This window comes from Leiobunum rupestre, chromosome 2, assembly GCF_980474605.1.
Source record: "Leiobunum rupestre chromosome 2, qqLeiRupe1.1.hap1, whole genome shotgun sequence".
Taxonomy (NCBI): domain Eukaryota; kingdom Metazoa; phylum Arthropoda; class Arachnida; order Opiliones; family Sclerosomatidae; genus Leiobunum; species Leiobunum rupestre.
In genome coordinates, this window is record NC_143385.1 from 86,178,386 (window position 1) to 86,322,564 (window position 144,179).

Genomic DNA, 144,179 nt, shown 5'->3' on the forward strand with positions numbered 1-144,179 from the left:
ATTGTGACGTCTAAATTTTCTTTTGTGCCGACATTTTTATTGATTAGACGCTTTGACAGACGACAAAACAAAATAAAAATCAAGCTCAACCATTTAGAATCGTGACGTCAATACCGGAGTACCAAAAGTGGTTCGACAAACTTTCAACGGTTCATCGCTGACTCCTTTGACTAGTTACTGAACGTACCCTAGGACTTGTCGCAGTAAGCTTTGGAAACTTATTGCCTATTTCAAGGATTTTTTGAACAAAATGGACCAAAATTACGATAATATTGGTAATATTATGTCCAAACCAATTTTATCACTACCCAAAATGACTTCCACACTGAACTTTTTGGTTAGTACTCAAGTTCAGAACTACCCAAATACGGCAGAATTTCTCACTAAAATATGCCCTGACCGGGTCTGTCTGTCAGGCCTGCGAACGCGTTCGCATTTTCGGGGCAAAGGGTAATCACTGCCTACCCAGTTTCTTAGAATCAGGGAAAAGGTTTTTCCAAAAGCGCCATCTTTTTGTCATTGGGTGTAGTATAATTTTTTAATCGGCCGGGATTCGAACCCGAGCCCTCTTGGACTACAGTGAGCGTTCTACCGCAGAACCACGGATAAAGTTACGCTTCACGGATAAAGTTACGCTTCACTGAAAATTAAAAACTCTTCCGAGGAGAGGTATATTTTGGCTTGCCAACTTGTAAATTATATTAATCTTATATTTAATTAAATATTTATAAATTATATTAATCTTATATTTAATAAAATATTTATAAATTATATTAATCTTATATTCAATAAAATATTTATAAATTATATTAATCTTATATTTAAATAATTATTTATAAATTATATTAATCTTATATTTAATTAAATATTTATAAATTATATTAATCTTATATTTAATTAATTATTTATAAATTATATTAATCTTATATTAATCTTATATTTAATAAAATATTTATAAATTATATTAATCTTATATTTAATAAAATATTTATAAATTATATTAATCTTATATTTAAATAATTATTTATAAATTATATTAATCTTATATTTAATTAAATATTTATAAATTATATTAATCTTATATTTAATTAATTATTTATAAATTATATTAATCTTATATTAATCTTATATTTAAATAATTATTTATAAATTATATTAATCTTATATTTAATTTAATATTTATAAATTATATTAATCTTATATTTAATTAATTATTTATAAATTATATTAATCTTATATTAATCTTATATTTAATAAAATATTTATAAATTATATTAATCTTATATTAATCTTATATTTAATAAAATATTTATAAATTATATTAATCTTATATTTAATGAAATATTTATAAATTATATTAATCTTATATTTAAATAATTATTTATAAATTATATTAATCTTATATTTAATTAAATATTTATAAATTATATTAATCTTATATTTAATTAAATATTTATAAATTATATTAATCTTATATTTAATTAATTAATTATAAATTATATTAATCTTATATTAATCTTATATTTAATTAATTATTTATAAATTATATTAATCTTATATTAATCTTATATTTAATTAATTATTTATAAATTATATTAATCTTATATTAATCTTATATTTAATTAATTATTTATAAATTATATTAATCTTATATTAATCTTATATTTAATTAATTATTTATAAATTATATTAATCTTATATTAATCTTATATTTAATTAATTATTTATAAATTATATTAATCTTATATTAATCTTATATTTAATTAATTATTTATAAATTATATTAATCTTATATTAATCTTATATTTAATTAATTATTTATAAATTATATTAATCTTATATTAATCTTATATTTAATTAATTATTTATAAATTATATTAATCTTATATTAATCTTATATTTAATTAATTATTTATAAATTATATTAATCTTATATTAATCTTATATTTAATTAATTATTTATAAATTATATTAATCTTATATTAATCTTATATTTAATTAATTATTTATAAATTATATTAATCTTATATTAATCTTATATTTAATTAATTATTTATAAATTATATTAATCTTATATTAATCTTATATTTAATTAATTATTTATAAATTATATTAATCTTATATTAATCTTATATTTAATTAATTATTTATAAATTATATTAATCTTATATTAATCTTATATTTAATTAATTATTTATAAATTATATTAATCTTATATTAATCTTATATTTAATTAATTATTTATAAATTATATTAATCTTATATTAATCTTATATTTAATTAATTATTTATAAATTATATTAATCTTATATTAATCTTATATTTAATTAATTATTTATAAATTATATTAATCTTATATTAATCTTATATTTAATTAATTATTTATAAATTATATTAATCTTATATTAATCTTATATTTAATTAAATATTTTAGTATATTAATGTAAAATTTGATCGTGATCAGGAATTGAACTCGGGTTGCATTGTTACAATGCAGATAGTTCACCGCCGAGCCATTGACTCCCTTAGGGAAAATAAAAAAGAAAGGAACCATTATGATAAGGCAGGATTTTTTACTAAATGGATTAATACAATATCTGTATATATTGTTTATTGAACTTTGTTTGTTTATTGTTTGGTACGGTTTTTTGTTTTGTTTTAAATTTTTGTTAAATTATTAACAAAATTTCGTTAAAACACCAAAAGTAGTTCATTGTTACCTTTTAATAACGCTTAGAAGAAGGATAATTATTCAAAACTCCCGCGGAAACTATATCAAAGTAATAATAAAGCGCCACCGTGTGGATAACTATCAATCAAACTGGGTAAAAATATAATCTCTTCAATTTTTCGAACTTAAGTCAAATCTCGACGGGTCAAAAAAAACATAAAATAAAAGTATATAAAGCCGTTGCCGTCAAAATAGAAGATAGTCTTTCTTAGTTCTTGGCTGTCAGACGAACTACTACAGGACGGGGTCCTGGTGTCGGTCAAAAGTTATGAGGTAACTTTGCAGTTTTAATTAGTATGTTCGGTCTTCGGTCAAGAAAAGAGTTAAATTGTGTTTCGCGTTTGGAACGTGAGTGAATGGACTTAAGTGTATGAACAGTGCGTGTTAAAGACTGAAAGTGTTAAAGTAATTGTGAACTAACTCAAGTCAGCTGTAAGATAAAATTGATTGTTATTATTTTTGAATTGGAATAACCTAATTATACCCTTGAAATTATCAACTCAACCTGTGAGGCTAATTAAGTAGATTGGAAGTAATTAGTAGCGAACAGCTCTCAGCTGTTAATTAAGACAGAGTTTATAATTAGGTAGTTTGAATTTAGTTAAAATTACTCAGTATAATTTATGATATTTACTTAAGTGTAAGCGTGTTTTGGTTTATTTTTCAATCACGATGAACTAAGACAAATCTAGTCTTAGACACTTGAGTACCAGTTCTGTTCAATTACGTAGAAGGGATATATATATTATTAGGTTATTGATGAAAGTTAAATCTAGAACGTTCCATAGACTGTTCTGAATAAAAATAAACATTTATAATTTTGCATAATTCTGGTTGCCATTTTATTTTCTAATCACTCGCCCACAACATTACAGTTCTGGCATTCCCGAATCAAATAAATTTTCGATATAACGGCGACGGGAAATTATTCTCGTAAATTTATCGCGCGGCTTTAAGGAATATTCTTTTAACAAAAATTCGATAAACTGTCGTTTAATTAAAATCGGCCCTATTCCGTTAAAATTATAAACCCAAAAGCGAACGGTCGTTATAATACCCTCTGTATTTATTTATTTCTTTCATTAAAATTTGCTTCGTATTATATTAAACTGATAAATTTGTGCATTGTTATAGTACGTGTAACTCACTGTTGTAACTACTTAACTCATGATATTCTGAATAAATTAAAATTGGTCGTTTCGTTTCAATTATTTTAATTATAATTAAAATTTTATACCGGGCGGGACAGAACTTTGATAACATTTTTAGCAAATAACTCTAAATTGCGGAGAAATATCTTTAAGGGTTATTAGAAATTAATACCAATTGGGACAATTCTTCCGAGGAGAGGTATATTTTGGCTTGCCAACTTGTTCATAATTATTTTTAGTGAAAAACTGTTCAGACTTTCTTTTAGATAGAACCATGGAGGAAGAGAGAGGAGGCTTTATGAATAACCTTTTTACCGCGGGAGCTTGATGCCAATTCCCACAGGGTAGGAGAGTAGGCGCCGACAAAAAAGGGGATCAGCACCTGTCAACTCTCACGGCTTGGCTGCGCGTTCTCTAGTTGGCTCCCTCTATTTTTGTTGAAATTGTTGCCCGTTGTGAAATTACACCGAGTACGCCTAAACACTAAAAGAGGGCGCCAAATAGGGAACGCCTGAGACGGGTGGGGTGCATTTGGCCGACTCCTCATTTGACCGACTTTTCATTTGGCCGACTGCTCATATGTCCGAATGCCCATTTGGTCGACTTTTCGGTCGGCCAAATGAGCAGACCATATGGCCGACTACTCATTAGGCCGATTACTCATTTGGCCGACTACTCATTTGGCCGACTACTCTTTTAGCTGAAATTCTGGTCGGCCAAATGAGCAGCCCGTTTGACCGACTGCTCATTTGTCCGACTACTCATTTGACCAACTGCTCGTGTGACCGACTGCTCGTTTGACCGACTGCTCGTTTGGCCGACTACTCATTTGACCGACTGCTCATTTGGCCGACTGCTCATTTGAACGACTGCTCATTTGACCGACTGCTCATTTCACTGACTCTTATACTATAGCCTGTCCTTATCTATGTCTTTAGTGTTAGGTTGACTTATAGAACGGGCAATGTATTCTAAGTATTGGCGCCTGACGGCGCCGCGCACTCACTTCGCCCCCCCAGCCCCGTTCTTTATAACCAAGCTGGGCCTTCTAAAACGCGACCTAGAGGACAGTACCTAGCCAAACGCACCTAGTATCGTCTAAATGACATATGAGCAGTCGGCGAAATGAGTAGTCGCCAAATGAGTAGTCGGCCAAACGAGTAGTCGGCCAAACGAGCAGTCGGCCAAACGAGCAGTCGGCCAAACGAGCAGTCGGCCAAACGAGCAGTCGGCCAAACGAGCAGTCGGCCAAACGAGCAGTCGGCTAAATGAGTAGTCGGAAAAATGAGCAGTCGGTCTAATGCACTGTCCATTTGGCCGAATTCTCAGTCGGCCAAATGGACAGTCGGACAAATGTTCAGTCGGTCAAATGAGAAGTCCATTTGGCCGACTGTCCATATGACCGACTTCTCAGTCGGACAAATGTGCAGTCGGCCAAATGGACAGTCGGCGTAACGTGTATTTTGTGGTCGGCCAAATGAGAAGTCGGCCAAACGAAACTCTCCCCCTGAGACGACACGAAAACCGACGGGTGCTGATCCCATTTTTTGTCCGCCCCCACTCTCCTACCCTGTGGGAGTTGGCATCAAGGTTCCGGGGTAAAAAGGTTATTCATAAAGCCTCCTCTCTCTTCCTCCATGATAGAACGACGAACTGTGAGACGTTAAATTGGGCCTAACTATAGTCAGTTGCAGGCTAAGAAAGACAAAATATATAGTACAGTCAGCGCAAGGATACCTCAGACCATTTCCGGCCAGTCGACCGCGCGTTATTTTAAATTTGACCACTTTACGGTCAATTTCAAATTTCGTGAGTTTCATCGTTTTTTCGCGCCATCTAGGAACCGAAATAGGAATCTATTTTTTAATTTCATGTTGTCATGAGTTTCATTACTGAATGCAGCTAAAGAAGGTTCGATAATTGAAGCTCCAAATATTTTAAATAGCCCAAGAGGTTTCTATAAAAAGCATGATAAAGGTTTATTGTTAACAGGTAAAGATAAAAATATAATTTTAAACGTCTATAGCTCATTAAGACAACGTTACCCCCAAGAAAGCGTGGTAACTATTTTAAAAGAAACTGCCGATTTAACTGGTAAGACGTAGAAATAAATTTACAAAATTAAATAATTATACATACTATTTTAAATTTAAGAATGATAGGAATGTCTTATCTTTTAAATTTGCTCGCCACCACAATTATGAAATTAAAAAATAAAGATTCCAATTTCGGTCTCTAGATGGTGCTAAAAGACGACAAAAAGAGCAAAATTCGAATTTGACCGTAAAATGGCCAAATTCAAATTTCGCGCGGTGGAATGACCGGAAACGATCTGAGGAATCCTTGCGCCGATTGTACTATATATTTTGTCTTTCTTAGCCTGCAACTCACTATAGAAGTATTGAGCAGTGTAGCACGCCCGTGTGTTTTATAACCGCAGCCTTACTATGCGGCGCCACTGTCCATATCTGGTTTCGGTAGCCATATTTGAAGGGGTGGATTATATATTTTTCTAGGCTTGTTTTGAAACTTACTCATTTGCTTTGGAACAACACGTAATATCAATAATGTATTTATTGAAGTTTATAGATTCATGAACATAGTCTTTCTCCCTTTAACCCATGAATGGATACTTAGGTAGGAAAATGAAAAAAAATAAAACCGGCATACTTCTCAACTCACCCCCTAAAACGTAACCTTTTGAAACACCCTGTAGAACCGCGCCTGGGGTTAGCTTTTCAGAGATAATTTATATGTTTAAATATCTCTAATTCCCTTAACACTCGAAGAGTAAGCTCCTTTCCCCTTAAAGCAAATCAAATCAGCCCAGTATCTCATTGGTTCTCTAAAACTGACGTAGTCCAAAGCGATTGAAGAGCACGCTGGTGGCGTTCATTAGCCAGGCTAATACCCAAACCAACTCCTTTATCCTAAGCCATGAAGCGACTTTCAAGGTGGTAAATTCAGGTAGCCGGGTTGTAATACGTAGGAGGATAGTGGTAAGCTCTTAATGCCACGCGAGTTAACAGCTCCCTATAGGTGTTTAGATAAAATCCCCATCAAAGTCAAATGTAGAGTTCGTGCTGCCGCGACTGGACTTACAACTTGCTTTTCGTTATACTGCCTAAACTGTCATCAAAGTTCTGGCAGCAATGTTCGGCAGGGGGGAAAGACAGTTGGGAATGATTTTATAGAAAGAAGTATGCTCACTTGGACCAAAAGCGACTAAAGACCCAATAGTGTGCCGGATCATTATAATTTCCACTGCATAAGCGGTAAAGAATATGTCATCAAAATTTAAAATTTTCGACACACCAGCGCCACCAAGTGTGGTGATTTGGAACGTATCTATATGCGCGAGTGAAGGGAATAAAGAAAATCGCACCAAGACACATTAGTCCAATGACCAAAGATAACGCTTTCGATGCAGTAGATATTTCAATAGCCGCAAAGGTAGGGCTGACACACTTTTGAATCTTATGTCACTTTGGCAATTACTTTTAACCTAAACAAGTTTTCATTTTCCGCTCTCATGTCCGCGGGAAATTCGACCATGATGGGCGCGGATGATTTCAACATAGTCATTCTGCCTAAGTTTAAATATATACATTCTTGGTGATACTTGAACTTGGAAATAATCAGAGATCTTCGCTCGCTACATTGTATTTAAATCAGGACTCATGAACTCCGTAATGCATTTCGATTTAAGATAATCTTCGATTAATAATTTTAAACAATAATTTATCTAATAAAAGTAATCTTTCGATTATTATTCCATTGATTATTACAAACTCTTTTCTCCAGGCGCCACCATCGCGTGTATCCGCGTTAAATCAGCCACGAACTCTTCGCTAACTCCCAATGGCGGAGATCACGTGTAATACGTGTTGGTATCGTAAAAATGAATAAATGAATTACAGAATACGTCGCAAGCTTCGAAACAAAGAAATTTTTTATCGTCAAGTTAGTAAGCACTTGAAGTTCGTACCGGCCTTATCTTAGAGTTAGGTGTCTTCATTCTTACCTTCAGCGATATCGAGAACGAGAAATACCCCGAACTACTGCAGTGTACATGTGTAACGACCAAACAAAGGGTGGAAGCCTTCTTTAAATGAACGGTTAAAGATTTACGATTTCGTTGTTTTGGTGAGTGTTAAACACTTTATTGTTTTTGTACTACAGCCGTAGCTAACGTACGTTATAACCCGGAAGTAGGCAATTAAAGTATTTTCATTAAAGGGTGTAGGAACTGAATCTAAAAATCGTCTATTACTATGAGCTAAGACTTCTTTTTAACGTAACTATCGTCAATCACCCTTATAGGTTTATAGGTTTATTTTGCCGTACAGAGGTACACCCTTTAGAAACAGGGCGGCTCCTAGAAGGAGCGCATCACAGTATATAAAATGAAAATGATAATAAAAAAATGGAAAAAAACAAAAATATAATATGATTACAGGAATGCAAAAATAAGTAGAAAACAAGAGATCGGGGTCTCAGAAAATTATATTCAAATATAGGTTAAGCGATTTTAACTTGGGCTAGTTTCCAAATTGGCTATGCGCCAGAGGGCTAATTCCCTTCTAAAATATGGAAGTTCATACTTCCTTTAATGAGACACTGTTCTCGGAATATGATGCAAGTTACGTCACTTCCAACTCCGTGACAATGGGCACTGTGCCCAGGGCTTACTGAGGTTTGAAGGGGCTTACAAAGATTCGAATGGGCCTACGAAAGTCTATGAGTATGAAAAAATTTAATTTCATAAATTTCTTCATAGAAATAGGGCCTACAAAGGTCTTAGTGCCCACGGCTTACAAAGGTCTTAGTGCCCACGGCTTACAAAGGTCTTAGTGCCCACGGCTTGCCGCTTACGATTGTCTTAAAACAGCACTGTCGCGATCACGAGATTTTATTTCCATGGTTATAAGAATTTTTCAATTTTAGGTCCACTATTTGTATGTTCCGCGTTAAAAAATTTATCATTGAAATATTTCTATGGTAAGGTTATACTCAAGGTTCGTAAAAAAGGGAACTATAAGGTTGCCTCGATCGCATAGTTTTTTATCAAAATATTACGGGTTTTGCGTTGCTATGTAAAATCGTGACGTCACCCAGATGAGATCATATTGAAAATCAACGGAGGCTCATCTGGGTGACGTCATCAATTTTAACTCGTACATATATTTTTTGAAACATCTTCTTGATCGAGGCCCCCTTGAGACAGTCTCAGATAATCTGTACACCGAGTTCGTGCATTTAGCACTGTTAAAGGTACAGATTTTCAAGAATTCGCGAATTCCATTTAGCACTGTCAAAGGTACGGCAGTGTACACCAAGTTCGCAGAGTGTCTTACCCCTCGCAATTATTTCTCAAGGTAAATTACATTATTTCACGTCATAAATCACTTGTCAAAACACCCCACAATTAAAATCGCGTGCCCACCATTAGCATTCTTATGTCTTGGCCAAAATATCCACGTTACTATGGCAACAAAAATAGGCCATACACACGAGCACTCTACGAATACAGAGTTAAAACGTTACATTTGGTATAATTTCTTGTAAAAAGGCGCAATAGGCGCTTCAATAAACCATCCTCCCAGGAAATCACCAAGAAGTAATATTTCCGAGAGCCAGGACTTGCAAGTCACTGTTTATATAGTGCTTGTTTAAATAATGGAACTTTTTCACCTTTACAGCAGCAACAAACGTTCCCCATGGCGTTCCCTTTTAACCAGGTAGCTTTTTTGACATATTAAAGCTTGGCAAAAACACGACGCGACGCGTTGTTTACAGGTGAAAATTATTCAAGCACTATATAAACAATACCATGCGGGTCCTGGCTCTCGGAAATATTACTTCTTGGGGATTTCCTGGAAGGATGATTTATTTAAGCGCCTATTAGCGAAATAACACAGGTCCGTGCAGAGGATGGGGCCAAGTCCCCGGGAGCCGGAGGAAAAGGACCCACAGGCATGCTTTTTATGGGCCCAGTACCATAGCGCCCAGTGTCTTGCACTTAACCAGTTAACATACCATAATTTGCCTCTGCACGTCTCTGGAAGGATATAACGTCTAACTAATTAACTGACAATTATTATAAATATGTGAGGATTGTAAAACTTATTGAGGTTAAATATAAGCAAATTGTCATACTTATATTTGTTACGTTACTTATGCTATAACTTATAAGAACTTAATCCATACCATTTTGTCTGTAGTCCCAAGCTCTTTGGTTTTCCCTTCCATAAAAACTTGTTGAGGTTAACGGTAATAGTTAGTGTAGGGAGCTGTTTGCTCGCGTGGTATGAAGGGCTTTCCACAACCCTACGCATTGCAGCCCGACTGAATTTACTGCATTGAAAGTCGCTTGATGACTTAGGCGTTAGGTGGTGCCTTGAGTATTAGCCTCGCTGATTATTAATATATTTCTCTTTAAGAGAAGTTTTATATATGAAACCTGTCCCTTTAGGAACTTTCAAGGTACATGAAGGTCAACTTAACCCCCGAGTTTGAAAACAATCGGGGAGAAACACCTCGGGATGTCTCTTTGTAAGTGAAATTTCAGAGGGGTTGATAATTTTGCTACGCAGAAACACCCCCATCTACGACACTGATTGTAATTCCGACCACGAAGTGTCAAATCATCTAACACATATTTTACACCAAATAAACCCAGCCAAATTGAGTGGGAAACGGTTAACTGCAAAGTATAGCGTTAATGTGCAAGCCATGGGCTTTTCAACAACCTCGCGTGCGCGTAGAATTCCAGCTGTTGTTGGAGCTTTGATTCCCTGTAGTTTACAAGTTCGCAAGGCTCTCCCGCGAGCGCTGATGCGAAAGAGGTGTCTTCATATTCCATACCTTTCATTTATTCGGTGAGTAGATAACTTTTTTGTAATGGAACATTTTCAATACAATGTACTCTATGAATAATTAAAGGCTTTTACCGAATATTCGTCCGTATTTACAAGAGTTAGCAGAAACTTATACAGGTAGTTTCAAATGGTTATGCAAAAATTTTAAAGAGTTATAGGGGGTGAGTTGAGAAGTATACCTGTTTTTTCCCATTTTCCTACGATGAGTTAAAAGAGCGTCAGAGAGCTTCAAAGTGTGGCCTACTAGCCCCTGGAAGTAGGCTGCAAACCAAGAAACTTCTTAAAATATTTGCATAACATTTTAAAAACACCCTGTATATGTGTGCATTTGGAATGTCAATGGAAGACTGTAGTGGGCTTCTCATAGAAACGGGTGTGACTAGTCGACGTTAAGTCTTGTCTCGAAAAGAAGTTCATTTGGGCTACTCCCATTGAATCGAATCCCATTGAACCGAATTTATCCCGCTTATTTTTCCAGATTATAGCAAAATGGGGTTTTTTCGGTTGATTCGTAAATTTATTATTTAAAAAATTGGTTAAATGAGATTCGGTACACTCTTAAAACAAAAGGTGTATTTTCTTGTCCCATATTTAACACCTTAACAGGTTTATAAAGGATGTTATTTTACACATTAAAAAGCAGTTTTCCTGCTAGGGTGTTTATTTACACTGTTTGGGATGCTTAGGTCCTCCGTTTTGGTTACTTTTTTATACAGTTTGTGGTATAAACCTATTCCATTCAGGGTACAAGACTACTCCTTTTAGGGTACCAAACGACTCCCTTCAGGGTGCTACAATACTCCCTTTAAAGTGTTAAAATACTCCTTTTAGGGTACTAAACTACTGCCTTAAGGGAGCTACACCCTTACGAGGTGTTAAATCACTCAATTAACGGGGTAATATAACACCCTTTATACACCTTTTCAAGTTTTTAATTTGGGACAATAAAAATCCCTTTAGATCGTTTAAATTAACATTAAAGAGTGTTTTTTTACAGATATTACACCCTTAATATACCATTAAAACACCCTTTGTTTTAAGAGTGTAGAATGGGCCGTAACCGTTCATTTCCCGTCAAGGGGGTGATGAGTCCCAAAACATTTTTAGGGTGCGCCTCTGCTCGGGATGGCTTCGTAGTAACGGCACAAGACTTATGATTCCCTAAATTCATCCCACTTGGTCTGTAGCCTCAATTCGGTTTCATTTTCCCATAAACACTAGTTAGTGTAGGAGGCTGTTGGCTCGCGTGGCATGAAGGGCTTGCCATCACCCTCCTACGCAGTGTAACCCAGCCACCTGAATTAATGGCTTTAGTGTCGCTTGAGGACTTAGGCCTTAGGCTCAAACTAATACAAATGTTGAGCCGTCCACTGTTGGCCGGAAGTTACATGTTTCTTTTTTGGCCGCGTTCAGTAACAGCAAACGGTTGGACTTTTTTCACTTCCGGGATTGACGTCCCGTTTGCAAACGGAGAGTGAACGAAATAAGTGGCTGGAAGAGCGGGTTATTTTGTTGATCAACGCAATCGTGACGTCACAGCACGCGGGAAGGCTAGTTGCGGACGACACGACAGCCTATATTTTATAAATTGACAACAATCGTAAAAAAGCGTTCAACAGACGTGGCGTCACGATTGCAAACGGAGATCAACGCTTAATGAACAATTTCCCCTCCGTTGAGCGTCACTGAACACGGCCTTTATGGCCTAGATCAGCGGTTCCCAATTTCTTTTTGCTATGGAACCCTAAATTATGCAGCTAATACTGGCGGAACCCCAACTCATTTTTTTTACTTATCTTAGAAGACTGTTGCCACGACCAAAGATGACCGGGCTGTGAATTCTCGCAACCCCTGTGACCCTTCCACGGAACACCTTTTGGGAACCGCTGGCCTAGATGGATACCTTTCTCGTTAGAGACGTGGTTATGAACCTTTGCTTTTATCTAGACTTTTTCGTATTAGGGGTGCGTTCAGTAACGCCAATCTGGGAAAAATCGGTTTTTACTTGATGTTTGCTTGATGAGTGCTTATCGTCATAGTGACGTAGGAAGTTACTGAACGGTGTTTTTTCTAGTCAGCGCTTCTCTCCCTGATGGTTTTTTTTATGAGCATCGGATGCCCGTCGCGTGACGTCAAATCGGAAACGTATAAAATCGTACAGTAACAAACCAAAGAATATAGACCCCAGGAATCGAAAGAAAAACCGTTAATGTCTCGCCTCTCGAGAGCTTCCGGCTAGGCGAATCAATAGAACCGGAAATAAGCCCTTCAACCTATGTTTGACTTTGGAGGCTAGAGACAAGCAAATTATACTAGATAGAGCTGCAGTTTCCATTCCTGGGGTCTAAATTCTTTGAACAAAATGTTGGCATCGATTACTCAGTGATGTTTTTGATGAGCATTACTGAACGTACCCTACATGTAGGTATGTTTCGAGCCCCTCGATTTTCAAAATACTTCCTAAAGACTACTGAATTGCTGGGCGTTTTTCATTAAGTAACAACCACGGATTAGGGCTAGGCGAATATCAGTTCTTTGGGTATTTGCCAAATATCAAATTCTTCGGATAGCTTCGTTAATTGGTCAGTAGATGGCCTAATAAAGTTTTTAAAAAACTCAGAAAATGCAATGAATCTATGTTTCTATTCCGAAAGTCAGGGGTGAAGGAAATTTGAACCCCCTATTACATCTTGTGAAGACTCACTTCCCCTACATCATAGCATCGTCTGTTACGTTGACTTCTCTTCCGATCTCCCAAACTTAAGGACATATTCGTTCGCTGATTTTCGCAATCTAATAGGCCTTTCTATAAAGTAACATTGGCCTTCTTGTTTTGATGTTGCTGTTGCGTCACGGGTGACGTATCTATGACGTTTTACTAGGAAAAGCCCTGGACATAAAAGTAAATTCGATGAGGCATTTAAGCATAAACTGAACTGAACTTCTAGGAATTTCGTGACGAATGAGCTACATAAAACAAGTTCAGCAAGCGTAGCTTATTTTATAGAAAGGCTTATTGGCCAAAAAAATTAATTAAATAAAAAATTTGGGATGCAGCTACAAACGTAAGTAATAAGAATCAAGGCCTTACCAAAAATTTAATTTTCTATCAAATACATTTTAATTTAAGAACAAAATCGTAAAAATCACTTAAATAGGTAAATGGTCAACTAAGATTTCCCAAATGAATATTGGGATTTCCTTTCCATTTATATTATCCTACGTTAAAGGTTATCTTCAAGGTGTTTGAATTGCACTAGTTCCCGGCTCGAGCTCCACAAATAGGGCTGGAATAATATCCCACAATATGATTGGTGGAACGTGCAATCACGTGCTACTGAAGGAAAATAATTACTGTATTTTCATGAAGATATTGTTCAAACACATATGTGTGGCTCGTTAAGAACGGCTACACCGTACGTTATTTTAATACTCATGATTCCCTCGTATTTGTATCAAGCAAATTTTGTATAAAAAAGATGAAAATTGGTTTATATCCGAAATTATTTGTCCGTACATGAGCAAATGATGGATATACTTCTATGGGCTCATTTGATCTACACTTGGCTGAAGCAGATGTCTAACGAGCACCAATTACTCGATTGTTGAGGTGAAGGTTTAGTCCGATGCAGTCGTAGTAAACCAAAGTTCCCCGCTATACATGTATAGCTTTTGAAGTCTTAATGCTCATAAAACAATCGCGATTATTTCCTCTCCAGTTAAAGGCAAATTCGTTTAATATTAAAAGGTTTGAAGCCGTCAATATCGCGAGTAATTAAATTCTAAAAACCATAATTAGGTAGAAAACGCAAAAAAAGTTCCAAAAATTCAAGTCGTAAACCGCCAAATATGAAACGACTGAATAAAGATGTCACCTTAAACAGTCGGTCTGAGGTCTGCGTTCTAGACGGATGCATTGGAAGTAGACCCTAAGAATATTCGGGTTTGGATGATTTTGTAGCGTGACCGTCTTGCTAAACTGTACAACATCGTGTATCTTGAAAATTACAGGTAATTATGAAAGGAACAGTGTCTTAAATGGTCACGGAATCATTTGAAAAATTCGACCTGAATTTGAAGGGGCTCCTCCTCCTGATAGCGGATCCGACCGATCTAATCCCGTAGTTTTCACACTCAGCCACATCCGCACTCCTTATTAATATGAAAGAGGCTTTCTTCAAGTTTACGCAGTTAGTGCTCCATTGAATTAATCATCTTGGCAACTAAGCTCTCAAAAACGCCTTTAAAGGGAATATAACCTGCAAAGCAATCTTAATGGAAGACCCCTTAAATTTATCAAATTATCCTGTACAGTGGCGCCAAACATTTCTGAGGCCAAAGTCAAGAGCGGACAAATACCTGAGGTTATATTCCCTAAATTTAAGATTGACACACGCGATTTTATATTAGACGGTAGATAATCAAGATCTCGCACCCTAGATTCGAAATCATGGCCTCGCGCGTAGTCACAACCTTTTACCCATTTCCGGAATAGAATAACTATACGTAGTTTCCATAGTAACGAGCTAAAGATAGCCCCCTATAGCAACCGATGGAGCCCAATTTTTCAGAGGTCACGCGCCGGAAGTGGCTAATCGCTTGGTTACAAACCATCAATCGGAAAGTTTTCTGAATTCGAATATATTTTACGCAGTTCTATATTATTCTTGCTCCTACGGACTATAAACCCCAAAAGTAAATAAACGCCGCTTCTAGGGGTAAAAAGTGAATGTCAAATCATCCTGGTATCTCATTGGTTCCCTAATACTGACGTCATCCGAAGCACACGCCAGTGACATTTTTCCTTCCCCCTCTCGTGTCGGGGCAAAATTCGACCATGAGGCCCGCAGATGGTCTCAGCGTAGACATTTTCCCTAAGTTCATCAGCGAGAGAAAAATGTTATCAAGACCAATTATTATCGTAGGCAGCGGAACTGTAAATCATAGTTATCCCTTTACAAACCTATTCGTCTGTCATCGGGACTACAAAAGCGTAAATACTCCAGGATTTAGATCATTAAGTTAATAAGCCAAACGACAACGGTCTTTGAAGTGATTGGGATTTTATCGCGAATAGTCTTTCAAACTAGAGTAATAACTCGTAATAACACGTACGACATAAGTCGCGAGTTTGGCTACGAAGATAACGGTTAATGATCGCCTTTTAATCTAACGATAGCCGCGCTATCCTTGTCTATTATTCAACTAACAAAATGAAGATAGAAAAACTATTGTCAGTTGTGATTTTTTTATATCAATAAACGAGATAAGGTACTAGGCGATGCCTCACGAAACGTGACAATAGCAAAGAGTTTGTCTTATCTAGGAAAATTGGTCGTGAAACTGCCAATAGAAATAACTCTGCTCCATTGATTTGTTGACGCGACCAAATTTACAAGGCGTAAATTGAAAACGGGGAATGCTAATTGTTTTGTACAGTTTCGTCTTTTGGGGGAGTTCGCAATTTACGAAGGTGCTACCAGAACCAATAAAGGCTCCGAATCATTAAGAGTCGTATTGGAAAACTATAGTCTTTCTCGAAGTGCAAAGTGGTTATCACTCGCTGAAACAATTGAGAGGAAGATATCATTTCCGAAAGACTGTGCCCGCGTTCTTGATGCGCTAATGATTTTAGAACTTTATACTTAAGGGCTTTCAATCGAGCCTGGACTCGTCTTGGAGGTATTTAATATTTTATTAATTTAAGTGATTGAATTGGGATACGATGTACCCCTTATCTTTTGGGAAATTTCGAATCCCTAGGCATAAGATATTTTAGGGCCCATATAGGCTTGAGCTTTGTTAGAGCCAGTTGAACTTGCTCTAGCTTCGGCTCGGGCTCCTACCTTTAGGCAAATTTTGAACCCGTAGGCTTAAGAATTTTTAGAGCCCCTAGGCATAAGATTGGTTAGATCTCCTGCCCCTGGTCTAGCCCGACTCGGAAATTGCGGGTCCCTATTCTTAAGCCTATTCAGCCTATTGATCAATTCGTCACAAGATTTATGAAGTAAGATGGTGTTTCCTATAAGTAGACGCATCAATTCTCGTGGCTACTATTTTGCTACCAAGCTACACATACGGTTAAACACAGTGTGTAGCCTTTGTAACCGGTTTATCAGAATAGGGTAGACTTCACTCTTCTTGAATTTTCTCTATTTTAAAAACATTTAAATAGTTTCCAAAAAACCATTAACTATTTATTTTGGCACACCACTAGCGTAATAAAATTAATTAGTATCTTTTTGAAATATTTTAACTATTCTCCGCGATATTCCCATTCGTTCGTGTGTATTTATTTTTGTATAAACACAGTTTTGTTAATAATTAATTTTTGTTGTAATTCAAAAGCTGCTAGTATGTAGGGGGAACTTGCAGAATTGTAGTTTGTGAAGCATAAAGCTATGTCTTTTCCTGGCTTAACATGGCTATTATACCAAGAACGTATTAAAGTAACTAAGAACTATGAAAATATTAACTGTGGGCCAGGCCCGTCTTAAGACCCTTTGTGGCCCTGGGCTAAATTATTTCTCAAGACCTTTGCGATTCACAACGGTCTAAATTTAACTAATACTTTTAATTTCAAAAGAATAACATAGGTCTACTGAAAATAGGATTTTTACTGACAGTGAACCGCTGTTACGTTTTAGAAATTGTTGGTACCGTATGTACGCAATGTGGCGATGAGTCAAATTACTTTAGACGTAACTAAAAGATGCATAATATTAAATGAGCATAAATAATATATAACCAACTAAACCATTATCCCTAGACTAGAGGGTATATGGCTGGCCTTGCCGGGGGCCCCCAAACTGGCTGGGGACCCTGGGCACCATGAAGTTATATTTCTCAAACTCAGAAGAAAATTGACTGGTGCCCTCGAGTGTTCAAATTTGTATATAGTCGTAACCAATGAAGTCTTTAAATTATAATTTATTACAACTCATTATTATTATAGAATCGTACGATGTAGGCTTTAAATTGTCATGAAAATTGGGAGAGTTTATTACGAGGTGGAAGTTGGGTTCGATAGGATAAATGTATTTTCATTGAGAAACGGCTGTTAAAGTTTCGAGGCTTTAAGCCGCGATTTGCATAAACATGTTGATATTCGCTATTTTTCCAATTCAACGGTTGCATTTTCTCTGGAAGTTTGCCTTTCAGGTACTTGTACTCGAATTTTATATTCAGAGCAATTAGGTTAAAATTAAAAGCCTAACTAGCTAATTAAACATTGTGATATTTTCTGTCATATTTCGAAGCTTAAGCAAATATTAAAGAAACGAATATATTTTTTCACAAAGTTGGTCGAGTGTGGACTTTTCTGTAGTGTTAGCTTTGACTAAAATAAATTCTGCTGTGGTATTGTGCCTTATGCAGTGGCTTGTTAGCAGGGCCGCCGAGACCGTGCCCTGGCCCCGGTAAAATAATAATTCCGGGCCCTAACCCCTAAGAGAGCCGTTGCTACTGGAGATAGTGATACTTTTTCGGCGAGAAACCCTGGTAAAGTATACGTCGATTGCTCAAACCAGGGCCCCCAGGCTTCATGGGCCCCTGTACTTTATACCGGCTTCCCTGTTCTCTTGTCGGGCCTGCTTTGTTAGTTATTCTACCTGAAAATATCTGTCTTAGTCCAGATAAATTAAGCGGTTACAGGAAATCTTTGTATCATGTGTACTGAAAGTAATATTAGATTTCCACGCTCTTAACATAATCTAGCCAGCAAATTTAATTTTAATAATTCAAGTAAACAGCAAACAAGTAAAATGTAAAAATCAAACCGAGAGATTTAACATTTGACATTTACAAAGCATTACAGAAAAACACGTTGATTTTAACGGTAATAGTAAATTGTAGGGAGCTGTGGGTTGAAGCGCTTGTCATCACCCTCCTACGCATCGGAACCGAGCGATCGTAACTACCTGAGTTAAAGGCTTTAAAAGTACATGTAGCTATTTGACTTGGGCGTACGGTTGGGATAGACAGATTATGGTTTTATATTAACGAAACATATAGCTAGAAGTACTTTTAATAGTGAAACAAAATTTAGGTGATGAAAATACGCTAAGTTCAGTGCTCGCTATTTGAAACGCGGTCATATTTTTAACGGAAAACGTTATTGTTAAGTAATACCACTCCCACGTGATATGGCGTCTCGCATTTCAGTCCAAAATAATTATTTCCCTGAGGAAAATAAGCCACGGAGGAAAATGACGTTGCTATGTAAACATTTTATTCGATTTCTGGTGTTAAAATTATGCATATACTACAATGAGTATGTTGAGACGATTTTTGGCGTTTCGTTCAATCTATCTCACGGGCTGCCAGAATGTTCCTCGCCTTAAACGTCAATCAAAACGACCCGGTATCTCATTGGTTCCCTAAAACTGACGTCTTCTGAGGCAATCGATGCGGTTGACGTACCAATCAGCAAATAAGAGCGCTTTCCCCTCTCATCTCGTGGGACAACCAGACCATGGTTCCCGTGAACCGACATGGTTCCCGTGAACCGACATAGCCAATTTTCATAAAAATATACAATAGGCGATAGCACAAATTGCAAGGTATACTGGGTGAAATTTCTTTCGGGAAACATTTGAGCGCCATCAAACGGTAGAAGTCTTTAAACATAGTCACGTTATTATAAAATTGCTTTAAAGTTTAGTAGTTTACCGTTCAGTTTCATTAAATTAACCTAGGCTTAGTGACGCAGTCCCTATGTTTTGACCACGGCCAAACCCGATCGCGGAAGCACGTTGTAGAAGCTGGAACTTGGCAGTGCCTTGATGCATTTCCGGGAACATTTTAACAAGTTAGCTAAGACCAAAAATATTTACGCTATCGCATACATTGTTTGGGCTTAATAAAAATATAACATTTTCAGATATTAAGAAAATAAGAACGCTAAAATTAGTTATTTGGTTACAGATTCACAAAAATTCGTTTGGAGATATTTTTATGGAGGCGATTAATGAGGACTTAATCAATTCAGAGGTAAGTCAATAAGTACTAAGGTCATTTCAAATAATATTACCCTACGAGATTGTAAAGGAAAGACTACGAAGTGCTGTCAGTACAACTCTGATTTTACCTGTACCATAGCCTGATAAAGCTCTTACAAGTTTCCCTTACACGTATCGGAAAGGTCGCTTAACCTGTCTATTAAATAAATACTTAATTTGAGTTATTTAATTTTAATATCGATTATTTTTGTTTGTTTCCCACGGATCATTGTAAGCTCTACAGCCTTATAATAGGGTAATCCTTAGCAGTGTGTCAAGTAGTGTGTATAAGTCGAAAGCCCCCGACCAATTTGAATAAGTTAAAAAACTAATAATAAATTAAGAAGCAAATTAATAATAAAACATTTTATCGAGGTATTTCTTAAACCAACAACTTAATTTCGTTTGAGTAGACAAGTTTCCATAGCGCTGGCGTTAGCCTAAAATAGCTCTCTATTCAGCGTACCGTCCCTAATTTGTTGGTCAAAGGCTATTTTCAAAAAGGTAAATTTATGAGCGTACTTGGATATATTCAACAGACAGGCGATAAGGAAAACACGCGCTTAATATTTGATTAGCCATAAGTAATCGGATAGATCTTCAATAGCGCTCTTTTTCAAGGTCATATTTTATGTTCATGAACTCATGACATAATGATCTATCAACTGAATGATAAAATTAATAATCTAATATCTTTGATTAATTTATTTCGTACGTGAGATAGAACAAACGCATTTATAATAGACAGGGTAAGCCAACCCTCCAAAACGTGCAGGGGGAAGTTGGGGAACTTGTAGAAGTGTAGCATAGACTGGTTCAGCCAGCACCAGAAAACGAAACGTGTAGGGGTAAGTTGGGTAAGTTGGGGAACTTGTAGAAGTGTAGCATAGACTGGTTCAGCCAGCACCAGAAAACGAAACGTGTAGGGGTAAGTTGGGTAAGTTGGGGAACTTGTAGAAGTGTAGCATAGACTGGTTCAGCCAGCACCAGAAAACGAAACGTGTAGGGATAAGTTGGGTAAGTTGGAGAACTTGTAGAAGTGTAGCATAGACTGGTTCAGCCAGCACCAGAAAACGAAACGTGTAGGGGTAAGTTGGGTAAGTTGGGGAACTTGTAGAAGTGTAGCATAGACTGGTTCAGCCAGCACCAGAAAACGAAACGTGTAGGTGTAAGTTGGGTAAGTTGGGGACCTTGTAGAAGTGTAGCATGGACTGGTTGAGCCAGCACCAGAAAACGAAACGTGTAGGGATAAGTTGGCTAAGTTGGGGAACTTGTAGAAGTGTAGAATAGACTGGTTCAGCCAACCCTCCAAAACGTGCAGGGGTTAGTTGGGGAACTTGTAGAAGTGTAGCATAGACTGGTTCAGCCAGCACCAGAAAACGAAACGTGTAGGGGTTAGTTGGGTAAGTTGGGGAACTTGTAGAAGTGTAGCATAGACAGGTTCAGTCAGCACCAGAAAACAAAACGTGTAGGGGTAAGTTGGGGAACTTGTAGAAGTGTAGCATAGACTGGTTCAGCCAGCACCAGAAAACGAAACGTGTAGGGGTGAGTTGGGGAACTTGTAGAAATGTAGCATAGACTGGTTCAGCCAGCACCAGAAAACGAAACGTGTAGGGGTAAGTTGGGTAAGTTGGGAAACTTGTAGAAGTGTAGCATAGACTGGTTCAGCCAGCACCAGAAAACGAAACTTGTAGGGATAAGTTGAGTAAGTTGGGGAACTTGTAGAAGTGTAGCATAGACTGGTTCAGCCAGCACCAGAAAACGAAACTTGTAGGGATAAGTTGGGTAAGTTGGGGAACTTGTAGAAGTGTAGCATAGACCTGGTTCAGAAATATGACGTTGTCGTAACTTTGTTTATAGACTTAATTAGTATGCAAGGTTTGAACATATTTTAAATATGAGTCAGTGACGCAAATGGGATATGATTTAATAGTTATGGCTTGTAGAAAATGGCGGCGCCCACATTTGCGAAGTCTATGTCGTTTGAAATAAAAATCTAAATAAATAACCATGTTTCTTTTGGTATTGTCAGACTATATATATATTTCTTGAAATGCTTTTAAAAAGAGGCTCTAATTGACATTAGCTTAAGTGCATTAATTGGCAACAATGTGTATAATTCACGATAAAAATAGAAATTAGTTGTACAGGGGTGTAGCATCTGGGGGGACCTGGGGAAAAAGTACACCCCTGAAATTTAGACTGAGGAACAACCTATGCAATTGCCCCCCCCCTGAAAAATGCTCATTTCAGCTCAAAATTAAGTAATTTAATGAACCACATTCCGCAAACATTAAGAAAAACGGAATACCCCATTTTAATTTAAACAAAAACCAAATCGACCTTTTATAAATGTAATGCGAAAATATTATTTTCTTAATAATAATAACGATATTTTCTAAGTACAAACTATCACATATAACATATTATATGTTTGGCGATGGCCGCCATTTTTAGCTAAACATTTTTATATATAGGGAAGAGCATGGGTGACGTACTAGGACGTCACAGTGCCATTACTCTATCCCACTATTAGGGATTAGGGGTGGAAATTTATTCTCTCAATTACTAAAAGGCAATCCGTCAAAAAGTCCAAAGTAGGGTCTTCGAGCGGGTCCCAAAACATACAGTGGAAGGCCACCAACCGTCTCACCCGTCTCACCCGTCCCACCAGTACCACCCGTTCCTTCCGCGAGTATACAGCGGAAGGCCTCCTCCCATCCCATCCGTTACACCGCTCCTTCCGCGAGTATACAGTGGAAGACCTCACCGGCCCGATCAACCCGCGTCAGGTGTGGGTGGTGAACAGCCAAAGGCAGGGTGGTGCTGGTGGTGATCGTAAAAAGGCAGGGTGGTGAATTATTAACGTTTCTCCACGTCAGGTGTGGGTAATGAACACCCAAAGGCAGGGGTGATGATGAAGGGTAAATACTTAGGTGGTGTATTACCAAAGGCAGGGGTGGCGTTGGTGGGGAATTGTAGAAGGCAGCCACCTTTCTGTGTATTAATGGTTGACGGTCAGCTCTTTACCCACCTCCGGAAAAGAAGGGTTATGATCCTGATTGACAGTCCCCGCTTTTCGTTGGGTGGAGAACTAGTAAAGCTAAGACATCAATGGTGGTGATCGTGTAAAGCTATAGAGAGTGGTGAATATGAAAAGGTACCGACTGTACCCCGCTAAAATGAAAGGTTTATAGAAGGCAGCAGCCTTTCTCTGTATTAATGATAGAAAGTCCCAACCTGCAGAGAAGACGAGTTTTAATCCTGATTGACAGTCCCCACTTTTTCACCACCTGTATGAATCGCGTACGTTTCACCGATACTATTGAATACGTTCTACCGTACGAAGACCGTGTAAATTACGAAATAAGAAATAAACAACATTTTAATATGCAAATTTAGATTTAAATTTGAACCATTGATTTCCCCGGTATTATTTTCCTAGTGAGGGTTCCCTCTCCGAAATACTTCATGTACCCAAAATTGGACCGCAAGTTTCTTCTTTTTAGGGGAATCTCTATGGGAGTTTAAAATTACAATAAAGCTTGTTAAATTCTACTCTAAGATTAAAACCACCTGACAACTTCTCGAAATAAACAACAATTTACAACTTTAATGATTTTATAAACTTTACAAAAGAATCGAGGCTATTGGCCGGTCTGAACCGTTATAAAAACACTTCTCGCGTCCTTCCGCTACATGTCTACCCAGCGCTTCTCTTTTTTATTTTAAAGGCAAAGTTCGAGAACAAGGGGGCTATTCCCATTCTCTTCGGGAAGGGGAACCAAGCTTTGTTTATTTTCAAAGGGGGCGGGGCAAATATAATACAATAATAACTAGAACTTTTAGACATGATTCGTCTTTTAACATTCCGCCCGATGAGACCTGGTGGCTCTCATAAGTTCAATATATATAACAATTTTTTTTTTATTTCTAAGTTACACAACAGTTTAACTGGTCTTTTCAAAATGCTCCCATATGATAGTTTCACAAAACATGATCTGATTATCTCGTCCCTTCCTAGATCAGTTTTTACCACTCTTCCCAGCTTCCAAGTTTGACGTGGTTGGTTGTTTTCGACTATCAGAACTACGTCACCAATCTTCAATTTCACTCCTGGTGTAGACTTTTGTACATCATGGGCTGACCTAAGATCCAAAATATATTCCTTTCTCCGTCTTTTCCAGATTCGATTCAGTAGCGTCTCCTGATATCTTCTTCTCAGGGTATTCCCTTTCACGTCGCTAGGTTTTAAGTTCTCTATGGGAAAAGAAGTACTTCGGTTGGGGATTAGGAAATGCAATGGGGTAAGAGGTGACAAATCTTTTGCGTCTTCGTTCAAGTAGGTGATTGGCCGAGAGTTTATTATATTCGAAACCTCTACCAATAGGCGTTTAAATAAAAGATCATCCATCACCGATTATAGAGTTTGTGCTGCTGCGACTGGACATATAACTGGTTTGTCTATGGTTTCTCTTTATACTGCCAAAGCTACGAATTTTCTATGCATGGATCTGGCAGCATTTTTCAACAGGAGGGCAAGACAGTCAGAGAGGGGTTTATGTAACCGCCTTATCAGTACTTAGTTCTTCAAAGTTTAAAAGAGCACTACCAAGATTCTTCTTTAGTACTTGTTTGGTAGAGCGTACCAGCCTTTCCCACCATCCACCTTCCCAAGGAGACTTGGGGACAATGTACTTCCATTTAACGCCTTTAGAGTTGCAGAATTCCTTGACCCTCCTATTTTGAGCGATGTGATAAAGCCTGCTTATTTCTCTGTTTGCCTTTTTAAAAGTCAGGGAGTTGTCTGAATACATAATTTCGATGACACCAGTTCTAAATGAATGGCCCTTGTCACGGCACAGGTGAAAAAGGCTATATAGGACTTCGTTGTACTGGCTTTCTTCTTAGTCGAACCCTTCGATTGTTCCAAATCGGTTTTTCCGAAGTCCTTTATAATCAAAGGTCCAGCGAAGTCTATCCCCGAAATGGCGAATGGAGGTGATTTGCAAACCCTATCCTTGGGTTAGGGAGCAGTTTTTTCGCTATATGGTTTTGACAGATGATACAACGGCTTATGACTTGCTTTGTCGCTTGTCGACCTTTTAATATCCAATAATTTTCTCGAAGAGTTGCTAATGTCGTAGACACTCCTGCGTGCATTAAATTCTCATGTTCTTTCAAAATTATCAGCTCCGTCAAGTGGTTCTTGTTTGGAAGTAATATTGGGTGCTTTTCGGAATAGGTGAACCGTGAATTCCGTGTATTGTAATCTTCCTCCAACTCGCAGTATCTGATTTTCGTCGATAAAAGGATTCAATTGTTCTAATGGAGAGTCCTTAGTGATGGGTTTCTTCTCTCTTATAGCTTTGATGTCCTTCTGAAAGGCAGAATTCTGAGTTTCCAAAACCCAATAGTATTTTGACGTTTTTAATTCTTCAGTTGTTAATGTCTCCGATTTCTGTACGGTAATATAAATTTATCATGTTCCGTTTGCGTAAAGTCTTTTAAGCGAAATGATAATTGGGTTGGAAGAGTGGTAAAATTACGGCTCTTCGTTTTTCCAACTGCTTTTCTACCAAAAATGAACCCAAAATGGACCAAAAGTACCCTAAAAGCGACCAAAGTCACAGTGACTCTTTTATCACTATCTCCCCGTTACGTCCATTCAGAAATTCGAAGTCAATAACAATAGATTTTTTTATTCCTATAAAAATAAATTTTAGTACATTCACCCAAGTACGTTTTCTGAAAATATAATCTCTAAATGAAAATATACTTACGTATAGCTTGTTGGTTCCATCTTTGAATACGTTTGAATGTTTTTTCGATCAGGATTTCTCGGTTATTTATACTATCACATTGCGCAAGAATTAGTAACAATGGAAACACTGTAACGGAGAATCACACAGCCTCCTTGTAACCTCTTTGATATTTAAATAATACTGGTGAAATTAAAGGTTCAAATTTAAACTCTATACTCGCAAGGAATAATATATACCGTTTTACCAGAGTGTTTCAGATAACGTTTACTTATTCCACACCTTCAATCCATTTATTTTCACATTAATTTGATATAACCTTGTATCCACTAAATTATAGAGAGGATTGGAAGATCATAGTAACAGTGAAAAAGCATTGCTTGGAATTATAGATATTGGGGTGGAGGAGTGGTAAAATTATGGCTCTTCGTTTTTTAAATTGCGAAACAAGGGCTACTTGGGGAAATCGGGGAAATCGGGGATCTAACTCCACTTTGTCGCGACACCTTACGCCGGTTTTTCCGAGCCTCACTGACCATGTCAAAAATTAGGTATACGTAAGCTTAAACCAAAAATGGACCAAAAATGGACCAAAATGGGCCAAAAGTACCCTAAAAGCGACCAAAGTCACCATTATCGGCCCTATGTACCCTATTTCGGACCAAAAGTACCCGAAACTGGATCTACTAGCTTTATTGTAATGTTAAACTCCCATAGAGATTCCCCTAAAAAGAAGAAACTTGCGGTCCAATTTTGGGTACATGAAGTATTTCGGAGAGGGAACCCTCACTAGGAAAATAATACCGGGGAAATCAATGGTCCAAATTTAAATCTAAATTTGCATATTAAAATGTTGTTTATTTCTTATTTCGTAATTTACACGGTCTTCGTACGGTAGAACGTATTCAATAGTATCGGTGAAACGTACGCGATTCATACAGGTGGTGAAAAAGCGGGGAATGTCAATCAGGATTAAAACTCGTCTTCTCTGCAGGTTGGGACTTTCTATCATTAATACAGAGAAAGGCTGCTGCCTTCTATAAACCTTTCATTTTAGCGGGGTACAGTCGGTACCTTTTCATATTCACCACTCTCTATAGCTTTACACGATCACCACCATTGATGTCTTAGCTTTACTAGTTATCCACCCAACGAAAAGCGGGGACTGTCAATCAGGATCATAACCCTTCTTTTCCGGAGGTGGGTAAAGAGCTGACCGTCAACCATTAATACACAGAAAGGTGGCTGCCTTCTACAATTCCCCACCAGCGCCACCCCGGCCTTTGGTAATACACCACCTAAGTATTTACCCTTCATCATCACCCCTGCCTTTGGGTGTTCACCACCCGTACCTGACGTGGAGAAACGTTAATAACTCACCACCCTGCCTTTGGCTGTTCACCACCCACACCTGACGCGGGTTGATCGGGCCGGTGAGGTCTTCCACTGTATACTCGCGGAAGGAACGGGTGGTACTGGTGGGACGGGTGAGACGGGTGGTGGCCTTCCACTGTATGTTTTGGTACCCGCTCAAAGACCCTACTGTCCAATTGAACCCCTGGCGGTGAAATGTTGCTACGCCCCTTTAACTGTATTTGATGAACGATAGAAAATCTCCTTCATCAACTAAGTGAAAATTTGCATTGTTTCGTTTTACCGTCAGATTGTGTTACGTAACGAAAAAATATCAATAAACATTATTTGTAGAATGAATTCGGATAATTAGAAGGAGAGATATGAGTGGTTTTATATTAGCCTGATCCGCCATTTTGAAATGGCCGCCATCTTGAATAGCAGGGGCGATAGACGTAGTACGATTTCCTTCGTATAGTGACCTTTTTACCATAAATATTTGTATCAATTTGCTTACCGCGTTGCTACCCGAAATAGGTCTACTGGACTAAAATGATTCGCTACCCTTCGTACATAAATTCTAACTCCAGTCTCGAATCAAATTTTAAAATTTTAATAATTCGCCTTATTGAAAGCAACTTCTAATTTCCTTTTATCCTTTTTGGTACAGAGGTAGAAGCGCGCTTCGACGGATCGCTTTTATGTGTGTATATTTTCATTGTTCACCGGTGGCTGATATCGCCAGTTGTCAATCGAAATTTGCGCAATAATAGATACAGATATTAAGCCCGTCCAATGAAATGCCTACGTGAAACGCCTAGACTGGCTGAATTTCATTGAGCGAATAATATTGTTACGTCAATTTCGTCACTTAGCACTCGTCATGACCTAATTAAAATCATTAGAAAAAAACTAATTTAAAGGAAAATGTGTATAAATTCAGTATCGTCCAGGCGTAGTAGGCGTTATTGCGTAGGCGTTTATAGCTCGCTCTTAATCTCTAACTTTGAAGGTAGGGCAACTTTTTTAATGTCAACTAGACGAAGTGCAGTTTTTTTTAGGCTGCCCAGGATAGAAAATGCGAATCGAGCGTCGTCATCGGAACCGTATTTTAATTCTTAGAGTCATTACTTGTTAAAGGTTATAGTCAATGATACGCCGATTGACGTGGTTAATTCCAAGACAGCCCCGCCGTTATCTCTCCCTTCGCTTCCAAGCTCCCAGTCTGAAGTTATTTTATACCGTTTTTAATTTTACAACAACGTTTAAAATGATTGCCAAATAGGAAGTGAACATTTTAAAACGCGGGTGCATCAAGAATTTTAAACTTATTTCGAGTAACTACGTTCGTGACATGTTTTGTACAAAATGCTACTGTTAAAGCCAGGCTCTAATTTGGATAAATTCTTCAACTGAAGTATGGAATTGCACTATGAGGCTGAGGTAAGGTCATTCTTAATTTTGCGAACTCCGTCGTTCTGGCTTTAGACTCCAGTAGAAACCCTCGGATTACGGAGGTTAAGCGAAGGGTTGTAGAAACTGAACAGGGCAACAATCGAATGATTTGTCTAGGTTTGATAGACTTAATGTTACGCCGTTCAAAACGACAAGCGCTTAGCCTCGCTGCAAATCAAAACTTATTTATTAGCTGAAACGTCTTAAGCAAGTTCCCGCCGATTTTTGTCAAAATACATTTCTATAGAATAAAATAAAGCAATTTGTTTTAATATATATTGATTTTTCTAAACGAGGCATAATATAATTTAAATATCCCCCATGGAGTTTAATTTTGATACTTATCTCATAAGAGGGACATAATTAACTTCTGATATAACTGAAGTCCGGAACTAGGACTTCGAATGGAAGTTAGTTAGATTTTTATCAACTGGCTTAACGAATGTGGTAAATTAACCCTTTTTTTGCCTAAGCGATAACGTCACAATTATCGGTATTTTCGAAATTACTAGAAGTGCCGTACAGTGGGTGTGTTCATCAATAGGTTTTATCCGTAGCTGCCATCGATAGGGAAAACCATGGGTGACATAGTATGACGTCAGAGTGCAAAGTCCTTATTACGCCCTATTTTGGTGAAAAATCATCCAAAATTTAAGTTAACGATATTTTGTTCATCTGAATATTAGTCAACATTTAAATCTATTGTGGAATAGGCCTTTCTATTGTTTTAACGTTTGGGGCTCACTTCTACATTCAGCTCTCCCACACAAAAAGTCGGTCAGGCGTTTATGTTATGACCTTTTGCGTGACAGTTGGCACTAAATAAAACGGTGACATAACGACCGATAAAGTATCTAAAAAAAAATAAAGTTATGTACTTTAACTTTTTTACATTGTTGTCTTTATCTACCAATATATTTTTTAAATTGACCTTGAATTGATAAGGTTAATCCAAACTAATCCTCTGATTATTTAAACTTAGGCCAAAAGTTGTGTCATGCAGTTTCTAATTTGGATTTTTATTATATAGTCCGTGAGCCCAGAGCTGAAAATGGGCTTGTCGGTACCATATGGGCGCACCAAGGTTTGATCACCGTATTTCCAGCCCTCTTTTGGGGGTAAAATGAGGGTTAAATTCTCGCTTCAAATGTCGGCAAAGCGTTGTAATGATCTAGAGTGTAGGCGTGTAATTCGAAAGTTGATGAAAAGTGTCAAGAACGTCCGGTTCGATTTGAGCGATTCGATTTTTTTTTTTGTTTTACCAATTGGAAACCCAATAGCTCCCGATCCGCTCGTTATATCGCAATTCACCACTGAACACCAGGGACGTATTAACCATTAGGCAAAGTAGGCACGTGCCTATGGCGATATTTTTCTAGGGGCGCCAAAACTCTGATAAAGCCCCACCGTCCATGTACTTGGCTTGCTCCTACTCAAAATAACGCCGAAAAGGTTTGGGGAAACTAAAATATATTTATTAAAAACCGATACGCCCCTCCTTAGCTGACCAATGCCAAGGGGCGCCAAATTTTTGTGCCTAAAGGCGCCGAAAGGGTTAATCCGCCCCTGCTGAACATGACTTTTGGTACGTATGATGGCCTATCGAATGATGCGATACACAATACTCGGAATTATTTAGATAAGGAGGTAAGAGAGTAACGCTATTTTTCAGATTTCCATCCCCCTTTTCATCTCTAACTCCCGAACGGTGCGTTTTACGGCACTACATCACTGAACATGCCTTACTCTACGGGTGATTGCGTATCCAATGCAATTATTTTCAATTCTACATCGCTGCTAGTGTTGGAGATAACATAGCTTAAAAACGCGATATTTAACCTGATTTTTTTAACTTCATCCCCCTTTTGGGTGCATGGGGGGGGGGGGTATCTACCCCCCACAAATGTTCACCTATTTTTCACAGACCATTGAGGGTAGGCCTATTTGAAAATGTGATCAAACTTGGTGCGCCCATTTGGTACGGGTAACTTGACTGGCTCACGGACAAATATGGATAGGCCCAAGAAGTAAATTTGGTTTGATAAATTAACACGCTTTTTGATCTAGCAAATATATCTCTAGAAAAGATCATCACTAGATCTGGGGTATCCTTTTCAAAATATCCGAAAATATTTGTTTTCCAAAGTAGTGTAACCCTTTTGAAAAAGGTTGAAATAATTTTGTCTGGAGATTTGATTACAACTTTTTTTTCTTTGCTGTAAAATATCAGATTTTCTGAAGAATGCAAATTAATTTATTAATATTTACAAATTGAATCTCAAATTGATATGAAACTCAATAAGAGTAATCTGATACGATTTTGAACACCACATTATAGAAGGAAATGGTAGTTGGTTTGCTGTAATTAGGCTCAATTAGCAGAAGTGTATAATATTGTATCCTAAGTGTGACACTTGCAATTCTTTACACGCAAAAGTTTTACTGAGAGCTATTCACAAGACAGACTGCATTACTGGCTTCGTTGCCGTTTTGCGTCCGCTTGCTCCCGCGTCACACGTAGCCTTTGACAGCGCCTCACTAGGGGGATATTCTCTTCTTGTGATGACGTCACTCCGTTACTAGCTCTCAGTAAAATAGTCCCCAAAGCAGTTATGCCAGGTGGCGAAATGCTATTTCCCTATCCGACCCTTCAAATTCCCTTTTTAGACTAAAATTTCCCTAGTTTTCCAAAACACCTGAAAAAATGATATTTGGATAAAACGATTACTTGGGACGATGCAAAACAAAAATAACAAATGTCCTGAAGAAAATACTTTATTGTCATCTCGCAAAACTAGAAACATTTTTACCGGTATAATAATCACAGTTTGTACTAGGGATAGAGCGGAAAAAAGTCGTTCGAATTAGTTCCTGTGGGCCAGTTATTTAGCAGACGACTTTCCAAATTGCCATAAAAATTGCAGGGGTGCCAGCTAATCCGACAAAGTACTTATGATTGTATTAATTGACTCTTTCATAATAAGTCAATTTATGAAGGTGTGCCATTTTTTGTTAGCTTCCCTAGATTTAGCTAATTTTTGTTCGGATTTATCTTTTCCCTTTTTACCGTTTTTAGGGGTGAAATTTTCCCTAGATGTGGGAAATTTCCTTCAATCTGGCATCACTGCCCCAAAGTGACAAACTCATGCGGAACAATATTTTAGACTTATGCTACTTCTAATACACAACGATTGGTGTTCCAAGATATGGCGGTGCGAAGTAGAATTTTGATAATATAACGTCAGTTTTAGGGAACCATTGAGATTTATTTTTTTGGGAGAAGTAGGTAGTTTGACCAAATTATTTGAGAATCATTAGTATAATTTTAAATGCACGCGTATCTTTGGTCATTAACATATTCTTAATAGGTTTTTTTCTACTTAGTCGACGCTTATTCAGAATGCTTATTAATTTATAGTTACGTTCGCTGTCTGCCGGCGCCAAAACGGTGCTTCGATATTTGCTACTTTGACGCGCTGCTTTTAAAATTTGATTCCTTTCGGAAAATTGATTGATAGGCCCATTGTAAATCATAAGTAAATAATGCGATAGGAGTGTGATTAGAAGAGCTGACAAACTGTTTTTCATTTCCTCTTATTGAGATAACGAAACTCAAATTTGACGAAGATCGGCCCCAGAATAAAGGTCCTATTAAGTCCAGTGAAGGCGATCCCGTGGGGGCTTTGGGGCTCGAGCCCCTACAGGGAAAAAACTAGGGCAGAGCCCCCACAAATAAAATCGGGGAATCAGTGAAAAATGTATAATCTCACTGCCTTTATTTGGGTCCGAATTCAGTCTTTTTACAGAAGTTATTTTGAGATTGCAGATGCGAGTACCATTAATATGATATAACCGTAAAATTGATTTAGATGGATTCGTCCAAACAGAAAATCGTCATGTACCCTATTTTACCTAAAATACCTTCGTACAGTATGTTGCCAAGAAAGGCTTAATTATCTAGCCATGTACACGGATATTTTTTTTAAAGATATCGACTTAACTTTTATTATCAATGTATTCATTGACGGATGAGATATTAGAAAGAACACTTTTAAAATAATATATAAAGTAATAATAATTTAGAGCTGTACATTTTCTTGCTTAAGTTTTAAGTATATGAATTTTTGTATAAAAAAATAATGACCCATGACCCCACAGAATTGTTTTCCGATCGCCGCCGCTGCTATTAACTAATCAGAATGTTTAAATCTGTTACTAGCGACGCTATCAAAGGCAGGCGAATGTAGTCCGATAGATAAAGTAATCGGTATGAAGTAATATCGGATTAGTTGCGATACATTTATTGGTTGACCTTTTAAAGGGTTTGTTATTTCCCGAATCGAATTTCACCACCTTAGGCCTCAAGTCATCAAGCGACTTTTAAAGCCATTAATTTGGGTGGCCAACAGCTCCCTACACTAACGATACCGTTAACCTCAACAAGTTTTTATGGAAGTGGAAACCGAAGAGCTCGGGTAAAAAATCCTTAAGCCAGTGGGTAGAGAACTTTGAAACTCAACACAGAAGGAAAGTTTCAGAGTTTTCACCCAGTGCCACAAGCTGGGATCTAACCCGGCTCCTTTTGCTGCGAGGCGAAAGTGCTAACCACTCTGCCACCGCACTCCCCTCGAAATTGAGTAGGGAAACTTGTAGTTGAGTGTAGTGTAGACAATCTACACTCGAGCTTCAAGTTCTACCTACACGATTTCAAGATGGTGGGGCTTTATCAATCTATCTATCTGTCTATTGCGTTGCTCACACTCACACTCTAAATTTAAAGGCCTAGGATTTCTTCTGCCTGTTTTCCTTTAAGTATACTTCCCGCCGCGTAAATATCCTGGTGGTAGGCCAAACGCAGAACACGTTGGCCTACCACCAGGATAATTGCGTGGCGGGAAGTAAACTTAAAGGAAAAAAGGCAGAAGCAATCCTAGGCCTTTAAGTTAGTTTCCCGTAAATTAAATTTGCCCAGTATTTCATTGGTTCACCAAAATTGACGTTTTCCGACGCGATTGAAGAAGCACTCGCCGGTGACGTTTTTGCTTCGCCTTATAGTCCCGGGGGTTAATTGGACCACGTTGTCATTATACCCGAGTATAAACCATTCTTGTTTTAAAGCGAGATCTTTTTATGGAGTGGAATGCTTACTCCCAATTTCGTCAATTGCAGACAAGGAAATACTCTCCAATTATTTTATGTTACCAATATTTTATCTTCTCAATTGTTTGTAATAATTATAATAATAATTTCCTAAGTTATAAATCTTAAAATAATAATAAGATTTAATAGATGGGGCATTGTACCATAAGGTGCGCTCTAGAAATAGAAATGGTCTCATTAGTTGTCGGTAGGTAGGGATATTTTGAATGTACCCCTTTTCCTCACACGCTTTGGCGTAAACGGGCAATTTCACCGACCTCTGCGTAGAAAGACCTCGGCCCGTTTATATTGGCCCCCCTCTTTCATAATCACATCTGCTTCAAAGATTAATATAACATGACAGCACTGTTTTTAAGCAATAAAAATAGTACTAATTTTAAATCTTAATGTAAGGATCATTAGCCTAATTATCTTTTGTGCGTAAACATTTAGATGAAACTTCAAGTAACACATTATGATAGATTTATACTTACCCACTGTTTTCGTCTACAAACCGTGGTAAGTAAAATAATTAAACAATTGTTACAATGAACAAAGTTACCACCGAACTGATTGTCAGAGTTAATGCGCAATCAAGGTTTAGTTCAGTACAGAACTCCCAAATGTTCCAATATTCCGAAGTCCCAATAAACTTCTCCCAAGGACGATAATACGGTTAGTTCGGTATCTGGGCTATGCCCCTCCCTAAAATTTTGCTGGGAGCAGTGGCACATGCCCCCCCCGAAACGTATGGTCGTACGTACAATATTTTCATTTTTTTCCTTTTTTTTTCAATGGTGTGCCGCCCCCCCGAAACAAAATCCTGGCTACGCTACTGGCTGTGAGGGGGCAACTAATGTTATTGCCCCCTCCAACTTTTTGGTCAGTTGAAATCTTCAAAAGGCTCAAATTCTCATTTTAAAAGCATATAAAGCTTATAGAACCTCAACTGTGTTAAATTTCTTTTCCCGCCAATATACATAGTAGTAAAATGTACACATGCATTCAGAGAATCTACACTCCATTACAAATTCAAAACCATTCTACAGACTCCCTTTCGTTTTACTTTGCCCCCTACAACTACTAGAACGTTCCTAAGCCCCTGCCATTCACGTTGATTGGATCATTTGTAAATTGGTCAATAACATAAATTACAGCAATAATAAACAATATTTTTACATTGGATATATATTTTAGGTTAAACTTCACTAAATAGAGTATAAGTTGTGTAACTTTAATACTTAACAATGTCTCTCTTATGACATTATCATTTGGTTATTTTTAGTTTTAGTTTCCTTTTCCAGTAAAGTCGCGTTTTTCAAAGAATCTGAGATTCATGGCCATCTCTTATAACAGGGGCCTTTTCATAATACAGGCGGTAATGATAGAGCCGCCACTTGCTTAAAAAAAAAACCATCTATCTCCAAGAAGTCATGTGACTCTGGGAGGTTATTCTCTGAAAATCAAAAAGGGCTGCTATTGAAATATCAAGCTACCGATAGTATTGGTTAGATTCAAAATCCTGGCGGTCTGTAATGCTGGCGTAAGTGATTTTACCGAAATGCTTAGTGCCAATTTAAGTCTTAAATATACAGATATTTTAAGTCCGCTCAAGCATTTAGTTTATGATTTGACTAAAATACCTGATTAAGCGTAACATACTGCCACTACTTAAAATTTATCTTACACAATCACTAGGTTGATATATCCGCCCTTTCTCCACATGCGCATTTCCATTTTTGACGGATCGATATTTTTTTCGCATTTTTGATATTTACAGAACAGTTAGCCTTCCTGTTCATATTATAGTTATGTTACTGGAGAAAAGATGTGGATATATTTAACATGACCCGGGATTTCGGAGAAGTAATTTTGCTCCGATTCTGTGCTGGCGATTAGTTGGAGTAAAACTGTTTCCCAAAATGCCTGTGACGATTTTATCAGATAAATTCAGATGATTTTATAAGTTTATTCTCTTTACTTCTGCTTTTGAGAAGGAGTAGAAAGTGTAGCCCCAATGCTCTTGACTTTGACGAGTAACTTTCTCCACCAGAGCAACTGAATAGTTTAATTTAGGGTAAACGACGATGGTACACCTTTTTGTTCCGGAACAAGCGAATAGTTTAATAAATTATTTAATATCTACCTATAGTTATTGATATCTAGGAGCAACAAACACAGCACCCCACACAAGGAGAACGCAACCCGTCAAAAGTCGAGCATTTTCTTGTATACATTTTTCATTGGTTAGATGCGTTAGCGCCTGCTGCCGTCGGAAGGGGAAAATTCGGATATTGTCTTCCCCCTGCCAGTAAAACGTCCAGCGTAAAAAATCATCCAATGAAATTTGTACACAACACTGCGTTAGCGTGTTTAAAGGCTAGCTGCGTTACCCTTGTGTTTGTTGCTCCTAGGTGATATGAACAGCCGTACACAAGAAATGTTAACGACTTTTTAAGTTTAGTGATTTCTTTTTGTGTCCGCAGTGCAGAGAAGTAAATGACCAAAACGCAACATCAAGATGTGACTGGGTGCAACAAACGGAGAGCTGTAACGAAAATGACGGCTACCTCAACTACATTAATTTTATGTACTGCGGCTTCGGACCCAGTGGCACACCAGGAGCCGTCTGCATCACGGTAAAGTCACTATTCCATTCATTCCACTCTCGTTACTTGAGAGCGAAAGTTAAGCAGATCTAGATGTTTTTCTCTGGTGAAAGAAATTTATAGGCTGACTCACTACTCATATTTCATGTTTTAAAATCTTTTAATAGTATATTTCTATTATTAAGTAGTATTTCTATTATTTGAAGTATAAAACAATTTTCTCAAATCCAGATTTTTTTACTTGTCTGACTTGAGCTCTCAGCTAGCGACGCTATCAGGGCCGGCGTTAGGGGGGGGGGTGGTAAGCGGTGCAAAAGTACCCCGGGCCCGGGCCTCCGAAAGGAGCCTGCCGGAACGGGTGCCTAACTAAAGTTTTCTGACTTATTTCCAAAAAAACAAATTTTGGAGTAAAAAATACCTGGGGCCAGAGAATCCTAGCGCTGGCCCTGGACGTTATATCATATTGAAAGATATCGTAGTCACTGATAGTCGAAGTATAAAAAATTCCAAACAAAATGGTTGAGAAAGTCGTACTTTAATTAAAACTAAAATCGTAGTACTATTTCTAATGGAGGTGCAAGATTTAACTCTTATGCCTAATCAAGAGTATTTATTTCAACATGTGGATCAAAATTTACAAATTTTGTTTTAATGTTTTACGTCTAGCGAAGTAAAACACGGTGCCATCTATGTTTCAAATAGGATACTGATAAGGCCACGTTGCCACATACACCAACCACATCTTTCTAACTTTGAAAAAAATGGTGTGGAGGCCACGATGCGATATGCACCTCATAAAACTTAGTTTTGATAAAACAGTGACACCCATTTTTTTTTGGCTGTTGGAGCGTGAAGGGGCATTGGGAGCAAGGATAAATAGTCTCAACATAGTCATTCTCACCAAAAATAAAGTCTCCCGCCGTGTAATCTGAGAAACTACTTTATCCCCTTTCTGCGGTGCCGACCCCCTTCGCGGATCGTTACAAATTAAGGGCATTGCACGAGGTACACGCGAAAAATGGTTTTAAGAACGTCGCCAAATAGCTAACAGCTAAGTTCGTAGCCTCCACGAGCACGTGTGTTTTAAATCTTGATGTTTTAGTTGTTATAAAAATCGAAAATTATAGTTATAGAATTTATTATTAAGAACTATGCCGAAGACAATTTTTTTCACCGTGAACTTACTGAAGATATGGTTTCTCAATTTACATTGTTAAAAGAAAATTATGAGAAGTATAACAACAGATTCAGCCACTAAGCCTAGGTCTGACTTATCCAAATCTCTTAACGCTTTGCGTTTTTTTAAATGTCTTCATTGTTTTCACTTTCAACGAGTTCAGTTTGAACTCCAGTCGTAAACAACTCTTTTACGTAAAAATTGCATTGATTTGCCTGGTTTTAGGCATAGTAGAAATCTTTGCCGTAACATTTGAAATTTATAAAGATGTGCGTATGTGGTTGCGTTTTTAACCGTAAGCAGAGAACTGAGCTAGAAATAAAACCACCCAGTTTTTTAGAAATAAAAAATAACTTCAAATTTAACTGCAGACCTTGAAAAGGCGAAATTTATTCGCATCCCATAGTTTTCCACTAACTACACTACACCGTAAACTATTGAAATTGTTTGGTGTATTTGGGACGTTTGTTTTATACGTTTTATACTTGCCCGGTCATAGTGGTAATCGGTGTACATAGGAAAGAAAATTCCGGATTGCTTTAAATTGTAGTCTGCTATATAAATTGGTCTGCTGCTTCAAATTTGCTTGACTAATGGAACAAAATTACTCCAACGAATTATTCGTCAGGGCATTTAGGTTGCATTTTGACGCCATCTTGGAATATTTTTGCTCACTTCTCAAAATTAAAGGCACCGGAGAAGTAAATAATTTCTGCCTTTTTATGTTTTATGACATTGATCGTGATTTTAGGTAGCGCTAGTAGACTTTTGAAGAGGTCTTATCTTTTTATCTATAATTCCATAAAAACAAACGAACCTAATATGAATTATAAGGAAAAGTCGCGCAGAAGGTAACAGACAAGGCTTAATGTCGACTAGGAGCCGAGCAGTGTTGTTCCAAGCGCTACGAAAATACGTTTTGGATTTATTTAATCTAATTTAGTACGTTTGGAAAAATTTATACGTTTGGATATTTTTTGACATATATTTAGTGCGATTTAACATTTTGAGTTCGTTGAAAGTTTTATAAATAGTATGTGGTCTAATTTAACCACCAAAGCAGCTGGGTTTCTCCGAATTCTTCTTGTATGGGCCTCTATTTACTTGAAAGCGACATTCACGCTGTTTTCCAGGGCATTGCAATTGTTGAAAGTGGTTACAATGCCGGATTAAATTTTAAAGATGGAAGAAAATTGGTTTCATCGATGTGCCATTTATGTCTATGAAACGAATTTGGTGGAAGTACGTTCCTTAAATCGCTCGGAACAACACTGGAGCCGAGTCTAACTGGGCACATCGCCAGCGTAAACCTCTACCGGAAAACCACGCCCGAATCGATGATAATCATCATGGCCATTGTCTTCCTTAAATAGTTAAAGTGTATACATATATAGTTAACTGATTTTACCCATCATTCAACTTAATGTCTTTGCCTTTGACTCTTTTAGGTAATGTGGCTACTAGTTTTATTTTTGGCGCTCGGAGTAACTGCGGACGATTTGTAAGTGCTAGATTCTTAAAGGGCCACAACCAGCGTTTGAATTAAGTGACATAATAGTAATACGTATGACAGTTTCTATAGTTTTAACGTTCATTTTCTTACTGGAATTTTTTCTAACTAACTCGTCCAGTTCCAACTTGGACTTCTAACTGACCTGAGTACCGTCCTTGGTTGTAGTGTATTTCGCCCTGGGCATATTAGACACTAAAGAACTCTGTGCTGAGAACTAAATCATGATTGCGCAATAACACTAAACACAATCAGTTCTGTGATAATTTTAATTGCCATAGTTATTATTATTGTTACTTATGATTTAACTAGTTTACCGTGTTAGTTTCCATAAGCATTATTGGTCGGAAGAAGGAGGCTTTACTTGATAATCACGGTCCAGATTTTCGAAACGCTGGTGTGGAGCTTTAATTTAGAATAATTCTACATCGAAATATTTATAATAATTATTATTATATTTTGTTTTTAGCCTATGTCCGGCGCTAGTAGTAATCTCAAAAACACTAAGACTGTCACAAAACATTGCTGTATCCTTTTCGAAAATTTTGTTTTACCTCAGTAGGTTAACTCACCATAGTCACTTTAATTTATTAATATTAATCAACGGTAGTATCAAAATATTAAGAGGTTTCAGGATTTTAAAATGAAACGTGCACCTCTGCAGGAACAAGTCTCATTTCAATGGTGGCTAATTTTCCGCCAAATCGCGGTTCAAAATTTACCGCAAATGTACAAATTTAACTTCTTTTTGATATTTACTGATATAAGATCCATTTTTCTCACAATTGTCAGTAGAATAGTTTTAGAACGTCACGGAAATAGTAAATTAACCGTATACTACTGATTTCTATACAGTTCGTTCGTTCGTTCCGATTTCTTATCTTGCAATAAAAGGTTGTTGGAACCTTAAAACTTTCGAAGCAATTTAGAAATAATCAATCAAAATGGCAGTTAACATCTTATACGTGATCGATCAACAACTGTACAAGTTAGTAATCGAACGGGTTCATTTGATACCCTTCTGACATCTAACGTGACGTCACAACCAGAAGGAACAACTGCAACAGAAGGATGACTTATTTCGTTCCGCCCTACTATTTTGAAAAGTTAGTGGGTGCGCTCGAAGGTACATGTTTCAAACGTAAGACAATCACCTGATGGCAGATTTTTTTACTTCTATCGTAAGATATGTGATATACTTTTGATAAGACGGATTAAATAGCTAACCTTTCGTAAGTTCCTTTTGTTAATTATAACACAGACATTTGATACTTTGATCCCCACCTACGCCAACATTGATGACTGGGTTCTCCATTTTGCGCAGTCACCTTGCCTGTTTCTCCAGTTCCTTTACCAGGTTCCATGGAAACGTCTTAGCTTTGGTGTCAATGATCGTTAAAGAATGTTGATAATTAAACATGTTCTGGTAATATCAAGTTTCCAAGACCGAACTGACCTTTATTTTGAAAAGGCGCTCTATTCCCCATAGATATTGGCGTCCTAGTTAAGAACACGGGTGCCCTTCCGTCGGAGTCCCAAGCCCGCTTCGCTTTAAGCAAAGATAATTTAAACTCGTACTCTAGATTCGAATACTGTGAGCTTTCCCATTGACGGTTTTGTTACGAAGCGTTTACCCTTTTCCGGCACGTGACCCCAGAAAAATCGGGCCCCTTCGGTTGCGGCAAGGCGCAAACCATGGAGCGAATTTTATCTTGAGTTCCAGCGGGAAGTGGGTAAACGCGCGAGAGTGCGATATCAAATCTAGGGTACGAGTTAAAATTATCTTTGCTTTAAGGCAACAAAAGCTCATGGGACTAGCCATAGACCTTTTCTCTTAGGGCACGGCCCACGGGGGCAGTCTCATATCTTCATAAGTTAAAGAGTAAGTTGCAAATAGATTTTCGGAATAGAAATTAAACTACTTAATATTTTTCTTGTTCATTTGATCATGGGATTTCCGAAAATGTAAATCACTTGATGGAATACCGTCGTTAAGTTCATTTAATATTAAAAATAATTTATTTGCAGTACCCCACTGCGGCTTTTGTTTTGAACGATAGTTTTATCGCGCCTAGTTTGTGACGTCATTAACTACGGTGTCTGAATTTTTCCCACTTCATCTGGTAATGTATAGTTTCCACTATCCTACACAGATCATACTTGTAATATCCTTTGCAGGTATGGCGATGTCAATTAAGCGCGCGCTCTAAATAATATGAGTGAGCGTGTGTTTTTAAAACTGTGTAAACACTAAATTCAGTAGTAGAATCCCATGGTTCGATAAGAAATTTTCGGCCACGGAATCGGTAGCATCTACATTTTATACGCAAGTCTAAACTCTATGCTTGGGATAGCGACCAATGAGAAATAATTTGTAGTGAATGACGTCAATCACAATTTGAAATTGTTCAAGGGTTCTACTAATTATTTCCATAAAACGGAATCAACAAAACATAATATTTGGGTATTTTAAACGTAAGCGCTTCATTTTATAACAAAATTAAGGCAGTAACAAATAATTTGCAACTTACTCTTTAAAGGAAATATAACCTCGGGTATTTGGTGTGGAACACCAACGTTTGCATCTCCGGTTGCTCTTGCCTTTGGCCTTAGGAATCTGTACAGGCTAATTTGAAAAATGGAAGGGGACTTGAATAAAGATTGCTTTTCAGGTTATATTCCCTTTAATTCATAACTTATGATCGGGGGTTATTTGCGCCGTTTGAGTGCGCCACCCTTGCGCCCATGGGACAAGTTATTTTGGCGGTAAAATAAGGTTCCTGAATAATACATAATTGAAGAAATTGTTTGCGTCCTTAATGAATTTGATATAGGGAGTAACGTTTCTAGCTTTCGGAAATGGTGCTCCTGATATTTTCTCATCGCTGGCCGGCATTCAACAGGCGAGGTCCGATTTGGTCATCGGCGAGCTATTTGGTAAGCGTACCAATTTATATCCGACCATCTTACTGGGTTAATTTACAACCTCCTTTTCAAACTACGATCAGGTGCCGGCATGTTTGTGACTACAGTCGTAGCTGGTACTATATGTATGTCACAACCATTTAAAATTATGGAGCGACCATTTCTAAGAGATATCATCTTCTACATCTTCGCCACATTCTGGGCCTTCTGCCTATTTTACTCCAGGCAGATACGACTCAAGTATGCCGCGGGTACGTACGACAGTTTCTTATCGAGGGGTTGACCACTTGCCTTAACCGGAACTTCTCTCTGGCTGAAATTATGACGGAAATCGCGCTGCAATCCACGTATTAACCTTGTGATCTAACCGTACATGTACATGTAATTGTTGAAATCTATCCGTAATGGCAGTAACCGTTCATAATAACGTAATAAATGTACACTCTAGGGCTTTCCTAGCTGAAGTAAGTTCAATTCTAGGTCTGTAATCAACGTAATAACTTTGAATAATTTAGTAATCACGCAATCACCTTGAAATAAACGTAATCACTTTAAAACCTTTGTGTAATTGCTGATTAAAATTTACCTTGTAAAATTGTAATTGCTCCGTATTCAACGTAATCACCTTATAAAAATTGTAATTGCTCGGTAATCAACGTAATCGCCTTGTAATAATTGTGTAATAACTAAGTAATAACTCCGTAATCAGTTTATTACCGCTTTAAACATTCTGATTGCGTAATCGGTGTACAGGGACACGTAAAGTGGTTAGCCTCTCGCTACTGCGATGCTGTTAGCGTAACGTATGCAGTTATTATTTAAAGGGTTCATCGCGTTGTACGGAGTGTACATATTCGTGGTCATCTTGAGCAGAATCGTGTACCAGAGGAATAAGACGCCGGACGAAGCGGCGGCGGACGCCACTAGCACCGCCTTGTCGACGTCCATCGATTCGACGACGTCCAGCAATTCTTCGGGCACGACGCTGACCTCGACGACCTCTCTCAACTCCAGCGACGTGGTTTCGGCCAATCCGACTCCCTCCATCAACATAGAGCCGCCGACGCCGACGGGGAACGTACCCAACCTTTTCCCGCCCAACAGTGCTCCGGCCGCTTTGGCCATCACGGTCACGCCACCAGCCAACTTACCTACTCGAAGAAGACCTTCCTCAGGTTTGGCAAACATTTAAATTATTCTATTTACATGAAAAAAATCTTGTCTTATTTGTTAGCTTTGTGGAAATCCTTGGAACCGCATTATCAAAAAATTCTTGTGGCTAACGCTCGTTTCAGGGTTTAAGTAATACTGTTATATGTAGTGTTTGATTAGTTTTCTTTTAATTTCGAAACCTACTTGGAACCATTTCCATTTTGGTAGTTTAATCAATAATAAATAAGCTAGGCTAATACCCTTGGCACCAACTTGGGCCTAAGTCATCAAGCGACTTTTATAGCCATAAATTCCGGTGGCCGGGTTGCAATGCGAAGGAGGGTGGTGGCAAGCCCTTCACGCCACGCGAGCCAACAGCTCCCTACACTAACTATTACCGTTCACCTCCACAAGGTTTTAAATGTTATCTAATATATTTAAATGGTGACAGATCGAACGACATAACGATAAGTTCATCTTTTTGTTTGAAATTTAACTCAAACCGATTGATAATGAACTTTCAGCTCAAATATGTCAGATCACGGAACGTAACAATTCTCATCGACGCGCGCGTAATTAACTTTAACTATATTTTAGATGAAAATTTAAAATCTTAGCTTCAGTTACGACCAAATTTATCTTTACATTCTGTTACATCCAAAATTTTAATCAAATCGGTCGACTTTTACGGACAAGGAAGCTTTGCTTCAATTATTTTCGAACAGCAGATGAATGATATGATAGTGTTTGATAGTCTGTGTTACGTTTCAGCGGGCGATCCTCAGGGGAAGTTGCTGTTCAACGGAGGCAAGGCGATGCTGGATGATCCAGAAGCAGAAGGTGTAGTGTTGAGAAGTAAGACCTCCCTGCTAACACGGCTAACATTTTAGAATCTCATTAAATCCCACATTTTCTTTTTCTTTTACTAATCAGTACTAGCTCCAACGAAATCCAAATCTTCTCAAGGACATTTTTCTTTTAAACCTTCGTGGTTGAAATTTCGATCCGTCTCCCCTCAAATCTGTCCCCGTCTGTCGAACGAATGGATCCACGATTGCCTAGAGTAACACCCTTACTCTCAAAATCGATTTAGATCATCCCAATTCCCTCTTTTAGATACACGAGAATTTATACATTTTACTACGACTATTTTTTGAAAATATCATTTTTAAGTTTTACTAAAAAGAAATTAAGTTCTTCAAATTTAAAAACTTGCTCAGCCGATCGAAAATTCGTTAATTAATTCCTCAAATTGGACTAATTTTAAGAAGTTAGAGAACACATATCGCGGAAAAGAAAAATGTAATTTGTCACTAATTGGCGTTTCTCTTTGAAAACCCATTCCGCAGGATTTAGTTTTAGAAAGAGCTTGGCGATGCCACGTCGGAGAACGCTTTCTAGTCACAGTCGCGATGGCTCGACCAAGCAGAGAGGCAGACCCAGAGGAATCGAACATCAAGTGTCTGTCATCAACGAGGAACCCATTCCGGAGAATAAAGAAACTATTTCCAAGCCCTCACGTAAGATGCTTCATATTATCTTCGATCACTTTCAGGGTCACTAGAAAAACCTTGCAAACAATACGTTTTGTTTTTACCTTTAACCGCCATTTGAAGTGTTAACGATAATCTATATTTTATATATGACCTCTAAAGTCCTACTCAAACGAATCAATATTTTTTTAAAACATGGTTTACTAAGTTTTGTAAAAGGGCCAGTTTTGCTGACTGCGACTTAGATCTAAATCTTTAAATTTAAATATTTTTGTACAGGTCCTTGATAATATTAATATAAAATTTATTTTGTTAAAGTAAAGGGACATAAATTATGTAGGGGGTTACGTGTTGTTTTTAAAATTTAATTGATGCACGAAATCTCAATTTTCGTGGTATATCTGAGCGACAACGCAACGTGTTTTGTGAACAAGACTCTAAAGCTATGCTCACCAACAATGCTGGCCAAAAATGTTGGTACGTGTGAATAGACCATAAGGCTTACCCTCAAAGTAAACTCCAAACTTGGGACTCCTTCTGGTGACTGATTCCAATTGCATTTATGATTTATTTTTCAAGATCTTTCTAATGGGGAATTTATTTTTCAAAACTTAAAACCTCTAATTAAAGTTGGCTATAGTCGATATTTATTTTTTCGTGTTCTCAGGGCCGCCTTTTTTACAACAGTGGTCAACGACAAGTATGATGAGTTTAATCAGCAAAGGTGACAATGACAGAATTACGCCCTGGAAGGATTTTGCTTTCGAACTATGTCCCATCGACATTTCTGGTTGGGGCGAGAGACAGTGGTTCTCCAAGATCGTTGAAGTGCTAAAAGTAGGAGGACCTAGTTCCTTTTGATCAAAGAAAATATAGAGCTCGTACCCTAGATTCGAAGTTACTGCTTCGCGTTAAGTAAATAGCGTTTACTCACTTTTGGCCGGAACTGAGAAAAACTACCTCCGTAGTTACCATGGTAACCAATTATAGATACAGCAGTCGATAGGAACCGATTTTGGAGGTGCCGTGGTAATCGCTTCTTTAATAAACCGTCAATCGGAAAGCTCTCTGAATTCGAATTTAGGTTACGAAGTGTATATAATCTTTGATTTGATACTGATAAGGAATGTTTATGCAGTATAGTTTTTTCTGTACATCTGGTGTAACACTTATACAAAAAAATACGTTTTTTGTATAGCTTTATTTTTACTTCTGGTCAGGGGCGTAGGAACGTTCTAGAAGTTGGAGGGGGCAAAGATACACGAAAAGGGGTCTGGAGAATGGTTTTTAATTTTTAATGGAGTGTAGCTTCTCCGAATGCATGTGTACTTGTTACTACTATGTAAATTGGCGGGAAAAGATTGAAATTTAAACACAGTTTGAGGTTCTATAAACTGTATATGCTTTTAAAATGATAATTTGAGCCTTTTGAAGATTTCAACTGACCAAAGGTTGGAGGGGGCAATAACATTAGTTGCCCCTCCCAGCAAAATTCTAGGGAGGGGCATTGCCCCCCCTGCCCCTCCCGGTTCCTACGCCCCTGCTTCTGGTTTCAAAACGTACGTAGTATGTTTCTGCGACATAACATTCAATATTACATTTTATTACATTCAAGACTTTTGCCTAAAAGTGAGTATTGGCGAAAGTTCGACCTTATCTGCTAGGGTTATACTACCTTCAAACGGATGTTGTATATTTAAAAACGGAACACTGCTGATTTTTCTTACACCTGATATTTAACGATTTACAACTGAATTATGTATGAAAAAATAATTGGGTCATATTTGTACAGTCATAATTTAGACAACGCGTCGCGTATAGTCGATATTTAAGCCAAACCCTCGTAGACGTTTTAACAGCTTAACGGCAGCTTCAGGATATTTGGGCAGTGCTACCAGGCTAGGTCGGTAAACGTCGGCGAAGAACTATGAGGGCCTAGACTCCATTATCTGGAGTGTCATTGTGATTTCAATAGTCTTCGTAATTACGCTATCTCATCCTAAGAACGATAGCTCTTTATTTCCTTTTGTATCAAACTATACCTATCTAAATCTGTCTTTGCTTCAGTGTAATTTAAATTTAATATACGCTATCTTAAGTCATTTCATTAATTATTGCAATCTGCACGTTTTTGCGGTATTATTAACATCCCGTGAGCCCTAGTTCCATTTAAAATACGCTGATATTACACTGGATAATGCTTCAATAAATTGCTTTAATTCGTTATGACATTAAACATGTAGGTACTTACATGTATTAAATATATTGTAAACTTTATCATGAACCTGGATTTTGTCTTCATAGTAATAGATATATTAAACAAATAATAAGCTAGGCTAATATCCGAGGCTAGCAGCTAGGAGCAACAAACACAGCACCCCACACAAGGAAAACGCATCCCATTAAAAGTCAAGCATTTTCTTGTGTACAGTTTTCATTGGTTAGACACTTTAGCGCCTGCTGCCGTAGGAAGGGGACAATTTGGAAATTGTCTTCCCCCTTTTCGTTAAATGCTCAGCGTTAAGGCTCGTCCAATGAAATTTGTACTCAACAGTGCGTTAGCATGTTTAAAGGCTAGCTGCGTTCTCCTTGTATTAGTTGCTCCTAGCTAGCAGCTTCTAAAGATTTAAATCTGGTGGTCGGGTAACAATGCGTAGTAGGGTTGTGAAAAGCTTCCTACACTATTACGGAAAGAGGAAACCAAAGAACCCAGTGTTACTAGCAGGAATCGAACCCCACATCTCTTTCTGCGAGGCAAAAACGCTAACCACTCCGTTACCCCACTACCACTTAAGAAGAAACGTTTGACGCTAGGTGCAATAGGCGAAAAGTATTCTAAACAGACGGCGCTTGGTTTTCCTTTTAAAAACTCTCGTCGTCAAGAATGCCAATGGAATAGATACTTCGTGATAAAGGGATAATCGGGCGCCGTCTGTTAAGATGACCTCCAGCTCGGTCATGCACTCTTTTTAGATCCATATTGACTGCTCTTTTTTGGCACAAGTTAATAATTCCTAATAAAACGACCCGTTATCTCTTAATTCAACTGACAAGTTATGTAGTTGAATGTAGAGCCTAGCGCCGGCGATAAATTTTGTTCCCGCCGCCGAAATCTTTTGAGTTTTCCTACGTAACTTAATTTTTTTTCTTTCGAAAACATTTTTGATTTTCTTTTAAATTATCGAAGGGGGGGGACATTTTGTCCCCTTCACACCGCCGAGTAATGAAAAATCAGCGTTCCCGCCGCCGCCGGGTACTTTTCGCCAAACGCCGCCGCCGACCGAAATTAAATCGCTGCTATGCTCTAGTTGAAAGCTTATAAAAGTAATCCAATATGTTTATTTTATATGAATTTAGGCACCTGTGTATTTCCTCTTGGCAGTCACAACTCCGGTTGTCGATTACGAAGCGGACCTCCATAATTGGTGCAAATACCTCAACGTCTTGCATTGCCTAACTGGACCACTTTTCGTGGTATTCTGCTCCAAAAGTATAAGCTATCTTTCGTATTGCCGTTTCTAATATTAATGATTTTTGTCTCGCATCTTGAAGATTACGATCTGATGATTGGTGGCAATTTCCCTCTTTGGGCTTTGGTGCTGATCTTGTCGTTCGTGTTGGCCACTTTCGTCTTCTTCACGTCCATCGTGGACGAACCTCCAGCCTACCACGCGGTCTTCGCCTACTTGGGCTTCGGAGTCTCAGTCATGTGGATTTACGCTCTGGCCCACGAGATAGTCTCGCTACTCAAGGTAATAGGCCAGTTCACAAATTGCATTCAGAGGAACACACATTGGGGGTGGCGTAAATGTACGATCTTCAGTAAATGTTGATCTCGCCCTTGAAAATGACCATCAAAACCTTTAAAAATATTTTTTTCGAAAATATACTAAAATCTTATACCTACTAATTTAAAATATTTCTAGCTACTTGTGCAAGACAAACTAATTACGAGTAAAAGACAACGAAGATTTAAAGTTCAAAAAAGTTTTATTTTAGAAAATAATAAAATTAAACCCGACTAGTTTCGGTCACGTTACGGGACCGTCTGTTAACCCCTGATGACGAAACTAGTAAGGTTTAATTTTATAATTTTTTTAAATAAATTCTTAATTAGTAAAGATACCTACAATAAAAAGCGCAATCCCGACCTTCAAAATGGTGATCTTTTCAATTAGAAATTTATCTTCAATTTTCTAGCTGAGCTTCGCTTTGAGTATTTCTCAGTTACATTTGAACGCCTTTTTTGAAGAATATTCATATTTCTAAAATATTGAATAAGCTACACTTACGACTAACCAACTATTCACGTCTATATGTTCCAAGTCTTAAGCCCAGTTCACACTACAATTAATTGGGCCACTTAATTGAAACCAACTAATTGTAAGCAAGAAAATTGTGCAGTGTAACAATGGTTACAATTTTTCTGTTCACACTATTCAATTTTCTTGCTTACAATTAATTGGTTTCAATTAAGTGGCCCAATTAATTGTATAGTGTGAACTGGACTTTAATCTCTGTTTTTACCGGCATACTCAATTGGCATACAGTATTGTCTCCATTGTCAGCTAAAAACTAAAAAAAACTCAACTAACTTTGTTTTTTTATTGGTGTGCAGGCCATCGGAATAGTTTTCGATATGAGTGACACGATCTTGGGACTAACCGTTCTCGCCTGGGGAAATAGTATCGGAGGTAAAGACAACATTTAATCCTTGGTTGAATATATAGATAAATAATTAACGACCTCTCATTTTAGATTTCATATCAAATACGTCAGTCGCCAGGCAAGGTTTCCCAAGAATGGGAATTTCTGCTTGTTTTGGAGGACCACTACTTAGTAAGTTAAACGAGAAACGAAATACGGTAACATCTGTCCAGTAAACCCAAGAACAGTGGTGTCGCTAGAAGGTTCATTTGAATGAGGCTAATCAGGGCAAACATTTAATGACGGGAGAGGGTCGTAACCCTTGGGACCTTACGAAGTTTGTGATTTACCAAGAATGCACTTATTGCTATACTTGGGGAGATAAGCTATGTTCAGACAATTCGCGGGAATCCATGGTAATAGGGGGACGCATGACCATCAGTTTTAGGGAACCAAATAAGATTTCTTTTTCCGAGACTATTTCATTTTTAAGAGAGAAGGATCTTACTTTTAGAGCGTGAAAGGTGTATCTGAAGCAACGATTAAAATCGTCTCAACATGGTCATTTTTCATAAGTCTGAATACGTAAATTTTGGGTTATACCACTCGTTTAGCTTCTTTTATGAACTTGCAAAAGGCAGGGCCGGACCTACAAGGAGAGTACCCGAGGTGTTTATTGCCGATTTTGTTCAAAGTCGGCCGTAATGTAGACCTACATGAGATATGAAATTTCCCAAAAGGAGACGTTGCAATACCCATTCGATTTGCCATGGCAACCGAAAATGTTTTTGACCACTTATAACAAAAAGATTTTTTCCTTATTTTACCCAAAATTTACTACAATTTTACCCCAAAATTGTTCCAAATAAACCAAAATTGATGAAATTTACTTAAATGTGGTCCAAATTACCCATTTCATGATTTTAATTTTTTTTTAAATTTTCGTAGGAAGGACCCTGTGAAACCGAGAAAATCCCATGCTTTTTTAAATGGAGATTTTTTGGTTTTAAGTGGTCAAAAACATTTTCGGTTGCCATGGCAAATCGAATGGAAATTGCAACGTTTCCTTTTTGGAAATTTCATATCTCATATAGGTCTACATTACGGCCGACTTTGATCAAAATCGGCCATAAACACCTCGGGTACTCTCCTTGTTAGAGATCGTGGGCCCATTGGCAGATAAGGAGTCTGGGCCCCTTTTCACGCGCTGCATTTACTCTTATCCCTGGAACTAGGCTGTGCCGCAATTTCTCTGATTCAGCGTGGAAGTCTGAGCTCTACGGTTATATTACTAAATAAAAAGCTCTTAACAATCGTCGACTAAATATGCGACAATTATGCAACATTGCGATTTAAGGCTGCGTCCGTAAACTGCCAGGTAGAAATTTTGGTAATTTTAAAACAATCTTCTACCTAGGAATTTCTCCAATATAAATTACGATTGATATTATTGATTTATGCCTTCGAAAGTTCGAATACAGTAATTACGGTCACTGGAGGGCCCCTTCCAAGTATGGACCCCTAGGCCTTGGCCTAGGCGGAAATACGGCACTGCCAAAAGGCCTTTTTGGGATATATATAATATATCGCTTCCGTTTCTGTCAGAGTAAGCGAAAGTCACTCTTTAGAAATATAAATTTGAGTTATCGCTTGACGCAATTCAAGCTTAGTGTTTGTTGAAATTATTGAGCGGATTAGGCTAGCTTTATAATCTTCAAAGTTGACAGCGCTCAAGGTGAACGATTAAATGTTTGCAGCGATTACAGAAGACCAGTACTAAGCTGGAGCTGATTTTATTTCCTTCGAAAGATTTGATATCCGCTTCTCCAAATATATACCACATTGTTTATCCGCGATCGGTATATGGGAGGGGAAAGATCCTAACATTACGCTCTGAAAACCTATTTTTCAATCTTGCTTAAAAACTATAATACCTTGATAGATTTACTACTTGGTATTGGCATACCATACACCGTCAGTCTCGTGCAAACAGGCTCACCCTTGGAGGTAAAACGTGACAACTAAAACCCAATATCGGTCGGCATCTAATTTTGGGTATATTTTCAGTTAGAGTACACTAAATTGGTCACAGTTTTGTACGCGGCTTTGGCCATCAGTCTCGTGTCGACGCTGGTAACGATGACCATTTTGCAGTTCAACGTGAAGAAGTTCTACGGAATCTACTTGTTGGTGTTGTACGCTACTTTCCTGCTTATAGCGATTCTCGTGGAATCCAAAGTGATACTGAACGATAGATAGTTTCCATTCGGGAGCATTTCTACTGTACCTGCAGACAGAAGTGTAAATATTACCAATTTGTAGCTAGAAGAGTTCCGTGCACGTGATAATAGTTAACGCGACCAATGACCATGATGGCAATCAAAGTTCTTCCACATTTTACTACTGTACTTCCGAGCGCGCGCAGTTGTTCTCGCCGTTAAAGCATTTTACGCTTTGCGAACTGTTTATTTAAGTTAATGGATTCACATTGTGAACGGGTTTCGGATGTGTTTTGTTTTGAAAACTACCTTCGAGGTAAGTTTCGAGAGCCGAATCTTTGGAGAATTAATGTGGTTGACATAAAATTTTGCGGACAGAACGGATCGGTTCTCTGACGCGGTTTCGTTAAAATTTTATTTTTTGAGTTTAAAAAAAATGTTCTGGATACTCTATGAGTATTTGTAGTTGATTTTTTATTTAATAATATTTACGAATTTAGGAAATTTAGAGGAAACTTCATTTAATAAGAAAGTTTATTTTAATGTTTGTTGATCTGTTTCAAAATGCTCAATTGAATAGCAATAAAAGTGATATAGGCATTATCTTGTTTGAAATATGTTTTGAAATTATTTTCTAAATGTAAGTTATGATCCGTAGATAGACTGAAACCAAATGGGTATTTATTTAATTTGGGATAAGGATTATGTTGAAACGATCCAAGGGCATCATGGCCTAGTATTCCACAGGCAGAGAAGGAGGAAGGAAACAATAATATGCCGGGATGGTTCTATATTTGAGGGGGACGGACCTTATTCTTTAAGTCTGAGGGGATTGGCAGCAAGGCTCAAAATCCTCTCAACATTAATTATCCTCTTTGGTAACAAGCTACTTTAAATAGAAATTTACCAAATTTAATTTGTCGACCATGGGTCGTCAAACACTTCATGTTGCAAGAGGCCGGTTCAAGCTGACCTCCAGCTGGTATGCCTCTTGGTAGGAGTGTTTGAGATCAAGTGCCACGTTAAAATTATCTACGGAACCAAATTTTAGTTTGTCTTTAATATTTTTAATATCATTCCGATTCCCAGAAAAGGTGAATTGGGTCCCTAGACCCTAGAGGTCGGGAAGCGGACTACCCGAAGTGGTTTCCCCTCTAGCGGAGGTCATGTCGGGGCTCTTGTTCCTTATTGTATTTTACCCTTTTGAGTTGTTATCTTATAAGTACCGTGCCGATGGTCAAGTCATTGCGGTGTCGTAAAGAGAACCCGATTGCTATTTTAGAGATTTTTTCGTTTGTTGTGTTATACAATTTGTGACCTTGTTTTGAAACATTTTGGTGGGGAATATTTTTGGGGTATTATATTTTGGTGGGTTAGGGAATAATTAGGGAAATATAAGCCATAAATGCCATAAAGCCATTTCTGTTAAAAATTTTCAAAATATTCTTAGCGTCCATCGTAAATTTAAACTAATTGTCACATAGATTCAAGATAGCAGCAATATTTGGATTGGGTAGGGATAACTCCATCCAGGGTCAGCGATTGGGGCGCCCACAGGGTATCTACACGTAACCCTGAGGAACCCGGATGTCGTGGGATATCAAAACCCGGGAAAGTAGAGAGTTTTTGGACGGGGTCCGAGAGTAAGAACAATCATTAGATTCGGACGGGGTCCGCGAGTGAAAGTTCAATAACAGGTTTCCTGATTTAAATCCGACCTCTTTCTACAACGAAATAAAGTAGTACGCTATCAATCAACGTAATTCGAGCGAATCCACTTGTATATAGTAAGAGTGTCGGGGTTTAATTTGATTTGGGAAAGGTGTTGCTATTTTGATAGGGGTTGGATTTTCGGGTAATTAATAGAACTGTTTAGTATGTTTAATCGTTAGGTTGTTTATGTTTTGACCGTATATTAAAAGGACCCCTAGTTTAAGTTTTCTGAAGCTCAGAAATCCTCGTTTTTGTACATGCTAGAGGGAAACCCGAAGGTTCGTATTTCAAAATAATTGGCGTAACACACGGAATATCTTGGATCCAGTTTCGTTATTCTAAGCTTTGATGAGTTGTAAGTAGAAGAGTACTCGCTCGGCTCAAAAGTGTACATCGGATATTCAATGAAATATTATTGAGGAATATAAAAGAGGTCATGCAACCGTCAATAAAAGAAAATGTTACACTCCAGGTCAGTGGCGTAGCCAGGGGGGGGCACAGGGGCACATGCCCCCCCGAAACATGGTCGTACATACAAATAGTTTTATTTTTTTACCTTTTTTTTCAATGGCAGCCCCCCCCCGAAACCAAATCCTGGCTACGCCACTGCTCCAGGTGTGCCCAAATGGGTGATCTTCAGTAAAATGGCGATCTCGAACTTATAAGTCATAATCTCGACCTTGAAAATCTGTACCTGGGAAATATACTTAAATCTTTCAATAAAAAACTCCAATAGCTATAGCTATCTGGACCTTGAGAATGGTCATTTTGACCTTCAAAATCATTCTTTCGAAAATATTCTTAAATCTTACAACCACTTTCCATGCGGACCTTACGTTATAACGTCGACTTCTTTCTCACTCTTCCAGCTTAAGGGAACATGACGTAAGAGATGGCAAATCAGTCTTCGTAAGATATTTGGGACTTAATGTCCATCTACAGACTTTTGGATTAGATCTATAATATTTTCTTTGTGCAAGAAACGGGTATATTAATAGATCATGGCCGTGGACCCGGAAGTAGTTCTGGTTCAGGGACAGCCACCGGCGCAGGACCTTATGCTTCGGAGCGAGCGACTGGTACCGGAAGTGGCGGTAGTTTTACAAAAACATGTATTGATGGGCAGCGGAACTGGCCAGGGTGCTGGAACTGCCACGGATGGGTTGGTCACGGTATATGGAAAAGGACACGAGGGTGTATACAGGGGCGTACCGAACAGAGTACGTTTGGGGGTTGGAGGGGAGGTAAGTGAAATTTGATAAGTAAACAACAAAAATGGTGTGTAGGCTACTAAGTTTGGATTGCTACGGTAGATTTCAATTTAAATGTTTTATTAAAATTATTATATATTATATTTCGCGAAACCACGACTACCAAACCCGCCTATGTCATTCTAGCGGTACTATTCCTAATTCAATGGCGAAAACGGTTCGGCGTCTAGTTATAGTGAGTGAATCATTTGCGTACTCTATATATAAAGCGAGATACACGAGGAAGAAAAAAGAGATTGAACAATTTTTAATGAAAGCGTAACATAATTTGAAAAATCTTTAGCTAATTAGAAATACAAACCATTTTCACAACCAAAATGTCCAACATCGTCGATGAATGTTTTTTTGCGACTATTTATTTTACAATAGTAAATAAACCATAAAATTACGGTGCATAGTTCTGACGAATAAAGCATTTTCCGGGTATTTTCATTATAAACCAGGGTATATAATATGAAGAAGGAAAAGTGGTTGGGCGATACTAGAAGAATAGAAGTGTGTCAGAATTTTTAGGTCGGTGTACCTAGCAACAGGAGCCATACCACCGGAGGCCTATCATCATAGTGCCCTACGCCAGCGTCCCCAAGCCCGGACAGGTGACAAATCCAGCATGGGTAGTAGCGTGGGGCTAGCCAGTAAGAATTTGCCTCTACACCGATTACGTAATCATTAATGAGTTCAGATGATTACGATGAATACACATGATTACGATGAGTACATAATGATTACGATGAGTACATAATGATTACGATGAGTACATAATGATTACGATGAGTACATAATGATTACGATGAGTACATAATGATTACGATGAGTACAGAATGATTACGATGAGTAAAGAATTATTATGATGAGTACAGAATGATTACGATGAGTACAGAATGATTACGATGAGTACAGAATGATTACGATGAGTACAGAATGATTACGATGAGTACAGAATGATTATGATGAGAACATAATGATTACGATGAGTACACAGGCAACCCAAAACTTTAAAATTGTTACAGATGAGTAATTGAGTACGGGATAATTCCAATGAATAAGCGTGATTACAGATGATTACGCGCTTTACAAATGATTACGCGCTTTACAAATGATTACACGTGATTACAGATGAGTACGCGTGATTTCATAATGATTACGGGTGATTACAGATGAGTACGAAGATTACAAATGATAACGGGATTACAAATGAGTACAAAAGAATACGTAATCATTACAGTTAGGGTGTACACCGATTACGGGAAGTCGTTAGCCCCTCGGGTAGTAGTACCCTACTACTGATGGTCGGACCTTTGACGCAAACCACTCAACCCCAGCAGAAGGTGCAGCAATGGGTGGACCAATTCTCACTTCGCACACAGCCGTGGGATTAAGAGTGGATGCTATAGCAACTCAATCCGACACCCTACCAACGTAGGTAAAGAGTCATACCCTTTGGAGAGAGCTCCTAAAGGGGAATGACGGGACACAGCGGTCCACATAACCCGGCACAGCTGGCCACTGAGATCCCGGTGTGACTCCAAAAGGCCGGGAAACAGGACCAACGTGCCCTCATACGGAGGCCCGCCACCCCACAGCAGGCTACCAAATTCGCCGAGGCGGCCAGTTTACACGGACCCTCTACGTTAACCTGAGTCGAAGGCTCGAAGCTCAGTTTCCAGCCAAACCTGGCCGAAGTCGGAGGTGGAGATAGCATCTCCCAGTGGGTTACAAGAGCCGAACCCTGACTCCCCGGTAAACCCACCAATTATTGCACACTCTTACCCATTTAGGGTGAGAAGAATAGAAGGAAGCCCAAACTAATACAGTACTTCTATGTGCTTGCTTGCTATTTCGTTGTCATTTATCCAGCTTTATGATAAATAAACTAGCAGGCCATTTTCAAGAATTATATTTGTTTCTTAGACTATAATGAACCTGCATTTAATATTCTAAAATGCATTTAAATCGTTTTCGATTTTTAGTTCTAAAGCAGTCTATCGGTACGATTTAAGCTGTCGTGTGTCCGTGGTTGCAGTAGTTTCTTCTATTTTACGCGCACGCGCAGAAAGCCATTTATTAGTTTCAGTTAAATAGTTTTAGTTAGATAGATATTAATTAGAGTCACGTTGAATTGAATTAAGATGTCCGAGAAAAAGAAGCATTCTGGTTCTTTTAATAAAAAAAGGAAATGGAGAGAAGCCGTTGAAGCCAGCGACAGCTTTAAAAAAGTTCATAAGTGTAGGCCTTAAAAAATCCCGCAAAAAAGTTTTTTAATTAAGTTGTTAAAGCAATTAATGTAATGAATAAAAGAATAAAGTTTACTAAGAACAACCCGTGAGTTAAAAATAAAAATATCCATTATTTTTATCTTTAACTCACGGGTTCTTCGTAAACTTAATTCTTTTATTTCACATATTAACCGTGATTCTATTCAGTATGGACAGTACAATTAATGTACTTTAGGTATACTAGTCTGGCCACCTTACCTAGTGTTTCAAGCTCCATGTAAAATGACCATGTACCATAAAGAAGGTATTAAATATGTTTACACAAAGTATTTATAAAGTGATTAAAGGGATTATTTATTGTTATGAAAACGGTAAATTTATAGCATGGACATGGTAATGTTTTTTACGGGGGAGGGGGGGGTTAGTTTAATTTAGTCTCAAAACAAGAGGGGCGCCAAAAACCCCTCTTGCCCGGGTGAAAAATATTTCTTGAGCCGGCGTTTAATGCCACTATTAGACTCTCACTTAAAGGTTGTTTAAATCGGGGGTATTAATTGTCGGGGGTAGTGACGTAATTTAAAGCAAGTGGTGGCTCGACGTGAAGTAGTTGTTTTTTCAATAGATGTCGCTAGCGTCGAAATAAAAAAGGCGGTACTTGTGGTTGATTGGATCGTTTGTAAATTGGTCAATAACATAAATTACAGCAATTATAAATAATATTTTTACACGGGATATATAATTTCGGTTAAAGTCCACTAAATAGAGTATAAGCTGTCTAGCTATAATACAATGGCTCTCTGACGACGTTATCATTTGGCTTTTGTTAATTTTAGCTTCCTTTTCTATAAATAGATGGCACCACGCTCCTCAGTAAAGTCGCGTTTTTAGAAGAATCGGATAGATTCACGGCCATCTTTAATAACAGGGGCTTTTCATAATACAGGTGGTAATGATAGAGCCGCCACTTGATTTAAGGTTGAACAATGAACCTGAAAAAAAATTAGGATTATATTATTTGTAGTACCAAGAATGTATTTATTTATACTTAGGTAGAATGAACAAGTTGAGAAGACAACAGCGATTTCTCCAAACCATATCGCGCTCTATCATTATGCTCCTCCCCTCAAAATTCAACCAAATTAGTTCGATATCTCAGTGGTCCCCGAAATCTTACGCCTTCCAACTCGATTGAGACACACACTGGTGACATAATGTTCGTTACGGTAAGAGGGGAAAGGAAATCTGTTTTTGCAAGGATGAATTAGATATATATATATATATATATATATATATATATATATATATATATATATATATATATATATATATATATATATATATATATATATATATAAAAACAAGGAGTAATATATATATATATATATATATATATATATATATATTACTCCTTGTTTTTACCCTCGCTCGACTGTGAGTCGACTCTTGAGCTTGGTATGTCGTCTGCTATCGAGTATTTACAAACACGGCGGATTAAAATTAATAAAAGTGATATTGTTAAATTTGTTATATCAAATGTTTAAAGTATAAAGGTATTTCGTTTACTTAACTAGTCTTAAGAGAAGAGGATTTAAATATTTAAAATAACGAAAAATTTAGTACGGTTTCGATGATGTTTAACAGTTTATAGCTTAGTGAACTAAGGCCGAAGGCTTAACATTATTTTCATTGCCAGCCACAGTAGTGTGTCAGCCAGACAGACAGTAATAATAAATAATCGCTGAACCATTTCAATCTTGTGTATTGATGCTGCCGTGTGAGGAGACCACACGGACGAACAGTAGTCGAGGATTGGGGTCACATGAGTCTTGACGGCGGAGGCTTTCGTGGGGAAGGAGCAACCGTGCAGGTGACGCCGGAAAAATCCAAGGGCACGATGCGCTTGGGAAACGATCCTCGAGATGTGAGAATCCCAAGAAAGCGTAGAAGTGACCGTGACTCCAAGGTATTTGAATGTCTTGACGTGCTCAAGAGCCTCCCCAGAGAGGTGGTAGCGATAGGCGTGAGGCTTATAGCCCGGGCGGTGGAGGGAAAGCACCTTACACTTATTGAGGTTAAGTTGAAGCTTCCAGCGGGCGCTCCAAGATTGAATTTGGTCGAGATCACCTGGTAGCGTATAGTGATCGGCTGGCACCCCAATCGCCCTTGACAGGGCCCCATCGTCAGCGTAGATGGAGAGCCGAGAGACAACCCCTGTGCCGACATCGTTGACGTAGATGGTAAAAAGCAGAGGACCGAGGACAGACCCTTGTGGGACACCCGAGGGAACTGGGTGCCAGGCAGACTCGGCACCTGGGAGCATAACCCGGAATTCGCGGCCCTCCAGATATGCCGCGAGCCACAGCAGCGTAGAACCACGAACGCTGTAGGAGCGGAGCTTGGCCAGGAGGAGCTGCTGGGGGACGCTTTCCGAAAGTCAAGGAAGATTCAATGTTCTGTAGAGATAGGTAATACTATGGTATACTCATGCAGCTGTAACTTTAGAAAGGAATCAATTCGAGAGTAATTTGGGAAACTATGTCAATGCTTATTTTCTAAATTCCGCATTTGAGTGATTTGACAGCTTGAACTTCTGTTTATAGTTATACTTGTAAAAGAAGTCAATTTCATATTTTTAAGCGATTTCTTTATTATAATTACTACTTCATAAGATTGAAAACTGAGTACTTAGTGGCGTTGGGTGGAACTTATAACTGTGTAGTTTTATCGTGTACACTCTGTTCAAAAAGTCTTTGCCCGTGGGAGATTTCGAACATTTTCGTTCGTCATTTCTTTTATAGGTGCATCAAGTCGAAGCGGACATCGGTAATAGATTAATAAAATGTTTAGCTACAAATTGGCCAAAATCATTTTCTGGATAGATTTATAATTTGGCCTATTTTGGCCTAAAAGAGGGGGTGTCAACTTTTTTATTTTTGATCTCAGGTCGTTTTACACCCAATTTTCGTGTTCTCCGGGGTTGATTTATATTTAGAAAGTGTTGGAATTATTAAAATCGACGCATTGGTTCAAAAGATATTCACCAAAGACTTGATGCAACTATAAAAGAAATGACGAACGAAAATGTTCGAAATCTCCCACGGGCAAAGACTTTTTGAACAGAGTGTACAAACTACACTGTTACAAGTTACCCGTTCACGTTCTCGTCAATTATCGTGTACAGACTTAAACTTTGTACCCGTTCTTCTGTGTGGGCTTAATCTATCTAATATCAATCTGCTTTTACTTTTAATGACGTGTGCTTTGGACAAGAGGTTAACAAACTCAAGTAATTTGGAGTACAAACAGGGACGTACCTTTGGGGGGGGGGGCAGGAGGGAGGCTCCCCCCCCCCAAAGTTTTGTAGAGTTGGCAAATCGAGGTGGACTTTGCAAAATGAAAATTATGAAACATGTTAGTTAATTAAAAAAACTCCTAAATCGATAGTAAACAAATCATTTAGGATTTCCCAGCAATTTACTTCCCTAAAGTCATTAACTATGTTTGCGATTTCTAAGTAGTTGCTTCTCCTTATGTATAACTTACAAGACCTGATTTCCACGCTAGGCAGCTAGTGTGTCGGAACTTTAGTTCAGCCTTGTGGTAAAAGCTTTTTAAATAGTCATTTTTCCTACAGAACCTTATAAAATTGAAAGGCAGATAGACGCGTGATATAGAATATCGGTTGTTCGTTATTATTTCAGCTTAAATCGTACCGATAGACTGCTTTAGAACTAAAAATCGAAAACGATTTAAATGCATTTTAGAATATTAAATGCAGGTTCATTATAGTCTAAGAAACAAATATAATTCTTGAAAATGGCCTGCTAGTTTATTTATCATAAAGCTGGATAAATGACAACGAAATAGCAAGCAAGCACATAGAAGTACTGTATTAGTTTGGGCTTCCTTCTATTCTTCTCACCCTAAATGGGTAAGAGTGTGCAATAATTGGTGGGTTTACCGGGGAGTCAGGGTTCGGCTCTTGTAACCCACTGGGAGATGTTAGCTCTGATCAAATGGTCCTATCTCCACCTCCGACTTCGGCCAGGTTTGGCTGGAAACTGAGCTTCGAGCCTTCGACTCAGGTTAACGTAGAGGGTCCGTGTAAACTGGCCGCCTCGGCGAATTTGGTAGCCTGCTGTGGGGTGGCGGGCCTCCGTATGAGGGCACGTTGGTCCTGTTTCCCGGCCTTTTGGAGTCACACCGGGATCTCAGTGGCCAGCTGTGCCGGGTTATGTGGACCGCTGTGTCCCGTCATTCCCCTTTAGGAGCTCTCTCCAAAGGGTATGACTCTTTACCTACGTTGGTAGGGTGTCGGATTGAGTTGCTATAGCATCCACTCTTAATCCCACGGCTGTGTGCGAAGTGAGAATTGGTCCACCCATTGCTGCACCTTCTGCTGGGGTTGAGTGGTTTGCGTCAAAGGTCCGACCATCAGTAGTAGGGTACTACTACCCGAGGGGCTAACGACTTCCCGTAATCGGTGTACACCCTAACTGTAATGATTACGTATTCTTTTGTACTCATTTGTAATCCCGTTATCATTTGTAATCTTCGTACTCATCTGTAATCACCCGTAATCATTATGAAATCACGCGTACTCATCTGTAATCACGTGTAATCATTTGTAAAGCGCGTAATCATTTGTAAAGCGCGTAATCATCTGTAATCACGCTTATTCATTGGAATTATCCCGTACTCAATTACTCATCTGTAACAATTTTAAAGTTTTGGGTTGCCTGTGTACTCATCGTAATCATTATGTTCTCATCATAATCATTCTGTACTCATCGTAATCATTCTGTACTCATCGTAATCATTCTGTACTCATCGTAATCATTCTGTACTCATCGTAATCATTCTGTACTCATCATAATAATTCTTTACTCATCGTAATCATTCTGTACTCATCGTAATCATTATGTACTCATCGTAATCATTATGTACTCATCGTAATCATTATGTACTCATCGTAATCATTATGTACTCATCGTAATCATTATGTACTCATCGTAATCATGTGTATTCATCGTAATCATCTGAACTCATTAATGATTACGTAATCGGTGTAGAGGCAAATTCTTACTGGCTAGCCCCACGCTACTACCCATGCTGGATTTGTCACCTGTCCGGGCTTGGGGACGCTGGCGTAGGGCACTATGATGATAGGCCTCCGGTGGTATGGCTCCTGTTGCTAGGTACACCGACCTAAAAATTCTGACACACTTCTATTCTTCTAGTATCGCCCAACCACTTTTCCTTCTTCATATTATATACCCTGGTTTATAATGAAAATACCCGGAAAATGCTTTATTCGTCAGAACTATGCACCGTAATTTTATGGTTTATTTACTATTGTAAAATAAATAGTCGCAAAAAAACATTCATCGACGATGTTGGACATTTTGGTTGTGAAAATGGTTTGTATTTCTAATTAGCTAAAGATTTTTCAAATTATGTTACGCTTTCATTAAAAATTGTTCAATCTCTTTTTTCTTCCTCGTGTATCTCGCTTTATATATAGAGTACGCAAATGATTCACTCACTATAACTAGACGCCGAACCGTTTTCGCCATTGAATTAGGAATAGTACCGCTAGAATGACATAGGCGGGTTTGGTAGTCGTGGTTTCGCGAAATATAATATATAATAATTTTAATAAAACATTTAAATTGAAATCTACCGTAGCAATCCAAACTTAGTAGCCTACACACCATTTTTGTTGTTTACTTATCAAATTTCACTTACCTCCCCTCCAACCCCCAAACGTACTCTGTTCGGTACGCCCCTGTATACACCCTCGTGTCCTTTTCCATATACCGTGACCAACCCATCCGTGGCAGTTCCAGCACCCTGGCCAGTTCCGCTGCCCATCAATACATGTTTTTGTAAAACTACCGCCACTTCCGGTACCAGTCGCTCGCTCCGAAGCATAAGGTCCTGCGCCGGTGGCTGTCCCTGAACCAGAACTACTTCCGGGTCCACGGCCATGATCTATTAATATACCCGTTTCTTGCACAAAGAAAATATTATAGATCTAATCCAAAAGTCTGTAGATGGACATTAAGTCCCAAATATCTTACGAAGACTGATTTGCCATCTCTTACGTCATGTTCCCTTAAGCTGGAAGAGTGAGAAAGAAGTCGACGTTATAACGTAAGGTCCGCATGGAAAGTGGTTGTAAGATTTAAGAATATTTTCGAAAGAATGATTTTGAAGGTCAAAATGACCATTCTCAAGGTCCAGATAGCTATAGCTATTGGAGTTTTTTATTGAAAGATTTAAGTATATTTCCCAGGTACAGATTTTCAAGGTCGAGATTATGACTTATAAGTTCGAGATCGCCATTTTACTGAAGATCACCCATTTGGGCACACCTGGAGCAGTGGCGTAGCCAGGATTTGGTTTCGGGGGGGGGCTGCCATTGAAAAAAAAGGTAAAAAAATAAAACTATTTGTATGTACGACCATGTTTCGGGGGGGCATGTGCCCCTGTGCCCCCCCCTGGCTACGCCACTGACCTGGAGTGTAACATTTTCTTTTATTGACGGTTGCATGACCTCTTTTATATTCCTCAATAATATTTCATTGAATATCCGATGTACACTTTTGAGCCGAGCGAGTACTCTTCTACTTACAACTCATCAAAGCTTAGAATAACGAAACTGGATCCAAGATATTCCGTGTGTTACGCCAATTATTTTGAAATACGAACCTTCGGGTTTCCCTCTAGCATGTACAAAAACGAGGATTTCTGAGCTTCAGAAAACTTAAACTAGGGGTCCTTTTAATATACGGTCAAAACATAAACAACCTAACGATTAAACATACTAAACAGTTCTATTAATTACCCGAAAATCCAACCCCTATCAAAATAGCAACACCTTTCCCAAATCAAATTAAACCCCGACACTCTTACTATATACAAGTGGATTCGCTCGAATTACGTTGATTGATAGCGTACTACTTTATTTCGTTGTAGAAAGAGGTCGGATTTAAATCAGGAAACCTGTTATTGAACTTTCACTCGCGGACCCCGTCCGAATCTAATGATTGTTCTTACTCTCGGACCCCGTCCAAAAACTCTCTACTTTCCCGGGTTTTGATATCCCACGACATCCGGGTTCCTCAGGGTTACGTGTAGATACCCTGTGGGCGCCCCAATCGCTGACCCTGGATGGAGTTATCCCTACCCAATCCAAATATTGCTGCTATCTTGAATCTATGTGACAATTAGTTTAAATTTACGATGGACGCTAAGAATATTTTGAAAATTTTTAACAGAAATGGCTTTATGGCATTTATGGCTTATATTTCCCTAATTATTCCCTAACCCACCAAAATATAATACCCCAAAAATATTCCCCACCAAAATGTTTCAAAACAAGGTCACAAATTGTATAACACAACAAACGAAAAAATCTCTAAAATAGCAATCGGGTTCTCTTTACGACACCGCAATGACTTGACCATCGGCACGGTACTTATAAGATAACAACTCAAAAGGGTAAAATACAATAAGGAACAAGAGCCCCGACATGACCTCCGCTAGAGGGGAAACCACTTCGGGTAGTCCGCTTCCCGACCTCTAGGGTCTAGGGACCCAATTCACCTTTTCTGGGAATCGGAATGATATTAAAAATATTAAAGACAAACTAAAATTTGGTTCCGTAGATAATTTTAACGTGGCACTTGATCTCAAACACTCCTACCAAGAGGCATACCAGCTGGAGGTCAGCTTGAACCGGCCTCTTGCAACATGAAGTGTTTGACGACCCATGGTCGACAAATTAAATTTGGTAAATTTCTATTTAAAGTAGCTTGTTACCAAAGAGGATAATTAATGTTGAGAGGATTTTGAGCCTTGCTGCCAATCCCCTCAGACTTAAAGAATAAGGTCCGTCCCCCTCAAATATAGAACCATCCCGGCATATTATTGTTTCCTTCCTCCTTCTCTGCCTGTGGAATACTAGGCCATGATGCCCTTGGATCGTTTCAACATAATCCTTATCCCAAATTAAATAAATACCCATTTGGTTTCAGTCTATCTACGGATCATAACTTACATTTAGAAAATAATTTCAAAACATATTTCAAACAAGATAATGCCTATATCACTTTTATTGCTATTCAATTGAGCATTTTGAAACAGATCAACAAACATTAAAATAAACTTTCTTATTAAATGAAGTTTCCTCTAAATTTCCTAAATTCGTAAATATTATTAAATAAAAAATCAACTACAAATACTCATAGAGTATCCAGAACATTTTTTTTAAACTCAAAAAATAAAATTTTAACGAAACCGCGTCAGAGAACCGATCCGTTCTGTCCGCAAAATTTTATGTCAACCACATTAATTCTCCAAAGATTCGGCTCTCGAAACTTACCTCGAAGGTAGTTTTCAAAACAAAACACATCCGAAACCCGTTCACAATGTGAATCCATTAACTTAAATAAACAGTTCGCAAAGCGTAAAATGCTTTAACGGCGAGAACAACTGCGCGCGCTCGGAAGTACAGTAGTAAAATGTGGAAGAACTTTGATTGCCATCATGGTCATTGGTCGCGTTAACTATTATCACGTGCACGGAACTCTTCTAGCTACAAATTGGTAATATTTACACTTCTGTCTGCAGGTACAGTAGAAATGCTCCCGAATGGAAACTATCTATCGTTCAGTATCACTTTGGATTCCACGAGAATCGCTATAAGCAGGAAAGTAGCGTACAACACCAACAAGTAGATTCCGTAGAACTTCTTCACGTTGAACTGCAAAATGGTCATCGTTACCAGCGTCGACACGAGACTGATGGCCAAAGCCGCGTACAAAACTGTGACCAATTTAGTGTACTCTAACTGAAAATATACCCAAAATTAGATGCCGACCGATATTGGGTTTTAGTTGTCACGTTTTACCTCCAAGGGTGAGCCTGTTTGCACGAGACTGACGGTGTATGGTATGCCAATACCAAGTAGTAAATCTATCAAGGTATTATAGTTTTTAAGCAAGATTGAAAAATAGGTTTTCAGAGCGTAATGTTAGGATCTTTCCCCTCCCATATACCGATCGCGGATAAACAATGTGGTATATATTTGGAGAAGCGGATATCAAATCTTTCGAAGGAAATAAAATCAGCTCCAGCTTAGTACTGGTCTTCTGTAATCGCTGCAAACATTTAATCGTTCACCTTGAGCGCTGTCAACTTTGAAGATTATAAAGCTAGCCTAATCCGCTCAATAATTTCAACAAACACTAAGCTTGAATTGCGTCAAGCGATAACTCAAATTTATATTTCTAAAGAGTGACTTTCGCTTACTCTGACAGAAACGGAAGCGATATATTATATATATCCCAAAAAGGCCTTTTGGCAGTGCCGTATTTCCGCCTAGGCCAAGGCCTAGGGGTCCATACTTGGAAGGGGCCCTCCAGTGACCGTAATTACTGTATTCGAACTTTCGAAGGCATAAATCAATAATATCAATCGTAATTTATATTGGAGAAATTCCTAGGTAGAAGATTGTTTTAAAATTACCAAAATTTCTACCTGGCAGTTTACGGACGCAGCCTTAAATCGCAATGTTGCATAATTGTCGCATATTTAGTCGACGATTGTTAAGAGCTTTTTATTTAGTAATATAACCGTAGAGCTCAGACTTCCACGCTGAATCAGAGAAATTGCGGCACAGCCTAGTTCCAGGGATAAGAGTAAATGCAGCGCGTGAAAAGGGGCCCAGACTCCTTATCTGCCAATGGGCCCACGATCTCTAACAAGGAGAGTACCCGAGGTGTTTATGGCCGATTTTGATCAAAGTCGGCCGTAATGTAGACCTATATGAGATATGAAATTTCCAAAAAGGAAACGTTGCAATTTCCATTCGATTTGCCATGGCAACCGAAAATGTTTTTGACCACTTAAAACCAAAAAATCTCCATTTAAAAAAGCATGGGATTTTCTCGGTTTCACAGGGTCCTTCCTACGAAAATTTAAAAAAAAATTAAAATCATGAAATGGGTAATTTGGACCACATTTAAGTAAATTTCATCAATTTTGGTTTATTTGGAACAATTTTGGGGTAAAATTGTAGTAAATTTTGGGTAAAATAAGGAAAAAATCTTTTTGTTATAAGTGGTCAAAAACATTTTCGGTTGCCATGGCAAATCGAATGGGTATTGCAACGTCTCCTTTTGGGAAATTTCATATCTCATGTAGGTCTACATTACGGCCGACTTTGAACAAAATCGGCAATAAACACCTCGGGTACTCTCCTTGTAGGTCCGGCCCTGCCTTTTGCAAGTTCATAAAAGAAGCTAAACGAGTGGTATAACCCAAAATTTACGTATTCAGACTTATGAAAAATGACCATGTTGAGACGATTTTAATCGTTGCTTCAGATACACCTTTCACGCTCTAAAAGTAAGATCCTTCTCTCTTAAAAATGAAATAGTCTCGGAAAAAGAAATCTTATTTGGTTCCCTAAAACTGATGGTCATGCGTCCCCCTATTACCATGGATTCCCGCGAATTGTCTGAACATAGCTTATCTCCCCAAGTATAGCAATAAGTGCATTCTTGGTAAATCACAAACTTCGTAAGGTCCCAAGGGTTACGACCCTCTCCCGTCATTAAATGTTTGCCCTGATTAGCCTCATTCAAATGAACCTTCTAGCGACACCACTGTTCTTGGGTTTACTGGACAGATGTTACCGTATTTCGTTTCTCGTTTAACTTACTAAGTAGTGGTCCTCCAAAACAAGCAGAAATTCCCATTCTTGGGAAACCTTGCCTGGCGACTGACGTATTTGATATGAAATCTAAAATGAGAGGTCGTTAATTATTTATCTATATATTCAACCAAGGATTAAATGTTGTCTTTACCTCCGATACTATTTCCCCAGGCGAGAACGGTTAGTCCCAAGATCGTGTCACTCATATCGAAAACTATTCCGATGGCCTGCACACCAATAAAAAAACAAAGTTAGTTGAGTTTTTTTTAGTTTTTAGCTGACAATGGAGACAATACTGTATGCCAATTGAGTATGCCGGTAAAAACAGAGATTAAAGTCCAGTTCACACTATACAATTAATTGGGCCACTTAATTGAAACCAATTAATTGTAAGCAAGAAAATTGAATAGTGTGAACAGAAAAATTGTAACCATTGTTACACTGCACAATTTTCTTGCTTACAATTAGTTGGTTTCAATTAAGTGGCCCAATTAATTGTAGTGTGAACTGGGCTTAAGACTTGGAACATATAGACGTGAATAGTTGGTTAGTCGTAAGTGTAGCTTATTCAATATTTTAGAAATATGAATATTCTTCAAAAAAGGCGTTCAAATGTAACTGAGAAATACTCAAAGCGAAGCTCAGCTAGAAAATTGAAGATAAATTTCTAATTGAAAAGATCACCATTTTGAAGGTCGGGATTGCGCTTTTTATTGTAGGTATCTTTACTAATTAAGAATTTATTTAAAAAAATTATAAAATTAAACCTTACTAGTTTCGTCATCAGGGGTTAACAGACGGTCCCGTAACGTGACCGAAACTAGTCGGGTTTAATTTTATTATTTTCTAAAATAAAACTTTTTTGAACTTTAAATCTTCGTTGTCTTTTACTCGTAATTAGTTTGTCTTGCACAAGTAGCTAGAAATATTTTAAATTAGTAGGTATAAGATTTTAGTATATTTTCGAAAAAAATATTTTTAAAGGTTTTGATGGTCATTTTCAAGGGCGAGATCAACATTTACTGAAGATCGTACATTTACGCCACCCCCAATGTGTGTTCCTCTGAATGCAATTTGTGAACTGGCCTATTACCTTGAGTAGCGAGACTATCTCGTGGGCCAGAGCGTAAATCCACATGACTGAGACTCCGAAGCCCAAGTAGGCGAAGACCGCGTGGTAGGCTGGAGGTTCGTCCACGATGGACGTGAAGAAGACGAAAGTGGCCAACACGAACGACAAGATCAGCACCAAAGCCCAAAGAGGGAAATTGCCACCAATCATCAGATCGTAATCTTCAAGATGCGAGACAAAAATCATTAATATTAGAAACGGCAATACGAAAGATAGCTTATACTTTTGGAGCAGAATACCACGAAAAGTGGTCCAGTTAGGCAATGCAAGACGTTGAGGTATTTGCACCAATTATGGAGGTCCGCTTCGTAATCGACAACCGGAGTTGTGACTGCCAAGAGGAAATACACAGGTGCCTAAATTCATATAAAATAAACATATTGGATTACTTTTATAAGCTTTCAACTAGAGCATAGCAGCGATTTAATTTCGGTCGGCGGCGGCGTTTGGCGAAAAGTACCCGGCGGCGGCGGGAACGCTGATTTTTCATTACTCGGCGGTGTGAAGGGGACAAAATGTCCCCCCCCTTCGATAATTTAAAAGAAAATCAAAAATGTTTTCGAAAGAAAAAAAATTAAGTTACGTAGGAAAACTCAAAAGATTTCGGCGGCGGGAACAAAATTTATCGCCGGCGCTAGGCTCTACATTCAACTACATAACTTGTCAGTTGAATTAAGAGATAACGGGTCGTTTTATTAGGAATTATTAACTTGTGCCAAAAAAGAGCAGTCAATATGGATCTAAAAAGAGTGCATGACCGAGCTGGAGGTCATCTTAACAGACGGCGCCCGATTATCCCTTTATCACGAAGTATCTATTCCATTGGCATTCTTGACGACGAGAGTTTTTAAAAGGAAAACCAAGCGCCGTCTGTTTAGAATACTTTTCGCCTATTGCACCTAGCGTCAAACGTTTCTTCTTAAGTGGTAGTGGGGTAACGGAGTGGTTAGCGTTTTTGCCTCGCAGAAAGAGATGTGGGGTTCGATTCCTGCTAGTAACACTGGGTTCTTTGGTTTCCTCTTTCCGTAATAGTGTAGGAAGCTTTTCACAACCCTACTACGCATTGTTACCCGACCACCAGATTTAAATCTTTAGAAGCTGCTAGCTAGGAGCAACTAATACAAGGAGAACGCAGCTAGCCTTTAAACATGCTAACGCACTGTTGAGTACAAATTTCATTGGACGAGCCTTAACGCTGAGCATTTAACGAAAAGGGGGAAGACAATTTCCAAATTGTCCCCTTCCTACGGCAGCAGGCGCTAAAGTGTCTAACCAATGAAAACTGTACACAAGAAAATGCTTGACTTTTAATGGGATGCGTTTTCCTTGTGTGGGGTGCTGTGTTTGTTGCTCCTAGCTGCTAGCCTCGGATATTAGCCTAGCTTATTATTTGTTTAATATATCTATTACTATGAAGACAAAATCCAGGTTCATGATAAAGTTTACAATATATTTAATACATGTAAGTACCTACATGTTTAATGTCATAACGAATTAAAGCAATTTATTGAAGCATTATCCAGTGTAATATCAGCGTATTTTAAATGGAACTAGGGCTCACGGGATGTTAATAATACCGCAAAAACGTGCAGATTGCAATAATTAATGAAATGACTTAAGATAGCGTATATTAAATTTAAATTACACTGAAGCAAAGACAGATTTAGATAGGTATAGTTTGATACAAAAGGAAATAAAGAGCTATCGTTCTTAGGATGAGATAGCGTAATTACGAAGACTATTGAAATCACAATGACACTCCAGATAATGGAGTCTAGGCCCTCATAGTTCTTCGCCGACGTTTACCGACCTAGCCTGGTAGCACTGCCCAAATATCCTGAAGCTGCCGTTAAGCTGTTAAAACGTCTACGAGGGTTTGGCTTAAATATCGACTATACGCGACGCGTTGTCTAAATTATGACTGTACAAATATGACCCAATTATTTTTTCATACATAATTCAGTTGTAAATCGTTAAATATCAGGTGTAAGAAAAATCAGCAGTGTTCCGTTTTTAAATATACAACATCCGTTTGAAGGTAGTATAACCCTAGCAGATAAGGTCGAACTTTCGCCAATACTCACTTTTAGGCAAAAGTCTTGAATGTAATAAAATGTAATATTGAATGTTATGTCGCAGAAACATACTACGTACGTTTTGAAACCAGAAGCAGGGGCGTAGGAACCGGGAGGGGCAGGGGGGGCAATGCCCCTCCCTAGAATTTTGCTGGGAGGGGCAACTAATGTTATTGCCCCCTCCAACCTTTGGTCAGTTGAAATCTTCAAAAGGCTCAAATTATCATTTTAAAAGCATATACAGTTTATAGAACCTCAAACTGTGTTTAAATTTCAATCTTTTCCCGCCAATTTACATAGTAGTAACAAGTACACATGCATTCGGAGAAGCTACACTCCATTAAAAATTAAAAACCATTCTCCAGACCCCTTTTCGTGTATCTTTGCCCCCTCCAACTTCTAGAACGTTCCTACGCCCCTGACCAGAAGTAAAAATAAAGCTATACAAAAAACGTATTTTTTTGTATAAGTGTTACACCAGATGTACAGAAAAAACTATACTGCATAAACATTCCTTATCAGTATCAAATCAAAGATTATATACACTTCGTAACCTAAATTCGAATTCAGAGAGCTTTCCGATTGACGGTTTATTAAAGAAGCGATTACCACGGCACCTCCAAAATCGGTTCCTATCGACTGCTGTATCTATAATTGGTTACCATGGTAACTACGGAGGTAGTTTTTCTCAGTTCCGGCCAAAAGTGAGTAAACGCTATTTACTTAACGCGAAGCAGTAACTTCGAATCTAGGGTACGAGCTCTATATTTTCTTTGATCAAAAGGAACTAGGTCCTCCTACTTTTAGCACTTCAACGATCTTGGAGAACCACTGTCTCTCGCCCCAACCAGAAATGTCGATGGGACATAGTTCGAAAGCAAAATCCTTCCAGGGCGTAATTCTGTCATTGTCACCTTTGCTGATTAAACTCATCATACTTGTCGTTGACCACTGTTGTAAAAAAGGCGGCCCTGAGAACACGAAAAAATAAATATCGACTATAGCCAACTTTAATTAGAGGTTTTAAGTTTTGAAAAATAAATTCCCCATTAGAAAGATCTTGAAAAATAAATCATAAATGCAATTGGAATCAGTCACCAGAAGGAGTCCCAAGTTTGGAGTTTACTTTGAGGGTAAGCCTTATGGTCTATTCACACGTACCAACATTTTTGGCCAGCATTGTTGGTGAGCATAGCTTTAGAGTCTTGTTCACAAAACACGTTGCGTTGTCGCTCAGATATACCACGAAAATTGAGATTTCGTGCATCAATTAAATTTTAAAAACAACACGTAACCCCCTACATAATTTATGTCCCTTTACTTTAACAAAATAAATTTTATATTAATATTATCAAGGACCTGTACAAAAATATTTAAATTTAAAGATTTAGATCTAAGTCGCAGTCAGCAAAACTGGCCCTTTTACAAAACTTAGTAAACCATGTTTTAAAAAAATATTGATTCGTTTGAGTAGGACTTTAGAGGTCATATATAAAATATAGATTATCGTTAACACTTCAAATGGCGGTTAAAGGTAAAAACAAAACGTATTGTTTGCAAGGTTTTTCTAGTGACCCTGAAAGTGATCGAAGATAATATGAAGCATCTTACGTGAGGGCTTGGAAATAGTTTCTTTATTCTCCGGAATGGGTTCCTCGTTGATGACAGACACTTGATGTTCGATTCCTCTGGGTCTGCCTCTCTGCTTGGTCGAGCCATCGCGACTGTGACTAGAAAGCGTTCTCCGACGTGGCATCGCCAAGCTCTTTCTAAAACTAAATCCTGCGGAATGGGTTTTCAAAGAGAAACGCCAATTAGTGACAAATTACATTTTTCTTTTCCGCGATATGTGTTCTCTAACTTCTTAAAATTAGTCCAATTTGAGGAATTAATTAACGAATTTTCGATCGGCTGAGCAAGTTTTTAAATTTGAAGAACTTAATTTCTTTTTAGTAAAACTTAAAAATGATATTTTCAAAAAATAGTCGTAGTAAAATGTATAAATTCTCGTGTATCTAAAAGAGGGAATTGGGATGATCTAAATCGATTTTGAGAGTAAGGGTGTTACTCTAGGCAATCGTGGATCCATTCGTTCGACAGACGGGGACAGATTTGAGGGGAGACGGATCGAAATTTCAACCACGAAGGTTTAAAAGAAAAATGTCCTTGAGAAGATTTGGATTTCGTTGGAGCTAGTACTGATTAGTAAAAGAAAAAGAAAATGTGGGATTTAATGAGATTCTAAAATGTTAGCCGTGTTAGCAGGGAGGTCTTACTTCTCAACACTACACCTTCTGCTTCTGGATCATCCAGCATCGCCTTGCCTCCGTTGAACAGCAACTTCCCCTGAGGATCGCCCGCTGAAACGTAACACAGACTATCAAACACTATCATATCATTCATCTGCTGTTCGAAAATAATTGAAGCAAAGCTTCCTTGTCCGTAAAAGTCGACCGATTTGATTAAAATTTTGGATGTAACAGAATGTAAAGATAAATTTGGTCGTAACTGAAGCTAAGATTTTAAATTTTCATCTAAAATATAGTTAAAGTTAATTACGCGCGCGTCGATGAGAATTGTTACGTTCCGTGATCTGACATATTTGAGCTGAAAGTTCATTATCAATCGGTTTGAGTTAAATTTCAAACAAAAAGATGAACTTATCGTTATGTCGTTCGATCTGTCACCATTTAAATATATTAGATAACATTTAAAACCTTGTGGAGGTGAACGGTAATAGTTAGTGTAGGGAGCTGTTGGCTCGCGTGGCGTGAAGGGCTTGCCACCACCCTCCTTCGCATTGCAACCCGGCCACCGGAATTTATGGCTATAAAAGTCGCTTGATGACTTAGGCCCAAGTTGGTGCCAAGGGTATTAGCCTAGCTTATTTATTATTGATTAAACTACCAAAATGGAAATGGTTCCAAGTAGGTTTCGAAATTAAAAGAAAACTAATCAAACACTACATATAACAGTATTACTTAAACCCTGAAACGAGCGTTAGCCACAAGAATTTTTTGATAATGCGGTTCCAAGGATTTCCACAAAGCTAACAAATAAGACAAGATTTTTTTCATGTAAATAGAATAATTTAAATGTTTGCCAAACCTGAGGAAGGTCTTCTTCGAGTAGGTAAGTTGGCTGGTGGCGTGACCGTGATGGCCAAAGCGGCCGGAGCACTGTTGGGCGGGAAAAGGTTGGGTACGTTCCCCGTCGGCGTCGGCGGCTCTATGTTGATGGAGGGAGTCGGATTGGCCGAAACCACGTCGCTGGAGTTGAGAGAGGTCGTCGAGGTCAGCGTCGTGCCCGAAGAATTGCTGGACGTCGTCGAATCGATGGACGTCGACAAGGCGGTGCTAGTGGCGTCCGCCGCCGCTTCGTCCGGCGTCTTATTCCTCTGGTACACGATTCTGCTCAAGATGACCACGAATATGTACACTCCGTACAACGCGATGAACCCTTTAAATAATAACTGCATACGTTACGCTAACAGCATCGCAGTAGCGAGAGGCTAACCACTTTACGTGTCCCTGTACACCGATTACGCAATCAGAATGTTTAAAGCGGTAATAAACTGATTACGGAGTTATTACTTAGTTATTACACAATTATTACAAGGCGATTACGTTGATTACCGAGCAATTACAATTTTTATAAGGTGATTACGTTGAATACGGAGCAATTACAATTTTACAAGGTAAATTTTAATCAGCAATTACACAAAGGTTTTAAAGTGATTACGTTTATTTCAAGGTGATTGCGTGATTACTAAATTATTCAAAGTTATTACGTTGATTACAGACCTAGAATTGAACTTACTTCAGCTAGGAAAGCCCTAGAGTGTACATTTATTACGTTATTATGAACGGTTACTGCCATTACGGATAGATTTCAACAATTACATGTACATGTACGGTTAGATCACAAGGTTAATACGTGGATTGCAGCGCGATTTCCGTCATAATTTCAGCCAGAGAGAAGTTCCGGTTAAGGCAAGTGGTCAACCCCTCGATAAGAAACTGTCGTACGTACCCGCGGCATACTTGAGTCGTATCTGCCTGGAGTAAAATAGGCAGAAGGCCCAGAATGTGGCGAAGATGTAGAAGATGATATCTCTTAGAAATGGTCGCTCCATAATTTTAAATGGTTGTGACATACATATAGTACCAGCTACGACTGTAGTCACAAACATGCCGGCACCTGATCGTAGTTTGAAAAGGAGGTTGTAAATTAACCCAGTAAGATGGTCGGATATAAATTGGTACGCTTACCAAATAGCTCGCCGATGACCAAATCGGACCTCGCCTGTTGAATGCCGGCCAGCGATGAGAAAATATCAGGAGCACCATTTCCGAAAGCTAGAAACGTTACTCCCTATATCAAATTCATTAAGGACGCAAACAATTTCTTCAATTATGTATTATTCAGGAACCTTATTTTACCGCCAAAATAACTTGTCCCATGGGCGCAAGGGTGGCGCACTCAAACGGCGCAAATAACCCCCGATCATAAGTTATGAATTAAAGGGAATATAACCTGAAAAGCAATCTTTATTCAAGTCCCCTTCCATTTTTCAAATTAGCCTGTACAGATTCCTAAGGCCAAAGGCAAGAGCAACCGGAGATGCAAACGTTGGTGTTCCACACCAAATACCCGAGGTTATATTTCCTTTAAAGAGTAAGTTGCAAATTATTTGTTACTGCCTTAATTTTGTTATAAAATGAAGCGCTTACGTTTAAAATACCCAAATATTATGTTTTGTTGATTCCGTTTTATGGAAATAATTAGTAGAACCCTTGAACAATTTCAAATTGTGATTGACGTCATTCACTACAAATTATTTCTCATTGGTCGCTATCCCAAGCATAGAGTTTAGACTTGCGTATAAAATGTAGATGCTACCGATTCCGTGGCCGAAAATTTCTTATCGAACCATGGGATTCTACTACTGAATTTAGTGTTTACACAGTTTTAAAAACACACGCTCACTCATATTATTTAGAGCGCGCGCTTAATTGACATCGCCATACCTGCAAAGGATATTACAAGTATGATCTGTGTAGGATAGTGGAAACTATACATTACCAGATGAAGTGGGAAAAATTCAGACACCGTAGTTAATGACGTCACAAACTAGGCGCGATAAAACTATCGTTCAAAACAAAAGCCGCAGTGGGGTACTGCAAATAAATTATTTTTAATATTAAATGAACTTAACGACGGTATTCCATCAAGTGATTTACATTTTCGGAAATCCCATGATCAAATGAACAAGAAAAATATTAAGTAGTTTAATTTCTATTCCGAAAATCTATTTGCAACTTACTCTTTAACTTATGAAGATATGAGACTGCCCCCGTGGGCCGTGCCCTAAGAGAAAAGGTCTATGGCTAGTCCCATGAGCTTTTGTTGCCTTAAAGCAAAGATAATTTTAACTCGTACCCTAGATTTGATATCGCACTCTCGCGCGTTTACCCACTTCCCGCTGGAACTCAAGATAAAATTCGCTCCATGGTTTGCGCCTTGCCGCAACCGAAGGGGCCCGATTTTTCTGGGGTCACGTGCCGGAAAAGGGTAAACGCTTCGTAACAAAACCGTCAATGGGAAAGCTCACAGTATTCGAATCTAGAGTACGAGTTTAAATTATCTTTGCTTAAAGCGAAGCGGGCTTGGGACTCCGACGGAAGGGCACCCGTGTTCTTAACTAGGACGCCAATATCTATGGGGAATAGAGCGCCTTTTCAAAATAAAGGTCAGTTCGGTCTTGGAAACTTGATATTACCAGAACATGTTTAATTATCAACATTCTTTAACGATCATTGACACCAAAGCTAAGACGTTTCCATGGAACCTGGTAAAGGAACTGGAGAAACAGGCAAGGTGACTGCGCAAAATGGAGAACCCAGTCATCAATGTTGGCGTAGGTGGGGATCAAAGTATCAAATGTCTGTGTTATAATTAACAAAAGGAACTTACGAAAGGTTAGCTATTTAATCCGTCTTATCAAAAGTATATCACATATCTTACGATAGAAGTAAAAAAATCTGCCATCAGGTGATTGTCTTACGTTTGAAACATGTACCTTCGAGCGCACCCACTAACTTTTCAAAATAGTAGGGCGGAACGAAATAAGTCATCCTTCTGTTGCAGTTGTTCCTTCTGGTTGTGACGTCACGTTAGATGTCAGAAGGGTATCAAATGAACCCGTTCGATTACTAACTTGTACAGTTGTTGATCGATCACGTATAAGATGTTAACTGCCATTTTGATTGATTATTTCTAAATTGCTTCGAAAGTTTTAAGGTTCCAACAACCTTTTATTGCAAGATAAGAAATCGGAACGAACGAACGAACTGTATAGAAATCAGTAGTATACGGTTAATTTACTATTTCCGTGACGTTCTAAAACTATTCTACTGACAATTGTGAGAAAAATGGATCTTATATCAGTAAATATCAAAAAGAAGTTAAATTTGTACATTTGCGGTAAATTTTGAACCGCGATTTGGCGGAAAATTAGCCACCATTGAAATGAGACTTGTTCCTGCAGAGGTGCACGTTTCATTTTAAAATCCTGAAACCTCTTAATATTTTGATACTACCGTTGATTAATATTAATAAATTAAAGTGACTATGGTGAGTTAACCTACTGAGGTAAAACAAAATTTTCGAAAAGGATACAGCAATGTTTTGTGACAGTCTTAGTGTTTTTGAGATTACTACTAGCGCCGGACATAGGCTAAAAACAAAATATAATAATAATTATTATAAATATTTCGATGTAGAATTATTCTAAATTAAAGCTCCACACCAGCGTTTCGAAAATCTGGACCGTGATTATCAAGTAAAGCCTCCTTCTTCCGACCAATAATGCTTATGGAAACTAACACGGTAAACTAGTTAAATCATAAGTAACAATAATAATAACTATGGCAATTAAAATTATCACAGAACTGATTGTGTTTAGTGTTATTGCGCAATCATGATTTAGTTCTCAGCACAGAGTTCTTTAGTGTCTAATATGCCCAGGGCGAAATACACTACAACCAAGGACGGTACTCAGGTCAGTTAGAAGTCCAAGTTGGAACTGGACGAGTTAGTTAGAAAAAATTCCAGTAAGAAAATGAACGTTAAAACTATAGAAACTGTCATACGTATTACTATTATGTCACTTAATTCAAACGCTGGTTGTGGCCCTTTAAGAATCTAGCACTTACAAATCGTCCGCAGTTACTCCGAGCGCCAAAAATAAAACTAGTAGCCACATTACCTAAAAGAGTCAAAGGCAAAGACATTAAGTTGAATGATGGGTAAAATCAGTTAACTATATATGTATACACTTTAACTATTTAAGGAAGACAATGGCCATGATGATTATCATCGATTCGGGCGTGGTTTTCCGGTAGAGGTTTACGCTGGCGATGTGCCCAGTTAGACTCGGCTCCAGTGTTGTTCCGAGCGATTTAAGGAACGTACTTCCACCAAATTCGTTTCATAGACATAAATGGCACATCGATGAAACCAATTTTCTTCCATCTTTAAAATTTAATCCGGCATTGTAACCACTTTCAACAATTGCAATGCCCTGGAAAACAGCGTGAATGTCGCTTTCAAGTAAATAGAGGCCCATACAAGAAGAATTCGGAGAAACCCAGCTGCTTTGGTGGTTAAATTAGACCACATACTATTTATAAAACTTTCAACGAACTCAAAATGTTAAATCGCACTAAATATATGTCAAAAAATATCCAAACGTATAAATTTTTCCAAACGTACTAAATTAGATTAAATAAATCCAAAACGTATTTTCGTAGCGCTTGGAACAACACTGCTCGGCTCCTAGTCGACATTAAGCCTTGTCTGTTACCTTCTGCGCGACTTTTCCTTATAATTCATATTAGGTTCGTTTGTTTTTATGGAATTATAGATAAAAAGATAAGACCTCTTCAAAAGTCTACTAGCGCTACCTAAAATCACGATCAATGTCATAAAACATAAAAAGGCAGAAATTATTTACTTCTCCGGTGCCTTTAATTTTGAGAAGTGAGCAAAAATATTCCAAGATGGCGTCAAAATGCAACCTAAATGCCCTGACGAATAATTCGTTGGAGTAATTTTGTTCCATTAGTCAAGCAAATTTGAAGCAGCAGACCAATTTATATAGCAGACTACAATTTAAAGCAATCCGGAATTTTCTTTCCTATGTACACCGATTACCACTATGACCGGGCAAGTATAAAACGTATAAAACAAACGTCCCAAATACACCAAACAATTTCAATAGTTTACGGTGTAGTGTAGTTAGTGGAAAACTATGGGATGCGAATAAATTTCGCCTTTTCAAGGTCTGCAGTTAAATTTGAAGTTATTTTTTATTTCTAAAAAACTGGGTGGTTTTATTTCTAGCTCAGTTCTCTGCTTACGGTTAAAAACGCAACCACATACGCACATCTTTATAAATTTCAAATGTTACGGCAAAGATTTCTACTATGCCTAAAACCAGGCAAATCAATGCAATTTTTACGTAAAAGAGTTGTTTACGACTGGAGTTCAAACTGAACTCGTTGAAAGTGAAAACAATGAAGACATTTAAAAAAACGCAAAGCGTTAAGAGATTTGGATAAGTCAGACCTAGGCTTAGTGGCTGAATCTGTTGTTATACTTCTCATAATTTTCTTTTAACAATGTAAATTGAGAAACCATATCTTCAGTAAGTTCACGGTGAAAAAAATTGTCTTCGGCATAGTTCTTAATAATAAATTCTATAACTATAATTTTCGATTTTTATAACAACTAAAACATCAAGATTTAAAACACACGTGCTCGTGGAGGCTACGAACTTAGCTGTTAGCTATTTGGCGACGTTCTTAAAACCATTTTTCGCGTGTACCTCGTGCAATGCCCTTAATTTGTAACGATCCGCGAAGGGGGTCGGCACCGCAGAAAGGGGATAAAGTAGTTTCTCAGATTACACGGCGGGAGACTTTATTTTTGGTGAGAATGACTATGTTGAGACTATTTATCCTTGCTCCCAATGCCCCTTCACGCTCCAACAGCCAAAAAAAAATGGGTGTCACTGTTTTATCAAAACTAAGTTTTATGAGGTGCATATCGCATCGTGGCCTCCACACCATTTTTTTCAAAGTTAGAAAGATGTGGTTGGTGTATGTGGCAACGTGGCCTTATCAGTATCCTATTTGAAACATAGATGGCACCGTGTTTTACTTCGCTAGACGTAAAACATTAAAACAAAATTTGTAAATTTTGATCCACATGTTGAAATAAATACTCTTGATTAGGCATAAGAGTTAAATCTTGCACCTCCATTAGAAATAGTACTACGATTTTAGTTTTAATTAAAGTACGACTTTCTCAACCATTTTGTTTGGAATTTTTTATACTTCGACTATCAGTGACTACGATATCTTTCAATATGATATAACGTCCAGGGCCAGCGCTAGGATTCTCTGGCCCCAGGTATTTTTTACTCCAAAATTTGTTTTTTTGGAAATAAGTCAGAAAACTTTAGTTAGGCACCCGTTCCGGCAGGCTCCTTTCGGAGGCCCGGGCCCGGGGTACTTTTGCACCGCTTACCACCCCCCCCCCTAACGCCGGCCCTGATAGCGTCGCTAGCTGAGAGCTCAAGTCAGACAAGTAAAAAAATCTGGATTTGAGAAAATTGTTTTATACTTCAAATAATAGAAATACTACTTAATAATAGAAATATACTATTAAAAGATTTTAAAACATGAAATATGAGTAGTGAGTCAGCCTATAAATTTCTTTCACCAGAGAAAAACATCTAGATCTGCTTAACTTTCGCTCTCAAGTAACGAGAGTGGAATGAATGGAATAGTGACTTTACCGTGATGCAGACGGCTCCTGGTGTGCCACTGGGTCCGAAGCCGCAGTACATAAAATTAATGTAGTTGAGGTAGCCGTCATTTTCGTTACAGCTCTCCGTTTGTTGCACCCAGTCACATCTTGATGTTGCGTTTTGGTCATTTACTTCTCTGCACTGCGGACACAAAAAGAAATCACTAAACTTAAAAAGTCGTTAACATTTCTTGTGTACGGCTGTTCATATCACCTAGGAGCAACAAACACAAGGGTAACGCAGCTAGCCTTTAAACACGCTAACGCAGTGTTGTGTACAAATTTCATTGGATGATTTTTTACGCTGGACGTTTTACTGGCAGGGGGAAGACAATATCCGAATTTTCCCCTTCCGACGGCAGCAGGCGCTAACGCATCTAACCAATGAAAAATGTATACAAGAAAATGCTCGACTTTTGACGGGTTGCGTTCTCCTTGTGTGGGGTGCTGTGTTTGTTGCTCCTAGATATCAATAACTATAGGTAGATATTAAATAATTTATTAAACTATTCGCTTGTTCCGGAACAAAAAGGTGTACCATCGTCGTTTACCCTAAATTAAACTATTCAGTTGCTCTGGTGGAGAAAGTTACTCGTCAAAGTCAAGAGCATTGGGGCTACACTTTCTACTCCTTCTCAAAAGCAGAAGTAAAGAGAATAAACTTATAAAATCATCTGAATTTATCTGATAAAATCGTCACAGGCATTTTGGGAAACAGTTTTACTCCAACTAATCGCCAGCACAGAATCGGAGCAAAATTACTTCTCCGAAATCCCGGGTCATGTTAAATATATCCACATCTTTTCTCCAGTAACATAACTATAATATGAACAGGAAGGCTAACTGTTCTGTAAATATCAAAAATGCGAAAAAAATATCGATCCGTCAAAAATGGAAATGCGCATGTGGAGAAAGGGCGGATATATCAACCTAGTGATTGTGTAAGATAAATTTTAAGTAGTGGCAGTATGTTACGCTTAATCAGGTATTTTAGTCAAATCATAAACTAAATGCTTGAGCGGACTTAAAATATCTGTATATTTAAGACTTAAATTGGCACTAAGCATTTCGGTAAAATCACTTACGCCAGCATTACAGACCGCCAGGATTTTGAATCTAACCAATACTATCGGTAGCTTGATATTTCAATAGCAGCCCTTTTTGATTTTCAGAGAATAACCTCCCAGAGTCACATGACTTCTTGGAGATAGATGGTTTTTTTTTTAAGCAAGTGGCGGCTCTATCATTACCGCCTGTATTATGAAAAGGCCCCTGTTATAAGAGATGGCCATGAATCTCAGATTCTTTGAAAAACGCGACTTTACTGGAAAAGGAAACTAAAACTAAAAATAACCAAATGATAATGTCATAAGAGAGACATTGTTAAGTATTAAAGTTACACAACTTATACTCTATTTAGTGAAGTTTAACCTAAAATATATATCCAATGTAAAAATATTGTTTATTATTGCTGTAATTTATGTTATTGACCAATTTACAAATGATCCAATCAACGTGAATGGCAGGGGCTTAGGAACGTTCTAGTAGTTGTAGGGGGCAAAGTAAAACGAAAGGGAGTCTGTAGAATGGTTTTGAATTTGTAATGGAGTGTAGATTCTCTGAATGCATGTGTACATTTTACTACTATGTATATTGGCGGGAAAAGAAATTTAACACAGTTGAGGTTCTATAAGCTTTATATGCTTTTAAAATGAGAATTTGAGCCTTTTGAAGATTTCAACTGACCAAAAAGTTGGAGGGGGCAATAACATTAGTTGCCCCCTCACAGCCAGTAGCGTAGCCAGGATTTTGTTTCGGGGGGGCGGCACACCATTGAAAAAAAAAGGAAAAAAATGAAAATATTGTACGTACGACCATACGTTTCGGGGGGGGCATGTGCCACTGCTCCCAGCAAAATTTTAGGGAGGGGCATAGCCCAGATACCGAACTAACCGTATTATCGTCCTTGGGAGAAGTTTATTGGGACTTCGGAATATTGGAACATTTGGGAGTTCTGTACTGAACTAAACCTTGATTGCGCATTAACTCTGACAATCAGTTCGGTGGTAACTTTGTTCATTGTAACAATTGTTTAATTATTTTACTTACCACGGTTTGTAGACGAAAACAGTGGGTAAGTATAAATCTATCATAATGTGTTACTTGAAGTTTCATCTAAATGTTTACGCACAAAAGATAATTAGGCTAATGATCCTTACATTAAGATTTAAAATTAGTACTATTTTTATTGCTTAAAAACAGTGCTGTCATGTTATATTAATCTTTGAAGCAGATGTGATTATGAAAGAGGGGGGCCAATATAAACGGGCCGAGGTCTTTCTACGCAGAGGTCGGTGAAATTGCCCGTTTACGCCAAAGCGTGTGAGGAAAAGGGGTACATTCAAAATATCCCTACCTACCGACAACTAATGAGACCATTTCTATTTCTAGAGCGCACCTTATGGTACAATGCCCCATCTATTAAATCTTATTATTATTTTAAGATTTATAACTTAGGAAATTATTATTATAATTATTACAAACAATTGAGAAGATAAAATATTGGTAACATAAAATAATTGGAGAGTATTTCCTTGTCTGCAATTGACGAAATTGGGAGTAAGCATTCCACTCCATAAAAAGATCTCGCTTTAAAACAAGAATGGTTTATACTCGGGTATAATGACAACGTGGTCCAATTAACCCCCGGGACTATAAGGCGAAGCAAAAACGTCACCGGCGAGTGCTTCTTCAATCGCGTCGGAAAACGTCAATTTTGGTGAACCAATGAAATACTGGGCAAATTTAATTTACGGGAAACTAACTTAAAGGCCTAGGATTGCTTCTGCCTTTTTTCCTTTAAGTTTACTTCCCGCCACGCAATTATCCTGGTGGTAGGCCAACGTGTTCTGCGTTTGGCCTACCACCAGGATATTTACGCGGCGGGAAGTATACTTAAAGGAAAACAGGCAGAAGAAATCCTAGGCCTTTAAATTTAGAGTGTGAGTGTGAGCAACGCAATAGACAGATAGATAGATTGATAAAGCCCCACCATCTTGAAATCGTGTAGGTAGAACTTGAAGCTCGAGTGTAGATTGTCTACACTACACTCAACTACAAGTTTCCCTACTCAATTTCGAGGGGAGTGCGGTGGCAGAGTGGTTAGCACTTTCGCCTCGCAGCAAAAGGAGCCGGGTTAGATCCCAGCTTGTGGCACTGGGTGAAAACTCTGAAACTTTCCTTCTGTGTTGAGTTTCAAAGTTCTCTACCCACTGGCTTAAGGATTTTTTACCCGAGCTCTTCGGTTTCCACTTCCATAAAAACTTGTTGAGGTTAACGGTATCGTTAGTGTAGGGAGCTGTTGGCCACCCAAATTAATGGCTTTAAAAGTCGCTTGATGACTTGAGGCCTAAGGTGGTGAAATTCGATTCGGGAAATAACAAACCCTTTAAAAGGTCAACCAATAAATGTATCGCAACTAATCCGATATTACTTCATACCGATTACTTTATCTATCGGACTACATTCGCCTGCCTTTGATAGCGTCGCTAGTAACAGATTTAAACATTCTGATTAGTTAATAGCAGCGGCGGCGATCGGAAAACAATTCTGTGGGGTCATGGGTCATTATTTTTTTATACAAAAATTCATATACTTAAAACTTAAGCAAGAAAATGTACAGCTCTAAATTATTATTACTTTATATATTATTTTAAAAGTGTTCTTTCTAATATCTCATCCGTCAATGAATACATTGATAATAAAAGTTAAGTCGATATCTTTAAAAAAAATATCCGTGTACATGGCTAGATAATTAAGCCTTTCTTGGCAACATACTGTACGAAGGTATTTTAGGTAAAATAGGGTACATGACGATTTTCTGTTTGGACGAATCCATCTAAATCAATTTTACGGTTATATCATATTAATGGTACTCGCATCTGCAATCTCAAAATAACTTCTGTAAAAAGACTGAATTCGGACCCAAATAAAGGCAGTGAGATTATACATTTTTCACTGATTCCCCGATTTTATTTGTGGGGGCTCTGCCCTAGTTTTTTCCCTGTAGGGGCTCGAGCCCCAAAGCCCCCACGGGATCGCCTTCACTGGACTTAATAGGACCTTTATTCTGGGGCCGATCTTCGTCAAATTTGAGTTTCGTTATCTCAATAAGAGGAAATGAAAAACAGTTTGTCAGCTCTTCTAATCACACTCCTATCGCATTATTTACTTATGATTTACAATGGGCCTATCAATCAATTTTCCGAAAGGAATCAAATTTTAAAAGCAGCGCGTCAAAGTAGCAAATATCGAAGCACCGTTTTGGCGCCGGCAGACAGCGAACGTAACTATAAATTAATAAGCATTCTGAATAAGCGTCGACTAAGTAGAAAAAAACCTATTAAGAATATGTTAATGACCAAAGATACGCGTGCATTTAAAATTATACTAATGATTCTCAAATAATTTGGTCAAACTACCTACTTCTCCCAAAAAAATAAATCTCAATGGTTCCCTAAAACTGACGTTATATTATCAAAATTCTACTTCGCACCGCCATATCTTGGAACACCAATCGTTGTGTATTAGAAGTAGCATAAGTCTAAAATATTGTTCCGCATGAGTTTGTCACTTTGGGGCAGTGATGCCAGATTGAAGGAAATTTCCCACATCTAGGGAAAATTTCACCCCTAAAAACGGTAAAAAGGGAAAAGATAAATCCGAACAAAAATTAGCTAAATCTAGGGAAGCTAACAAAAAATGGCACACCTTCATAAATTGACTTATTATGAAAGAGTCAATTAATACAATCATAAGTACTTTGTCGGATTAGCTGGCACCCCTGCAATTTTTATGGCAATTTGGAAAGTCGTCTGCTAAATAACTGGCCCACAGGAACTAATTCGAACGACTTTTTTCCGCTCTATCCCTAGTACAAACTGTGATTATTATACCGGTAAAAATGTTTCTAGTTTTGCGAGATGACAATAAAGTATTTTCTTCAGGACATTTGTTATTTTTGTTTTGCATCGTCCCAAGTAATCGTTTTATCCAAATATCATTTTTTCAGGTGTTTTGGAAAACTAGGGAAATTTTAGTCTAAAAAGGGAATTTGAAGGGTCGGATAGGGAAATAGCATTTCGCCACCTGGCATAACTGCTTTGGGGACTATTTTACTGAGAGCTAGTAACGGAGTGACGTCATCACAAGAAGAGAATATCCCCCTAGTGAGGCGCTGTCAAAGGCTACGTGTGACGCGGGAGCAAGCGGACGCAAAACGGCAACGAAGCCAGTAATGCAGTCTGTCTTGTGAATAGCTCTCAGTAAAACTTTTGCGTGTAAAGAATTGCAAGTGTCACACTTAGGATACAATATTATACACTTCTGCTAATTGAGCCTAATTACAGCAAACCAACTACCATTTCCTTCTATAATGTGGTGTTCAAAATCGTATCAGATTACTCTTATTGAGTTTCATATCAATTTGAGATTCAATTTGTAAATATTAATAAATTAATTTGCATTCTTCAGAAAATCTGATATTTTACAGCAAAGAAAAAAAAGTTGTAATCAAATCTCCAGACAAAATTATTTCAACCTTTTTCAAAAGGGTTACACTACTTTGGAAAACAAATATTTTCGGATATTTTGAAAAGGATACCCCAGATCTAGTGATGATCTTTTCTAGAGATATATTTGCTAGATCAAAAAGCGTGTTAATTTATCAAACCAAATTTACTTCTTGGGCCTATCCATATTTGTCCGTGAGCCAGTCAAGTTACCCGTACCAAATGGGCGCACCAAGTTTGATCACATTTTCAAATAGGCCTACCCTCAATGGTCTGTGAAAAATAGGTGAACATTTGTGGGGGGTAGATACCCCCCCCCCCCATGCACCCAAAAGGGGGATGAAGTTAAAAAAATCAGGTTAAATATCGCGTTTTTAAGCTATGTTATCTCCAACACTAGCAGCGATGTAGAATTGAAAATAATTGCATTGGATACGCAATCACCCGTAGAGTAAGGCATGTTCAGTGATGTAGTGCCGTAAAACGCACCGTTCGGGAGTTAGAGATGAAAAGGGGGATGGAAATCTGAAAAATAGCGTTACTCTCTTACCTCCTTATCTAAATAATTCCGAGTATTGTGTATCGCATCATTCGATAGGCCATCATACGTACCAAAAGTCATGTTCAGCAGGGGCGGATTAACCCTTTCGGCGCCTTTAGGCACAAAAATTTGGCGCCCCTTGGCATTGGTCAGCTAAGGAGGGGCGTATCGGTTTTTAATAAATATATTTTAGTTTCCCCAAACCTTTTCGGCGTTATTTTGAGTAGGAGCAAGCCAAGTACATGGACGGTGGGGCTTTATCAGAGTTTTGGCGCCCCTAGAAAAATATCGCCATAGGCACGTGCCTACTTTGCCTAATGGTTAATACGTCCCTGGTGTTCAGTGGTGAATTGCGATATAACGAGCGGATCGGGAGCTATTGGGTTTCCAATTGGTAAAACAAAAAAAAAAATCGAATCGCTCAAATCGAACCGGACGTTCTTGACACTTTTCATCAACTTTCGAATTACACGCCTACACTCTAGATCATTACAACGCTTTGCCGACATTTGAAGCGAGAATTTAACCCTCATTTTACCCCCAAAAGAGGGCTGGAAATACGGTGATCAAACCTTGGTGCGCCCATATGGTACCGACAAGCCCATTTTCAGCTCTGGGCTCACGGACTATATAATAAAAATCCAAATTAGAAACTGCATGACACAACTTTTGGCCTAAGTTTAAATAATCAGAGGATTAGTTTGGATTAACCTTATCAATTCAAGGTCAATTTAAAAAATATATTGGTAGATAAAGACAACAATGTAAAAAAGTTAAAGTACATAACTTTATTTTTTTTTAGATACTTTATCGGTCGTTATGTCACCGTTTTATTTAGTGCCAACTGTCACGCAAAAGGTCATAACATAAACGCCTGACCGACTTTTTGTGTGGGAGAGCTGAATGTAGAAGTGAGCCCCAAACGTTAAAACAATAGAAAGGCCTATTCCACAATAGATTTAAATGTTGACTAATATTCAGATGAACAAAATATCGTTAACTTAAATTTTGGATGATTTTTCACCAAAATAGGGCGTAATAAGGACTTTGCACTCTGACGTCATACTATGTCACCCATGGTTTTCCCTATCGATGGCAGCTACGGATAAAACCTATTGATGAACACACCCACTGTACGGCACTTCTAGTAATTTCGAAAATACCGATAATTGTGACGTTATCGCTTAGGCAAAAAAAGGGTTAATTTACCACATTCGTTAAGCCAGTTGATAAAAATCTAACTAACTTCCATTCGAAGTCCTAGTTCCGGACTTCAGTTATATCAGAAGTTAATTATGTCCCTCTTATGAGATAAGTATCAAAATTAAACTCCATGGGGGATATTTAAATTATATTATGCCTCGTTTAGAAAAATCAATATATATTAAAACAAATTGCTTTATTTTATTCTATAGAAATGTATTTTGACAAAAATCGGCGGGAACTTGCTTAAGACGTTTCAGCTAATAAATAAGTTTTGATTTGCAGCGAGGCTAAGCGCTTGTCGTTTTGAACGGCGTAACATTAAGTCTATCAAACCTAGACAAATCATTCGATTGTTGCCCTGTTCAGTTTCTACAACCCTTCGCTTAACCTCCGTAATCCGAGGGTTTCTACTGGAGTCTAAAGCCAGAACGACGGAGTTCGCAAAATTAAGAATGACCTTACCTCAGCCTCATAGTGCAATTCCATACTTCAGTTGAAGAATTTATCCAAATTAGAGCCTGGCTTTAACAGTAGCATTTTGTACAAAACATGTCACGAACGTAGTTACTCGAAATAAGTTTAAAATTCTTGATGCACCCGCGTTTTAAACAGAAAAATATATTTTCGAGGTTGTTGCGAAGGCTAGAACGCAATCGACGATAAAAAGGGAACAGCTTTTGGTGTTATACACAGTACGGGAGTTAATCCCAGTTCACACTAGAAGTGTAGAGAAGCACATTGTGAAAAACTAAATGAAAAGAGACTTATAACGGTTTTAAAATTCACAATTTATTTATTTAAAAAATCCAACGTTTCGGAGGAACTGTTCCTCCTTGTAAAAATCCCTGAAGAAGGAGGAACAGTTCCTCCGAAACGTTGGATTTTTTAAATAAATAAATTGTGAATTTTAAAACCGTTTTAAGTCTCTTTTCATTCAGTTCACACTATACAATTAATTGGGCCACTTAATTGTATTCAACTAATTGTGAGCAAGAATATTGTATAGTGTGAACAGAACAAGTGGGCACAATTGTTACGATTTTTGTGTTCATACTATTCAATTTTCTTGCTTACAATTAGTTGGATACAATTATGTGGCCCAATTTACTCTCTAAAAGAATTGCATTTAAACGCCATTACACTAAAGATGCATGATCAATAAACGTACCTAGTCCAAAGTGTAAATTTAGATTAACAGATACATTATCATTCGAATTTAATCACTTAACAGATTAATTTATACCACAATAATTAGTATTAAAATAACTAAAAATGTAATTAAACATTAGTGTTTACCAAAAACCTAAGTGTTTAAAAGGGCCCAAAAGTTTAAATTGATTTCAATTTTTAATTTCAATCTACATTTAACCATATTAAAAAATCAAATAGAAAACTAAAGCCAGTACAAAAGCGTGTAGCTAGAATGAGTATTCAGTGAAGATGTATTACCTGAATAAAAGGCAAAAAAAAGTCACTAGAAGACTTGGGCCTAGGGTGGTGCCTTGGGTATTAGCCTAGCTTATTATTATTTATTATTATTATGTTTTCGGGTAACTCGCAGTGTGCCCTCAAATGTACTTATAAGGTACTCGTTGCAATTTAACATCGAATTCGTCCCTTTGGACGATAGAGGGAGCTTCTTACCTCAATAATTCTGTTTAGTTGGCAAAAGTAAATTAATAGTTACTTCTGATACACGTTTTACCAAAAAAAAAGTGATTTTTCGAATACACCTATTTGCTTTTTATTTCGCGCATGCGCTTACGGTCCAATGTTTCTTTGAAGCAGACGACGCCATCTCTCTCCGTATGTTAACTATGGATAACGAATGTTTAGTGAAACTTATAATAAAACGTTGAAAGTGTTATACACAAGTTTAGGAATTAAATTTAAATGAAAAAAAGTGATTATATTACTGAATTAAAGAAAAAAGAGCGAAAACGAGACAATATTACATGTAAGTGGTAACAGGTACGGGTTGCCGGACTTACATTATGATGAAAATCTAGGCCTTGACGAAAACGTGGATGTTGTTCGGCCTTCTATTTCTACAGAAGTTAAAATTTGAGGAAGCTCTACAATTTTTTTAAGAATTTGATATGTGCAATGGTTATTGGAGGAATGCTCTTGTAAAAGAAAAGCTCCAACTACAATATCAAAGGAATCCAAAAAGAACAAGCCTGAAATTTTTCATAAGTTTTTCCAAGGTAAGTTGATTAAAAAAAATACTGCTCGGTTTTAATAATTTAAGTCATTAAACATTTTCTATATTTAATGAATAGATTTATACGGGAAAGATGCTCCACAACCAGATAAAATATTCTACTGGAAAACTCGTACCCTTCCTTCAACTCTACTACAAATTACATCTGTTGAAATTTACAATTATATGAAAAATCGATCATTGACAACAACAGCAATAAACATTTCTAAGGGTTTGAAAAAGCAGTGGCCCATCTTGAAGCAAACGATATTATCGGTGGGTTAGAATCGAGTGTGGTGAGTTGATAGTGATATCGATTAATTTATTCCTGCTTTAATTCGTGAATAATTTTTCATTCTAAATAAATAAATTTATGGGCAGTTTCTTTACATCAAATCAAGATGTTACCATCTATGAGATCCGTCAGTTACCTTGTGGTTATGGTACTTGACCCAGAGGCGTACTGTGGGTAAATGGTACCCGGTTCTAGACAAAACAAATTATATATAGCTTTGATACTTTAAAGATAGGAGTGTTTTTGGCACACGGTTCAAAATGTACCCCTGAACCCGGGCTGGTACGCCTCGGACTTGACAATTTTTATAGAACTATTTGTGGTGGGGCTTGCGATTTGGTTATTGGGTATAATTGTGTTCTTATATTTTCTGTAACTTATTAGCAAGCTCTAAAATTTTTCTAATGGTTTATATATTTTTTGTATATTATAACATTAGAGTCATGTAGGTGCGCTACTCTTTTACATGGAAAGGTACACCAGAGTGGAAAATTAACTGATATGGTTTACTCAAACCACTTCATTGGGATTACTAAGGATTTAAGTTTTAAGAGATTGAAAATTCAAAACTCCTGTATTTTATTTTTATAGGAAATTTAAAAATAATTTCAATGTGTTATAAAATTATATAGCTAACTAAAACCAAGTTCCTTTCTAAGCTATTTTAGTTTTTTTTATACATATTTGACTCAGATTAGAATTGTGAGATTTCTAACATTGATTTTGTGAAATGTAAATGTAAAATATATTCTATTTTTCTATGGTATATTGTTGGTGAATATTAAACAGCTCCTGTTGTAAGTTAGAAACCAACAAATCTAGAAATTTAAAAAACATTTTTGAAGAAAATTAATTAATTACTTCGTAATATTTAAAAATGTTTAATTACATTGGTACTAGTTTTAAACATGATTAATTTTTGGAATGATTCTGACTAATATAAGGCTCAGATTGGGCTCAACTGCAAATTGTAGACTCTGAATAAATTTAAGACTCGGAATTGGACTTTCAGTCTCATCATGACAGCGATAAATTAATCCACAATAAAAAGCTTCCTTTTTTAAAATAATAATAAAACTTTGTCATTTCATCATTGCCTCTTATTTTTTCTACTCCCCAAATCTTCCTTGTTTCCTCTTTCAGTGCTCTAATTCTCTCTCGTAAAGTTCGGTTATCAAATTCAGGTTCATGTAGTCTGTCTGGGTTCCTTTAGAACAAAACTTTAATCGAAAAGCCTCGGGTAGTAGGTTAACTTCCGTAGGCACATTTCCATTCATTTCTGGATAAAATTTTCATGCAAATTCTCTATTGGTGATATGGTTGTCTTTTTAATACTATCTTGTGGTTGTGAACGGTGGAACGAGTTTTCAACTTCTTTAGAATAGTTTTCCATATTATCTTCTATGGTTATATCTCTACAAGTGACATGTAATTATTATGAAAATTTAGTGAAAGTCTTTGCTGGTGAACCAATTAAGTCATAAAAACTTTATAATCTTCCTAGAAAGAAGGCATAATCGAATAATCTCTAGAAATTTAAGTTACTAAAAAGGCTTAAGATTAGGAACCAATTTCATTTAATATATCGTAACTAATCAATTTCATATTTATTCTTATCTAGCTGCCTTTTTCCCCACTAATTCACGTTTTGATTGGAGTATTATTATACTAGATGGTAAATTTATCGTTGGAAATTTGGAATCCAGTCAGTATCCTTAGGCTCCGAAAATGTCTGCTACAAACCCGCAAACTCGGCGCTGGGCTCCAATTTTTTCTGTGTTATATTCTTGCCCAAAGGCGAGTTCTCTTCTTTGGAAAGCGATTAAATATAATTAATTGAGCTCCATAAATACTTTTACAACCAAAGATGCTGCACCAAACCATATTTAATTTAATAATTTGTGTTTCGAAGTTACCCCTGAATTTTTCCCATACAAAATAGCTGGCGCGATTTCAAATATGGCGTCTAAAAGAAACAAGGATGTGTTTGGCGCATGCTCACGTCCCTTCCCCTTTTCCGCCCCATTATCTGGCCAAAAAGGAGTATTGAAATAATTGATTACTGAATCGTTTTGTACTCAGGGGCGTACCGAAGAGAGTACGTTTGGGGGGGGAGGTAAGTGAAATTTGCCAAGTAAAAACCAAAGTTTGTCAAGTCGTCTAAGTTTGGATTTTTACGGTAGGTTTCAATATAAATGTTTCATTAAAATTATAATCGGTGGCGCCATCCGCTGTTAGCGGCGGGAACTATATATTATACAATTGAATTAATGGTACTAATGTACTTTGGAAGTTATAGATGGCACCACCCGTATAATGATAGAGTTGACGGCTGAGTGCGCCGACTGGAAATTTCAGAATTTGTTTCGCGAAACCACGACTACCGAACGCGCCTATGTCATTCTAGCGGTACTATTCCCAATTCAATGGCGAAAACGGCTCGGCGTCTAGTTATATTTAGTGAAGCATTTGCTTACTCTCTTTATATATAAAGTGAGATACACGAAGAAGAAAACCGAGAATGAACGATGTTACAGCAATTTAAAAATCCCATCAAACCCGCTTACTATTTTCTCGTCGTGTATCCCGCTGTAGTAAAAAATAGATACATTTCATCCTGACGAATACTAGTTGTTGTTTAACTACGAGCCGATAATTCCTCGACGACACCGGACTCTTTTCGTCCTATGGGAAAGCGCGTTTCAAAGGGAGGCGTGTTTTTATATTCTCTTTCACCCATTGTTTCAGCATGCTCAAGCCTACGCTCTCCTTACGTCTAAGTATACAAGTCATACTGATATTGGAAGCTTAGCTTCGTATGTGTTGAAAACCAGGGTAGAATAGATGTTGTACGTGTTTTGGCGGGGAAACATTGCTGTTCGAATTAAGCAAAATATTAAAATGGTATACCTCTTCGCTTTTTCGCGGTGTTATATGCGCCATATATTATATTAAAAGTTCTAAATTTTGATAAAAATATATAGTCCTGGTCTTTCGAATTATATAATTTTTAAAGTATATTTATTTTAATTATATAATTTTGATAGTATATTTATTTTAATTATTTGATTGCACATTTATTTTAACTATTTGATAGTATATTTATTTTAATTATTTGATTGTATATTTATTTGCATTATTTTAAAGTATATTTATTTGCATTATTTTAAAGTATATTTATTTTAATTATTTGATAGAACATTTATTTTAATTATTTGACAGTATATTTATTTTAATTATTTGATATTATAATTATTATATCTCCTTACTTCTAAGTATACAAGTCATACGTGTTGAAAACACAGGTGAAAGAGATATTTTACGTGTTTTGGCGAGGAAAGTGGGTGGAATAGATTTATTTTGTCGCAAAAAATTAAGAATTGAGATGAATTCGAAGAAAATTATGTTTTTTAAGGTATGCGAGTGTAAGAAAGAATTGTTAAGAGCTTTTATTTAGTAATATAACCGTAGAGCTCAGACTTCTACGGTGAATCAGGGAATTTCAGGCACAGCCTAGTTCCAGGGATAAGAGTAAATGCAGCGCGTGAAAAGGGGGCCCAGACTCCTTATCTGCCTATGTGCCCAGGATCTCTAAGTCCGGCCCTGCAGGTAAATACGGTTGCAAAGAAGAAAATTGTTCCTTTTCCTCCAAGTAGCCTACGGCGAGGATTTGAAGCAACATTTGAAGTCGGTACAACAGTGGAAATTCAAACCAGAAATCAAAACATTCAAACGGTTTGGGTCCACTTGCGCAGTTTTAATTTGCGCAGTTTCCATTTGCGCACTTCCCACTTCCGCAGTTTTCGTTTGCGCACGTTCCCAATTGCGCGTTTCCCATTTGCGGAATTGCTATTTGCGCAGCTCCCCATTTGCGCAGTTTGTCATGTGCGCAATTTACCCTTTGCGCGCTTTTTCCCGATTGCGCAGTTTCCCGCTTGTGCGGTTTTCTCGTTTGTGCAGTTTCCCGTTTGCGCGGTTTCCCCGATTGCGCAGTTTCCCGCTTGTGCGGTTTTCTCGTTTGTGCAGTTTCCCGTTTGCGCGGTTTCCCCGTTTGCGCAGTTTCCCGTTTGCGCGATTTTCCTGTTGCGCAGATTTGTTATTTGAACGGTTTTCCCATTTGCGGGGATTTTTATGACTTAAATATTAACTATTAATCCTTTTTCCTAGAAAAAGGGTTATTTCTGGCAGGTAAATTTTAACATTACCTTTTTTACCATCCAGCTGCGCTGCTAGTGTTTGTTTAATGTCCGGTTGGGCTGTAAATACCAAAAAAAATTAGGTTTTTCTTAGTTAAAATAGCATTCGTTGAATTAGTCTCTTGGGAAAATATATATAGTCCAACAGTGACTCGAAGCTTCTCGGCCTTTAGGCTAAGATCATAGTGTAGTAACTGTTTACTGACAGTTCCAGCTTTAAGGACGATTTTAATGATGGCCATACCTCTTAAACAAATGTAGGCGGCACAATAAAAACGATAAAAAATAAAAACGATGTTTAAAATCTAAAATAAACAGGAATTAAAAAATGTTTCAATTTCAGATAAAAATGCTTAGCACCACTTTTAAAATGGCTTCTGTCGTAGGGCAATATACGTCCTCTGTAGTAGAACACCTAAAAAACATTCTTTCTGACCCCTAGGAAACATGCAGTGCAATTAAAAAGGTGCATTTTTGGTGGAAGGCACTAAATTGAAATAGCAGCCAATATACTGTCCTCAGTGTTACAGATGCTACATTTTCTTTTAGCCTAAAGCTACGATTCGCTTGTCGACCGAAGATTTATTCCCAACAAAATAATTCAACAACCGATATGTCAACTTCAAACAACTTTAAATTATTGGTATGGACAGCGCGACCGGTAATTAAAAATACACCAGCAGCACAGTTGGATGGTAAACAAGGTTACGTTAAAAATAAACTACCTGAAAAAATCTTATTTCAAGGAAAATTGCTTAATATAGAATATTCAGGTCGTGAGAAGCCGCGGAATAGAAAAACCTGCGCAAATGGAAAACAGCCCCATTGGGAAACCGCGCACATGGAAAATCTGCGCAAGTGGAAAACCACGCAAATGACAAACCTGCGCAAATGAAAAACCGCGCAAATGAAAAACCTGCGCAAATGATAAACCGCGCAAATGGAAAATATCTGCGCTTACGGAAAAAGCGCAAATGAAAAACGCGCTAATGGAAAACTGCGGAAATGGGATACTGCGCAAATGAAAACTGCGCAAATGGAAAACCGCGAAATTGCATTTGCGGAAATGGGAACTGCGCTAATGGGAACTGCGCAATTGGCTCATTACCATTCAAACACTATTCAGTTCAAATGTTTTATATGTGTACTTTGTATTATTAGAGTTTATTTTGTGTTTAATATTTCATGATCACTAGCCCCGTATAAGAAATTCGCTTAGTTTCTGTCATCATATGTAACATAAGCACTCATAAATGTGCAGTAGTGTACTAACGATCGTTCAGCCGGACCAGAGCCTGGGGTCCGCCAGGTAGGTTCTAACATTTAATGTCCGAACCTTATCCGAATTGGTTCGCAAATTAACTAAACACATTTTTAGCTTAACCAGGGGTGTAGCGAAGAATGTTTTATTGGGGGGGGGGGTGAAAGTTACTTCTCGCCAACCCGAGCCGGGAGTGCTGTCGGGAACTCAAGATGGGTGCTGACGAAGGTGTTAGAGTTCGCAACTTAAGGAGTGTGCAGACAGACTTTTCAAAATCATTTCGCCAACTCAACCCAAGTTTGGCCCTGTAGAATAAGGTTGACGGGGTAGGCTCCACCTGCCCCTCCGTGGATTCGCCCCTCCACTTAACTAAAAATTGGAGGCTGGATTAAAGTTGTTGTATTTTACGGCATTGTCAGGGCAGAGACGTTTCCAATGTGAAGCGCTGGTGAAGTACAGGACGCAAAATCTTGCCAAAACCTACGCCCTCGGCACCTCATTATTTAGCATATTAGAAGTTTTGTAGAAATCTGGCACCATTGCCCCCCAAGTCCCCCCCCCCTGGTTCCTACGCCCCAACCCCTTCGTCAGCACCCATCTTGAGTTCCCAACAGCACTCCCGGCTCGGGTTGGCGAGAAGTAACTTTCACCCCCCCCCCCAATAAAACATTCTTCGCTACACCCCTGATTAAGCTAAAAATGTGTTTAGCTAATTTGCGAACCAATTCAGATAAGGTTCGGACATTAATGTTAGAACCTACCTGGCGGACCCCAGGCTCTGGTCCGGCTGAACGATCGTTAGTACACTACTGCACATTTATGAGTGCTTATGTTACATATGATGACAGAAACTAAGCGAATTTCTTATACGGGGCTAGTGATCATGAAATATTAAACACAAAATTAACTCTAATAATACAAAGTACACATACAACATTTGACCTGAATAGTGTTTGAATGTTTTGATTTCTGGTTTGAATTTCCACTGTTGTACCGACTTCAAATGTTGCTTCATATCCTCGCCGTAGGCTACTTGGAGGAAAAGGAACAATTTTCTTCTTTGCAACCGTACTTACCTGCCGCCAAAGATTTCGGCCTCCCACACTTTTTCTTGCACTCATAATACCAAGATTCTTTCTTACACTCGCATACCTTAAAAAACATACTTTTCTTCGAATTCATCTCAATTCTTAATTTTTTCGCGCCAAAAGAAATCTATTCCACCCACTTTCCTCGCCAAAACACGTAAAATATCTCTTTCACCTGTGTTTTCAACACGTATGACTTGTATACTTAGAAGTAAGGAGATATAATAATTATAATATCAAATAATTAAAATAAATATACTGTCAAATAATTAAAATAAATGTTCTATCAAATAATTAAAATAAATATACTTTAAAAATTATATAATTCGAAAGACCAGGACTATATATTTTTATCAAAATTTAGAACTTTTAATATAATATATGGCGCATATAACACCGCGAAAAAGCGAAGAGGTATACCATTTTAATATTTTGCTTAATTCGAACAGCAATGTTTCCCCGCCAAAACACGTACAACATCTATTCTACCCTGGTTTTCAACACATACGAAGCTAAGCTTCCAATATCAGTATGACTTGTATACTTAGACGTAAGGAGAGCGTAGGCTTGAGCATGCTGAAACAATGGGTGAAAGAGAATATAAAAACACGCCTCCCTTTGAAACGCGCTTTCCCATAGGACGAAAAGAGTCCGGTGTCGTCGAGGAATTATCGGCTCGTAGTTAAACAACAACTAGTATTCGTCAGGATGAAATGTATCTATTTTTTACTACAGCGGGATACACGACGAGAAAATAGTAAGCGGGTTTGATGGGATTTTTAAATTGCTGTAACATCGTTCATTCTCGGTTTTCTTCTTCGTGTATCTCACTTTATATATAAAGAGAGTAAGCAAATGCTTCACTAAATATAACTAGACGCCGAGCCGTTTTCGCCATTGAATTGGGAATAGTACCGCTAGAATGACATAGGCGCGTTCGGTAGTCGTGGTTTCGCGAAACAAATTCTGAAATTTCCAGTCGGCGCACTCAGCCGTCAACTCTATCATTATACGGGTGGTGCCATCTATAACTTCCAAAGTACATTAGTACCATTAATTCAATTGTATAATATATAGTTCCCGCCGCTAACAGCGGATGGCGCCACCGATTATAATTTTAATGAAACATTTATATTGAAACCTACCGTAAAAATCCAAACTTAGACGACTTGACAAACTTTGGTTTTTACTTGGCAAATTTCACTTACCTCCCCCCCCAAACGTACTCTCTTCGGTACGCCCCTGAGTACAAAACGATTCAGTAATCAATTATTTCAATACTCCTTTTTGGCCAGATAATGGGGCGGAAAAGGGGAAGGGACGTGAGCATGCGCCAAACACATCCTTGTTTCTTTTAGACGCCATATTTGAAATCGCGCCAGCTATTTTGTATGGGAAAAATTCAGGGGTAACTTCGAAACACAAATTATTAAATTAAATATGGTTTGGTGCAGCATCTTTGGTTGTAAAAGTATTTATGGAGCTCAATTAATTATATTTAATCGCTTTCCAAAGAAGAGAACTCGCCTTTGGGCAAGAATATAACACAGAAAAAATTGGAGCCCAGCGCCGAGTTTGCGGGTTTGTAGCAGACATTTTCGGAGCCTAAGGATACTGACTGGATTCCAAATTTCCAACGATAAATTTACCATCTAGTATAATAATACTCCAATCAAAACGTGAATTAGTGGGGAAAAAGGCAGCTAGATAAGAATAAATATGAAATTGATTAGTTACGATATATTAAATGAAATTGGTTCCTAATCTTAAGCCTTTTTAGTAACTTAAATTTCTAGAGATTATTCGATTATGCCTTCTTTCTAGGAAGATTATAAAGTTTTTATGACTTAATTGGTTCACCAGCAAAGACTTTCACTAAATTTTCATAATAATTACATGTCACTTGTAGAGATATAACCATAGAAGATAATATGGAAAACTATTCTAAAGAAGTTGAAAACTCGTTCCACCGTTCACAACCACAAGATAGTATTAAAAAGACAACCATATCACCAATAGAGAATTTGCATGAAAATTTTATCCAGAAATGAATGGAAATGTGCCTACGGAAGTTAACCTACTACCCGAGGCTTTTCGATTAAAGTTTTGTTCTAAAGGAACCCAGACAGACTACATGAACCTGAATTTGATAACCGAACTTTACGAGAGAGAATTAGAGCACTGAAAGAGGAAACAAGGAAGATTTGGGGAGTAGAAAAAATAAGAGGCAATGATGAAATGACAAAGTTTTATTATTATTTTAAAAAAGGAAGCTTTTTATTGTGGATTAATTTATCGCTGTCATGATGAGACTGAAAGTCCAATTCCGAGTCTTAAATTTATTCAGAGTCTACAATTTGCAGTTGAGCCCAATCTGAGCCTTATATTAGTCAGAATCATTCCAAAAATTAATCATGTTTAAAACTAGTACCAATGTAATTAAACATTTTTAAATATTACGAAGTAATTAATTAATTTTCTTCAAAAATGTTTTTTAAATTTCTAGATTTGTTGGTTTCTAACTTACAACAGGAGCTGTTTAATATTCACCAACAATATACCATAGAAAAATAGAATATATTTTACATTTACATTTCACAAAATCAATGTTAGAAATCTCACAATTCTAATCTGAGTCAAATATGTATAAAAAAAACTAAAATAGCTTAGAAAGGAACTTGGTTTTAGTTAGCTATATAATTTTATAACACATTGAAATTATTTTTAAATTTCCTATAAAAATAAAATACAGGAGTTTTGAATTTTCAATCTCTTAAAACTTAAATCCTTAGTAATCCCAATGAAGTGGTTTGAGTAAACCATATCAGTTAATTTTCCACTCTGGTGTACCTTTCCATGTAAAAGAGTAGCGCACCTACATGACTCTAATGTTATAATATACAAAAAATATATAAACCATTAGAAAAATTTTAGAGCTTGCTAATAAGTTACAGAAAATATAAGAACACAATTATACCCAATAACCAAATCGCAAGCCCCACCACAAATAGTTCTATAAAAATTGTCAAGTCCGAGGCGTACCAGCCCGGGTTCAGGGGTACATTTTGAACCGTGTGCCAAAAACACTCCTATCTTTAAAGTATCAAAGCTATATATAATTTGTTTTGTCTAGAACCGGGTACCATTTACCCACAGTACGCCTCTGGGTCAAGTACCATAACCACAAGGTAACTGACGGATCTCATAGATGGTAACATCTTGATTTGATGTAAAGAAACTGCCCATAAATTTATTTATTTAGAATGAAAAATTATTCACGAATTAAAGCAGGAATAAATTAATCGATATCACTATCAACTCACCACACTCGATTCTAACCCACCGATAATATCGTTTGCTTCAAGATGGGCCACTGCTTTTTCAAACCCTTAGAAATGTTTATTGCTGTTGTTGTCAATGATCGATTTTTCATATAATTGTAAATTTCAACAGATGTAATTTGTAGTAGAGTTGAAGGAAGGGTACGAGTTTTCCAGTAGAATATTTTATCTGGTTGTGGAGCATCTTTCCCGTATAAATCTATTCATTAAATATAGAAAATGTTTAATGACTTAAATTATTAAAACCGAGCAGTATTTTTTTTAATCAACTTACCTTGGAAAAACTTATGAAAAATTTCAGGCTTGTTCTTTTTGGATTCCTTTGATATTGTAGTTGGAGCTTTTCTTTTACAAGAGCATTCCTCCAATAACCATTGCACATATCAAATTCTTAAAAAAATTGTAGAGCTTCCTCAAATTTTAACTTCTGTAGAAATAGAAGGCCGAACAACATCCACGTTTTCGTCAAGGCCTAGATTTTCATCATAATGTAAGTCCGGCAACCCGTACCTGTTACCACTTACATGTAATATTGTCTCGTTTTCGCTCTTTTTTCTTTAATTCAGTAATATAATCACTTTTTTTCATTTAAATTTAATTCCTAAACTTGTGTATAACACTTTCAACGTTTTATTATAAGTTTCACTAAACATTCGTTATCCATAGTTAACATACGGAGAGAGATGGCGTCGTCTGCTTCAAAGAAACATTGGACCGTAAGCGCATGCGCGAAATAAAAAGCAAATAGGTGTATTCGAAAAATCACTTTTTTTTTGGTAAAACGTGTATCAGAAGTAACTATTAATTTACTTTTGCCAACTAAACAGAATTATTGAGGTAAGAAGCTCCCTCTATCGTCCAAAGGGACGAATTCGATGTTAAATTGCAACGAGTACCTTATAAGTACATTTGAGGGCACACTGCGAGTTACCCGAAAACATAATAATAATAAATAATAATAAGCTAGGCTAATACCCAAGGCACCACCCTAGGCCCAAGTCTTCTAGTGACTTTTTTTTGCCTTTTATTCAGGTAATACATCTTCACTGAATACTCATTCTAGCTACACGCTTTTGTACTGGCTTTAGTTTTCTATTTGATTTTTTAATATGGTTAAATGTAGATTGAAATTAAAAATTGAAATCAATTTAAACTTTTGGGCCCTTTTAAACACTTAGGTTTTTGGTAAACACTAATGTTTAATTACATTTTTAGTTATTTTAATACTAATTATTGTGGTATAAATTAATCTGTTAAGTGATTAAATTCGAATGATAATGTATCTGTTAATCTAAATTTACACTTTGGACTAGGTACGTTTATTGATCATGCATCTTTAGTGTAATGGCGTTTAAATGCAATTCTTTTAGAGAGTAAATTGGGCCACATAATTGTATCCAACTAATTGTAAGCAAGAAAATTGAATAGTATGAACACAAAAATCGTAACAATTGTGCCCACTTGTTCTGTTCACACTATACAATATTCTTGCTCACAATTAGTTGAATACAATTAAGTGGCCCAATTAATTGTATAGTGTGAACTGAATGAAAAGAGACTTAAAACGGTTTTAAAATTCACAATTTATTTATTTAAAAAATCCAACGTTTCGGAGGAACTGTTCCTCCTTCTTCAGGGATTTTTACAAGGAGGAACAGTTCCTCCGAAACGTTGGATTTTTTAAATAAATAAATTGTGAATTTTAAAACCGTTATAAGTCTCTTTTCATTTAGTTTTTCACAATGTGCTTCTCTACACTTCTAGTGTGAACTGGGATTAACTCCCGTACTGTGTATAACACCAAAAGCTGTTCCCTTTTTATCGTCGATTGCGTTCTAGCCTTCGCAACAACCTCGAAAATATATTTTTCTGTTTACTAGATCTTCAGTATGGCGTGCAGGTGTCAATGATACCGTGATGGAAAAAATACGGATTTTTATAAAATGTCCTTACGTGTTCAAATGCACCATTGGTCCAAAATACGAAAGCGAATTGTTTGTGAAAAGGAGCACAAGCTGGTTAAATTTAACATTTATCTCAACATCAAATATAAATATGCCTAAACGGGTGCTATAGAGAACAAAATGTTAAACACGTTTTCCACTTAAATATCATTGAAATATCTAAACAAAATAGTTTGCCCCATATATAAAATAGTCTCTGTGATATCATACCACTGAGAACTGTATACTGGCCGTTGAAGTTTTTTCTAACACTTTCTACTAGGGCTCATATCCTGTTTTCTCTATAAAAGTCAGCAATAAAAATCCAAAGGTAGACCAACTTCGCCCTCTGGTTACTCATCGGTCCTGTGAAGGATTTCTGGCTCCACTCGGATTTATAATACAGGGAAATCTATTTTTCTTATAATATCTAATGTACTCGAAATCCAAGTAAAGACAGAAATTCTTCCGGTCCACTGTTTTGAGATTTAAAAATTCGGATTTTTTAAGTGGCTTTGTCTAGTTAAACAGGGTGTTTAGAAATATCTAATTTCATAAACATGATATTTGTAAATCGCTGGCCTACCTTCATAGTTTTGGAAACTTGATCAGGGTTTATCACAACCCAACATTTGTGACTCCGTTTTTACTGCGATTTTGGGTAGAGAAGATCAAGCTTTCTTTCAGGTAAGATGAAGAACTATGAAACCCTTATTTAGGTTTTTAAAGATGTTTCTAACATGATTTGAAATTACTACAGTACTAAGCATCAATTATCCTTTGATCTATGGCTAAAATTCAAGTTTCAAGCCCGATTCAAGGGGTAGTTAATGCGCTTTCAAAATCTATTACTTACTTACTTGCTTACCCAAACCTTTCAAGTAAATTTTCCAATACACCAACTTCATTGTATAATTCCTTTACTATTAGTCCAAGAGCCCATGACAAAATAAGCATGTGATAAGGTACACGATGGGTCAAGATATTTTTTAATTAGGTTAGTGATTTGTAACCAAGAACTGTTTGTCTTACGGGTCAAAGTGGGGGCTAATATAACGATCAAATCTGAACCAACAGGCGTATAAGACTAAAAAAACTAATTTTGAGCCCCTCCCAAATTTACATGTATAAGACAAAATTACTTTTTTAGTCTTATACGCCGTTTGGTTCAGATTTGAAGATTAATCTAGCGATTTTTGGTAAGAGCACGTTGAGACCGATCGAATGATACCAATATCAGGTCATATCAATTTTCAAGGTCACCGGAAATGACGTCACGTGGTTCGTATTTCCGGAAAGCCCCCACTTTGACCCGTAAGACAAACAGTTCTTTGTTACAAATCACTAACCTAATTAAAAAATATCTTGACCCATCGTGTACCTTATCACATGCTTATTTTGCCATGGGCTCTTGGACTATATGGTATTCGCGTGAAATCACAAAGGTGTATTTTATAAATGACGTCGTTCTTTTTGGGAAAATGGATTTATTAAATCACATCAGATCGATAAAGAAAATTAATCAGGTTATTTTTTCAAACGGTTTGACTTTTTATGTAATACTATTTGAAACTTTTGTACTAATATAATGGGAATATTCTTTAAATCCGCTTTTTACCATATAGACTCCAGAAGAAAAGACCTTTTGATAATTCAAACGTCGTTTTGTGATCTTTGTTAATATGTTTGACGCTAAAATCGCAGTACTTCAGCAAAATATGCGTTCATGGCGTTATAAGTCTTTAGAGTAAGACTTAGCAAGCTCTTCCTAAATATTTTGTCTGATATTTATTACGGTTGAGCGTTAGAACTCTAAGCGCTTGTACAAAAAATGTATGTAGTATTTCGAACACAATTCTATAGACTATCAATAGATGTAGTGTTCCCAAATGGCGGCCTCGAGTTATTTTTGGTTCGGATCTTACGTTTCTGGTGAATACCTCGAAAATCTACAAAATTGAAGAATTTAACCATATTTTCAAAATTTATCTTCTTGGAAATAGCTTAAAATCCTCAGAGATTTTGACTTCACTTTCAGGAATATTTATCTAAAAGGTGAAAACTATTTTTCAAAAGGAATATAACCTTTGGCCTTTCCCTCTGTTAAGTGTTCCCTGGTCTATGTATACCAATATATGAAGCTGACTTTAGTCTTAATGAAAGATCTGTGACCTCCGAAAGGCATATGTTCCTGTACGTATCGCCTAGCACTATTGCAACAGAGGCAGTAACCTTCATACTGCGTTGATAATAGCACGGAAGAACATCTAGGTGTAGATTGACGACTAGCAGATGTTTGGGTGCTGTTACGATTGTACTTAAGCTATGATTTTGAGAAATGTATAAATACTAGTATTCCATTCCAGCATGAAATAGACACGATCGAATCTTGAGCAACAAACGCTTGTAGCGATCTTTCGTCCGCAGAAGACAATGTCTCCGTTTTCGATCTGTTGCGTGCTGGTGCTCTCTGTGTTGGTCATTCTAGTGTATTCACCTGGTAAATATCCAAGTTCAATACATCTCTATCTTCCTATTCACCTAGCTTTGAATCGATTTATTTACTTTCCAAGTAGATTATTTAATTAATAAACAATTTTCACATCGGCAGCTACGCCCCCGTCTCTCCTAAAGGGGTTTAAATTTTTCTTAATTCTTCCATGTCTTGGGAATTCCAATTACTTTAATCTGCCATTTTTTACGTATTTCAACGTAAAATACAGGTTTCCAATTTAAAAGATCGCCATTTTGAAGGTCACGTTGACCATTCTCAAGGTTGAGATCGTCTTGTTTATAGTAGCTATTTTTCAGTGTAAGGTTTTAGTATAGGTTAAAATTAAACATTTTGTAGGTCACGTTCTCCATTCTCAAGGTCGAGATCGTCTTGTTTACAGCAGCTATTTCATAGTATAAGATTTTTGAATGTTTTGAAATTATACATTTTGAAGCTCGAGATCTTCATTTTCAAGGTCGAGATCACCCTGTTTATAGAAGTTTCAGTGCTGTATCCATGGGTTAGAGCATCTCTCTAATTACCTAAATTCATAGTTCTGCTACCAGATCTATCAGAACAAAAGGGTAACTGGCGCTAGTTATGTTAAAACCTGGTCGTAGCGGGTGGTAGCAGACCAATTTTCGAAATTGAGTTTACTCCTTTTAAGGGAGGCTTGAAGTGTTATACCCTTCTTAGACTAGAGCCCGTTCGCACATACCCTCTGCAACGTTGCGAGTACTCCCGCAACGTTTGTATCCCGTCGTGTGAACAGTTACCGTTGCGCGTCCGAGCGTTTCAGATCGACCATTTTGGCAGCGATTCGTGACGTCATCGAGTCGGTTTTTGTGAGCCATGAGCCTTTTTTTTTACAAAATTCGTCAATCAAGATTTTTTTTGCGCCTAATAAAATTTGTATGCCTTTTTTAGAAGAAAATGTCTTGCAACTTTTTGTCAATTTGTTGAAAAGACACAACAAAATTTCTTCTGGGTGCATTCATTTTTAATTGTTTTGAAACGTCACTCAAATGCGTGAGCAGACGAACTCCTAATTATATGGCTATACTACGCATGCCCAATTTTCTTCAAATTCACTGGAAATCAAACGTGTGAACAAAACGATTTCCAAACGCTAAGAACCGAGCGAGATCGAAACGAGGCAAAACGTTTCCGAGGGTACGTGTGAACGTGGCTTAGGTATAAGACTGGGTGTAGTAAACCAAACTTCAAATTTCACATTCCAGTAGAGAAAGTTTACTGTGATTTGCCAAATGCAGTTTGCCAGGTTTTATGGGCATTGTCTGAAAAGGTTGTTAACCATAAAAAATCTGGGTGAAAAAATCCAGTAGCTCCTCCTCTTTAGTCCTGATAGCAGATTCGGAGAATCACATTTTGGGGTTTTATCGGAGCTCACGGGTGAAAGTAGTTAAATTCTTACGCCGCTCTGATTTTTAATGGGGGATTACGGAAAACCATAGAAATGAAAATAATATCAGCAGTATATAACAAATCTTTTACGAGAGAGGTATCTAGGATTTAAAATCTGTATAAAATTTACCTCGTTATTAACTCCACTGTCCTGGATCTGATCATTTATTGGCTCAAGGTCTTAGCTTTAACGAGAGACTTTAAGCAATACTCCTTTTTCAGTTGTTAACAGTGTAACAGCGAGTGGAAGAGCTAGTCAATCCGGTGTGCAAGGCACTGGAACCGGATCTGGAGTAGCTTTGGGTGATGGTACGAATGTCGCGGGTCAGGCCAGTGGCACAGGAAGCGGTAGTGCGGCTAATCCTGTAAATGGGGCTGCGGCTGGAACGGGAGCTGGTTCTGCAGGGGTCAGCACTGACGATGGCACTGGGGAGGCAGCAGCAGGAGGAACTGGAGGAGGATCCGCCAATAATCCAACTAAATAAGCTTGAATACAGCCTTTTTTAATGTTATAAGAATATGTCAAGTACAAGTTTCAATATAAACATAATAATTTTAGCATTATACATGTATATAATTTAAGCAAATATCTGTATAGATAAAATCTTTCGTTTGCTTGTGCCTTCAACAAAATAAATAAAAATTTTGGTTTTATGTTTGTGTGTACTATATTCAGCTGGGGTGACCAAATTTCCAAATGAATCGATTGAAATTTTGAAGGTCGATATCATCATTTTCAGGGTCGAATGAGAGTAACGACAGAGGTATAACCTTGTGTGAAATTTTGTTTATCTACAGCACTCTGTCGGGTGCTGAAGGTCACCTCCCCGAGTCATTACTTATGGGGAGAGCAAAAAGTTCATTATAGGTGTTTCGCGTACAAAGTTTATTTTATACAGAACACTTGTCATACGGTGGTAGCTAGGAGCAACAAACACAGCACCCCACACAATGAGAACGCAACCCGTCAAAAGTCGTGTATTTTCTTGCGTACATTTTTAGTTTCACATCGAATATATATATTCGAAGTGACAGTATTGCTATGGACCGAATGTCGTTAAGTGTTGTTTGTTTGTTTGGCGTCGTGGAAAGCGACTACACGGTAGATGGAGTGGCGAAAAATAATTTATAATATTGGCGACACCGGGCTTCGAACCCAGATTTCAGGCCGCGTAGTTTCCGAAACCGACGCCTTTATCAAGTGAGCCACGCTGTCCTCTTCAAATATCACGCTTGAACTTTTAGCCTTGAACACTTTTATAGTTTGTATAGTTGGTCCAGAGATTTTCCGCCCCCTCACGCGTGCCGTTAATTTCCGTCCTCTCCGACCAACCCCCTAAAGGGAGAGTGACCGAAAAAAAAACAAGTTGGTTTCATTTGATAGAACTCTTTGGCGCGCACACAGTGCCGTTAATTTCCGCCCCCTTTGACCAACCCCCTTAAAGGGAGAGTGACCGAAAAAAAACAAGTTGGTCTCATTCGATAGAACAATAAAAGTAAAAGATTGGAATCGTCTACGCTCGCGTCTACTTGAAAGAGTGAGACCAAAAAAAATCCAAAGCAGTCGAACTTAGGGCGTGTTGCAAAAGTCTGCTTTGCTAGAATCACAAATGTTAAATTCAATGGGCTAGCACTTTGGCTAGGGCTTTTGCAACAGGCCCTTAAGCTGCAAAGTATGCGACCATGGGGACAGAATCTCCGTCTTGCCATATTCTTAGTACATAAATACATTCTTGCAATAATATGATTTATGCAGTTGTTAATAATCCATATTAAATATCTGCTCTAAGAAAATACTAATTTAATCCCCGAGATAATATAAAATCACATGGCCTGAACAGCTTTTGTATTGGTTTGCCCACCCGGGTATCCTGAGGGTGGGCGGTGGTCACTCTTTAACAAAGGATGGTAAATTATATATCAAATGATAGGAAATCACATGGCCTCAACAGCTTTTATATTAGGAGTAAAAACGTGAACAAGTAAAGAGACCAAGAAGTGGAAGAGAAAACTAAGCTTTATTGGGGAAAAATATGCGGTACATCGGCCGATAGGCCTTCAAGGCGAAAAACTTTATTAGGACTAATAATTAGTTTGCACACCCGGTCTCCCGATGGTGGGCGGCATCCACTCTTTAACTTAGAATGAAAATTTATATATCAAACGATAAAAAATCACGTAGCCTCAACAGCTTTTGTATTAGTTTGCCTACCTGTGTCTACTAAGGGTGTATTGGTTTGCCCACCCGAATACACCGATGGGGAACTAATATTACGGCCTGGGCCGACTTGTTTCATTGGTTAGATGTATTAGCGCCTGCTACAGTCGAAAGGGGAAAATTCGGAAATTGTCTCCCCCCTTTCCGTAAAACGTTCAGCGTAAAGGTTCGTCCAATGAAATTCGTACACAACACTGCGTTAGCGTGGTTAAAGGCTAGCTGCGTTCTCCTTGTGGTGGTAGCTTTTTATCGCTTTAGTCACGTCATTGTTTCCCTCTCGGTAGCATATTTGACTCTTGAAATTTATTTAGTTCTACTGTTTTACTATGGGTGATTAAATTCTGGACGGGTTTTGACCCAACTTCGAATTCAACTTCACGGCAACCCAAAGAAAGTTTTTATAGGGAATATCGAACACACAGAAAAATATTATTGTAAATTTTACAGTAAGCTGCGGTCAGCATAGATGCCAGCAGAATGCTGTTAATTTCACAACCAACTCTGACTGTTTTTTTTACTGTCATGCTTCCTGTTAAATTTACTGGACACTCTGCTGTTTAAAAATACAGCAAGATAAAGTTATATTTACTGAGTACTGCTGTTATTTAACCTTCATTCCAAACGTATTTAATACGGTAAATGCATGCAGTTTTTAATGTAAAATCCAATGTTTGTAAAATTCCAGTGTTTGCCGGAGTTTCAGTTATCAAACGTATTTAGTACAGAACCTATTCACAACCTTAAAATTTCATCAAACATTTTACGGATCAAACCATTATCATATTGGTTTAATTAAACATTTTCAAATATTTTATTAATAAATTCATGATAGACATAAACAAATTTATCAATTATTAAAATTATTATAACAAAAACTTAGACAAAATATTTTCATAACCGAATAGAAAATTTAATCGGAAATATCAAAACTGACTACAACTCAGTTAGCTTGAGCCTTTGTAGTTTAGAGTTATAGGGAAAACCAAAGGAAAGTAAACTATTAACTTGGTTTCAAATGATTAAGCACACGATGAACAAGGGTTGTAATTAATATTAGGGATGCAACGGTTCCACTTTTTTGGACTATCTCGGTTCCGGATCCGGTTCCGGTTCCTAAATGTTTGCTTTATCGGTTCCGGTTACGGTTCCGGTTCTTAAAATTTTAATTTATCGGTTCCGGTTTCGGTTCCAGTTCTCAAAATTTAGAACCGATCGGTTTCGGTTCATAAACGGTTCCAGTGTGTTTAGTATTAAAGTTAAATACACAAGCAATTCAAATGAAGTTAAAGAGAAATAAAACCCACCACATAGTAGCTTTCTCAGTGACGTAGCTGTGGGTTCGGGGTCCTCCCGCGAAACTGTTTTTGGGGTCCCTTATAATCATTAAGGCCGAGTCGCGATTATCGCCATCTAGAGCTAGGGCTAACATGTATCGCCTTCTACTATTAGATTTAACACGTAAATATATAAAACGCTTATAAATGGCTTTAAGCCCTAAGTGAAACGATTAAGATAAATCACGGCAATCAGCGTCTGGAGAATTAAAAACAAAGGTTCTGGTAGAACTTGGAAGTCTGGAATTCAGATGACTTAATGTAAAATAATTAAAACAAAATATTGCTACTATTCTCTCGTAGGGAACTCATGTAAGCGCGTTATTTGTTTATTGAACTTTATTCAATAAAGTAGGGTAAAAATTAAATCTTCTGTTTGAAAATTCCCGCGGTTTCATCGTTTCAAGATGGAGGGGGGGGGGATAATGTACTTTCAAGTTTTGGGGAGACATAGCCTTCCCTTCCGCTTCTCAATTCAGGGGCGTAGGAACGTTTTAGAAGTTAGAGGGGGCAAAAACAAACGAAACGGGGGCGTAGGAACGTTTTAGAAGTTAGAGGGGGCAATGATAAATGAAACGGGGGTCTAGGAGCTTAGCCCCTGATGAAGAGTGAATAATCGGTCGCGAATGTCATTAAGGCATTAACAGTAACAACAGTTATCATACGAATTATAATTTAGTCTTCAGAGTCGTTTATGAATTTAAGATACACAAATCTACAATAATAAAATGAGAATGGTTTTGAATTTTTAAAGGAGTGTAGCTTCACCGAATGCATGTGTTACTGTTTGACTACTATGTAAATTGGCGGGAAAAGACACAGATGAGCTTCTATAAGATTTATATGCTTTTCAATTGAGAATTTGAGCTTTTGAAGACTTCAAATGACCAAAACGTTGAAGGGGCAATCACATTAGTTGCCCCTCCCAGCAAAATTCTAGGAAGGGGCATTGCCGCCTTGGTTCCGACGCCCCTGCCTCATTTCATTGAAAAATATGAAGACGGGATTTCTATGACTCGTTTTGATTTCAGTTGAAAATATCGTTCTAAATGGAGTCCATATTATTTCGTTCAATAAGCATTGTCATTTGTGAAATTTTAGATTTTATAGACAAAAACTACCCACGCCAGCTATTATTATATGCAAACGAATTAGCCATACCTTAAAAACTTTAAATTCAGAAACACAACTTAGTTATTAATTTACAAGATTTAACGATCTGCTATAGAACAAGTATCTCGATACTTTTCAAACTTCAGTATGTTACTTTCATTGTGTACGTTGTTTGGATATTTATGCGATGGTTATTGTGGTTTGTATTTATAAATTTTTAGGCGCGCCTGCTGAAACATAAAGAAATATTTGAAGCAAGTAAAACATTAACTTGAGCTGACCAGAGAATAAACTAGACGAGGCCTCGCGCGGTTGGACTGTACACAGTCCCATTGGCAATTTGGGGGCCCCTCGATGGAAGCCCCCCCCCCCCGCATTGCGAAGTCTGCCGGGGCGTTATTTACGCCACTGGCTTTTCTGCCATTACTCCTCTAAGTTGGTTGCGAAATGGATCAAAAATTATGCTTGCCCATTGCCCCACTAAATAATTGCTCGGAAGGACACTAGTATAGCAGTAGATGACAAATATTTTTTGTGGCTTTTGCTACATTTGTGAAATGGTGTCGAGTTTTCCGACTGAAGATAATAAAACTAAAACTATCACGGATTTCCGGACTATGCCAGTTTTTAAAGCCAACATTTCGAGGACGAGCCCATTTTCAATTGAGAATACGTAAGGGTGTGTTAGTTGACAGTTACGTGGAAACCCACATAGAGTTATCTGGGATAGGATAAAGATGAGCTTATATGAAAACTAATTGTAAATTAGGAAGTTTAATTACTAAATTTCAACATGCGCTAAATGTTGGTAAATAAAGTTATAGAACCGTTTAAAAACCGTTTAAAACAATGAAAAACTCGGTTCCGGTTCCGGATTCGGTTATCAAATTTTTACAAATATCGGTTCTGGTTTCGGTTCCGGTTCCTAGAATTTGCTCGGTTCTTCTCGGTTCCGGTTCCGGTTATCCGTTGCATCCCTAATTAATATAGCGTGGGGTGCTACTTATGCAAAAGAGTATATAAAAATATTTTTATCGGATATTATTATATTTAAAACTAAAATGAAACTTCTGCGATTTTAATAAATGTTTTGACAACTAAATAATATTAGTTGTTTTATATACTAGCGCTTGTCGATTATAACAGAAAAAACAGCAACGTCTGGCAAATTTTACGCATTTTTGAAGTAAAACGTCAACCACGGTTTCATATTGTTAATTTAAATATAACTGTAATTTTAAAAACAGTACGAATATGAATTTTTACAGTCGCTACTGTTTTCTTCAAAATACAGCAGAAAGCTGTATATTTTACGACAAACTGCTGTTAACCCACTTCAACTGCACCTTGCTGTAAATTATAAACCATATTTGCTGTTTTTTCAACAGTAAGTTTTGAGTGTGAAGGGCTGATTACTTCCCGTTTTCAGAGTACAATCCTGTAGCTTTGACTGTACTAAAATGATTACGTCTTCTATTACAAACTTAAGAAACATAATAATCAGCTAGGCTTATACCCAAGTCACCACCTTAGGCCAAAGCAGGGGCAGATTAATCCTTTCGGCGCCTCTAGGTACAAAAAAATTGGCGCCTATAGACTTCGAGCTTAGGAAATATAGCGCCATCTGCAGGGCTGGATTAGCCATTACACAAGATAAGCAGCTGCTTAGGGCAACAAGAGAATAGGGGGCAACACAATACTTTCTATGAAACACAATTCCCAAACTTACCTGATCCAAATTTAAAAAAAATGGGAATTTCTACTATCAAATATTGGCAACACTAACTTCGAGGTTGAAGTTTTGAACAGTGAGGAGTAATCATCGTGTTTTCTACCCTCATCACCCGTCACTCGTTGTCGCTGGGTGCCCGGGGTTCGTGATTGGAACCATAGTCCCTGTAGAACCGGCCGCAAGCGTGTATCGCGCGCCGCAACAGTTACTCTGAAAAGTCTCATTCTGACTCGAGTTATTTGTAAACGTTATAGCAAGATGGGATAATTTCGCGACTGCTGATACTTGCTCAATGGACTGCTCTTCATCTCGTGTTTGCTGCAATTTATAATTGTAAAAGGTATGTCTTTGATTAATATTATTATATTTTATTTCATTGTAAAACATTTTCTTAAAATACTAGCCAGCTAATCTGAAGTGTAAAATAGTGTTCCATAAGGGTATTTACAAGTCGTAGAAATGTAGTAATTTCAATGTTTTTATGACGGCTGGGTAATGTGCACTTTTGGTTTTTATTGGAATTAACGTAAGTCTTTCATAATGGTTCATTTTCCTGTTTTGGTATGAGTAAAATCAGTGCAATTTAAATTCAATAATGTATAACATATGCCAATAATTTAAGACTACCAAATCATTCGTGGTTTGTAAAAGTGTAGGTGCAAACGGACTTTCGAGGAGACATTCGATTGCTTTTCTATTCTCTAGTTATTTTGGTCTAAACTAATCAACCATACTCTTCACTAGCTGTGCTATAGCAGAACTCATGTATAAGGTTTTTATATGGTGTAGACAATACTCAAATTTAAATTTTTGATCATGAAATAGGTACGGGGTACATCAAATGCTGATAATAATTCCAAATATGAAACGAGTTCTGCAAAGTGGTGCACAACATAGAAAAATTTCAAAAAAGAAAAATGAACAGGATTTAGATTTTTTTTTTTTAGATACACAAACATCGGTGTCGACCCGAGGCCTTAGACACCAGCACACACACAATAACTGATTAATCAGGGTGAGATATGTGTAACGGCCACGCCAACGGGGGGATACGTGGGGACAGGGGTGGGGACACCCGTGGCGGAAGTATCCCGACCACCCGTTGGGGGATTGGTAGTCGTCCTCACACTGCCTTCCACAAACTTTGCCTCCCGGACGCCTGGGATTACAGGAGTGAGCCACTACTCCCGGCTCAGGATTTAGATTTAGTACACAAGAATTCAAAGCTGACTGATTTTTTCACGTTCCTCAAAATGGTTTACCGACTTCCCATAACGACTTTGGAATCGCCGAGGCGTCCCAATCTGTTTCGTCTAGTAAGTAAATTCTCCAAGTAACTCTATTTCCAATGGTGATTCACTTTACTTGAAAATTGCTGCTGAGAAATATGAAGTAAATAAAGAAAATGATCCGGGGCTGTGGCATGATTTTTCTACTGATGACGTGGCTTATTGGATTTCGTCTGGACCCAGTCAATGTCAGCATCACGATGGAACTTTTAAAAAATCTTACCGACAATTCAGTAGTGACAAATATCCAAGATGCTCAACAGAGCGTTCATTTTCTAAGTTGAAATATATAAAAAATAACAAAGGGTCGACTATGCAACAACTGGATGCGTTATCTATACTTAGCATTGAAGCTGATGTTTTACGTAAAATTAATTTCGAAACTGTGATAAAAGAATTTGCAAACAGAAAATGTCGTAAAAGAGTTTTCAAATCCAACTGAATTTACTGAAGTTAAACTAGAAGTTTTTTTATTACAACTTTCTGCGGGGTGTACGGCAATTAATTAGTTTTCTAATGTTCCTATATTCAAGTGTGATTTAGTCTTTTCGATAATTAAAATATAATTTTACTGTTTATTGTATTTATTTTTTCCATAGCGGTCCGAGGGCATAGCTGCACGGACTCGTGAGCCTCGCGAGCTCACGTGTTAATTTCCCATAGGAAGAGCTTGTCTCTGGCTCGCGGTACTATACCGAAAGGGCTCACGAGTCCGTGAAACTATGCCCAGAGGGCAACAAAATGTTGGAAGTGCTTAGGGCAACAAAAGGGATTAATCCGCCCCTGGCCATCTGCCTTAATATCCGTAAACTATATATATGAAGAGATAGCAGACACCTTTTGAATTTCTAGGTTTTTCGGTTGCAGAGATAATTTTGAACGAGCAGACAGCTTTCATATATTTAATTTAAAACTCGGTCGGTAGGCGGCGATACTTATGACCAAAATTTAAGCTACGCACGAAGCCTAATGGCATTGTCTAACGGGCTGGTCAGTTAAGTAGGAGGAAGCGAAGTACTTGGACCGTGGGGTTTTATCAGAGTTTTGGCGCACATAGAAAAATTCCACCCCAGGCACGTGCCTACTCTGCCTAATGGTTAAAACGCCCCTGGGCCCAAATCATCTAGTGACTTTTAATGGCTCAAACAGGTGTCCGGGTTAAAATGCGTAGGAGAGTGGTGGAAAGCCCTTCATGCCACCCGAGCCAACAGCTCCCTACACTAACTATTACCTTTAACCTCTACAAGTTTTTATGGAAGGGGGAAACCGAAGAACCAGTTGGGATATAACTTGTAAACTCTACGAAGGAGTGCTTCCAAATTTCCACCCAGGGCCACAAGCTGGAATTGAACCCGACTGCTCTTGCTGCGAGGCGAAAGGGTTAACCACCTCGCCACCCCACATCCAATTTCATATGTCAGTAATCAGTGGACCGATTTTTAAAAAGTGGTTGGGAATATTACTTCCAGTAATTCTTTCGCCCCCAAGAGGATTTTATATTGCGAGCTGCTTCCTATGGCTTCTGATATGTTATCAATAAAAATGGTGTTGTCTTCTTAAAGAACGCGTTGGATGGTAAGAAAATAATATAATATCAATTTAACTAGATTTTCACCATCATACCGGTATACCGTGACTTTGTGTAAACTTTGGATTCCGTCTAATGACAAAAGTCAGGCGGCATAGCGATAAAATCATGCGTTTTCTGAAATAAGAATGACATTTTCAGGGTAGCTTACTGACATGACGAAAGTCGATTTTTTAATGAACCCCTTTCAAAAAATGCTGTGACGACCGCCATCTTGGAAGTAAACGGCGAGTGTGGGTATCTATTAAAACGATTATATCTCCGCTATTTATTGTTCATGTTTGTTTTACTGGCAGGGGGAACACAATTTCCGAATTTTCCCCTTCCGACGGCAGCAGGCGCTAAAGCGTCTAACAAATGAGAAACGTACGCAAGAAAATCCACGACTTTTGACGGGTTGCGTTCTCCTTGTGTGGGGTGTTGTGTTTGTTGCTCCTAGCTGACAACTCCTTGATCGCCGTTCACCTAGACGTGAAGTACTGTAAAAAAAAAGTTGAGAAGGGAGATGGTTGAAATTCTTTGAAAATTTACCCATAGTCCATGAGCCAGCAGCAGTGATTGGTAACAATAGGTGGTATCATACGAAACTTTAGAGGCCGATATATCCATAGCATTTAAAAATGGCGGCCATTTAAAGATGGCCGCCGAGTAAATTTCGAAATGGCTTAGAGCTCCAGTTCTAATCATCGCATCGACATGTTCTATACATCAAATAAAAGCTTAGACTGAACTACATTGCTTGTTCTGTAACAATGTGTGCTATCATTAACTAGGAAGGCGCTACGAGCGAATTTAAGTCGTCCAACCCTTTTCTAAGAGATTATTTTTCGATGTAACTTAAACTATAATTAAAACCTAAAGCCAGCGAATTTTTGCTTAAAACGAATGAATTCTTACCTTTAATGTAATATATTTTGGGAAGAAATCGAACAATATCAGCCTGCGCTATGAATTTTGAAACTGACAAATATAGCGACGTGCTTTCAGGAAATAAAATCGTTCAAAATCATTGTTTGGATATTTAATGGGGTTTTTGGGTGGAAAGGGTGGTAATACAACTTTGGAAGTTCTAAATATTATGATTTGGGGGAATGGGTTGTTGAATCTCGAACCTAGCTACTCTGGTTACGGCATTGCTTTATACATATATTCATGAAAAAGGAACGTACATGTAGAAATATAGCTGGATTTGTGTTCCCAATAACAACACGCGTAGAAAACTACAAAGTCATGTAGTATAATTAAACCGAGAATTATACTACAAAGTCATGTAGTATAATTAAACCGAGAATTATCATTATTCAACAATGGTTTAATCATCGTCTTCGCTCTCAGTGACATTTACAACTAAAAGCAAAGCATCGTCAGTCATTTGACTCATTTCACACATATTTGTACAACTCTGAAGCTTGCAGGCGTCTGTACATTTTAGTCCATTTGAGAAGTACTGACATTTTTTTCCTTCGCACGACTTGAATGAATTAAGGAATTGCTTCTGGTGCAGGAGTATCTCTTACCCAAATGTTCATCGTTTTTAATTTGCCATCCATAGCCATCAGGGGATGGTAAATCTGGACACCAGTCCTGGTAAGTGAACGTCTCCATATACCGGCTTGATGATTCGCTCACAGAGCATGCATGTGGTCAGAAATTTATATACCGGTGCTCCAAGCGAATCAAAAAGCCTACTACACCGGTGGTCTCATCAGAATTTCCTACGCCAGCGTCCACAAGCCCGGACAGGTGACAAATCCAACATGGGTAGCAGTACCCCACTACTGATGGTCGCACCCTCGACGCAAGCCACCCAACCCAGCAGAAGGTGCAGCAATGGGACGACCAGCCCGCCACTTCGCACACAGCAGTGGGATCGAGAGCGGATGCTCTAGCAACGCCGGCCGACACCCTACCTATGGAGGTAGAGAGTCAAACCCTTTGGAGAGAGCTCCTAAAGGGGAACGACGGGCACACAGCGATCCACATAACCCGTCACAGCTGGAAGCAGAGATCCCGATGGGACCCCAAAAGGCCGGGAAACAGGACCGCCGTGCCCTCATACGGAGGCCCGCCGCCCCACAGCAGGCTACCCAATCCGCCGAGGCAGCCAGTTTGCCTGTACCCTCTCCGTTAGCCTGAGCCGAAGCCCAATATCCAGCCCCTACCTGACCGAAGTCGGAGGTGAAGATAGGACCATTTGATCAGAGCTAACATCTCCCAGTGCGCCACCGCCCTTACGGGTTACAAGAGCCGGACCCCGACTCCCCGGTAAAGCCACCAGTTATTGCACACCCTGACCCATTAAGGGCCTCACAGAGCATGCAGATAGAATTCGTCTGACAAGATATTTGTGTTATTAGTTATATCACAAGCAGTGGCGTAGCCAGGATTTTATTTCGTGGGGGGGGGGGGGGCTTGTGCTCCTTGTGCCCCCCCCCCCCTGGCTAGGCCACTGATCACAATTAAGTAACATAATAACAATAAGTATGACAATTAACGAGATTTACAACCAAACTGATTTTCATAGCTATTGCGTAATCAAGATGTTTTCTCAGCACAGAGCCCTCTAGTGTCTAAAATATGGGAGACTTCTGGTTTCCGATAGATAGGCGGAATATTAGGCTAAAATGATAAAAAATAAAAAAGTTTTTCTCGGCGCCACGAGCTCATGTTTTTTATCACGCATGATTCGCACGCGGGCTTCAAAACAAAGCCAAAGCCCCTCGCGACTCCAACGTGCTCTCCGATATTAGGCTTAAATTTTAATGAAAAAGTAGTCATTCAAAATGGTAAGTCGCGAGTCCAAATCACAGCTTGAAGAGAGTATCAGTGCCGAAAAAAGGTTCGGTAAGAAAATTAGCATTAAAGCAATAGGAAGTGTCATACTTATCGTTATTATGATACTTATGGTTATATTGACCTACAATCGTTTTTAACATTTTCACCATAGAGTAACCCACTCGCATAGAGCGTAAGGCCCTTTGGAAGCGCATGAGACCTTAATCCTAATGCGCCAACTGGTTTTCGAGGCGTGAATAAAGAGCGATGCTGTTGTTTCTACATTTTTTTAGATAATAAATCTACTTTTTTATCTAGATATTGTACATTACTTTAGGCCAACTTGTTTATTTCACGGCTCGAAAACAAGACGTTGCGTACGAAAAGTGTTCACAAGTTTCGCTGATAGCCTTCAACTCTATGTGAGTGGGTTACTCTATGATTGTCCCGCGTGGTATTACAACAGATTTCCTTTTTCGAAACCTAAAATTCTGGGTAAAATTTTGAGTTAGTAAAATACAACTAAAAAACAAAGAAGAGGAGTAAACAACGTAATTGCAACTGAGGTTCAAAACAAATAAAACAATCTTATCAAAGTAATAAATGTTTTATTTTAAATAAAGAAATTACAAATTGTAACTGAAATAACTAGTGTTATTTTACCAATTAATTTTAATCATGAAACGTTTGGAGTAAGTCAAAGGATTTGGGTACATTTTTTCGAATTTCATTCGTCTGAACGGTGGTACATATGTCCGAATGATCATTTGTCCGAATGCCGGAAAACAGGATCGTATGTCCGAAAACGTATTTCATTTGCCCGAAAATTTTATCACAACTTTCGTTGGTAATTTAGTCGTTCAATTTATGTTAACTTTACTGGCGAATTTCATTTGTTCGAATAATCGTTTGTCCGTTTTTTCGAACATTAGGAATTGTTTTTTTTTAAATATTGTTAATATAAGAAAATAGTAACATTAACGTGAACCTAACCTTACCTAAAATATCCACAACATTGATCGATATTAATACGAATATGAAGTAAAATATACAATATATAGATATAGCAACAATTAAGAGAAAACCACTTGAACAAACAACGATATTTACAATGTAGTTTTTTATTTTTTATTCTTGCACTAAAAAAAAATCCGGACCAAAAAAACAGCAATAAGAAATACTAATTTAGCGACAGAATTCGGACAAGTGATGCTACCGATTCGGACGAATGAAACAAACAAGTAGTCCAATTCGAACAATTGAAACATTTGTTATTTCGGCGGTTCGGACGAATGAAATTCGAACATTTGTTCCACCGTTCGGACGATTGAAATTCGAACAAATGTACCTACCCCAGTCGAAGCATTGAGTCTTTGCTATTAAGGAGCGGAATCTCCTCTAAATTTTTTCCCGGTGATATGATATGGCTGTATACTATATCCTTGGAAATTTTCGTAAGGAAATTAAAAGGAATTCCACTTTCTATTAAAAAAGAAGTATCCAATCTATCGAATAGGAATTTTCTGCATTATTTTAGGCATACCTACAGTTAAAAAGTTTATTTCAGAAATGTTATGATAGAAAACATCAGTCATAAGCGGATTTGTGAGTTTAAAGTAGAGCTTGGCGTTTGGACAAAAATTAACCACTTATTTTATTTTCATCCATAACCTACAATCAGGGCCTTAGGCAAAAATCTCTCATTTACCGACTTTTCGGACCTTCGTAGGCCCTATTATATGGAATCGTAGACCCTAATGTCTCCTAAAGTTTTCGTATGCCCTAGGCACTCTGCCATAAGGCGGCCCTGCCTACAATTATCCGAAAATATAAATTATTTTTTTGCATGTTAAATCGTTGTTTATCCATGGATATTATCCTTATATAAACAGTTTACCAAAATATTTACGATTAATCAAAATTTTGTAAGTTAATTATCTGTTACGCAGAGCTCTAGTTTAAAGACCCCTGCTAATTTCCCCCCAAACCGTGGACGTGCATTACTTTGTCAAAGGATCTATAATATACAGGGTGTCTCAGTTTGCTCGATCAGGCCATTTTTCTCAAAATGTATTTATGCTAGGGGTCTGAAATTATCAGGGTTTATTTGTTAGGTATGGAAGGCTTTGGTTACTAAATTTCAGAAAAATCGAACGATTTTGTGCCGTTTTGGAAAATTTATTTTTTCACCGGTAGGTGTCACGCAAAATGTTGTAAAACAAGTTGTACTAGCAGGCAATAGCCTTTAACGTAAACAATCGTACATAATCACAACACACATGTACATTTATTTTAGGGAACTTATGCTTTCAGCTATGTAGTTAATAATCAGATCTGCAAAAAGTTATTGTTAAAGAAAATTATTACGTTCAACACCTAATTAGACAAAGTAGACAAAGACCGCGTCTTCCATTTCGACGTGGTTACGAGTAAGATCATCAAACAAAGATTTGTAGACCAAAAATTACGCTTATTTTTCTTTTGTTGTTTTTTAACGTGAAATATCAATTGTCCGAGTAGTATTTAAAGCGTTTACATTTCCAAGTTAAAACATTATCTCAGCTTGGCCGATTGTTGTCCAGTATGCCTCTTTACACTCGAGATCAGCGCGCTCATATGCTAGAATTATTTTACGGAGAAGGTCGTCATAATGCTACTCTAGTAAGTCAGTTATTTAGACGAATATTTCCCAATTGCAGACCAAGTCATACGACGGTTCTTAGAGTGGTCCGCGACTTCGACAACTGGGGTAATATCAATCCGAGGTTTCGTGGTCGTGGTCTCCAGGACATCGACATGGAAAACACCATACTTGCCTACTTCGTCGCCTATCCTCGAGCGAGCGTCAGGACTGCCAGCTTTGACTTAGGGTTGGATTGAAACTACGTTTGGAGAACACTCAAAAGACACCATTTTCATCCTTATCGAGCGACACTTCACCAAGGACTGCATGACGGTGATAGACAGCACCGACTCGACTTCTGCAATTGTTTTTGCCTCATGGCTGACGCACACCAGGATTTTCACGATCAACTACTGATGTCCGACGAATGTTCATTCGGAAGAGACGGGCCTTTCAACCGTCAAAACCAACATATGTGGGATTACGAGAATCCACAGTGGGGATTTCCTCACCGCCACCAAGTGCAGTTTCGCTTAAATGTGTGGGCTGGTCTGTTAGGTGACAGAATTATTGACCCGTTCTTCCTGCCAAATAGTCTGAACGGTCAAAACTACTTGGAGTTCCTTCAAAATGAAATATCCAACGTGTTGGACGACATTCCTCTGGCCGAGTACAGACACATCTGGTTCCAGCAAGATGGGGCGCCACCTCACCAATATCGTGACGTGGTTGCATATCTAAACGATGAGTTTCCTGGAAGATGGATCGGAAGAACTGGTCCTGTTCGTTGGCCTGCAAGATCCCCTGATCTAACACCACTCGACTTTTTTCTTTGGGGATTCGTAAAGGACTACGTGTACCAAACACCTGTGACGATAGAGAGCACGAGCTGCAGTCGATAAAGATTTTGGAAACGCGCGTGCCAATAAAGTTCTAAAAAGCTTTTTTTATGACTATAAAATTGTCTTTATCTAAAAGTCGCATTATGACTTAGGCCTGTCACTGGTGGTGCCTTGGGTATTACCTAGCTAATTATTATTATTATTATTCTTAAATTCCTTAGACAAATTTAATTAATTTCAGTTTAATCGATGAACTTTAAGGTAGTTATTTATAATTAAAATTTCAATTTAATATATTTGCTCCATCTCGATCCAATTTAGATCAATCTTTGGCCCCCTATAAGGCTATAACAAGCCTCACTCCTAAAGCAAATCTTAATTGAGATGTTTTCGGTATGTTATGAATAACCTGTCGCCATCTATCTACCTTTAGATGTATCAAAAACTCGAAATTGTGTAGAACAGTGAAATTGGTATCAAGGTTAAAATCTGTACGAGCATTTTGTTTTCCTGGCTGTAAACACCTTGATCTTTAACATGGGGGATATTTTAGGCAGTGGCGGCGTAAGGGGGCGGGGACGAGAGGGGCGGTCCGCTCCGGGTGCCAGGGTAGCTAGAGGTGCCATTTTCCTCTGAGAAGCTCGATGGGGGGTGCAAATCGAAGGGCCCGCGAGTGCCTCTGCACTGGATTGTGGGGGTGTCACGAATCATTGCCGCCCCGGGGACCCAGCCTTCTTAAGCCGCCACTGATTTTAGGATAGTCATTCTTAAAGCAAGCGTGGGCTCTTGTGTAGTACCGTGATGGCTCATTAAACGTCGTTGTTGGCAGGTTAGTTCGACATAGTGAGCTAGGTTCGACCAAGGCTTACCTCCCAGAGTCCCAATAAACATCTTTTTGATTGAATAAAATATAAGTAAAATATGAAAACGTATATGCATTTATCAGCAGAGTTACGAGTAACTTTCTTCGCTGGTTAAACCTAAGACCATTTACACCTGAACTGCAATAAAGGTAGGCGTTGTTGTTAGGCTAGTGTCGCCGCTACCCCAACGCCACCATCGTTATTTAGAGGCAACTCTCGTCCACAAGGGAATTCGGACTGAAAAAACGTGTTCACTTCGCGCTGCTCTCCCGACATTTTACTCGGTCGCCCCGCGAGTCGTGACCAATTTTTGCCCGTTATTTACGGTGTCAAGAGAAAAACTGCGGAAGAGAGCGCGAAACGTTCGCCTCCTAAAGAAGGGGGATCAAAAAGGGGGGGGGGGGTTGCTGCATGTTTGTGGATTACTATCGCGGATTTTCTCCACTTGCTGGTGTTTCGTAGCGGACACTCTGAAATCGGAGTTATAACGTTGGCATTGTAGTCCAGGTGTAAATGGTCTTAGGTTAAACTGAAAAGTAGTTTTATCTTCTCTTCGCGCTGTTGCAACGATAGGGGGACACTTCTTTACGGGTTTTCTACTCAACCGCCCCTTGCTATAATAGCGGGTAAGATCCTGATTCAGTGAGGACATAAAAATAATCATTCGCCACCAAACTAAAGGTCCCCTAAGCAGACCACTCAAAGATATAAGAGAAACGAAAACTGGTCTGGAGTATGGGTTTGAATTTATAATGATGTGTAGCTTATCCGAATGCATGTGTACTTTCTACTACTATGTTAATTGGCGAGAAAAGAATGAAATTTAAACACAGTTGAGGTTCTATAAGCTTTATATGCTTTAAAAATGAGAATTTGAGCCTTTTGAAGATTTCAACTGGAGGGGGCAATAACATTAGTTGCCCCTCTCACTCTCAGCAAAATTCTAGGGAGTTGCATTGCCCCCCCCCCCCCCCGGTTCCTACGCCCTTGATAATACACACCCTTTTTCTTAGGCGGAATTTTCTGAAATTATGGTCTGATATTCCTCGAATTATCTACTTGTATACCCTGTTTTACCAAAACGGCAAATTTCTGTCCGCAGTGCAGCTGGTCTACTCTTTTAATTGTTGGTATTAGATATTTATCCTACTGTAAGTTATTGTCATAGCAGGCGAAGTTTTGTATTACGGATTTAACTAGAAACGTTCACCACTAGTGGTGTGACCGAGCTACAGGTTCTCTAGCTAGACGATAACACCCGTCATCCAGACTACCAATGATATAATCAGGCTTAGATAATCTCTAGCTCCGTCACGCTACTAGCGGCGAAAGTTGTTTCTTAGCTCTATTACGTTACCTCCATCTCTAGATTTCTATTTAGCACACAACAGTTTCTAATCGTGTTTCCCACTGGGTGATCTTGACTGTTCTCGGAGCGTTCGTGATGATGTTTACACTCCACTGGCTATCCGCCACTGATCTCAGCAGTGGCGTCGCTAGGGTGTTTTAGGCGGCGCTGGAGCCACCTGAAAAATTTCTGAAGCGCCACCTAAAATTTCCGAAAAGCGCCTCCTAAAATTCAGAATTTTTCCAATTCACTTGGCGAAAAGTTTCTTCAAACTTAAAATGGGAATCGAAATTTTTCCTAGTCGGCCTCAATTCTTCAACTTTACAAACCGTTTAAGGATCCCCCCCCCTCCCCCATGTCACTCAATGAGACGCCCTGACCAGTGCTCATGGCTTAAGCGCCACCAGTTTTGAAATCCTGGTGACGCCACTGGATCTCAGAGCAGCTTGTGATGAGATTACACAGGCGACTCGCTCCAGCAAAAGAGCAGCTGAAAGTAGATGAGACATATTCGTAGGATCAAGAGATCTTAAGCGGGTTTTAATGTTGCTCCTTAACGACCTCCATTGGGCAACTTGATCTCCGGCAGCTTTCGGGCGCTCTCAAATTGTTGTCGTCTTTCTCTAGGGAACTTACTCGGTCTCGGAATTTCTGAGCGCTCTCAAAGTTTCCCAGTGGAAATCGTAATGAAATCCCACGAGCTTTACTAATTCATGTTTCAGCAATATGAATCAAGAGATGACGCCATGTTTGCGGCTTTCGCCTCCTAGACGCCATGACATGGTCGCATCAGCTTGTTCTTTATGAATTTTAAGGTTTTAAAAAACTGTGTATAATTGATGGACAAAAAAGGGCAATGGACCATTTACGCTCCGAATTGAGTAAAAAATAAAAGGCTAGTAATGACCCGCTGCCATAATCATGTTAGTCCGCATTCAGGGTTGCCACAAAATTTTGAGATTCAAATTCCCTGACCATTTTAATAGATTTTCCTTGACTTTTTAAGGTAAAATGTTTTATTTTATATTTTAATTTTATCAGAAGTTAAAAAATTTAAACGGCCTTATATTTTAGTAAAAAGGTTATTGCAATGTTGAAAAAATTAGCCAAACTTTCAAGGAAATATTGATAATCATAGAGTTTGTCGTAAACTTACCGTCATAGAGTGTCAAGATAAAATAAAATTCACTGACTTTTCCCTGAATTTTTACAAATTCTTAAAATTCGCTGACTTTTTCCTGAATTTTTACAAATTCTTAAAATACCCTGACGTTTGGCAACCCTGGCATTGTATTTCCGATGACCGGTGGTTTGGTGAAAGCTGAAATTAAATTATGTTTGTCGCGAGTCCTCCGTTATCTCAAAAGTATTTGTTTAAATAATTTGACAGAATCAGTTATATTTTTGTCAGCTTCAGTTGTAATTTAAAATACTTTTAAATAGAGAGCATTTTATGAGTGTGTGATTGTATGAGCAGTTGAAAACAGATGTCTGTGGCTGAAAACGTACTTGTGTGTCAAGGTTGTTTAAACTCTACTATCGTTACATCAAGAATGCATTTAGGTACCAAGCAAACTTTGTAAAATCATGCACTAACTGTAAGTACGTACTAAGAATATAATACCGTACCCGTTTACGTTGTAGAGTAAATTGAACCGCTTATTAGGTCACAAAAAAGTGACCTAGATGGCTAAGTCGGGGTTTAGAAACAGCCCCATATTCTTATTCACGTTCACATGAATGCTTAATTCAGTTTAATACTGCATTTAAAACTAGCATTTTTAAACGGTTTTAATGCTGGTTTATTCAAAGGAGTTCACACTAGCCTTGGAAAAAACTTAAATTAATGAAGATGGTTTATTTGCATTTCATAATAAAGGAGGATACACGACGACGAAGTGGTTAGAATGGACTACAGTTCAATAGGCTTTTAACCATTGTTGTAGTATCGCCCAATCTCCTCATCATTCTTCGTGTACTCTGGTTTACCACAGAAATACGTCTTTATCGCGTTCCTTCACAAAACCAGGCGGCCAACGGGCCAAACAGGGTTTGCAACTCGTTTTGATGACTGAAATAGCTAAATAACTAGTTTCTTGTTAAGTTTTATCTTGGTATTCGGATGCATTCTAGCGCTACACCGAAGCTTTTATAAAGAAGTTAATACATGGTTTTCATCATTTTAGATATCGCATAAAGACTTAAAACACACTGAAAATGGATACAGGTGAAACGTACTACGATAAAATGAGGGTAACCCATTTGTTGGAGGAAGGACCCTTATTATATCTGTTTATTCAGTTTGACACCACGATTGCCAACGAAATAAAGAACATTTTGAAGCAAGTTGGACCATCTTTCGCACCCATCAAGCGTGACGACATAGTTATAAATAATCTGGTTTTGTTCAAGGATAAGTTCGAATTCTCCCGTGCCAAAGTCGTGGGACGAACTGCGGGTGACAAAATAACGCTCCATTTCATTGACTTTGGCTATACGAAAGACGTAAGCCTATCTAATATCGGGACTTTGAAAGGTTTTACCCTCATGGGGGTTCCTGACCAGGCTAAGAAATGCATTTCGGCCGATGTAACCTTGAACAACCGGGTCCCGAATACCAGAGATCGGGTCGTCAACGCGTTCAAAAGAACCGTCTGGATGAAGCCTTACATATCCTGCCAAATCGTCGAAGAGGGAAAAGTTCCCAAAGTTAAACTTTACTACATGTGGAAATCGGTAGAGAGTATACTAAGAGAAATTGGATACTCAGAGTTTATCTATAAAGAAAAGTCCACCAAAAGTGACTCTCTATCGTTGAAGAAATTCAGTTCTGATATACCCACCAGATTTGACTCTCGAAGCAATGACCGAAAATGTAAGGACAAGACTTCGGTTATCGCAATGGAAAAATATACTATCGGAACAACATCACCCGACCTTCGCGACGAGGTACAGGATGTGGTGCATTTTCCGGGCTCGTACAGAGAACTTATCCTGAAAACGGACACAGAATATCTCGCGTCCATTTGCCATCTTCAGACGGACAAGGATACGTTTTACATTCAATTGAGAGAAACTAAATACCAGAGACAGAACATTTTGCAAACGGTGGAAGGCTTAAGTCCGGAAACGTTTCTGGGCCATTTGGAGACAGTCAAACCGGGAAATCCATGTCTCGTTAAAGGCGCTAAACCTGGAACTTACGAACGAGGTTTGATTAAAGCTTGTTACGGAAGTTTTCACGAAGTCCATATGGTCGACATTGGTCGCGTAAATTTGGTAACGCAGACGGATCTTTACCTTTTACCACCAGTCCTTTTGAAATGGGAAATGCAAGCCATTCCATGTTCTTTAGAAGACAAAAACGATATCAATCTGCTGAAAAGTTTAAAGACAGACGCGACGTTGCATTACCGAATCCTACGACGTAAACGCGATCTGTACGTCGTTGGGTTATTTCACTACTCTGTAGATCTGATGGGCGTCTTGCGATGGTTAACAGTCAAAAATTGGCCCGAAGAAAATGACTTGCGAAGAAGCGTCGAGGCAATACCGCTCGCGAAAGTTCGAAAAATAGAACGCGTAATAGTCCGAGCTGCTAAGTTTGGCAGAATTTATCACTGCCAACTCGCTACTCCAGATATCAAAGTTAAGTTAGCGGAGATGGCTTCCAAATTGGACGTTTTCTACACCGTCTGTCGTACTACCCACGTCGTACCATCGATCGGCGACTATGTTTCCGTTTTTAGGGTCTTCGACGGGCATTACTACCGTGGCGAGGTGTTGAACGTGATGAAAGACGATGCGGAGGTGTTATTCTTGGACTCCGGCCATCTTGAGAACGTCACTTTTCCGAACGTATTCGCTCTGCAGCCAACCTTCGCCAGCAGGCCGAGATTCTCAATCGAGTGCGTTCTGTTGAACGATACTGTCAATGGTGGCATGGAAGAAACGTTGCCCAAAGCCTTACGTTCGCGCGAGTTGGAGATCCAAATACTGGGTGTAGTGAACGGAATCTACCAGGCAACCTTAACCGACAACGAAGTAAATAGGGACATCAAAGACTTCTTGTTTCAATGCGAGACTAGACGTCGTCCTAACGATTTTGAAGGTTAGTAGTCGTTTAATTTTACCGCGCCTGATTTGGAGTCGTTTTGGGGATATTTTCATGTCGATTTCAAGATATTTTCATGTCGATTTCAAGATATTTTCATGTCGATTTCAAGATATTTTCTTGTCGATTTCAAGATATTTTCTTGTCGATTTCAAGATATTTTCATGTCGATTTCAAGATATTTTCATGTCGATTTCAAGATATTTTCATGTCGATTTCAAGATAATTTCATGTCGATTTCAAGATATTTTCATGTCGATTTCAAGATATTTTCATGACGATTTCAAGATATTTTCATGTCGATTTCAAGATATTTTCATGTCGATTTCAAGATATTTTCATGTCGATTTCAAGATATTTTCATGTCGATTTCAAGATATTTTTATGTCGATTTCAAGATATTTTCATGTCGATTTCAAGATATTTTTAGAGGTGTGCAAATACAATTTTTTGGGGATCGATTCAAATATCAAATATTATTTTTCAAGGCACGTCAAATACCAAATCGAATATTTATAACGTCAAATAATTTGGTCGAATATTTTTATAGCAAAATTTTAAGCCTGTTAACTGATCAAATACCAAATAGTATTTCGAATACCAAATAATTCGACGTATCTGGTTTTGAAATAACCAAATAGTTTGCTTATTTGTCAAAAAAATAAAAAAGTAATTGAAATCACTGTTCATTTTACTTGCAATAGTAATATACTAAACCAAATGTATAATTTCTATTTTATATTATTTTATTTAATAAATTTAAACTATAAAACTAAACTTTTTCAAAGAAAACTTTTACAAACAAAATTTAAAATACACATTTTTAAAGTTTAACTACCCCAGGTCCAAGTCAGCTAGCGACTTGTACTCTTTAGTAGTAAAAACGCGAACAAGTAAAGAGACCAAGAAGTGGGGGATAAAACTAAGCTAACTACAATTAAAATCAGAGGATCTGCTATATTTTTCATGCTTTGCAAACACTTCATTAAAATCTCGAGTTTTTAAATATATGTAAAACACGAAGGAGCAGATCTTTTATTACAAATAAAAAAATAATATTTAATTTAATAATTAATAATAATTTTAAACCAATAAGTTACTTACTTCAACCTTTCTCCCAGTTATTAGTTTTGTTTTGAACTTGGTTTACGTTTTAGTTTTACTTTGCTATTCTAGAAAATTCCATAACAAAGAACAAGCGAATAATCTAGCCGATAGGCGCTAGAATAAACAGCTTCTGCCTTTCGCTAAGAAGTTTTAATACACACGGTATGAATAATGGCCGTGCAAGTTACTCTTTATATGGTCCTTGCCGCTGTGGCCTAAAGAGAGGTGCCAGAAATAAGCACTAGTTCGGAAATTTAACAGCGTTTTCCTCTGATGGCCTTGAAACTCAACAAATTAGAAAAAGACCCGCGGTTATTCGACCAGTTTGCAAACTATTTGAAAATACCAAATACTTTTTTCCTATCTTTTCGAATATACGACTATTTGATCAAGAAAAACGAATATTCGCGAACTTTCCCAAGTGCTATTCGATTTGGTATTCGATCGAATTATTTGGTCTAACCAAATATTTTGCACGCCCTTAGATATTTTGAGATCGTTTTGAGCATATTTATAGGTATTGTTTTTGGATACTTGGAGTCAATTTCCATGTCGATTTGAGGATATTTTTTGGATACTTTGAGTCCATTTTTAGGTCGTTTTTAAGTTAGTTTTATGTAATTTTTTGGATTTTTTTGGAAATTTTTAGGTTATTTTTAGGTACTCTTTAGGATATTTTTAGGAACTTTTTAGGATATTTTTGGGTAATAAAGGTTTATTTGCTCGGGTAATATCCAATAACTCCTCGGAATACATATGTTAGTTCGTATGCGTGTTAACATTAATAGGTCTTTCTATAAAGTAACGTGAGGATCTGGTTCAATGTGGCACGTAAACAATACTAATAAAGCTCTGTCTTATGAGCAATATTATACATATTTCGACTTTTGGCGATAGCGGTTTCCATAAAATACGGGAGATCACGTTTAAATAATTTTTCTACGTCACTAGCTATAATTATTGAAGATAGAGAGCACGCGCTGGAGTCGGTAAAGATTTTGGAATTTGATGTCCACGTGCGAAACGCGCGTGTAAAGAAAGTTTGAAAACTCTGAAGCTCGTGACGCGGAGAGAAATATTTTATACTTTTGTATTGTTTTATTCTATGGAAACACCTATTATTTAATTGTAATAAGTGTGTTTTTACTAGGAGCAACAAACACAGCACCCCACACAAGGAGAACGCAACCCGTCCGATGTTGTGCATTTTCTTGTGTACATTTTTCATTGGTAAGACGCTTTAGCGCCTGCTGCCGTCGTAAGGGGAAAATTCGGAAATTGTCTTCCCCCTTTCCGTAAAACGTTCAGCGTAAAGGTTCCTCCAATGAAATTTGTACACAACACTGCGTTAGTGTGTTTTAAGGTTAGCTGCGTTCTCCTCAGTGTTAGAAATAAGGCACTATCACAAGCCAGTTTTAAAATTAACTGGGTTAGTTTAAAAATTAAATGCTTAGGGTGTTAGTGGCCCTGGTAACCACTTAATTAATTCACAAGTTTTTTTCCTTCAAGATTTTAGTTAATTAAAAAATTCTATATTAATCCCTAAAATTGTTTGATCTTTGCTTCTATGCTGTGTGCTTGGCCTTGTGTCAATTGTGTGTATGTGTGGGTGACTGGGTGTCGTGAGTCTCTCCACTCGACACTCTATTTGACCATAAATGATGAAAGCCTGATTTTGAAGGTTAAAAATGGTAAGTGGCCAGTGGCCAGTTTTTTAATTAAATTACCTAGGCTCTACTGGCCACAGGTCCAGTTTAAAAAAATTCCTTATTTCTCAGCCTGGTTCTCCTTGTGTTTGTTGCTCCTAGGTTTCAACACGGCCAACTTTGATCACGCGCTGTTAGCGCTACAGCGGCCAACACATTCGTCGAAATTCCGCGAGCAAGGATTTTCTCCCTATAAACTATACTATAACGTGTAGGAGTTCAGCGCCACTCTCGGTTTTTATATTGGCTTCAATGTAAAAGCTATTCTAAAAATAATAATCTGCTAGGGGCGCTCACGTCATACACATCTTTTGCTCACAGGTTAACACAGAAACGTCAACAAATGAGATGGCCGCTGTAGCGCGAGAGATCAAAGTTGGCCGTGGTTTCAATAGCCGCGCTGCCATATCTCGGCTGGTACTTTTCGCAATAAAAGGAAGCCTAAACTTACGTCACAGTTGAACGTTTGACGTCAGAGTCATCGTCTGCTTTTTCCCCAACTGCGTAGGCGTCGGTAAGTATTGAAACTCGCAAATATAGGCTGGTGTATCCATAAAATAAAACAAAAAGTGGAAAAAATGTTTTTCTCCGCGTAGTGGCACGCTCGTTTTTCACGAGGATTTAAAAATTAAAAATCTTCATCGACTCCAGCGTGTGCTTTCTATCTTCAATAGAAATAACATTTACGTTGGACCTTCCGTATTTTATAGAAATGATTGGTTTATTTTTGGGTTTTATTTTAGTTTAAAATGAAGGTAATAGTCGCAATGCGAACTAGAAACGACGACACACGAGTTTGCGAAATGCGTTATAGATGTTCGTTTACTTAACCAATGACGCCAACAAACTATTTCAAAAGAAATGAAAGTGCGTGACTACGAATAATAACAAAACCCGGGACGAAAACACGCGACCAAATTTAAATCACAAAAAACATTTAAAAATTGTTATAAAGGGAAAAGGCATAATTCATTTCGTGGTGTCGTTAGATCACGACCTAGTTTACATAAAAAGTCTATTTATGCCATTTGTGTATTTCAGAGCGATCGGATGATTTAACCAAACGACGTGTTCGATTTTCCGAAGAACGCTCTCTAGTGGAGACATTTTCAAAGGTCAGATATCATGTGTTCTTTGATTGTAGGGCATCTCAAACTTCACGGGAAAGTAGGGTACAAATGCCGTTCCTTAACACCGGTGGTTCACGTTTAGTTCGGCCTGTTGACTTTATCCGTAGATAAATAATGCTTCATCTGTGTTATAACTTATAAACTAACTAATGTGTTTAAAAATACCGTAATTTATTTGGGCACTAGAATTAATAACCTACATTAGTTTTAGACTAGCATACGTCATAATGAATTTTTCTGTACACGAGGAAAAAGTTGTACTTGTCGAAGTTGAGAAACTAGTGTTTCCAACGGCTAACTTTTCAGCAGGGGTAAATCAATTATTTTTAAAAAATCATGGATTTAAATCGACAATTTGGCTGTCTAAAATGTCAAATCAATTATTTTTAATTATAAATTAAATCTAATTAAAATTAATTTGAAATGTTATTTACGTTATCGTCATACTCACATTATTTATCAACTTATAAAAAATCAATAAAAATCCGATTAAATCAATTAAGTCGGTATTGACTAAAATCTACAACCCAGCTGTTCAGGCTATACAGGTCGTAATTTTCAGATATTTGAATGTAATAAGTTAAATCAGGTTTATCTTTTATGTTTTCCCGGCTAGGCAATTTGATCTGAAATTGTATCTGTTTCATTATCCCAAGTAACCGATCTGAACTAATCCGCTTTAATTCATTTCACCAGATTCAGTGTGCTGAGCTGTTATCTGACTTATAATTTAATACTTATGTGATTTGGTAGAAGCAAATCTAAGTAAACAGTGATTTCAAATTTTGAAATGAATTAAATTGGAGGATGTGTAAAATAAGTTTCAGATTTAAACTATCTGGTTCACTTTTTCACTTTTACCAACTGATCTGATAGTATTCAAACGTAAATGATCTATCGCAAATATTCGTTGGAAGCACTAGTGGAAACCAAACTTTATATCGACTTAAACGCTTAATGATTTACGCAAGCCTTGTTTAATTTATTTGAGCCTACTAAATAACTAGTGGCGTTGGAATATGACGGTACAGGGGTACGTTCTACCCTCCTAGATTTCAGGCGGGGAAATAATCAATGTATTTGTACCCCCCCCCCCCCGAGATTACATTTTCCAAAACCCCCAGAAATAATAATTATATTGTTCATAATATAATAATATATTCATATAAATAAATTAAAAAAGTGATTTAATTAAATACTGAATTGATATTTGCTAAACACTGCTCTATTGTCGTAAAAATTACTAGCAAACATGCCATAGAAATTCATAATTTTCTCGAAGCGTCTGTGGGCTGGCAGTGTTCTTTAAAAGTCACCTTTTTGGGAAAATGCCGCTTATTTAAATTTGCAAACATTACATTAGACTAATCATGGAATGAAAACTTTTTTAAATTTTTTTCGTAAAAATACGGAAAATTTTACGGAAAAAAGACCTAGGTCATTTTCCGGAAATTTTCCCGACTTACAACACTATAAAATTTGCTAATATATGATTTTAGGACGAGGAAACTACATGTGGACCATGCGTCGTGGAGGATGATAAAGAAGCACTTTTGAAACACTTTGATGGCTCTGAAGATAAGTCCAAACCGAATTTCGAACCGAAGGAAGAAATAGACGAAGTAATTGATCTTATTGGTGGTTTGAAGCTGGAAGATAAAGGCGTTAGTAAGCCTCATTTCGTGAAAGATGGATTCTCGAAATTCCAAGAATGGGGGTTATCTGCCCTGGCTTCCGGTATGAAAAATGTTTTTAATTTTGCCCTTAACGAGAACATGGCGATAGAAAGTAGGATTGGCCTGAAATCCCAGCCCTTTGTTCCCTATGAACTAAACTCCGTCGAAAAGCCTGCTGCCCCTGTAGGCCATTCTAGAGAATCCAACATGAGCCCTAACACGTCCACCCATTCAAATCAACTCGTACCCGATATGAAAGTATTGGTGACCTACATTGCCAGCCCTATCGAGGTCTACGTGCAGCCATTGAATCTAAAATCCAATCTGAAATCGCTCATGGATGACCTTCAGCGCCACTATGCCGTTTATGAGGAGGCAAATACTCCATTTGAGTTACGGAACGGCACTGCTTGCGCGTTCAAGAACTTGGAAGATTCCATGTGGTATCGAGGGATAGTTCACGAGGTGCTGAACAACCGAGTCGTGGTCAGGTTCACCGACTTCGGAAGATTGCAACTGCTCCCTATATCTTCCATTAAACCCCTGGGTTTGAGATTCCAACTAGTTCTACCTCAGGTCATCAAGTTAACTTTGGTCAATCGAAGAGAATGGAGCCATTCTGACGTGGAAGAATTGAATCTCAAGTATTTGCTCAAAGATGTTCGCGTAAAAGAATTAAGTTTCCAAGGTGAATGCTATAAAACTGACGAAGTTTAAGGAGAGTTAAAGATTCACATATTTAGGCAAATTTGTCATAAGTAGGGCCATGGTAGTTTTTTCACCTATACAGTTATTTAGGTTATAATATGATCCTTCACATTTAACGTGCTTCGCCTAAGTAGATGACTGTTACATATGCTACACGATTGAATATATTGTTGTGTCACTAGTCATACTATATTTACTCAACTTCATCCAATTTTTTTCATAATTTCCATTCGCAATTTTTTTAACATTTTATGACGGAATTGCCGTACTTTTCATTAAAGAACTTTCCCCCATTACAAAGTTGGTTCTATCTTATAAAGCATGTAAGCTTAAATAAAGCTATTTCATTCTCGTTAAATAATAATTAATTATGTTTTATTTCATATCATATTATATTCACAAGTTCATTCAATTGTGCGCAAACAGAACAAAGACTATAACAGCATTTTATATATCACTTTTCAGCTTCTAAAGTTTAATGATTTTCCCTTTAAATCTTGTTCATGTACAAGACTTTTCTTAACATTTAAGCCACGGTCACACGACAGCTAAAACGCACTAACTAACTAGTTAGATACCTAATTGAGTCATCGTCTTATCAAAAGGAGGAGCGAAGAAACCTGTTGTAAACTCGGTTCGGCTGCGCTGGTTTCGGAATCAACACGAAGACGGTTTGGTGGTTAGTTATGAAGGATAAAGCATTTTGTAATTATATTTTTGTATTAGTATTTTGGACGATACTACAACCATGGTAAAAGACTTATTGCACTGCAGTCTATGCTTTAATACTTCGTCGTCGTGTATCCTACTTTATTAAAAAATACAAGCACGCAATAAAGATAAATACTAGTTGCTATGTAAGGCCGTGTTAACTTCTTCGAATAAACTAGCATCGTTTTCTATATTTAGTTTTAAACTCCGTATAGAACCACCCTCCTACGTATTGTAACCCGGCCAACTGAATTAATGGCTTTAAAAGTCGCACGATGAATATGCCTAAGGTGGTGCCTTGGGTATTAGCCTAGTTGATTATTGTTGATTATCATTTAGTCCGTCGTGTGACCTTGGCTTTTGTTTTCTCGAGGAAATAGATTTTCACGAAACCCTATAAGGTTTAGCCAAGAATATATTTATTTATATTGTCGGGAGGACTAACTTCGTAAGTTGAGACGATCCGCAAACACCAGGCTCGAATTTCCCCGAGAAGGCACGAGAAGGGAGAAGGTGAAATGTAACTGGAATGCGCTTCAACCGCGTCGGTAAACGTTTTAGTTTTATAGAACCAATGAGATACCGGGTTGATTTGATTTTTGTTAAGAGGGAATTAGTGTACCTTTCGAATTGGCAGAATGAGAGGGGTTGGGCTGAATGAGGGGGATGGGCAGCATGAGGTAGGATAGGTAGCATGAAGGGGATTGGCTGCATGAGGGGGTGGACAGCATGAGGTAGGATTGGCAGCATGAGGTAGGATTGGCCGCATGAGGGTATTGGCTGCATGAGGTGGGATTGGCTGCATGAGGTAGGATTGGCTGCATGAGGGGGATTGGCAGAAGGAGGGGGATGGGCAGCAACGCCAAAAATCATGAATGCTTCTCCTTAAAGGCCTAGGTTTTTTTCTGCCTGTCCCCCTTTAAATTAACTTAGTGGAGCACAAATACCCTGGTGGTAGGCCAACTGCTGAACATGTTGGCCTAATTTAAAGGGGGACAGGCAGAAGAAAACCTAGGGCTTTAAGTAGTAGTACAGTTTTGGTTTAACATATCTAACTTTCAATTAGACGTATTGTAAGGCCCAAAGTTGGCGCCAAGCCAATAGTGACTAAAACGCCCCCTATAACCTTAGTATAAAGGAGGGAGTAAAGCAGTAGCACGGCGCAGAACGTGGGCAGTTCCAGTGGGGAGTCCCCCTAAGTAGTTAGGTGCTTCCTCCTTGCAGAATCACCTTCAGACCATAGGATCTCTTGTTCGAGTATATTAAAAGTAATCCTAATTATTTCTAGTGGAATTTATTTATTTTACGGATACCCAGTGGTAGAAATTTAGTCCCTTACAGTATAACTTAATCACAAGTAGTCAATCTACCAACAAGTTAAGTTAAATATTGGTGAAGGCCTTTCACATGTCGAAGGCGGCTTTTCGAGATAAGATTTTCGCAATGAACTAATTCAAAATGAGCAACAGAGTGAAGAAGGCCGAAACGATACAGGAAACCGTAGTCGAGAGCAAGTGAATTACGCTTCTAAGTTTTAAAGCCATTAATTCATGTGGCTGGGTTACAATGCGTAGTAAGGTGGTGGGAAGTATACAAAATGAAAAAAAAATATTTGTTACTAATTGATATTGCGCAATTCCTCGTTTTCTTCTGGAATAATTATGACGTAGAAAGGAAATGGAGTTGTAGCTCATTAACAGAGGAACGTTTCTATCTCGGTCCTTCGTCCGTGTCTCCAGCTACTCGAATTGGTCTTATAATTCTGAGACACAATCCTCAAGAATAACGCTTCGAAGCGTTGCCTACGTATTTATAAAGGCTCGTGCACTGCAAAGTTCTTCAATTAATTTCTAGAGTTTTTATTACGACAATTCTGGCCACTAGATTCTCTCGTATTGGCAGCAAGTTGCCTACATCATTTCCACTTTCAATAATCAAAACCCATAAAACAAGTTTGCCAAGAAGGCGATAGTATTATTTCTTGCCCGTATTCCATTTAATCACGTAGCACATAATCATGAATTAATAATAAACCTTAAATTTCAGTGAAATATTACTTCTTGAAAACACCTATTTATTACTTCTGGCAATATCGGAAATTATTTAAATTATCGCAAAAAGCGTACTATGTAGTACGCGATTGAAATTATAGTTCGGAGAAAATCGAAGATGTATCGAAATGTACGATAAGAATAACACGATTGGCAACGCTTAACGAAGTAGAATTTCGCCCCACCAAAAAGGGGCTACAGGGAGCGTTGCGATATCTCTTTACAGAGAACGTTTGTCGTTCCGAGCAGATCGCCGTCTTTTATCGCGCCAAGCTGTCTCCATAACCCAGCAGGCGGCCCGACACAGCCAAGGTCCGTCAAGAAAAATACACTATTGCGACACAGCATGGTCATATAAAGAAAATGTGGGTTTTGTCAAAGGTAAAAACCCACGCTTTGGTACATGCTAACCTGCACACTTATTTATTACTTCTGGCCATAAACGGCTTCGATTATTATATTACTTGGGTTTGACGAATTTTGCGAAGCCATGTGTTCTTTTTACTAGACTAAAGAAATTTAGTATCAAAGGGTGGACGCCAGGGCCAGAGGACCGTACCATTCTAAAAAAAGGCTAGGTTATTATTGTATTTTAAGGTATTGTAGGAGAAACGGATGAAATCTGGAGCTTCAGTAATTAGAGAGCTAAGTAGCAGGGTAGCCAGAGGAACGCCAGCTATTTCGTCGAGAAGCTTTCGGTTTCTTTTACCCTAAGCTCAGTTGCCACTCCTAAAAGGGCGATGGCACTTTGTAGGTTAGGCCATTATTGGTATAAAACATTTTTTTCTGTAGGTAAAAGCATTGCTAACGTACTGTGTATATGTGTTGGCGACATTACGCTAATGGAAGCAGTCTTCATATAGTCTACGTTGATTTGAAAACCGCTCTATCGGCGTATCTTAGGAAATATACACCCGTATTCTGCGCTTAAGGTAAGTTGAACGTCATCTTGACTAAGAGCTTTCATTGGGCGGAACGCTGACGACCCCCGCGTTTCACCCCTCTTGACTAAGATACCTGATTAGCGGGATCAGATAGAGTGACGTAAATCACAACTTCCGTCATGTTTTCCATAGACTCTCAACAGTACTCAAAAGTTTGAAATTTATTTAGTCTTTGCTATTTTCCCCATTATTTCCCAAAATGCCTCGTGCTGGAGCAGTTGCTGTTATAGATGCAGCTGTTGCGAAATTAGGCTTAGCGGATAACGAAATTTATAGGAGGCAGCGACGAGATCCGTTCGTACTTCCGAATAGAGAGTTTTTAGCACAATATCGAGTGCCGAAAGACGATGTAAGTAACTTGTGAGAAATATTAAAGAATTGGACAAGCAGTATGTTGAACAGGATGTTCTAGCTGCTCTGATGTTTTATGGTTCTGGTTTGTTTCAACGAGTAGTAGCAAGTAGCTACGAAAAAGGGATGAGCCAACCATCTGTTAGTATGGCAACCGAAAGAGTAAGTGAAGCCATTATAGCTAGAATGTGTGCATTTCCCACACAACCAGAGTACGCTGAAGACACCAAGGTACGTGCAAATGACTTTATTCAACATATAATACACTAATTCTGATTTTTACTTTTCAGAGGTCATTCTTGAGTAGGTGCGTTGAACTGTACACATGTCAATTATTCCATCAGTGTACAAATAGTCTGCGATAATCATCTGAAAATTACCAACCTTGTTGCTGGCTGGCCAGGCTGCATCCATGACTCATTTATTTGGTGTCACTCGGGTATGTTCTGAGATTTCGTGCATAATAGAATGCCTGTGGGATATCTGCTGGGTGATGCGACCCTGCGTTATGACTCCATTTCTAAACCCTAACACTCCAAACGAGGTTGAATTTAACATACGCGACAAGCGAGGTATTCCATAACTTTCGCCAAAATAGTTCCCAAACGTTTATGTCATTTATTAAAGGGAGGTGTATGCCATCGTAGCAAGCAAATCCTGGATTTCTCCAACATCTCGACAAATATGCTTCTCGACTTCCACGAAGTCGTCCATCACACTGCCCAGCATTTGTTTCAGAGGAAGTTTCTTTGATGGTGGCTCTGGAAGTAGGAAATGGTTAAGCTTCAAGTGGAAGTTTCCCTACCTCCAACTGATGAAGGCCAAGCAGCCAGAAACTGATTTGAGAAAAGTGTTCTCAAATCAGTCTTGTAGGGGTTATTAATATCGTTTCCTCTTAGCAGGTAGTTCTCATGAACAAATGGCAATAGATATTTGTTAATAATGGATTTCAACCTACTAGTAGACGCTGCTTTATTCATTGGAAGAGGACTTGGAATCGTCTCCATCGTGATCAAAGAAAATATATGCAATGGAGCTCTAATGACTTTCTTCACCTTGTTCGTTCAAAGCCGTATCAGCATTAAACAAATCCAGGAAGTTGGTGACTGAATAACCATCGCTGCCCCCGGATAAATATGTTTTGTCAATTAAGTACTGTACATTCGAAGTGTAGGGAAAAACGTCAACTCTAATACGTACCGAGTGGCGAAATCCCCAAACTGCGCAGGGACGGTGGTACTACTTTGAAAGACATTATAATATTACAAGGTGTTCAGATCGTTTGGAGAAAGATATTTCTAGTCATTGCTGTGCGTTATTCATTGAAAGAATGGGTTTTGTGGGGGTATGTTTTAAAAAAATGTTTCTATATTAATTTCTCGCATGTTTGTTATTTTCTTTAATTTGTTCCATTTCATTTTTACTTGGTATTTTATCATATTTTGATTCTGGAATATTGTGCATGTACACTGTTTTTTGACATCTGATATGTTTTTGGTTGGCTTTTTCAATGACTTAACCTATTGGTTTTAACATATGTTTTAATTTCGGTACTCATTGTTACATTTTGGGCTACCTAAGTAGCTAGCTATTTCATTGGAACTATGTATTGCTAAGCATGAATTGCATGTTGGTAACCTATTGTTAATTGGTATATTAGATTTTTAATTGTCGTACTCGTTACTTCCAGAAGGAACTGGTGTCTCTTGGGGAAGAGTGGAATCGTAACTCCCTGGTATCCCTTAATTTATATGTGACGTTAGTTACGAAAGGGCTAATGCGCTCCTCCGTTGGAATTAATTCAGGCACATCCGATGAAGATCGTCCATCTGTTTCTCGCAACTTCACAGTAACATTAGCAGCTTTGTCCTAATTTCTTCAGGCTGTCTGTGGTTTTGTCCAACTTCATTATCACAGTTGGTGATGATGTCCCATAATTCAGATTAAGCGGATGTCAGAGCCCCTCCATTATGGCTTCTCAATGCAGCAAACCCATCATCCTGCCTCTTCGATACAAGCAGGGTCGTTCATAGGTTTGCTGGTCCCCGGGGCTAAAAATACTAGCGGGCCCTTTGATTTGCATCCCCCTCGAGCCTGGATTTTTTTCCGTAGATCTCTAAATTTATTTTCGCAGGTCTTCCCCCCTTGATGTTTTTCTGTGGGCCCCCTTTCCATACCTCATGGGCCCTTTTCAGTCGGGCCCTGGGGATTCCCCCCCCCCCCCTCTGTACGGCCCTAGGTGCAAGTACTTCAATTTCTTCATGATTGTACGTTTTCGTTCTGGACTTAGGCCTCATAGATTTTTGTATTATCACAGCTCAACTAAATCAGCAAAACTAATCAAAGAAGAAAACTGTACGTCATACCTGCTTTATTATACCATAAATAGAAAGAAGAATCATTGTTTTATTTTAATATTGTATTTTATGCTTTTATAGTTGTATTCCTATGTTTTCATTGAATTAAATTAATGGTAATTGGATGAATATTAGCACCATTATTGTATGTAAATTCTAAATCCTATGAAAATTGCAATAAAACACATGCCGGCTGCAGCATGTGAAATTTCATGTGTTTAGAGACTTGCGGAAAATATTAAAGTTCGAGATGATTTGCAGTCAAATAACGTTTGTAGGTCACGCTGTAGATGGCAGTCAAATCAAGGTCAAATTACGTTTGTAGGTCACGCTGTAGATGGCAGTCAAATCAAGGTCAAATTACGTCACGGTGTAGATGGGAGTATTTGTTTTTGGTTTTTTTCTCCAAATAGATGGCACTTTATTATGAGCTTTGAGTTATGCACAAATAGATGGCAATGAAATATTTCTTCCAGCAAACGCGTAACATGTGACTTTGACTCACTCAGATCCCGCTAATCAACTCTCTTAATCAAGAGGGGTGAAACGCGGGGGTCGTCAGCGTTCCGCCCAATGAAAGCTCTTAGTCAAGATGACGTTCAACTTACCTTAAGCGCAGAATACGTGTGATAGACCTATTTGAAATAGGGCGGGGCGTGTTTCACGGCACAGCCGAATTTACATTTTTGCCCCTTCAAATTATTTCGGCCGCCATTGTGCAGTCATCGAGTTTTGGCGGTAGTAACGAGGGGTAAGACACTCTGCGAACTCGGTGTACACTGCCGTACCTTTGACAGTGCTAAATGGAACTCGCGAACTCTGGAAAATATGTACCTTTAACAGTGCTAAATGCACGAACTCGGTAGTAAGCGGAGTGAGGGATAAAATTGCAGGTCAGCTACGAAATTCAACTAAAACTGCGGGTAATTTCCTTTTTATAACCTTTAAATGAGCTTTAAATATAGGTTTAAGATTCACATTTTATAATAAAAATAATATTAGGCTTGTACATGGAAAGGAATTGTCTTATAACGAAAATATACATTTAAAGATCTTAAGCCTTTGACTCAATGGCTAACAACATCCTGGGTGGACCTATACAAAATGTTTTAACAACAACAACAAATAGTAACAGCATTATTTTCCCAATTTCTGGTTATTAAAATTGTATCTCAAGAGTACCAAATTTAACTGACGAAAAAATTAATAAATTTTATAAATCAAAAACAACCAAAAAGAGGCAGATAAGGAGAAGCTACAAATTTTTGGTAGAGCCCTACGTAACTAGCTCCTCTTTACTGGCCTGTATTCAAAGGTATGTAGGTGTATATTTGACTAATTACAAATTTACTTATCCAATGTTTTTTAAAGGGACAAAGATTGTAAAGTGCTTCAAAAGCAAAAAAAAAGTATTCGCCATACTCCGTTATCGCAGCTATGAAAATTCCGACGTAAGAAATTGTGGACAGCAATTTTGGATTCCCTGCAGGAAAAGCTGGGTTTTGAAATCATCTAATGGCATTGCTACGATTAATTCAAAATCTAAAGCTGAAAATTTTTGAAGAAGTCTTGTACAGATTTTCCCCAGCAATGGAATCGCCGTTAATAGTTCCTATTTTGTTAAATAATATTTAGGTTTTTCTCAGCGCCACGAGCCCGAATATGTTTTTTTTCGCATGTGGGCTTCAAAAAAAGCCAAAGCGCCTCCCGACTCCAGATATTAGGCTTTATTTCTTTTCAAAAAGTATTCACCAAGAGCGGTTATTTGCGAGTCCAAGTCGTAGCTTGAAAAGAGTGTCAGTGCCGAAAAAAGGTTTGGTTAGAAAATTTGCATCAAAGCAATAGGAAGTGTCATACTTATTTTGTATTATATTACTTATGTTAGAATGAATAATAATAATTTTAATTATGTATAGTAATATATTATATTTATGTCTTCAAAATAGCATTTGTACATTTTAAGTAATGAATTTTTTTAATTAAAAAGTATTGTATAATAAATTTATTAAGAAGCATTTTTACTCGTCACACTTATTTATTATTTCAAGCCATACACCATCCCCCCACTTCCAAACCGAGAAGTTATTCATTACTTCGTCAAACTTATTTTTTATTTCTTGCCATACACGGCTTGCCATACACGGCTTGCCCGGCCTATTTATTACTTAGTCACATTTCTTTATTACTTCTAGTCCTACACGTCTTCGAGCCATATTCCGCTCCCCCTTTTAAATACCCTGCTTTTGCTACATGCTAGCCTGCACACATATTTATTAATCCTGGCCATACACAGCTTGTGCAGTCGACATATTATTACTTCGTCACACTTATGTAGGATAGTTTGGATTATATTTAATAAAAATTTAAATATAATCCCCGCTTCTTCCCCCATGGTTTTAGCTGGAGTTAGCTCTCAAACATACCACAGAACTACACGAGTTACGTTACGTGGTTTTAGCTATCAAACACCTCAAATAGACAACCGAACTACACGAGTTACGTTACGTGGTTTTAGCTATCAAACATACCACAGAGCTACACGAGTTACGTTACGTGGTTTTAGCTATCAAACACCTCAAATAGACAACCGAACTACACGAGTTACGTTACGTGGTTTTAGTTCTCAAACCCGCGAACGGTGCGCGGTTTCTTGTGGGAGCGGCGGCGGCGGAGTTTCCCGATTAATTTTAAAGATCCCGCACACACAAAATTGGGAAACTAGCCCAAAATCTCGCACAAACAAAAATTGCTATATCTTCGATACAGCCCAAGCAAATTGCTGTTACCTGATAATTAAAGCAATGAACTACTAAGGCACTTTAGCTTTTGGTAGTGGTATGCAAGAAGGTAAATAGCCTTTTGAACGATAATTCGAATAAAATGAAGAAACTTATAGCAGTAAGAATATTTATCGTCGTACATAATAGCGTATTATGAACTTTAAACTTTACATAACTTTAAAAATTATGATAGAAGTAAACATTTTTCATTTGTCGTCGTACATTGTCCAACGCTTTTTTTCCGCAATAGCATTCCCAAAGTAGCCCAATTTTGGCGGGAAACCGCCCATCTAGCAACACTGCCGGCGGTGACTCATTTCCCCTTTCAATATTTCGTCCCCCCCGTAAAGGGGGCACGAAATAAAAATATGGTGTGGCAAAGTGGATTGTAGGGAAACCGGTCAATTAGGCGCCGCGACATTTTGGCGTCGTAATGTAAATTGATTGTGGATAGTTAGGTTAGGTCTCTAAATGACCTGCTTTGTAAAACTTTAAAATGATGACCGCGAAAATAACTAAATATATCCGTTATCGTTTCGTTAAAAACGGGCTTCACAGATAAAAATAGGAACCAAAAAGCGCCACAAGTACGCTCCGCTCTCGTGCGCCGTATCAGGAATATTTTGGTTCTCAGTAGGTGCGATTTAATGTTTGTTGCAGTCGCGTCTCCGGCTGCATCATTATTTCTTCGATTTTCGCTTTGTGAATTTGGCAAGTTACATTAAGACAAGTGGCGGCTCTATTATTTCCACCTGTATTATGAAAAGGCCCCTGTTATTAGAGATAGCCATGATTCTATCCGATTATTAAAAAAACGCCACTTCACTGGAGAGCGTGGTGCCATCTATTTATGGCAAAGGAAGCAAAAATTAAAAATAGCCAAATGATAACGTCATCATAGAGCCATTGTAGAGTATTATACTAAACATGTCGAAGGACAACCTTGTACAAAATAAAATACATTAAACTAGTAAAAAACCACTATTGTACAATAAAAGTTTATTTAAAAACTGCTACGGCCGTTTCGACGCCAAAGCTAGCGTC

At 37.9% G+C, this 144,179-nt stretch overlaps 4 protein-coding genes across 10 annotated transcripts; 3 read left to right on the forward strand and 1 right to left on the reverse strand.

Annotated features, from left to right (window-relative positions):
• The first annotated feature begins 19,690 nt into the window (after positions 1-19,690).
• Positions 19,691-51,818, forward strand: LOC149960219 (mitochondrial sodium/calcium exchanger protein-like). 2 transcript variants are annotated; one of them, XM_090166592.1, is made up of 16 exons: positions 19,691-19,754; positions 35,958-36,110; positions 38,706-38,758; positions 39,237-39,294; positions 41,602-41,704; positions 41,776-41,943; positions 42,517-42,867; positions 43,616-43,699; positions 44,194-44,364; positions 45,005-45,174; positions 47,695-47,827; positions 47,890-48,089; positions 48,956-49,031; positions 49,096-49,176; positions 50,927-50,991; positions 51,052-51,818. In XM_090166592.1, the coding sequence occupies exons 1-16, from the start codon at positions 19,719-19,721 to the stop codon at positions 51,241-51,243; spliced, it is 2,094 nt and encodes a 697-aa protein (XP_090022718.1). In that variant the 5' UTR covers positions 19,691-19,718; the 3' UTR covers positions 51,244-51,818. The 2 variants fall into 2 exon arrangements, with proteins under 2 accessions (XP_090022718.1, XP_090022719.1); XM_090166593.1 differs by lacking the exon at positions 19,691-19,754 and adding an exon at positions 27,934-28,320.
• Positions 51,819-64,493: 12,675 nt separating this feature from the next.
• Positions 64,494-88,132, reverse strand: LOC149960220 (mitochondrial sodium/calcium exchanger protein-like). 2 transcript variants are annotated; one of them, XM_090166595.1, is made up of 16 exons: positions 87,992-88,132; positions 80,202-80,354; positions 77,554-77,606; positions 77,018-77,075; positions 74,608-74,710; positions 74,369-74,536; positions 73,445-73,795; positions 72,628-72,696; positions 71,948-72,118; positions 71,138-71,307; positions 68,485-68,617; positions 68,223-68,422; positions 67,281-67,356; positions 67,136-67,216; positions 65,321-65,385; positions 64,494-65,260 (listed from the first exon to the last, which is right to left on the reverse strand). In XM_090166595.1, the coding sequence occupies exons 1-16, from the start codon at positions 88,013-88,015 to the stop codon at positions 65,069-65,071; spliced, it is 2,067 nt and encodes a 688-aa protein (XP_090022721.1). In that variant the 5' UTR covers positions 88,016-88,132; the 3' UTR covers positions 64,494-65,068. The 2 variants fall into 2 exon arrangements, with proteins under 2 accessions (XP_090022721.1, XP_090022720.1); XM_090166594.1 differs by having other exon boundaries at positions 72,613-72,696.
• A 16,090-nt stretch (positions 88,133-104,222) lies between these two features.
• On the forward strand, positions 104,223-106,389 carry LOC149960221 (uncharacterized). 3 transcript variants are annotated; one of them, XM_090165201.1, is made up of 2 exons: positions 104,223-104,356; positions 105,998-106,389. In XM_090165201.1, the coding sequence occupies exons 1-2, from the start codon at positions 104,290-104,292 to the stop codon at positions 106,258-106,260; spliced, it is 330 nt and encodes a 109-aa protein (XP_090021327.1). In that variant the 5' UTR covers positions 104,223-104,289; the 3' UTR covers positions 106,261-106,389. The 3 variants fall into 3 exon arrangements, 1 of the variants encoding a protein (XP_090021327.1); XR_016478405.1 differs by lacking the exon at positions 104,223-104,356 and adding an exon at positions 105,746-105,872; XR_016478406.1 differs by lacking the exon at positions 104,223-104,356 and adding an exon at positions 105,746-105,845.
• Positions 106,390-124,935: 18,546 nt separating this feature from the next.
• LOC149960222 (tudor domain-containing protein 1-like) lies at positions 124,936-134,282 on the forward strand. Of its 3 annotated transcripts, none has more exons than XM_090166596.1 (4): positions 124,936-125,021; positions 125,687-127,611; positions 131,469-131,542; positions 133,057-134,281. In XM_090166596.1, exons 2-4 carry the CDS (start codon positions 125,718-125,720, stop codon positions 133,948-133,950), a joined length of 2,862 nt encoding a protein of 953 aa, XP_090022722.1. In that variant the 5' UTR covers positions 124,936-125,021; positions 125,687-125,717; the 3' UTR covers positions 133,951-134,281. The 3 variants fall into 3 exon arrangements, with proteins under 3 accessions (XP_090022722.1, XP_090022723.1, XP_090022724.1); XM_090166597.1 differs by having other exon boundaries at positions 124,939-125,063; positions 133,057-134,282; XM_090166598.1 differs by lacking the exon at positions 124,936-125,021 and adding an exon at positions 125,262-125,401 and having other exon boundaries at positions 133,057-134,282.
• The last annotated feature ends 9,897 nt before the right edge of the window (positions 134,283-144,179 follow it).

Bases quoted from the DNA above. Each gene is read 5' to 3' on its own strand.
- LOC149960219 (XM_090166592.1), top strand. From the start codon at position 19,719: ATGGAGGCGATTAATGAGGACTTAATCAATTCAGAG. The intron at 44,365-45,004 runs GTAAGATGCTTC...TCGTGTTCTCAG, and splicing joins AACTATTTCCAAGCCCTCAC to GGCCGCCTTTTTTACAACAG. The intron at 47,828-47,889 runs GTATAAGCTATC...CGCATCTTGAAG, and splicing joins CGTGGTATTCTGCTCCAAAA to ATTACGATCTGATGATTGGT.
- LOC149960220 (XM_090166594.1), bottom strand. From the start codon at position 88,015: ATGGAATTGCACTATGAGGCTGAG. The intron at 65,386-67,135 runs GTAAGTTAAACG...ATACCTTGATAG, and splicing joins TTTTGGAGGACCACTACTTA to ATTTACTACTTGGTATTGGC. The intron at 65,261-65,320 runs GTAAAACGTGAC...GTATATTTTCAG, and splicing joins AAACAGGCTCACCCTTGGAG to TTAGAGTACACTAAATTGGT.
- LOC149960221 (XM_090165201.1), top strand. From the start codon at position 104,290: ATGTCTCCGTTTTCGATCTGTTGCGTGCTGGTGCTCTCTGTGTTGGTC. The intron at 104,357-105,997 runs GTAAATATCCAA...CTCCTTTTTCAG, and splicing joins CATTCTAGTGTATTCACCTG to TTGTTAACAGTGTAACAGCG.
- LOC149960222 (XM_090166596.1), top strand. From the start codon at position 125,718: ATGGATACAGGTGAAACGTACTACGATAAAATGAGGGTAACCCATTTG. The intron at 127,612-131,468 runs GTTAGTAGTCGT...TGTGTATTTCAG, and splicing joins TCGTCCTAACGATTTTGAAG to AGCGATCGGATGATTTAACC. The intron at 131,543-133,056 runs GTCAGATATCAT...ATATGATTTTAG, and splicing joins TAGTGGAGACATTTTCAAAG to GACGAGGAAACTACATGTGG.